Genomic DNA, 144,179 nt, shown 5'->3' with positions numbered 1-144,179 from the left:
TTCAGGCTACTGTGTGTGTAGCCCAATGGTGGTTTTAGGCAGTGCCCTCCTGTGCTCACAACATAGGCAAAAATGGGTGGCAGCCTATTCTTCATGTTTTCCCTGTGCACTCTCTGGGGCGTTCTGGCCATCATGATGTTTTCAATGCCAGTAATGCACAGTTTTATGGTAGGGCTTGGATGCATGGGTAAAAACATCCCACAGTCTGAGTCCAGAGGACCTTGTTCTCACACAGTGGTCGGCTGCTATCGCGGGGGGGCCGGGCGCTGCCCCCCCCCCAGAAAAAAAGAAAAAAAAAAGCTAAAAGAGATTCAATCAAACTTCTCTGATTGAATCTCTTTTAGCTTCTAGTGCTGCATTTCCTTTGCCAACAGCGGGGGGGGCGCTGTTGCAAGGAAACAATAGTGTATACTGGGCGGTCCGGCTTTCACAGCGGGGCGCGCCCCTATTTAGTATAATTGTTTCTATAGTAGAGTGCGTGGAGCTCATAGCTCCACGCACTCTACGTAGCCCTCGGAATTAGAAGCCTGGCGGGGCGCTTCAGGGGTGGCCCCGCCAGTATGAAATGTGCGCAAACAGCGCACTTCAGTTTCCCAATCCCTCCCCTGCCATGGATACAGTAATGTCATTGGCTGGCAAACAGCCAATGACGTTACTGTATCTATGACTGGCGGCGCAGGGTGTGTGTGTGTGCACCTGCACCGCCTTCACACGTCTGGGGCTGTTTGTTTCTCTTTCTTTCAGCCCTCGACGTGAGAACGACAACAGTGCTGCTCCACCAGGCCAGCCCAGCAGCGCCGCGGATCCGGTAAGTACCCCCATCCCCCCATGTTTGTTTCTTCTGTTTGGGCCGGGGACTACTTACGCTCCCCTCCCCGGGCCCAAACTATGTGGTCCACCGTGACCATCCACCACGGCAGCCCAGGCCCAGTCAACACTGGACGGCGTGTAGGCCAGGGCCTACACGTCGTTCAGTGTTGCTGCCAGTGCCGAGCTGACTGCCCAAGTCGAGCCTTGGTGGTAGCGTAGTGGGCCGCCCGCTACCACCAAGGCGGGGGCAGCCTTGGTGGTAGCGGACGGGGGCAGCCGGGCCTACTTTGTTTTTACCCCCGGTCCGTGCCGGCACTGCCGTGGCCCAAGGGCCTTGTCTTGGGCCAGGCCGGACCGGGCAAGGGCCTAGGCCCAGGGCAGGCAGGCGTGGTGCGCTGCTGCCTGCAGTGCTGCTGCCCATACTCAGCCGCGGCCCAGCGACCACTCCGGCCGCATCGCATCTGCTAATTGTGCCGTTTTATATTTTCGGCATTTTTCGTCAAAAAATGCCGAAAATATAAAACGAGAAATAGCACAAGTCACGAGGGAGAGGCCCTCTGGTCGCGCAGGCCGCGGCTGCTTAGTTGCATATTTATAACGCGTTTAAATAACCAGAGGTTTCTAAGCGCAAACACGGGGATCGAATCTGTGTTGCTTCCTGTTCTCTTGCTTCCAAGGCCAGCACTTGTCACTGAGCTATCCACCAGGGGCTAATATGCTCGTTGTGCGAGCAAAAGAAAATCGACCATTAGAAATCAGTCTTCTCCTGAAACCTTTAGAAAGAGGTATTTTCACATAGAACAAAATAATAACCTACTGGACAATTCCTAGGCAAACATTTTTATTTGTGAAACACCTCTTTCTTCCACTTTAACAAACCACCTACTACCAAATGCCATGTAGTGACCTTTCTGCGCAGTAGTAACCCATTTTCCCCTCTGCCACACCATGTAAAGCAGTGGTGTGTTTGCCCCATTCCCCAAAGCTTACTGCTAAATGCAGTGACATGGACTGTGCCTCAGGTTGTGCGTCTGCCATTATAGACCTGAGCGGAACTAGTGTCCCCTCCTGTTTGCCAAAAATACCCACTCTGTCCACGTCCCATTGCCACTGCTGCTGTCAGCATTACCAACTGGACCTCTTGCATACTTACGTAAATAAAATGTTCTACCCTTCTCATCTTGTGCCCACAAGTCATCGCCCCGATTTGGCAAAACAATACAAGATAGCCATGCCCTCCCTGCAACCTTCGCATTCCCACCATACTATGTTTCATAAGTGAGACCTTAAAATGAAGTGGCACAGCACCCTTTTACCACGCCCTGACCACAACTAACACCCTGTTTATTCACACATCGTGGCCAAAGCCCTAAAGCACTGGCACAAATGGAGTTAAGGCAATGGAGTTATCACCAATCCACCCATCATTACTAGTTAGTGGAAGAGTGCGAACGTTTTGTTAGCACACGTGAATATTGATGGTGTGGGTATATGCCAAAGCACACAGTGTTATTCACACATATATTTGTAGGCCCGGCCGGAGTATGTAAACGAAGTAAACGAAGTCCTCGGTGCGCATGTTTTCTTGTGAGCAGGTCAAAGCAGTTTAAGTCACACATGCATTTTGTAGGTGTGAGAGAAGTCCAACGCTAAAGCAGTATTAGGCAATGGGCATCAATCATTTTGCAGGCCTGGGAGTACATGAGCAGTCTTTGACACCCGTTTCTATCGCAGTCCGGTGCAGTGGAAAGGCAGTGTTATGTTATGCACATGTGAATTTTGCAGGCGTGGAAGTGATCCAAAGCGGTGCTAGGCAGCTGTTAAATAGGTTTGTAGACAGAGGCGCATGCGAAATCAGTCTTAAGCACAGTTGCTTCTTGTAGGCTGAAAACAGCATTAAGCACAGGTTAATCTTGTAGGTGTGTAAATACAATAAAGTCATGTTAGGAACATTTAGATTTTGTAGGCAAGGGAGTACATGACAGTAGTTTTAGGCACACATGCCTTTTGGAGGTGGGGAAGAGTGTGAAAGTGTGTTAGGTATATATGTGTTTTGTCTTTGTGGTACGCAGTCTTATGTACCCGTGCATTTTATAGGGAGGGTGTACACACAAGCATTTTGTAGGTGAACTATGTATGTGATTTTTCTGTTTTTCTCTGCTGCTTTTTATGTTTATCCTCCTGTAAATTTTTGAGTTTTGCTTCAGTACTTCTGCTTTGGCAAATCTTTGCACCACTAATGAATTATGGTCTTTTTCCGTTTTTTTGTGTATTTCAACTGTAGGAATTCCACCATATGGCAACATGTTGTCTTTGTTTATTATTTATAGTGCGCACCACATCCTGAGGTATTTGGGCGCATTACAAGAATAATATGCATTTTCGTAGTTACAGAATACAGAATAGTAAGTACACACAGTCGTTACATATAGAGGTATATGGTAAGCATAGCGATACACAGTTTAAGCAGGAGGCAAGGTATGTACATGCAGAAGCAACACATTATATTACATTAGCAATGAGTGGGGATATATATAGTAGGGTACAGGGGAGGAGAAGGATCTATAATGGTGTGTCTTTAGAGAGCAACCATAATTTGGTGTCTTTTCTGAATTTGTATATGGATTGGTCAGTGCGTAGAGTGTGGGGGGGGGTGTTCCATAGTTTGGCAGCCATCACTGGTAAGCTACTACCCCTGGTTCTTTTTGAAGTGTATCTCGGAACCCTTAAGCGGGCAGTGTTGGATGTCCTGGTTGGTCTGATGGGCTTGTTTTTGAGGATATTTTCTGCCCTGTATTGAGGAGCAGCGTTATTGAGGCATTTATAGGTCAGAAAAAGACGTACTGCTACTGTATTCACCAGGAAACAGAAATGTAAATATTGTTTAGGCACGGGTTAAAACTGGACAGTTTCTCTTATCTCTTTCTTCCATGTTTTGAATGCAACCTGGAACATTATAATGTCAATTCCATTTAAAACGTGGATGGCAGTGGAATTAATAGACGGCTTTGTGCTACGGTGTATTTATTTATACATACTCTAAAAGGTGTACTGAATCTAATCCTCACATTGCATATTCATTGCTTTATTTTCCAGCAACTGCTGTCATTTAAATTGTCATGCGAGCCAGGCAAATCAGGGCCAGTATACAGAAGCGGCATCAGTCTGAAAAACTTCATCAGGTTGTATTGTGGATCAAACAGCAGTAGTCGGGTTTGTAGGCCGGACACTTCACCACTGCACTATGTAACCTGATGAAGAATAATAAACAACTAAAGGTGAAATGGCCCATTTTGGTACTGAAATTCCCATGGAATACATTTGTATTGGTTCTTGGAGTTTAAAACATGCACAGCTAACGTTTTCAAAAACACTATTACAAGAAAATATCCTCTCTTGGTTTTGTGTGTGTGTTGATTTTATGAAAGGCAAATGCCATTCGTCCTGTACAATTTGGGTGGTTATGCAAAATCAATTTAATGAAATGTGCATATTTTACCTTGATATGATAATTTCTGGCTACGTCTGTCTACCTTCACGCCTTCATCCCTTGTTGTGGCCAGGCACAGCTGTAGCACAGCTACACTTGCCAGGCACTTGCCAGGCACAGTGCCACTTGCCAGGCACAGCTGTAGCAGAATTAACTACCCATTGTTGTAGAAACAGCAACATAGTGCAAGTTCCTGGGCATCATGATCTAATAGCAGTGCCTGGAAAAAGCTTACACCGTGTATGTACAAGGCCAAAATGTTGGCTTTGTCAATGCTTGCGTTTGAACAGGCTCTCAGCGGCTTTGCCAATGCTGTTTTTAACAGGACTTCAGCGAAGGACACGCAGAGTGCTTCTAAATCGGGTGCCTGAAGGGCTGCAGCAAATTAATTTTGTAATGTGAGCTCCGCAAAGCGCACTTTTAAAGCCCCAGAACGAAAACATTACAAAAATGTATATATTGCAGCGTTATACAACTGATGACTGGCACATGGTGGTAGTTGCTGGTACTTTTTTTACACATTGTACTAATGATTATTCTGGTGCAGCTTCAATGTTACAAGCAGTTAACTCTCTCTCCTTCATGTGTGAAAACCATTTTAATACTGCTCTAAGCCTATGTTGCCCTTTCTCAGATCAGTCTCTCGCTTTCTCTTTACAGACAATCAGCAACACCTTACATGAACAAATCCAACTAGTCCAGGGCAATTGTGCAACTAAAAACATCGGACTTCAACCTCTATAGTGCACCTTCCGGGATTTGGATTTCCCATAGCCTGCAAAGGAGTTAATTTCAGTGACCATTCTCCAAAACGAGGTGAGCTAGCATGAGTCTTTTGTAGGGTTTGGTGCTCAGGGCACTCCAACGCTGTTTGTGTTCATCTGTAGTAAAGAAGGCACACAGCTATCTTGTTTAAATTTTTTTGGAAAAGAAGCCCATGTTTGTGGGGATCAATGAGGTGGGGGAAAATCTGATGAACAGTACAGACTACAGATACAGAATGGCATCTATGACTAGCTGAGAGGGTGGCATGTGAAAATGGAAAGTCGTACATATAATGCAAAAAGGACTGCTTATGGTTCAACGGAAGCAAACCTGTCCATTTGGAAACTGTTTTTCGAAGGATAGGATTGGGTGGTGGTTCTCACTTACCTTATGATGTCCTGGTATCTTCCAGTTAAATGGTATACAGTAATTTGTTTTACTGCTGTAAAATCCCACAGTCTTTCAAACATCAGAATACCTTCTTTCTAATCTTCACCATTGCTCCCACAGTGCTTGGGAGGGGTTGGGGTTGTGTCATGCAGTCAGAAAAATCTCCTTACATTCTAAACAATGTTTTTTTAGAACAGAATTAACAGAACAAACTTGCCTCATTTCTTCCATAAGTACTCATTTGCCAAACAAGCTGCAATACGTACGGTGTGGCTGGTGTCACATTTGCTAATGGGCATGTGTGTTAACGCATGCATAGATAACATCGGCAATTATACTCAACTGTACTGGTCGATTATAAGTACAGCAGAGTTGTGTATAATTGCAGACGCTATCTGTGTCTAGTACCGACTAATTATACTTATGTGTTATTGAATTGAGCATACCTAACAATGACTACATGATCCCATCTACATATACATGTACATAATCATATTGCTTATTAACAGGTGTCACTGTTGCCGAAAATGAATTCAGTGGACCAATTACTCTCAAAACCATTTTCCGGACTCGCACACAGTGAAAAACTGGAGGTGAAAAGACTAGGGCCTGATCGGCCAGATGTAAAAATTGAACACTCCGCAAAAGATAGGGGAAAGGCTTACACACGCACATTTTCCATGGTGTGGTATGAAAAGAAGACATGGCTCACTGGTAGCATTGCTAAGCGGTCTTTGTTCTGCTTCCCTTGCCTGCTGTTTGGAGGTGAAACGGCCTGGACAAAAACCGGAGTCACTGACTTAAAGCATTTGTCAGAAAAAACTAAGAGACATGAATCGTGCAAATCTCATATTGAGAATATATTACAGCTGCGCATGTTGGGGAGTGTAAACATTGCAACACAGTTGGATGATGCCTATCGCCGAAGCGTGATGAGGCATAATGAGGATGTGGATAAAAACCGATACATCTTGTCAAAGTTAATAGACTGTGTGCGTTTTTGTGGTGTGTTTGAATTGGCTTTACGTGGCCATGATGAAACTGAAGACTCTTTAAATCCTGGTGTATTTAGAGGCCTGGTGGATTTTGTATCCAGCATAGACAGTGCAATGGAACTACACTTAAAAAATGCAACAGTATTCAAGGGCACTTCAAAAACAATTCAGAATGAACTGCTGGACTGCATGCTCACGGTCACCAGACGGATCATTGTAGAGCAGTTAAAATGCACTGATTATGTGGCTATTCAGGCAGACGATACAACTGATATTTCCACTAAGACTCAGTCTGTGCTAGTCTATCGCTACATTGATGAACGATACAGAATTGTTAAAAGGTTTTATGGATTCTCTGATCTGAAAGACTCTAGTGCGCAGAACATTGCTACTGCCATAATGGAAAAATTGGACAAAGTATTCCCTGAAGATTGCCACAAAAAAAGTAATTGCGCAAACATATGATGGTGCGAGTGTAATGAGGGGGGTGTCTGGTGGAGTCCAAAAGAAAGTAGCTGAAGTGTATCCAAATGCACATTATGTACATTGCTATGCACACCAGCTTAACCTCATCATTGAACAGGCTGTTTCAAAAATCTCACAAGCTCGAGTTTTCTTTTTGGATATCTCTGGCTTCTGTACATTTTTTTCTCGTTCTCCAAAGAGAACTGCAGTTCTAGATGAGGAATCAGATTCCAGACTTCCAAAACCATCTCGCACTCGCTGGAGCTACCATATTCGGGTAGTGGAAGTCATATATCGGCACAGGGAAGCACTCTGTATATGCTTTGAGAAAATTATTGAAAGACGGACTGATTTTGAGGGGGTTACTGTGCATGAGCCCCAGGGATTCATTCGAACTCTGAAAGAGAAAGAGTTCCTTTTCTTCCTTTTTTTGATCACTGACATAATGCCCTATGTCGACATTTTATATAACCAGCTTCAGAAGCGAGACATTGACTCTGTGTATGTGCAGAAAGGTCTATAGTGATACTTTCGACAACAAAAATGTCGAAAGTCAAAATTTCGAAAAAAAAATGTAAAAAAAAAAAATGTCGACTTTTTTTTTAATGCATTTTTTTTTTAAATGGGGGGTTCCCCCCAACCCCCCTTTTTTCATTTTTTTTAATTGTTCCCTTTTTTTTAACTCCCGAACCCCTAAAATAAATATATAATTAAAAAAAAGAAAGTCGACATTTTTTTTTCGACATTTTTTTTTCGACATTTTTGTCTGTCGACATTTTATTTTCGAAATTATGACTGGCCACCGTGCAGAAAGCTACTGAAACTTTTATCAAGTGCATTGGCAGAGTACGTGAAAGCACTGACAATCTGGAAGCTAAATCTCCAGCAGAGGCAACTTTTTCAGGTTGCAATGCAAATATGAACACTTTGAATCGTTTGGCTAAAGAAGTATGTGATATTATAGTTACACAAGCCCAAGAACGCTTTGCATTTACTAACCACTTGGAGGGGGCCAAATTGTTGCAGAGTGACCTATTTCAAACACATGGACAGTCTTTTCCCAATGATGCACTGAATGCAACTGTCCAAGCGTACCCCATGTTAAACAAGGAAAGAATGCGCACTGAGCTTTCAATTGTTTATGAGAGACCAGAATTCTGTAGTTCAAGTGGGGCAATTTCTTTATTAAAATTGTTCGTTGAAAACAATCTCGAAGAAGCATTTAGTGAGACAATGCAGTTATTAAAAATTCTGATTACTACACCCATGACAACAGCGTCTGAGTGCTGTTTCTCCACCCTGAAGCGAATCAAAACATTCTTGAGAAACAGAATGACTGAGGATCGTCTGAATGCTTTGGCCATGCTGTCCATGGAAAAACAACTAATTCAAGAGATCCCTGACTTCAATACATGGACTATTGATAAATTTGCCTCTCTGAAAAATAGACGTGCACAATTGGTGTACAAACTTTCAAAATGATTGACCAGTGATTGCTCTGTTACAAACAAGCTATTTGCAGTTATTTTGTGGGTTATCGTGAATTCTTTGTTTCAATGGCCTTATATGTGTTAGGATTTTGTGTAAGGTTGCCGTGATCTATTTGACAGAACAGTGAGAAATGTGAAGTATGTTTTGATGTTATGGTTGATAATAAAGCACTCAACATAGTAAACTATTTCTGGTGCATTTTTCTCCATGCAATATGTATGTGCTATTTCTGAGACCTGTGCATTCCACGTGTTGCAACTTTGAGCAACTGAAGAAATGGCAACTCAGCGAGGCAGAGAGCCATTAGAGGTAGGACAAATATGTCGCATTAATTAAGTGGTTAAAAACTAAAGTAATATTTTAGCTTAGTTTCACCCTTTCAGAAAATGCCTAAAATCCCACCTTAGTAAGAGGATGAACGCATGTGAATGCCAGTAACAGCATGACAAACATGTTTCCATCATTACTGACTATATAATGAATTTCTTTATGCATACACCATAGTACCAGCTATTTCCAATACAAGCTGCTGTAAAATACACCATCACACTTGCACACGTAAGAATAGTGTACCACCATTAATATGTAAAACCGAATGCTTTTTTCATATTTCGGTGTGTTTTTTGGACAGTAAATTGCACATTTTGTAGGCCATTTTTCCAAAATTTTCGTGGGTGGAGAACCACCCCACACCCTCCTTGGGGGGTGGGCTCGCGCGCTCGCTATTATATTCGCCCGGGGAAATTTATGCCCCACCAGCTTTCAAACTCACCAGCCACCACTGTTCACACAGTCTATTAGGGGAGACAACCTGTGGAGGATGTCATTCCCTAATAGACAGTGTGTTCCCTCTGGAGTCAGGATTATGACCGGGTGTTTCACCTTATGTCGCCCAATTTTTCATTCCCGTCGAAGTTCTAGAGTTGTCCAGGAAGAGAGGTGAGAGGGATCTGGTGTCTCCCCCTTCCTGAATTTAGCTGCTCAAAGGCCCTTTTTGAGAGAAGAGTGGCTTGGGATCCAGTGACCACCAGTGCTGAGATTGCACATTGCCCTTGCACATCAACAGGTGCATAAAATCTCGCCTCCTTCTCCTCAAGTGGGCAAAGGTAATGGGCATTTTGGGCAAGCTGGGAGGTCACTTTCTTTATTTTGGACCCCGACATGTCTGGGTCTGGGAATCTGTAATAAAAATGTGACATCCTGAAAAAGATGGGATTTCAGAATCCCCTTTTTCCCCTAGCTCTCAGCTGCCCCCTTTTACCTGGAGACAGTCACTAGGACCAGTTTGTGGGGAGGATCCATCCTTTATTGTTTTTTTCTCAGAATGGCAATTCTGGTGTTCACGGATGGGTGACTCTGAATCAGTCCCTACACCTACCCAGTCTTCATTCAGATCTCTTGGGACCCATTGTTCTTTTAGAGGAATTCCTCCGTCCCTGAAGGAAAAGATTGTTTTCCCAGAATCTTCTAAGGATTCTTCCCCTTCAAATTGCAGGACACTAACTTCCTCCCTAAAATGGGCCTTTTGATGTCTTTATTTCTCGTACCCACCCTCTGTTCCCTGGGTTGCAGATTTTCATGGGCAGGAGATTTTAGTTCTGATTCCCGGGTTTCCAGGGGCTTTTCACTGGTGAGGAAAGAAGCTTCCTCTAGGGCTTTACACCCTGTTTCCCCGCGCCTCCTCCTCTGGAACTGGTGAGTTATCAGGGTTCTCTCCCTGTGATTGTTCTGGGGTGCCAGACCCTTGGTTTGCAGGGGTATGAGCCGCCATGTTTATCTGAGGGTTCTGCTGAGCCCTCAACATGTGACCCAGATCCTGTGTGAGGTTCTGGACCTGGCGCTCCAGTTGGGACACCCGTTCCAGCTGCTGCTACGGGGCTCTTTGTTCGTACTTAGGTGATTCACGGAAAGGGTAACTATCCCTTCTCCTGGAGTTACATGGGTACTGGGGATTTTGGTAACCCTTCACCCTTGGCCTTCCCTCTCCCCGATTGGGTAGTCTGGGCTCCTGAAAGCGGGGAAAGAAAGGAGGTTTGCCCTGCAGGTTGTGGTTTTGTGGATAATGGGGAAAGAAACTTAACCCAGGACTTGGGGGATTACTGCCCTCCTGAAGGAAGCTAGGAGGAAGTTTCCCAGGGCAGTACTTACCTGGTTGGACCCCCCTTGGACCGGGGGAGACCATACATACTCCAAGATAGGCTGGTTGCCCTTATATCCGGGACCTATGTAATCAGGAGAGTTGGGGTCCCATTGGTGGGATTACCTGCCTGCCTGACTGCCACCTGTTACTGATTGGCCAGAAGGCCTTCTTGGCCTCTGATTTTGTTGGTTTTGGGTAGGTACATTTTTAGGCACGCCCCCATTTCTAGGTCTAAAATGGGGGCAACATTCACCTCCGCCACCTTAGCAGCATCAGGGGTGTTGATTGGTTTGGGGTTTTTTACCTGGCTTTTATTTTCTGCAGGTTTTTGGACCTCATATATCCAGGTAGCCTGCTCCATCACCCAGTCCAGAGATCTTTTATCATGAAAATCCCTCACCAGGTGGGTCATGATGTATTTTGGGAGCGCATGAAAATAGTTAGTTATGAACTCTCTGCTGTCCGTGGGCACCCTCCTGGTGGTTTCTGCAAAGGTGCATTTTAGCTCCTGCACAAATTCTCGTGGGGCCTGATCTTCTGCGCATTGTAAATTGTAGGCCACTTTGCGAGCCTCTTGGGGGTTTCTGTGGGCGGAAGAGTGCTTCAAGATGGCCACCTTTTAGTCCTCCAGTCCAGCAAAGAAGCTGGAGTACTCCGGAGAGAACGTCCATTTGACATAATCTATGCAATTCCGGCTATCTTTAAGGTGAAAAGTGGCCATCATCTGTTCATAGAGTTCCAAGTGCTCCCGAACAGAATATTTTGCATTTTTGTTGTACAGGGTTATGAAATTCTTAATTGCTTTGATCTGCCTAATAGGGTCTTTCACCAGAACTCTCTTCAGTCTATTTGCCTTCTTTTGCCGCTTCACCTGGGTCCACTCGCCCTCAGACTCAGAGGTGATACTGTTTGAGGTCCCTTCATGATCTTCTAGGCGCTCCCTGATTCTGTGAGTTTGAGAGGGGGTAGCAGAATTGTGGAGCCTAGTTTTTTCTCGCCTGCGGTGCACAGGAGAGTAGTCTTCTGACTCCTCCATGCTTCCAGGGTTGGCGGAGGATTCCCCAACTGCCCCGATTGGGTGGAGGTTTTCAGAATGCTCTTTTGGGGCCTCCTTTCCTGCAGTTTTTCTACAAATCGGACCAACTGGTCCCTTTGGAGGTAGTATTTCTGCAGATCTAATTCCCTGACTTTCTCCTCATAGGACGCTGTTGGTATCTATACAGGGATGCCCGTCCATCCATTTCTATCAGCTGCATTATGCTAGGCCTATTTAATTCTGACGGTTTCATGGTTTCTGGCTCATGTAAACCAGTAGACATGAAGTCAGCAGTGTACAAAGTATTAAATGAGGTTGAGTCCCTTAGTACAGAGGTCATCATACTATGATCATGGGTTGCCCTGTCCTTCTCTACTTATTCGGGGTCCCTCTAGTTTGGATTAAGTCTAGCATACTCTTTTTCCAACCTTGCTAGTTTTACCTTCTTAGCAAATTCCTCTTGATAATAGACAAAGGTCTGAGCCTTTTGCTCAGCTATCAGGGCTTTTTTGGCCACTATGACCCGCTCTTGAAGTGCCACCTGCTGGTGGAGCCCATCTTTCGCCTCACAGAGGGCCTCATTATCTTTTTGTGCTGCCTGTATAGTTTGGGAACACAGACAATTTTTGTTGCAGGAGATTCACCTCCTGAGTTTGCGCATTTTTAGTTTGGGTGTTCTCTTCCAGAGCACCTTCTACCCGTCTCGTGTGCTCCAATAACTTTCCGTATTCTATTTTGAGTCATTTAGTTTCTGGAGGCCCAACTCTTTTTCCTGTAAATCTGTTTTCAGGTTGCTTACTTCCTGACATAGGGCCTTTTTCTCCCGATTTAGGCTGCCCCTCTGTTCAGCCGGATCGTCCCGTTGTAGCTTGATAGCATTTAATTTCTGGCGTTCTTGATCAAATTCTGCTTGCGAGTGGAGTTTTTTAATAATTAATTTATTGCTTTCCTCTTCCACTTTCTCATTCTCCTTTTGTAACATGGTTATTTGTTCTGAGCAAACTTTATTGTATTTTAGTTGTTGATTTCGTTTCTGTTGACTCTCTTGCAGAGAGTCGACCTTTTCCTGACACTCTTCTCTTAATGCATTTAACTGGGCCTTGTGGACTGAATTATTCTGTTGTTGTAGGGCCAAGACCTCTTTTAGCTGTTTAATGTAGTTTCCAGATTCTAGCTCATTCTGAATTTAAATTAAGAGTCAGATTGATTTTGCGCAAGAGTTCTATTTTCCTCAAATTTCACCTGCTTCACCCCCATGTGAAGATACACGTAGGCTGTGATTCGGTTCAATTGAATCTGCTCTTCTTTTAGATTTGGAGTCATGTAGAACTCACTCAAGGCTTGATGTAACAGGCTACCGTCTTGCCACACATCCGTGTCCATGGCGGTGACCTGTTGCATCATCTCCCCTAGCCAGACTTCGTCATAATGTTGTTGTCATTCTCCTCTGACAACTAACTTGTGCAGAAGGTGCTCCCTGGCCATATTTATCCCTACGCTGGTCATTTTGGAAAGTGTTCTTTCTTTATTGATTTATTTACAGAAGGGTAATGTGTATTGTGTATTTCTTTTAGCATACAGTGGGGACTTGTGCTGTAAGGATTCCTGCCTTCATTTTTCTAAGGGCAACTATGCCATTGAATTTCAGATGCGCTTTTTGAAGTTGGCTGCTACACTTATCAGGTGCATTCATTTAAAATATGTATATTTCTCTTTCTCAGGTGGTACAGGCTGGTAGACTATCGTTTGTTTACATGGTGGCTTTATGGGAGGCTTGGATACCGCAATCGATGAGTAATACCCGCTTGTGTCATTCGAGCCATTTGCGACAAATTCCCCAGTGACAGCAGACAGTACAGGGGATTTTCTCATACCAAGGCATAAAATAAGCAGTGTTGCATAGCAATTTGCTATGCAATTCTATAGGTTTACTAACTAAATTGACACTTGTGTAGCAAAGGTAGCTATTTTAGTTCCCAGCTCAATGAAAGCACAACTCACCCTGAATTACGCTCTTGTCCCCAAGGCTATCTCCACCCTCTTTTCTCTGTTCATTGCAAGTTCAAAGTGGCTAATGGAAGGAGAGTACAGCAGTAATCATCTCCTCCACTCTTAACTAACAAATTACTTTAAAACACTGCATTGTCTGCATGTTTTACAGTACAGATTAGGTTAGTGTACAGATTAGGTCAGTGTATCTAAATCTCAGTGTCAACTATATTTCATTTTGTTGGGATAGATGCGTCATATTGACAAGAACACTTTTGAAAATGCACATTACCACACTGCCAAATGCTTTTGATGGCAAGCCTAGTTTTGTGACCTGCTGGTTGCATTTATCTGTGCAACTGGTGCTCAACCCATGAGCTGATCCCATGCTTCTTGACATTCTATCTGATCACTCTGTTGCTTTATATCAGCTACCCTGAAAGTGAAATGACCGCAAACTACAATATTCCACCTTGTTTTCCAAGTTCTCTGCCTGCTACACCATTCACTCTGCTTAGCCTCTTACTTTCTTTCCTCTTACATAATGAATACACAAAGCTAACTAGATGTTTTGGCAAAGTAGTGATCACTAGTTCAATCTGGTCTGATCATATAGAGATGTACTGCACTACCTTATGTAGTTAGTCTCCAGAGCTCGCTTTGCTCTATGATTATGATTGCATTATATATTCACACCAATGGGAGAGAGCTGCCTAAACTGTTTTCAGAGCCCTTTTTTTTATCATATCTATTAATTTTTGTCCGTCATTGCACCTAACATTTTAAAGACACTCATCCAGGGCTCACTAAGTCTAATCGCCCACTTGCAGTAGATTTTATTAATGGCAAGTACCTGCAGGGGATGTTTGGACCTTTTATTTACATTTACTCTGCAGCAAATATCAAATAAATGTTTCACTGTGCATGGGTGGCCTCTGGATGGCAGCAGAGTGATAACCAAAGTGTGTTTGTGGTGGCATGCACCATTTTACATAAACCACATTTTCCTTTTTGTCCTCCGTTACCATGGGTCCAGTACATTTCTCGTAGGTTGAGTAGGTAAAGTAAGTTATTCGAAATGCAGGTCTAGCAGAAAAGAATTTGCAAGGACCACCTCATCTCACTAATGTCTTACTTTAGCAGTACACAAAAATGCTGTATTGGTGCCCATTTTATGTTTTGGGTACAAAGAGCTTCTGGGGACATTACACATATTAGTACAACATTGCTAATAAACTGGGTTTGTTTGCAAAGCAAGAACATTTTAATTAGCCAACTTTGCTAATCAATTTTTGAAGACTATTTTATGCCTTGCATTCTGTACTTCAAACTCAAGTATACAATGTATAGTTTGTTGGTGCCATCAACATCACCCAATTAAATAAAATACAACTGAGTAAATAAGAATATTTTTTCAGTCAGTCAAGAACATGCGCAATCGTCTATGAGTGTCCTGCTAGAATGGTTGTTGCCGGGTGTACTTTGAACGAATGGAGGCACTAGAAAGTGGTCTCATATTACACATTTTGATCTAGCTCCACTCTTTTCATATGATATAATGTGAAAATAAAATACAATATAGACACAGAGTTCAGAAGCACACTGGGAAATCTCCACAGTACCCAGTAGACCAGTCCAGCCCTGGTTGGTGCACTTTTGCACTTACCTTGTCCCCATCCATCCGCCTTCCAGTATCAATGGCATTTCGCACCTATTACAGTGCACTCCCAAAGGGGCAGGGTGGGTGTGACCGCTCAAGTTGTCAAACACCATGTATACTTCAAAGGTATCTTCTTTCCAAGATGGCCACCTAGGGAGGAGGAAGTTGTGCCCCGCGCTCCCGTCCTGCACACAATTGCCAGCCCGTCCGCTGTACTAGCAACCCTCCCCGGCACTCGGACAGGGCGGCGGGGAACCTTGGAGCGGGAGGTGTTCTCTAAACCAGGAGACGGCCCCTGGAGGAGGCGCGGCCGGTGGCGCCGGGGCTGCGGCAGCTTGGAGGCCTGGAGTTGGAGCCGCGTTCACCGAGTGAGGTGGTGGAGGAGCTCGTGGCCCGTGGGGCGGACCTGGAGGGCTTCGGCTGGCGGCCACCGGGTTGTCGCTGCCTCTCCCCCCTTGAGGCCCGGATCATTGGCCAGCTGGTCTGCTTCTGCCCGTCGGAGGTCAAGGTAGAGGGGCTGCTTGGGGTCTGCGGGGCAGGCCGGGGGGGCCTCGGCCGGCGCCCCACGGAGTTGTTGCTGCCCCTCCCCCCATCAAGGCCCGAAAAGACATCCGGGCGGACTGCTTCTGCCCGCCGGAGGACCGGCGCCAGGCACGGCAAGCAAAGTGGTCAGGCGGGCCACGGCGAGTGTAGCGGAGCGAATGGAGAGTGAATCGGGTGTGACTGGGAGTGCTCTGGCTGCGGGCTCGCTTCGTTGTTGCCGCCCCCACCCCCTGAGGCCTGGGGGTGCCGAAGAGGACTTTCACTGGCCCGCCTGAGGATTACCAAGTTTGAAAGTACGGAGAGGGGCTGAGGGGGTGTTGGGGAGCAGTTGAGAGGACCACGGGAGGAGACTGTGAGTGGCGCTTCCCTCTGGGAGTCCTGATCAACGGGGGCTTGGAGGCTCTGGGGGCCTGAGGTTGGAGGCGCTTCCCCGAGTGCAAAGCGCAGACGGGCCAGGCGGGCCACTGGATCGGGAGAAGGCACCCGGGGTTCGCAGGTTCTGAGAGCGTCGGCGGCCATTGGTTGGACTCTGGAGTGGAGGACCCCCACTAGATTATTTGGGCACCGCAGGCAAGTCACTGATTAGCCTGGAGTACAGAGTGGCAACTGGGCCCCGGGTGAAACCAGCGCCTTTGCTTCGACCTGCGCCCAAGCCGAGTTAGCGGCCGGACCTACCAACCCCTAACCGCATCGCCTCTGCCCGGAAGGTATTCTTCTCGACTACAAACCAGATCCCTGCTTCTTGGTGATAGGGGTGTGCATTCACGTCGATCAGTCATGTCAAGGAACAAGGGAAAAGACTGCCCACCCCAGGGGAAAGCCCCCAAAAAAGCTACAGAAGGCTCTCTCACGAAATTCTGGACTAAAGATATGGAGACCGCTGAGGCTCAAGAGACGGCCAAAGACTCAGCCGAGAGCGCCTCCGGGCCGTCTCAGGAGGTCCAAGACAAGCTGATAACTCAAGCGATGCTTTCACAGTTTATGGGTGAACTGGTTGAGAAGATCACGGCAGCGGGGCAACAGCAAATGGACAAGCTGCGAGAGGATCTGAGGAACTTAGAAGGGATGTGAATAAAGTCGAGGATAGAGTGGACATTAATGAGCGGGCCATTCAAGAACTGACGGAGGACGCAAGAAAAGTGGACAACCTGTTGGAGACCCTGGCTGTAGCTACACAAAACCTGTAGTTGCAAGCAGGGGATCTGGAGAACAGGTCAAGAAGGGCGAACATCAGGGTTAAATCGCTGCCAGAAGATATCCAGGACCAGGAGCTGGCCCCAGTGCTGAAAGTAATGTTTGTTGACCTGCTGGAAGCTAATTCGGACTCAGAACTGCACTTCAACAAAGTCCACAGGGTGGGTCCACGTAGGTCGGAGCCAGGATCCAGGCCGCGAGATGTGTTGGTGGCCTTACATAGTTATGCAATGAAGGAGAAAGTTATGGAGAAGGCGAGAAGGGCCGCTCACATCACTTACAATGGCCAGGAAATCTCGCTGTATCAAGACCTGGCGAGGATTACACTAATTAAGAGGCGACGGATGGATCCTGTCCTTCCTTAGATCCCAACAAATTCGATAGAGATGGGCCCACCACTTTGGTTTGCCATTTATCTGGCAATGTTCCCATCACAAGATCACCTTCTGCGACCAGGGGTTGGCCGTGTTGGGCCTGGAGGAGCAGGCCTCGACCCCACCGGCAGGGGCGGAGGTGCAACCGGCTACCCGCAAGCCATGAGAATGGTCTACAACAAGCATAGGAGAGGACGGAAGAGAGCTACGGACTTAGCTCCCAGGAATCCCGTCACCAACGGAGCCCAGGATCATTCGTCGGGCCTGAGTAGTCCCCCAACAGCCACATAAGACATTCCTTGGCTGTGTTAAGTCTTAGATTGGAGATCGGGCAGGGCGCTAGTGAAAGCTGTTCAGTTGATGTTGATCGGTTGTTCTTTAGAGTTGTAATGGGTTGCAGGTCTGGGGGGGGCGACGGGGGTCTTGGAATGGGAAAGGGTTTTCCTGCGCTGATAGTTTCTGGGTTTGATATTGAGATAGGCTCTCGTGGAAAACTCACGAGGGGGGCTGAGGGCCAGTCGATCTCGCCTAGATGGGGGCGATGGGGGAGTTGGCGGGGGTGGGGGAGGCTTTAGATCCAGGGTTCAGGGCTGGGTGCCCCGATTTGGCGCCCATGGCAGGAGGTCACGCTGCGGACAACAAATGAGGAAGGGCTCAGACGGTCTATCATGGTTAAAAAGGTCCACTTGAAACAGGCATATGGCTAGCTTAGATGTCTTAAAGTTTCCTTCTCTAAATGTAAATGCCTCAATTTCTAGGTTAAGAGGAGAAAGATGGAGAGGTTTCTCAAGCGGGAACAACCCCAGGTAGTGGCTCTGCAAGAGACCCATGTGCATACAAAGGATACCCACAGGATTAGATTCTGGGGATACTCCCGACTGGTACAGGCCACACAAGCGTGCAAGAGGGGGGGGGGGTTTAATTGCGCTACGGGACGGGTCAGGTCTGTCTATTAGGGACAAGCAGAAGGATAACCAAGGACGGTATCTTGCGGTGTTACTCGAGGGGAAGGGGGAGTTCTTCACAGTGGCAACCCTTTATGCGCCCAATCAGGCTCAGGACGCCTTTATACAAAAATCCCTCACATGTTTAGGGAAATTCGCTGGGGGGAACATCCTCTTAATGGGGGACTTAAACTTAGCTTGGGACCCTTCCAAAGAAGAAGCTCCTCATCGTGGGAGAATCAGGGGAGACCGTCAGGGGATCTGGTGAGGATAATGCGTGATTTGGCCCTGGTGGACACTTGGCGAGAACTCTACGGGCAGGCGGAGGGTTACACCTTCTATTCGCATGCGCATAGGTCGCATTCGCGGGTAGACTATGTGTGGATCTCGAAACCACTGTTGGGAAGGGCGACAGCAATGGAGATAGGAGGGATCACATTGGGTGACCACGCTCCACTCAGCCTGTTATTGGCGGTACCCATGGGTCCCCCGGCCATTTGGAAATGGAGATACCCAGCCTCGCTGCTCAGGGATCCTGTCCTGGTTAGGGAGATAGAGGAGGAGCTAGGTGATTACTTTAATCATAACAAGTGGGAGGTCACAACTCCTCATATATGGTGGGACGCCCTCAAGGCCACAATTATGGGCAGGATCATTGCAATCAAAGCCAGATGGGAAAGGGAACTAAGGCTGGAGGAACTACAACTGGAAGCAAGACTTAAGGAGGTTATGGCTTGCATGGGCTCTAGGATGTCGGCTGCCACCAAAAAGGAATACAGGGCAGTGCGAGGTCAGTTGAACCTCATACAAACAAGAGCGGCGGAACGAAACCTTCTCCGGCAGTGACAAAGGTTCTATATTAAAGGCAACAAAGCTGACCGCTTGCTGGCCAGAAAGTTGCGAAAGGAGGCAGGTGATAAAACTATACTAAAGATAAAGGGTGAGGGAGGAGTCTTGCACACATCGAACTCTGACATCGAGGGTTAATTTACCAAATTTTACGCTGCCCTTTATAGTTCAAGCTACCCCAATAGCACAGACCAGGAAGCATATCTACGTGAAGTTGGCGTTCGACGCGTATCGCAAGACAATAAGGATGCGCTGGAAGTAGAGATTACCGCGGATGAAGTGAGGAGAGTCATTAACAACCTTCCATCTGGTAAAGCCCCAGGCCCTAATGGGTATGTCTCTGAATTTTACAAGACCCATAAATAAATGCTGATTCCCCTCATCACTAAACTATTTAATTGCATAGGGTCCACGGGAATTCTCCCCAACTCCATGAATGAAGCTAAGGTAAACATGATACATAAGGGCAAAGATCCGACTGACTGCGCGTCTTACCGTCCAATTGCTTTAATAAACGTGGACACCAAAATTCATGCTAAAATCCTGGCTAATCGCCTCAAACCCAACCTCCCCAAACTAATTCATAGTGACCAGTCAGGGTTTATAAAAGGCAGACAAACCTCAGATAATGTCAGACAACTGGCACACCTGGTTGAAAAGTCCCAGAAAAAGAACATCCCGGCCCTTCTTCTGGCGATTGACGCCGAAAAGGCTTCCGATCGGGTTGAGTGGGGCTTCCTGTTTGCGGTCTTGGTTTGAATGGGATTATGGGATTTGGGCCGGGTTTTATTACACGGGTAAGGCAAACTACCAAAACCCAGTTATACGACTGGCAATTAATGGCCAAGTCTCCGTGCCGATACGGGTGGGAAGAGGTACCAAGCAGGGCTGCCCGATGTCGCCGCTCCTTTACGCCCTCCACCTGGAACCGTTTTTGGAGACGGTGAGAGCGGCTGAAGATATCAAGGAAATCCTGTTTGTGGGCGTGGTCCATAAGATCACAGCTTTTGCTAATGATATGATCCTGTCATTGACCTACCCGATCACCTCAATGCAGGCGGTGGGAAGAGAGTTGAACAGATTTGATCAAGTAGCTGGCCTAAAAATCAATGTCCATAAGTCTGAAGCGCTACCCCTTACCTTGTCATCTTCCGCAATCCAAGACCTCTGGAAGGCTTATAATTATAGATGGGTTGACTCCTCGCTGAAGTATCTGGGGATCCATCTGACCAAGGTGGTTGAGCAATTATATACAGCAATTTACCCCCCGCTCCTTCAGAAGGTGAATTCGAAGCTGGAGATTTCGTGGTTGGGTAGAATCAACACATTAAAGATGGCAATCCTTCCTCTGCTCCTGTATCATTTTACAACCTTGCCGGTCCGAGTCCCTACATCTTTCTTCAGAGATCTGCAAAAAATAACTAGCCGGTTCGTATGGAACCTTAAGTGCCCGAGGGTGGTGGCATCCATTATGAAAGCTTTGCCGGACAGAGGGGGAGTAGGGGAACCGGATTTCCGAGTGTACTATCTAGCAGCACAGATTAGGGTCATTAGGGACTGGCAAAGCAATGACACGGGCAAGGTATAGAGGCCGATGGATAGAGCAGTTGTGGGTAAAGACTTGGAGGGGGTTTGGCCACTTAGCTTGGAGGTACTCTGTCGAATGCAAAATTTTAATTGTGCACTTTGGCGGACATTGTATTCTTTTGTATATTACTCTTTTCAAGGAATGTACTCCAGATGTGGACTTAAGAAGAGGCGTATGCAACAGAGGTATACATTTATGAAGTGAAGTTGGGCATCACATTGCATTCTGAATACATTTTCATTATGTTGCTATCTTTTCCAGTTCGTCTAGTTGTTTTTTCGATTTGTAGATATTTATGTTTATTTGCTTAGAAATTAAATTTGCTGTATTAAAACCATATAAAAAAATTCTTTGCATCTTGATGTCGCCATCTGCAAAGAGAAGGTCGCTGTTGCGAAGCATATCAAGAAAACAAGGGTAAAGAATGTGACAGTTTGTTTTGCACAAGCTATTGAGCAGATGTTTTAGTCTTTCTAGGTTTTTAGTTGCAATATTGTAAGTTCTGTATGAGTGCAATACATTCAGCACCTTCTTCTATTTATTCTTTTAGAAGCCCAGAAGTAAGAGGAGTATAAAGTCGCAGACATCGTTTGTAACCAAAGATGTCACTTGCCAAACCGATTTCACATTGGAGCAACTAATATCTCAGGCGCAGTGTGGCACAGTCAGCAAGCAGACTAGTGATGCATTAGTCGAGTGGCCGGAAAATGAATAGAATGTCACATGCAACCCTTACAAAGTCAGCCTGGACTATTGCTACTTTGTGCCTGGTCGAACACATGAAATTGAAGAAAGTGATGATGCATTGCAACTGCTTGCTGACCCCTTCACCGAATCTACACCCTCTAAAAATGTTCTACCAAAAAAACATTAAAACTTAGCTGTTTCTACAATTCATCTTCAATTATCACATCATGAACTGACAGAGGTTGAAGCTTCAACGAAATTGACCGATGATCTTGCACAAGATCTCGACTTCAGTTTGCAAGGTCTTGAGGATTTGTCCACCACCGTCGACTACTGCAGGACGATTGGCTACTAAAGGAGCAAAAGTACATTGTGTTCGATAGCTGCCTGATAGAGATTGTACACATGCTGAAAATCTGAACATCAGGGCCAAGATATGCGAGGAGCCATTGGTAAATTTGTTTCACGTATTACAAGGCACCAACCTGAAAATCCAAGAAACCTGTGTCCACCTCCATAATACATTTACATGGTCTGCTCAATCGATGCTCGGCAAAGTGCCAGCTCGGAATCTAATTTGTTCAGCAGATCGACTTTGAGCAAGATTTCAAGTTTTTGTCAGTTTGTGGGTCTTGAGTTCCTTGTCTTGAGTTCCTTGCTAAAACTCATGCTTGGAATGTTGAACAGAAGTCAATGGACAGTACATTCCATAGCAAACGTTTCTGGCTAGCTGGCGACGGACAGTGTGACAGTCCAGGATTTTCTGCAAAGTACTGCACTTACCACTTTCAAGACACGGAAAGTAAAACAATTGTGAGTTCTGTGGTGGTGGAGGTGTCTGAATGTTTATCGTCTGTTGCCATGGAGAAACATGGTATCATCAAATCCATTCAAATTCTGCAATACAGGGGAATGGAAATAGACGAAATAGCCACCGACAGGCACATTTCAATAGCGAAGGCCATGTAAGAGCAGTTTCCACATATTCGGCATAAATTTGATGTATGGCACATTGCAAAAATCAATCAATAACAAAATTACAGCTGCTGGGAAAAAGAAGGGTTCGGAAAACCTTATAAAATGGTGTCAGTCCATTAGTAACTATCTTTGGTGGAGCTCCAAAACTTGTGATGGATCTGTGGAAATTCTGCTTGAGAAATGGCGTTCATTGATGCACCATTGTACCAACATACATGCATGGACAGAAAACCAACATTTCCACAAATGTGCACATGGACCGTTATCGGGGGAGGATGAACGGAAGAAGAAGTGGTTGGTGCCATGTTCACCTCCACACAAAGCACTTGAAAAGATTGTGTGTGATAAAATGCTTTCGAGAGATCTAAAGGGACTCACCGATTTCTGTCACACGGGAGATTTGGAGGTGTTCCATAATATGTGCCTAAAGTACAGGCCCAAAAGGTTGCACTTCGGCATAGACAGTATGGAGGCTAGACCGAGATTAGCGGTACTTGCCCATAACAATAACGTATGCAGGGATCAACAGAGAACTTCAGGAAAATTGGGGGAACCACGTTACTACAAGGGCTTTACAAAACGAAGCAAACAATGGGTGGCCAAGCCAATATACAAGGAAATGGATTTTGAATTTGTCAAAGATCTGACATTGACTGTGTTGGCCATGGATACTGATGGACTGGAAGGTGATTTTGTTCCCAAGACCCATAATATGCCACAACAAATATCAAATGAGCCTTGTCCTCCAAAATCCGAACTTGTCATAATGTGTAGTTCTAGATTCAAATGATTTGTAGCTCTCTGTAAAATGCGTTCACATTCACATCTGGAGGTGTTAAATGCCAGATGATAAATGCCAAAAAATAAAACTTGAATTCAAAAGTCAAACTCTATATTAAATGTGATATCCCGCATCAGAGTTATTGGTTTATACTGTGCCTAGTATACAAGTTTCACTAGATCATACAAATATATTGTCCAGTTGTCCAGTTCATTCTAGTATGTGATTTCTTGCAGAAAGAAAGTCACAAAAGTTCTCTCAGTACAGAGTGAATGTTGGTGCCTTTGGAAGGGCCTAGACAGAACCAGTGCTCTAGACACAGTGAGCATCTGGATGAAGGTGAGATCATTAGAGGCACAAGGGTCTGGGATAGCAGACAGTCAGAGACATTCAATGTTGGCTTTGTTAGCCTGTGCCAGGTTTGATCAGACTTTTGAAAACTACTCTGACACCAAGGGCACACCGTACTCGAATAGTGGGAACCAATTCTTCAATGCCTCATGCCCCTTTCTGACTTGACAAAGACATCCAAAGAAGAACCGTTTTTTCATTCAGCATGATCATGCACTTTCACCAGCTACTGCCATTTTAAAAACATGTTGACACACTGCTCAGGGATGTGCTATGTCACCTGTGTTGCATGATGGTTACAGAGAGGGCTGATCCAGGTGCCTTTTGGAAGGCCACAGCGCCAGTAATGAGATCACATACAGGGCCTCATTACAACCAAGGCATTAAGGGGTTAACGGCGCGGTAAAAGGTGTCGGCGCCGTTAAGCCCTTAACGCCTGATTACGAGGTCCCTTTGCGGGTTGCACTTTAACGCCTGCTTCTAGCAGGCATTAAAAAACCAACCCGCAAAGGGACCTAGGAGCTAATTACGGCACCGTAATTTACAGTGCCGTAATTAGCGCCTTCCCCGTTCCCATTGAGCCCTATGGGCCACAAATGGGAATGGGGAAGGGGCCATGGTGAATGGGGAATTACCGCCCCGCCAAACTTGAAATGGGGAGGTAATTCCGACATTCACCATGGCGGATTCCGGCATGGACCATGGTGCTAATAGCACCATGGTCCACCGCCTGGGTTGTAATGAGGCCCACACTGTCTGAACATGCACCGTTCATTGGTAAGACAGTGTACATAACAGTATTACATAGAGGGCGGAAGGTTACAATTGTTTTTTTGCTCATCCGTCTATTGATTGCAGAGTGTGTAATTGTCATGATGCCCACTCCCGGGGTGCCGGTTCAAGCCCTGCGTCCCCGAAACCGGACATCCAGTCCCCAAGGATGGGCCCAGCAACCCTATATAGGGGCCCTTTGGACAGTGTCCTGGCGCCTATGGTGCCAGGCTCATAAAAGATATCAGTCCTGGCGCCATAGGCGCCAGCTCATTATGGAAATGCTTGGGTGCACTTACCTGATGCAGACCATGCTGCAGGATCCCGGCCTCCTTGAGGCCTGAAAGAAACTACTTTACCTGTGGGACTAATTTACCATCCGGGCGTGGTCGGGGAAGGATACATACTTGATTGGAGGAAGGATACATACCTGGAACTTCTTCCAAGGATATTTAAACCCCACCCGAACAGCCACACGTGCTTCGCGTTGTTCTGCATCTAGCAGCTGGACGCTCACCGTGTCTGCTCCTGCATCCTGACTTCTGCCACGCCTGCCAGCATCCTGGATCACCTGCAAAGGAAGAGAAGAAGAGAACAGAAGAAAGAAAAGTCCTTACCTGCTAAACCCGCATCCCGGAGACATCTCGCCGACAATCCTGAAAAGGAAGACTTTTATTTAAAAGCTCATCGCGTCGATCGCTGCAGCGCCGCATTCCACTCACCTTTACAGGGCGCCTCCATGTTCAGCAGCGATCATCCGGATTCGCAGTCACGCCCCAGCGCCTAGGGAGAAAAAGACCAGAACAAAAGGTGAGAGAGAAGGGAATAAGGAAAGCTAAATCTCCATGTTAAGACTTACCTGTTGATTCATTCCCTCTTCATTTCGGGTCCGCGCCGCATCCTGGCATTTCCGGACCCCGGCCCCTAAGGGGAAAAAGAGACATCAGCGTTAATGAGCGAATGAAAAGACATTACCAAAAAACGCTCATTAAAGACTTACCTGATTTCTACAAGGATTTCACCTCTCATCTCGGGTCGGTGCCTGTTCCCCGGCATTCCGTACCCCGGCCCCTATGGGGAAAAAGACACTAGCATTAGTACATTAATGCATGGACAGAAGGGGAACCTCTTATCAAAAAATTTACCTGGAAGCCAAGCAAGTTTGGTTCTCACCAATCCGAAAATCCAGTGAAGTAACTGGATACCAACGCGCCCCTGCATCAGAAGCAGGATGGAGAGCTTGTCCTTCCAGACCCTAAGAAGGATACTTCTGCGAGCCAGACAAGCACGATTTGGGGGCCCGGTCCAGTCCGTCTTCCGAACCCTGCGCATCACCTTAGAAGAGGTCACAGCAGCGCGAACCAGGCCAGCGCCTCCGTGGGAGTCAGGTGAACGTTACAGAACGCGAAGCCTTCCTACAAATTCCCACCCAGGCGCTATGGAAAGTTCTGAGACTGATCAGTTGGCCCAATTACTGGGGGAATTACGGGCCAAAGTACATGCCGCTCGTCAAGAGACTAATGCCCTCAGGAGGGAATTAATAATATCAAAGGAAAGAACTGATGACCTGGCCAGACAGCTTTTGCAAGGTCAAGCTGGGCAAACTCCTCTACCCGGTTCCGGAGGGAACCCCGCTCCTGTGGTTTCCAGTAACCCTGTGCAGATTAATCTACCTGGAAACATGCCGCTGGCCCCACCCAAACGCTTTGCTGGGGACCCCAAACGATTCGCTGTATTCATGAATCAGTGTCGTTTGCACTTCCTATGCAGACCTGGGGCCTTCCCTAATGATCAGACCAAGGTAGCCTTTGTATTGTCATATCTCAGCGGCTGCGCTGCCGATTGGTCAGTTCCACTGGTTACTCAAGATGACCCGATTCTCCGTGATTTTCAAAGGTTTCAAGCAAGCATGGAAAGGTTATTTGCTCGACACTCGCAGGGGCAGGCTCTGGATGACGAACTTCTATCCCTGCGACAGGGCAATCAGGACCTCCTTTCCTATATTGCAACCTTTAATAGACTAATTGTGGAAACGGGATGGATAAAAGAGTCACGTTGTTTTATCGAGGCCTACGCGGAGAACTTAAAGATGTCTTGGCCCAAGTTGTAAATCTGCCCCAAGAATGCACAGAGTATATAGACTTAGTGGTCCAATTGGATCACAGACTTCAAAACAGAAAAGCAGATCGGTCCAGGTTTGAGACCCGGGTGTTGGTGAAGACCCATGCTAATCCCAAGGGAGTTGATGTCTCTGAGCCTATGCAAATTGGAGGGGTTAAAGGATCCTTAACTCAAAAGGAACGTGAAAGGAGGCGGCAGTTAAAATGATGTCTTTATTGTGGGAATTCTGGACACTTTCTACGAGATTGCCCGGCAAAACTGCCCCGAAAGGCGGTAGGAGCCGCTGATAAAAACCATGAAGACTCTGTTTCGGGAAACGACTCCGCCCGACAAGTGTAGGGGTCCGCTTGCTGAACTTGAAAACTAACTCTCAGACCTCGCATTTCATTGTGCCAATGGTTCTCGTAGATCCAGAACAGCCTAAGCGGTTGCATGCAATAAAGGCATACATCGATAGTGGGGCTATTGGAAACTATGTGGATCGTGAATTGGTCTCTAGGATTAACCTCCCTCTCCGTCCTAAAACCAGCAAAGATGTCATCACCACAGTCGATGGAACTGAAATTGCCTCTGGACCGGTAACACATTCCACTACTGAGGTGACTGTTATTGGTCCCGACGGCCATCGGGAGGGTGTTGTGTTTGATGTAATCAAGGCTCCACAGTTTCAGGTTATTCTTGGAATCCCTTGGTTAGAGACACATAATCCTCGAATTGATTGGCGAGCTCAGAGAATAACCTTCCCGGATTGTACACAAACCTGCTACCCAGAAAACCTGAAGATTAATCTAGCATCTGTAACCTCTGCCTCCATGCAACTACCTCCGGAATACCAAGACTTTCAGGACGTCTTCCAAAATGAACAGGCCAACACGTTACCTCCTCACAGATCATACGATTGCCAAATCGATCTGGTGCCCGGTGCACAACCCCCTTGTAGCAGGATGTATGCCCTTACCGAACCTGAGAATCTGCATTTGAGACAATATTTGGATCAATACCTAGCTAATGGTTTTATTCGCACGTCAAAGTCCCCGGTATCCTCAGCTTTGTTCTTCATGCCCAAAAAAGAAGGCTACCTTAGAACTTGTATCGATTACCGCGCATTGAACCAGATAACGGTTAAAAACCGTTATCCTCTGCCTCTGATCCCTGAACTCCTTGACCAGGTGAAGGACGCTTGCATATACACCAAGTTAGATCTCCGGGGGCTTATCATCTGGTACGAGTTAAAGAAGGCGACGAATGGAAAACTGCCTTCCGTACTAAATACGGATTATTGGAGTACCAGGTGATGCCTTTTCGGATTGTGTAACGCGCCTTCCAATACTTCATGAATGATGTCCTTCGGGAACTCATTGATGTTTGTGTTGTCGTATATATCGATGACATTCTGGTGTACTCCTCTTCGGAATCTGATCACAGAAAACACGTCAGGGCAGTACTTGAAAAACTGCGCCAACACAAACTATTTGCTAAATTGGAGAAATGTGTTTTCCATACCACAGAAGTCGAGTTTCTAAGTTTCATCCTGACACCCAAAGGAGTCCGAATGGACTCAAGAAAAGTGGATGCCATCCTCAAATGGCCATCTCCTAGCTCTGTAAAAGGGGTTCAAAGCATGCTCGGATTTGCCAATTTCTATCGCAGGTTTATCCCGGAATTTTCACGCGTGATACAACCCATTACTGCACTCTTGAGGAAAAATAAACGTTTTGAATGGTCTGAAGAAGCCGAGCAGGCCTTTCAGGATTTAAAAGCTAAGTTTACCTCCGCACCTATATTGAAATACCCGCGTCCAGATCTCCCTTATGTCGTCGAGACTGACGCATCTAGCCTAGCCATGGGAGCTGTCCTGTCCCAAAGAGATCCCGAAACCAACCAACTGCATCCCGTAGCATTTTGGTCCAGAAAATTCTCGGCACCCGAGGTTAATTATGCAATCACAGACAAAGAACTGTTAGCCATTAAGTCCGCTTTTAAAGCCTGGCGGCATTATCTGCTTGGCGCTCGACATACCATCACAGTGATCACTGATCACCGGAATTTACAGTATTTGAAAACCGCCAAGGCTCAGTCATCACGGCAGCTCCGATGGGCTTTGTTTTTCGCTGAATTTGATTTCGTGATTACCTATCGACCTGGCTGCAAGAATGGCAAAGCAGACGCCTTATCCCGAATTGGAATGGGAGAATCTGATACAAACTCAGAACCAGTACCAATAATTCCCGAACAGAGGATTCTAGGCATGACCTCGTTACAGACGCTTGAAGACATTCAAGCCAGAGTGAAACAACTCCTGGACCCTACAACCTTACAGGATTGGATACAAAAGGGATCAGACTTTACCATAGATAATGGTTTACCTTATTTCCAAGGACACTTATTCCTGCCACATAAGGAATTACACGAATTAGTTATTTCCGGTTATCATGATGCATTAATAGAGGGACACCCCGGTATTGCCAAGACAGAGGAAAAGGTGAAACGACAATTTTGGTGGCCCTCTTGGTGAAAAGATGTTAAATCTTTTGTGATGTCCTGTGGTGTTTGCGCCCAAAATAAAAGTCAAAAGAAAAGACCAGCCGGTCTCCTTCAACCTCTAGACATACCGCCAGCACCCTGGCACACCCTATCAATGGATTTTATTACGGACCTGCCTCCTTGTTTGGGGTACAATACTATTCTGGTAATTGTGGATTTGTTTTCCAAAATGGCCCACTTTATTCCTTTGAAAGGTTTACCTTCAGCTTCTGTCCTAGCCAAAGAATTCCTCGAAAATATTGTTCGGCTACATGGATTCCCATCTATACTAATCTCTGACCGGGGAAGCCAATTCATTTCCCACTTCTGGCGCAAATGTTGTCAAATGGCGCAGATCGACGTAAGATTATCGACCAGTCACCACCCTCAGACCGATGGTCAGGCCGAGAGGACAAATCAGACCCTTGAGCAATACTTACGGTGTATGTTACAGCAATCTGAAGGCAACTGGAAAGACATTCTTTGGATAGCCGAATACGCATATAATAATTCGGTACACTCTGGAACTGACCACAGTCCTTTTTATACTTTGTTTGGGCATCACCCTCGAACCTCAAACCTTGACTCACCTCAGAACCTCGGAATGCCTGCAGTAGAACATCTGCATTCTACAATTACCCAAGCCTTCAAAGGGGCAACTACGCATTTACAACAAGCCAAGAGAAAATACAAGGAGAATGCTGATCTACATCAGTGTGAAGCACCTCCGTATCAGATTGGGGATCAAGTGTGGTTAGCTACCAGACATTTACCACTCAAAGGGCCTCGAACTTTTAACCCAAAATATCTGGGACCTTAATCTATTACGGCAATAATTAACCCAGTGGCTGTTAAACTTGATTTACCAGCTAGTATGCAAATTCACCCTGTTTTTCATGTGTCACTTCTGAAACCAGTGGTACCCGGAACCCGACTACTCAAACCTCCAGAACCTATTCTAATAGATGGGGAGCCCGAATTCGAAGTGAAGAACATTTTAGACTCAAAAATGTTTAGGTCAAAACTGTTCTACCTAATTGATTGGAAGGGGTACGGACCTCAGGAGAGGTCGTGGGAACCCAGCGACCATGTGCATGCACCTCGATTAGTCAGGAAATTCCACTGACTCTTCCCAGACAAACCAAAACCCCCGGAGGGAATAACCTTGGGAGGGGCCTTGGGGGGGAGTGCTGTCATGATGCCCGCTCCCGGGGAGCCGGTTCAAGCCCTGCGTCCCCGAAAGCAGACATCCAGTCCCCAAGGAAGGGCCCAGCAACCCCATATAGGGGCCCTTTGGACAGTGTCCTGGTGCCATAGGCGCCAGGCTCATTATGGAAGTGCTTGGGTGCACTTACCTGATGCAGACCATGCTGCAGGATCCCGGCCTCCTTGAGGCCTGAAAGGAACTACTTTACCTGTGGGACTAATTTACCATCCGTGCGTGGGCGGGGAAGGATACATACCTGGAACTTCTTCCAAGGCTATTTAAACCCCACCCGAACAGCCACACGTGCTTCGCGTTGTTCTGCATCTAGCAGCTGGACGCTCACCGTGTCTGCTCCTGCATCCTGACTTCTGCCACGCCTGCCAGCATCCTGGATCACCTGCAAAGGAAGAGAAGAAGAGAACAGAAGAAGGAAAAGTCCTTACCTGCTAAATCCGCATCCCAGAGACATCTCGCCGACAATCCTGAAAAGGAAGACTTTTATTTAAAAGCTCATCGCGTCGATCGCTGCAGCGCCGCATTCCACTCACCTTTACAGGGCGCCTCCATGTTCAGCAGCGATCATCTGGATTCGCAGTCAAGCCCCAGCGCCTAGGGAGAAAAAGACCAGAACAAAAGGTGAGAGAGAAGGGAATAAGGAAAGCTAAATCTCCATGTTAAGACTTACCTGTTGATTCATTCCCTCTTCATTTCGGGTCCGCGCCGCATCCTGGCATTTCCGGACCCCGGCCCCTAAGGGGAAAAAGATACATCAGCGTTAATGAGCGAATGAAAAGACATTACCAAAAAACGCTCATTAAAGACTTACCTGATTTCTACAAGGATTTCACCTCTCATCTCAGGTCGGTGCCTGTTCCCCGGCATTCCGTACCCCGGCCCCTATGGGGAAAAAGACACTAGCATTAGTACATTAATGCATGGACATAAGGGGAACCTCTTATCAAAAAACTTACCTGGAAGCCAAGCAAGTTTGGTTCTCACCAATCCGAAAATCCAGTGAAGTAACTGGATACCAACGCGCCCCTGCATCAGAAGCAGGATGGAGAGCTCCTCCTTCCCGACCCTAAGAAGGATACTTCTGCGAGCCAGACAAGCCAGATTTGGGGGCCCGGTCCAGTCCGTCTTCCGAACCCTGCGCATCACCTTAGAAGAGGTCACAGCAGTGCGAACCAGGCCAGCGCCTCCGTGGGAGTCAGGTGAGCGTTACAGTAATCTACACTAAGGTCTATCTAACTCTCACAAGTTACATTGCGAAAGACACGATAATATGCTAGAGCCGGCTACTCCATCAACAGGTAATCTGCTTGGTTGAATGAAACCGTTCTAGAGGAGGGTGAGGTTAGCTTTATTTGGAATTTGCTTTGTGGCTGATAGACACTCGTGCGTGGCATCAACACACACAATTTGTGAATTTTGCCACGTTAACGTGGCGTAACATCTTTACATGGATGTTTCAAGCTGTGCTTCCTGTTCTGAAACATTGTACCGCCTCAATGCCTTTTTTTCCTGCATTCTTTGCCGAAATCGAAAGCTAAACGTCTCTGCCTTTGAATAGGACAAGTGTCTTATTGTAATTTGGCCTTCAACGCTAGGCAGCAATTGCTCGAAGGACATAAGTTATGGGGAATAGAAAAAAAAGATAACTAACTATATTGAGTGCGTACATGTACTGCCAAGTTAGTGGGAAAGTGCGTGATACATCATAGAGAGCGGTTGCTCGAGGACTAACCATGGAATTTCCAGAAATTATCTAAGTTCAAGTTTACATAACATTTTTACTGGTATTAAAAACGAGTAGAGTGCGATGCTGTATGCATAATAATTAATTGACGGTGGGGTAAACATTATGAGTGTGCAGTTTGATCGCTTTTTGAACAGTAATCCTTCAAGCTTCATTACAATGACATTGGTCGGGGTTCAAGCTGAATGGTTGCTATGTTTGTTCTTCGTTTTCTCCATGTGGTTCTCCATCCCATAGGGAGCTATACCTACTTCACAGTGCTCAAATTGTACGCAACTCGTGGTCTCAAGTAGTACACCTTGTTTTCATTCGTGTGTTAAAAATTGGTTGTGCTGTGCTTATGATTAGGTTTCAAACAATTATGAGTTATACAGTAACTTGTTATATTAAAATAAAGAATGGCTACATAAATGTATTTTATTGCGTTTTGTTCGCAGATACTTTGTACCGTATTGCCCGTGCCATGGCTTCCAGAAGCCAGTAGATGGCTTATGGAATCAACATTGGAGGATTGCCATAAGCAGTGTTTTTTTGATCAGCGTTATGTGGGACGATCAATATGGCCCTATATGTCCATTTGCGTTTCCGGCAATAAGGAGCAACATATCAGCATTCATGATGTAAGAACGCGGAGAAGCAAGAGCGTTGGGCTTTGAAAGTGCAAAAAAGACGGCTTCTCCCACAAGGGGGTCATTGAATTGTTTTGCTGTTGTGCCATATGGCAAAACAAGGACACAAAAGGACAAAGAACATTGAGCGTTCATCGTAATCTGCGTAGCTCAAGAGTCATACGATCGTCGCCAACTTACCTGCAAAATTTAAAAATCGTTTGTCTCCTGGAGTTTATAATTTTGTGTGAACATTCCTTGAAAGATAAAAGCACTTGCAACATTGCAGACTATTGTGGATGTATAATTGAAATATTCTATACGGAAATGCTATTTAGGGCAAGACAGAGAAGGTACGTGCTGTGTGTGGACGTCTGTGATTATCTTGTGTTTACCTTCCTGTTTATGCGGGCGTGGGTGATGACGTGGCACGTTGGGCTACGCTGGCCACGAACATAATGAAAATAGGTGGAGCAGATCTTTGGGACAAGTAATGTCAGCTTCAGGGGGCAGGTGTTTTGATTTATTGCTGCGAGCACACTTGAATTTAGGGCGATCGATTCAGGGATAAGATTAGCACAAGATGGCCGTGCCAAACATGTTGTTTTTGCATGTGTAAAAGTGAGGAAAACTAAGGTAAGATGCATCGGAAACATTTTTACGATCAACCACTGTATGCTTATAACGACTTGCCCGAACGATCGGGACAATAACATTTTTGAGCGCACTATTCCTTTATGGGTTACAGAGTGAACTCTTTTGAAAGAATGAGAAATCTGTTTTGGTTGGATTCTATTTTTGATGCCTGCTCTCCTGAGCTGAGACAGCACTTGGCTGACTCAAAAGAAATTGATCCCAAGAAGCTAGCAAAGGCTGCGGACTTGTGGGTTGCCAAAAGGTCCACTCACAAGGATTCTGGGGCCACTCACAAAAAAGATGAGGGGAAGCAGCACAAGAAAAATGACAAAGTGAATTCTAAATCTTCCCACCCAAAAGCGGGCCACACACATAAGAAGGGTAAGCCACAGAGGAAACCGAATCTGTCTAGTAAGACCAAGGAAAGGATTTCTCTGTATTTTTACTGGCCTAAGATGATGTCTGATGTAGATACATTGTGTAGAAGCTGTCACACTTGTCAGACATCTGGTAAGAGTGGAGCCAAGAACCTGGCACCCTTGGTTCCCCTCCAGAGGTGGTAATACCTTCAGAGAGGGTAGGGATTGACGTTGTTGGTCCCTTTGACCCTCCCACATCTTTCAGTCAAATGATTTATATTGGTTGTGGTAGACTATGCTACCAGGTATCCTGAAGCCATACCTATGAGGACTGTTACTGCTCATGCAGTGGCTAAGGCCCTCCTTGGTATTTTTACCAGGGTTGGTTTTCCGAAGGAGGTTATCTCAGACAGGGGGGCCAATTTCATGTCCCATTACATGCAGACCATGTGGAAAAACTATGGAGTGACCTACACGTTCTCACCTGCTTACCACCCCCAAACAATGGGTGGTGGAGAGGTTAAATAGAACTATGAAGATCATGACAGGTGCTTTAGAAGAACCCCTTAGAAGAAAGTGGGACCTTCTACTGCCATGGCTTCTCTTTGCTTATAGAGAAGTCCCCCAAGAAGGGGTTGGCTTCAGCCCCTATCAGCTTCTCTATGGTCATCCAGTTAGAGGTCCATTGGCTCTAATCAAGGAAGGGTTGGAGAGTGCTCCTTCCCACAAGCCAGTGAGAGTCACTGACTATGTGTCGGATCTCAGAAGGAGAATGACACACATGATGACAGAAGCTTCAGATAACTTGAAAGCAGGTCAGGCTCTGGTTAAACATTGGCATGACTAGAATGCCAACATGGTTGAGTTTACTCAAGACCAGCTAGTTCTAGTTATGGTACCTACAATGCAGAGAGCCTTGCAGGACAAATGGATTGGACCCTTCAAGGTTGTGGGCCAACTTGGAAAGGTCAATTATTTGGTGGAATTGGGCAATCCCAAGGGGGGCCCCAGGGTCTTTCACACCAACTGCCTAAAGGCATATGTCTCTAGACCAGAACTGGGAGCTTTGCTTCTAGCCACTGATCAAGATGAGGAGGAGAGTGAGCCTCTACCGGACCTCCTCAGGGGACAACCTTTAGATGGAAAGATAGGAGCTAATCTCTCTTCTGATCTGCAACAGCAGGAGGAGTGCAACATTTTGTTGAATCAGTTTGCCTCCCTATTTTCACTAAAACCAGGCTTGACCCCTTGGGGCCAGCATGATATAGTCACTGGTGACTGTCTCCCTGTTAAGAGCATGGGTTACAGAATGTCAGACCATGTAAAAACCCACATAAAGGAAGAGATCAATAAGATGCTTGATCTTGGGGTTAAAGAGCTATCTACAAGTCCATGGGCTAGTCCAGCTGTACTAGTGCCAAAGGCAGGATCCAAGGAGTTTAGATTCTATGTGGACTATAGAGCTCTTAATGCAGTCACCACGACTGATGCCCATCTTTTACCTAGGACAGATTAGCTGGTGGACAAACTTGGTTCAGCCAAGTTCCTCAGAACATTTGACCTAACTTCCGGCTATTGGCAAATAGCTCTGACAGACCATTCCAAGGAGAAACCAGTATTCTCAACCACAGGAGGCCTCTACCAGTTTAAGGTGATGCCGTTTGGTCTACAAAATGCACCTGCTACATTCCAAATGATGGTAAATCATGTTCTGAATTGGATGGATGAACTCTCATGGCATAGTTGGATGACATTGCAGTGTTCAGCCCTACATGGAAAGAACATCTTGACCACCTAGGATATGTTGTACAGGCTCTTGAGCATTACCATCTCACCATAAGGGCAAGCAAATGTCAAATTGGTCAGAGTAAAGTGGTCTACCTTGGACATGAGGTAAGAGGAGGTGAAATAAGGCCATTGCCTAGCAAAGTACAAGCTGTACAGGACTGACCCACCCCTATTACTCAAACCCAAGTGAGAGCCTTTCTAGGTCTCACAAGTTACTATAGTAACTACATTGAGAACTATGCGACCATAGCTTCTGCCTTGAATGTGATCTCCTCACCCAAATTCCCCAAGAAGGTCAGGTGGAATGAGGAGTGCACTAAGGCATTTGAAGGACTTAAGAAAGGCCTTTGTCAAGCTCCAGTCTTAAGATCTCCTGACTACAACCAAACCTTTATTGTACAAACTGATGCTTCCAATACAGGTATAGATGCAGTTCTGAATCCGCTGGATGAGAAAGGCAGAGAACACCCTATCTGCTTCATCAGTAGGTAACTGAAGGATTCTGAAACAAGGTGGGCAACCATATAACGTGAATGTTTTGCCATTGTGTGGTCTTTGAAGAAGTTTAGACCATACTTTTATGGATCTACTTTTGTAATTCACACAGACCACCAACCCTAATGATGGTTAATACAGATAAAAGAGGAAAATCCTTAATTGTTAAGATGGTCTATCAGCCTGCAGGAGCTTTATTTTACCATCAAACACAGGTCAGGGTGTTATCACCAAAATTCTGATTTTCGCTCCAGAAAGAATGACGGACTGGAGTAAGGAGATTCATCCAGGGGTGGATTAAATCTTCATGCCCCTTAGTCTGGGGGGGGGGGACAAGTGTTAGGGAGAATTCTCAGAAATGTTCTAATTCCTCTCTACCTTAGAGACCCCCAGCACTTTTGCTGGACTCTAGGACTTTTTCATTTTTAACCTGGAGAGCGAGACCTTTTTCACACTCGTGTAATTTTCTGTGGTATAAACACTGTGTTTCTTTTTGGTTTTGGAGTCTGACAAACTCCATAGGTATCATCTTTGCATTGTGACACACACCTTCCGTGTAGTGGCACAGGGAAGTCTCTTAGGTTTCCCAAAGGTTTAAATACCTTCTCTTGGTGAAACTACTGTTTGCAAGAACAGTAAAGTGAAATTGACTTTACTTACAATTTATAACTTTCTAGACCCAGCACACACTATCTTACCATAGGGTGCTGGAGGGGTTACTCAGTATCCCCTTTGTCTAGTTTCTCATGTAGCATTTTTAGGTTACCCTTTCTACAATTAATGGCTGGTGGCAATGATTTACTTTTTACTACCATTGTGTGTTCTTACCGTGGGCTGCGTTTGCAGCTGCAGTAAGGCACCCATGGGTGCCCATTTCGTCAAATTGGCCCTGGCCATCTTTTTTTGCCATTTTCTGCTGGAAAGGTCTTTCTTGAGATTTACTCTGCACGCTAAACCAGGTTTGGTCCCTTTGTTAATTTTGTCTTTGGTGGAATTCACAAGTGAAGCATGTCTCTGGCTCCAGTATGTCTGGCAGGGGCAGGAAGTGAGGGAGGTGCCCGAAACCCCCTGTGCTTAATCCCCTTGGCTACAGGAATGCACCCAAAGGTGATTGGCCAGCTGGCTATCCGGCAAGGACAGCCACCCTGCTGTGTGATTGACAGCTAGGCTGGAAATAATGGGAGAAACCTGCATAAAAGGCAAGGCTATTTGGCTGTGAAAGCAGAGTCGACCACTGGACGAAGGAATACGATGAAGAACTTGGAAGAGACGCCTGCTGCAATTCGCCTCGATGACAGAAGCCCTGCAAGGACGACTTCTCCCCTTGAGTTGGTGGGACCAATCAACTCCAAAGTGAACTCATTTGGACATCCTCTCGAAGCTGGCTGGACTTCCACTGCTGCTGCTGCTGGAACTGAAATGCCAGGGAGAGGAACACCAAACTGAGTGCATCACTTTTTTTTTTAACCAACTTTATTTATTCAAAATCATCATGTTCAGCTGCTGCGTTGGCCCAAGATTTCAATGATTTAACCCATAACATTTATCAAGGCCATCTGTTACCTTTGATTTTACAGTTATTAGATCTGATTTAAGCATAGGATTAATATTAACTATAACCGTTCAACAAACTTTCGTCTAACCCCCTCCCCCCCCAGCACCCCAGTGGCATTGGCCATACGTTCCGATTAGATGGGTTCTGCATTAAGTCATGGTTGTCTCGCTTAAACTATTAGTGTTCAGAGCTGAAGCGTTCTCAACAGATTTGGTCTAAAAAAATATGCTTCCCTGTCTCTGACGTAGTCGAATAAGTGGTCCCAGATTGCTCGGAATTTCAAGTACTTGCCCTCTCTCAGAGACCCCACCTTCTCCATAGCCATCACATTCCATGTTTTCACCCACCACCGCGCTGTTATCGGACCTTCTGGGTTTTTCCACGCTTGTGCCAGCGTCATCTTTGCTGCCATTAGCAGATGAGTGATAAGCGTTGCGTTATTGCCAGTTGCTGCATATATATTTTCAACCGTTGTGCCCAGAAGTATAACCTTCGGCTCTGCTGGCAGCTGTTTTCCTGTAATTTCTTTTATATACCCCAGGATTTCCTTCCAGTCGATAGTCACTTTAGGACAAGACTACCGCATATGAAATACGTCACCTTTGTTTCCGCAATTTCTCCAGCACATAGGTAAATAATTGGAATTCATTTTGTGCAATCACAGGGGAGTTAAGTACCACCTAAAGCAGATTTTGTGTGCTGACTCTTTAATGGCTGTGCATCTAGAAGATCCCTGTGTTCTCCTCCAGATTTGAGCCCACTCCTCCTCGGTGATAGGGACACCTATATCCCTTCCCCACTTGTCCATATATGAGAATGTATCACTCACTTGTGCCCTATCCAACAACTTGTGTATTTTGGAGACCGCCTTAACCTCATCCCCTTCATGAAGCAGTAATTCCAGTCCTATTGGCGCCCTAGTGGCTACCTTCTTGATTTCTTTCTGCGTGATCCAATGGCGTACCTGGATGTAGGTGTATTTGTCAGATTCCCCTACCCCAAACCTTTGTTTACACTCTTCAAATTGCAATGGGTTTCCCTCCCGAAACAAGTCTTTCAAATATAGTATTTGTTTCTGTCCCCATTTCTTCCAGAAGTTAGGCCATCTGCCTGGAGTGAAGTTTTGATTGTGGGCCATTGGGGTGAATGGGCCCAGCCCCGGGGCAATGTTACGTTTTTTGTAGTGCTCGGTCCCAGCCTCTCAATGTGATCTTGGTTGCTTCAAGCAGGCCACCCTCTATTTCCCTATCTCCCGCCCTTACCCCGTGAAGTACCTGCAGAGGAATCGTCGTCACTGCTTGCTCTATTCCCACCCATCCTTTTGAGTTGTCCCCTCCCCCCAGGCCAACATTGGTGCTATTTGCGCGGCCAGGGCATATCTCTCCACATCATGGACCCCCAAACCACCCAAGCATGGAGGCCTTGTTAGTATTTCCCGTTGTATTCTAGCTTTTCGTTTATGCCATATAAAGGCGGTTAGGTCTCTCTGAAAGGATTTGCTAATCTTGGGGGGATCTCTATTGGGAACAAACTCATCGTATATAATAGGCGTGGTAATAGGATCATTTTGAGTGCTGCAATGCGTGCGAACCAGGACAATTCCTGGATATCCCTTCTATGTAGGTCCTCTATCAGTTGTTTCAGCAGCGGGGTAATATTTGCCCCGTACAGGTCTTTATGGCACTTGGTCAGTGGATCCCTAAGTATTCTAGTGAATCCTTCTCCCAGGACAATGAGTATCCTGCTCTCAGGGCTACAACTATCTCTTCCCTCTCTGAGATGTTCAGGGCCTTAGATTTAGTGAAATTTATGGTGAATCTGGAAATCTTGGCAAACTCATGTAGGGCTTTAAGAGCGCTTGGCAGCAAATTCTTGGGATTCCCGAGGAACAGCATTATGTCATCTGCATATAGTGCTATTTTATGGATAGTTCCACTGCATTTAACTCTTTGTATGGCAGGGTCTTGTATTATTGTTTCAGCTATAGGCTCCATCGCCATGGCGACGATTAAGGGCGAGAGAGGGCAACCCTGTCTAGTCCCTCTATATATTCTGACTTTTGTTGTGTGGTTCCCGTTAACCATAAAGGTCGTGCTTGGGAGGCGGAAGTTTGCTAGGATCATTCTGCTAAAAGTGGCATCACACCCAAATTTCTGCAGCACCAGTTCTAGGTATTTCCAGTCTAGGCTGTCAAATGCTCTCCTGGCATCTAAAGCGACTACAGAGAACCTTTGCCCTGTCCTACAACCCAGATCTATTATGTCCACTGCCCGCCTGATATTATCTTGAGTGTGTCTCCCTTTTATAAATCCTGTTTGATCGGCATTAATTATTTTGGGAAGGACCTTGGCAAGTCTAGTTGCAAGGACTTTAGCATAAAGCTCAGCGTCAGTGTTTAATAGAGAGATAGGCCTATAACTGGCGCAGTCTGTGGGGTCCTTGCCCGGTTTAAGTATTAGGATGGTGGTGGATTCTCCCATCTCGGATGTAACTGTGCCAGTGGTTCTTATGTGGTCAAATAGTTTTGTTAATGGGCCCAGCAGCTTGTTGCGAAATGTCTTATAGTATCCTCTTCCAAGTCCATCCGGGCCCGGGGCTTTGTTGAGGGGCAACGCTGTTATGGCATCGCTAATTTCCTGTGCCGTTATGGGGACCTGCAAAGAGGAATTATCCTTTTCTGTGATCTGGGGGAGAAGGATCCCCGATAAAGGTTTAAGTGTTCGCTTTCTAACAAACCCTGATGGAATCGTTCCATTATCCTGAGCTTCCCTTTCTCTGTAGTGCATGGCTCCCCCATTTCATCTTTTAATTGAGCTATATAGTTACGGGAGCTTTGCGCACGGAGTTTGGCTGCCAAGAACCGATTTGCTTTACTACCCTGAGTGTAACATGACTGCTTGGTGTTGATTAGTGCTTGTGCCGTGCGTTCTGCTACATGAGCTTCTAATTGTGCTCTTGCTTTCCTGACTGCCCTGAGAGTATTTTGGGATTGTCTATCCTTATGTTGTCTTTCTGCTTAATTTAATGATGTTTCGAGAGTCTTTCTAACCAGCCTTCTTTCCCTCATGTACGCTGTTGCTTGGGAGATGAATTCACCCCGAATTACTGCTTTACCAGCATCCCAAATTGTCACCCAGTTTGCCTCACCGTTGTCATTTTCCTGAAAATACTTGTTAATTGCCTCCTCTATGTGCGCTCTAAGAGCCAGGTCCTTCAACATTATCTCCTTCAATATCCCAGGCCTGCGGTTTTTATGGGTGTTCCGGGCCATCTCTAATTGTACTACGACTGGGGCGTGGTCTGAAACATATTGGACTTCTATCTCCACTTTATTAATATGCGGGATCAGAGTAGTCGACACCAGCACCATGTCATTTCTCAAGTACCCTTTGTGGACTGCCGATTAATGGGTAAATTCCCTCTGTTGCCCGCGAAAGAACCTCCATGTCTCTATCACCTCTAAATCTCTGAAGAGTTTGCCTAACGCCTGCCTATTTCTAGCATCTGCTGCCGTGGGTGGAAGGGTTTTGTCCAGTGCTGGGTCCATAACACAGTTAAAATCTGCTCCAACTATCGTCTGACCTTCGCACAGACCACCCAGAGTTTTCAGTGTTTCCCTCAGGAATATATCCTGCCGCTCATTCGGGGCATAAATGGCTATTAATGTATATAACTGTTCCTGTATCATACCTTTCAGGACCAAATACCTCCCCTCTGGATCCCTGTGTATTGTCTGCTTTTTAAAGGTCAGATTGGCCCCCATCAGGATAGCGACCCCTTTAGTTTTCCTACCACCCGAGGCGTAAAATTGGCAGGGAAAAGCCTTGTGCTTCAGTCTTCTTTCATCCTCCGGGAGGAGGTGGGTTTCCTGGAGGAAGGCTATTGAAGCCTCCAAGTCTATGAGTCTCGACAGAATAAATTGACGCTTGACTGGCGAGTTGAGGCCTTGCATATTGAGCGAGACTAGATTCAGTTCAACCATCTAATATTTGTACGTGGGCCCTTATCTCTCGGTTTGCCTTTTTCTCCTTGGTTCCCATTTGCCTACGTTGGTCCATGCCACCACACAAAGTTAAATAACTGCATAACATTCCCTTTCCCCCTTCAACTTTCCCTCCCCCCGGCCCCTAGTACCCTTCAGAACAAAGCTCCTCTGAACTTTCTCTGTACCCCGCTTATGGCATTGGGTATCACCATCTCTCCCACTGGTATTATGCCAGGACCTATAACTGCCCTGCATTGGTTCCCAAGTGGATACTCCCTTCCCTCCATCCAAGGGTCACAGCCTCTTTCGCCGTAGGTTTTGTTCGCATCTTCAATTACGATTCAGATCTTCCGGGTTCTCACAGACATTTCGGTTAAGGGCTTCTCGTTTTCCTTCCGTTTCCCGTTTCCTTGTTGAGGTCGATGACCACTCCCACTGTCTAGGGTTTACGCTTCTGAGGCTACGAGCCGAGTATGGGGCCGGGCGTCGTTCCTCTTCCTCGAGGTGCAGGAGAGTCATTCCTTCCTCACAAGTGGCGATGCGTTGCAGTTTGTTCTCCCAGGTAAACTGCAGACCAAAGGGGTATGTCCATCTATAAATAATCCCTTTGTCTTGTAACTGGTGCCATTAGTCTTCTTTTATGTAAGGTGGACAGAGCCAAATCCTGGAACAAGTCGACCTGGGCACCATTGATGGTGATCGGTTGTTGGTTTCTCGCTGCACGAAGGATCCTCTCTTTCATCGTGTAGGAAGTCATTGCAAATAGGACATCCCTGGGTTGGCCACTGGGTCTTTCCTATGCGGGCCAACTCTGTGCACCCTGTCTATGAGAATGCCTTCCGGTTGGACATCCGGCAGGAGGCTGCTGAAGCAGGTTTGCATCGTCTCTTTCAAATCCTTGTCCCCAATTGACTCGGCCAAACCTTTCACCCGTATGTTGGATCTGCGCGATCTGTTTTCCAAATCCTCTCTGCCTGGAGTTCCAAGTTGTGCGTTGCCGTGGCAATCTGTTCCAGGAGCATACTCATCTGTTTGGAGTCTTCAGCAATTTCGGAGAGCCCTGCCTCCGTTGTGTTTACTCTCTTTCCTAGATCTGTGATGTCTCGATTGACCTCCTTCAGGGAAGTGCTTAATTCTTCCTTTATTTTCCCCAATTGGTCCTGAAGGGAGTACATCATACGTTTCTCCATTCCCTGTAGACACTCCAGTAGCTCCTCTTTGTTCAGTGCCATCTCCGCGTAAGCCTCTACAGAGGTCTGGGCATGGTGTTCCCGGTTTGTTTGTTCGACCCGAGGCGCCTCCTCACAAGGCCATCTCCAGCAATGTTCCAACCGGCCTTCTCCCGCTTTTAGTGTGTGTGGGGCTCTTGAACAGGCTTCTTTGACCTTGATTCTTGGCATCTGTGTCAGCACCAGAGATGGGAGAGAGGATCCCAGTGATGGATGTGGTCAGGGGGATCGAGCCCTTTACTGGACTATCAATTCCGCCACTCTTTTAGATATTGTGGGGCCATATTAACTCAAATTTCTGAACATAGTTATGCGCTGTGAGCGGCCTGATGCCTCAGAGTGCCATATGCAGCCAGACCCCAGTCACGCTTATCCGTGAATCCCACTTTCGTGCCCACCACCAGCTTATTCAGTCGGCACCAACAGCCTGTGCAGTTCTCCGCTGGGGGCGGGTCAAACCCCTCACCAGGTCACCGCTGGTACTGGCTCTGCCAGTCGCCTGGGCACCCAATTAAGTGTGTGTGTGTCCACCTGTGGGGGGGGGGCGGGGGCAAAGGGGGCACCGGGAGCAGGCCCGTCCATCCCCAGGGATCGAGCGCCGCTGTGCCACCAACAGGTATATGGGAACCCGCTGGATCTCGTCCCCTCCTGTCGCCCCCTACCGTGCTCAGCTGGCGCCTGGCTCCTCCTCCGTTGTTCCAGGCTGTTCTCCTGCTTTCTTTCCAGCTTCAGAATTCGGCACTTGTTAATTGCGTGTTATGTGCAGCGTTCTCCCAGCCCAGGGTGGGTTCCGGGTAGGAGCTCCTCCGCACCTCCCAGAAGCGGTTTCCAAAAAGGGGGGGGGCGTCAGCAACAGTAGCTGCGAGCCCAGGCCCACAATGGGGCTCGTAGGCTCCCCAAGGGACCAGTGTCTCTCCTCTCCGCCCAGTCCACTCCGTCCCGGCGGGCCGCTCCTCAGTGCACCACCAGTGCCTCACTTTAAACGCACGCCAGCGGGACGCAGGCGGCAGGAGCCGCGAGGCCCGGGTCGCAGCAAGCTGATCAAAGACCCCAGGGCCCTCCGCCCAGCTCAGGTCACAGCACGGCGGTGGCAGGCTCCCCGGCGTCAACAGCCCCGCCAGGCGCAGGTCAGATCTGTCTTCCCGCGGCTCCACACCTCACCGGCCACCCCACTCGGAGCCTGGTTACCGCTCCCGCAGGGGCCAGACACCACCTCAATGAGTGCAGGCACCGAAATTGAGGGCCAGCAGGTCCTCCGCTGCCCCCAGGGCCGACCTCCCTCTGTCACCGTCAGCCGCTGCCTGGGGCCTTTCGCTGTCCCGGCACTATGGGGCTGCAGCCTCACACCGTCGCCTTTCAGACGGGTGCCCCTTGCCCGATCCTCGGCACAACCTCGGGGGTGCAGTCCTGTCAGTTTCCGATGCCGATAGCTTTGACATTGGGCACATTTTGTGCTGTTTTCTTCTTTTTTCGACCCCCCTCGGACAGAGGTCAGCTGAGCGCGCCTCCTCTACACGGCGGCCATCTTGGCTCCCGAGTGCATCACTTTTAAGTCAGACCCGAGCTTGTAGAAGATCCTCCGGAATCACATGCAAGCAGGACTGACCAACCTTAAGCCACCTCAAAAGGGTGCTGGACCCCGGATGCAAGGAAAGTCCAGAGTGGTATGCGAGATTCCGCGGTGGTGGTATTTGCTGAGATGCAAAGAGCTGAAACCGCCAAGTCCCGCTGAATAGAAGTTTGACCTTTTCTGCCGCTGACTGTCCCATTGCAGTCCCCAGAAGTCCTCCCTCTTGTCCCCATGACTGAGGCCCAGGAACAACAGAGCTGCACAGGAACTGAAGCCAGCTGGAACCATTTCTTCTAACCAAAAGTACTGTACAGTCTAGGAGAACTTACCTCTCGTGTGGTAGCCTTACTTGATCCCAGTTGAGACTTGTTTTGGTTGCTTCTGTAGAGTTGCTTGCATCTTCTACCTCTACATTGATTCTACTTTTTCTACAAAGACTTCTAAAACATTGTGCAATACTTTTACTTACCTGCAAGAAGTGCTTCAGCTCAGGTAGACTTTTGCCCAATTGACATTGACTGGCCTAGCTCCCTGAATGACTCTTCTCTCCTCTGCTTGTGTCTTACCTTCCCTCCAGGAAAGGGTTACATTTACTTTGCATTTGGGAGTTCAAAGGTGCTTACCTGCTTCAGAAAATGTATGTGATCTCTTGTTTTATTCTGAAATCTCTTTACTACTTTAACACTCATCTCTGTATTTCTCTAAATGTACCACTGATATATTAATGTCCACAGTGTCCTAATTATTTAAGTTATTTAGGTCACCTGATGGTTTAGGAAGTTTCTGTGTGCCATCCCAAATGGGTATTTGCTGATTTAGAGAAACTAAGAGTGTGTATTTTGGAGTGTATTTGTGTGTTACTATTATATTGTCCCTTTTGAAGTAGGCTTATTCATACTGACTTAAATACATTAATAATTGTTTAAATCAAGAAACTTTGAGTGTAAGTGTTTATTTGGATACTTGTCACTGTTAATCGCTGTGTAACCCCCCTACTAACCCCTCTTGATATAAGCCTGGCTGCTCAGCCACACTTCCAACCTGTGTAGTACAGACTTATACCAAAGATTGGGTTCCTATTGCCAGGAGGTCAAGGTTGTTGTAGTGCAGCCAAAGGGTACTGCTCCAAATCTTGCCTAACAATGTATCTACTGCAGCTGTGACTGAGTATATGTGGGCAGCTAGAGCAAGCACCTGCCCACCTCGTATCATCAACATGCTCCCCTTTTACTCCTTTCTCTCCTGCTTCCTTTTTCTCCTATACAGCATTCTTTTTGCCCCCTTCTTTTTTCCTTACTAGCAATTTCCTCTCTACTATCCCACTCTTTCCTGCTCTTTTTGAACACTATGTCGTCCACTTTTGACTCAGTCCCCAAATCCTTCTGCCTTTTTTATATTTACATTTTTATTAGCATTTATCAAACAAACATCTCTTGCACCCCCTACCCTATACACCCAACCCAACTCACATAACCCTATTATTCCCCCCTTCCCTCCCACCCCGGACAGAGTTTCTTAGGGTTTTCACTTATACACTTTGTCAACATATATATTCTAACTTATATAATGTTCAAAATCCTTAGGGTATGTGGACAGCATTGGTGTACGAAGTCACTGTTGAGATAGTCCAGGAACACCACCCATTCTTGCTGAAATCTTTCCTGTTCCCCTTGAAGATTATAGGTCATCCACTCCAAGGCGATAAATGCCCACAATGTAATTAACCAATCCCTAATCCCCTGCGATTTTTTGTGTTTCCAGGCACTTGCAGTAACTAACCATGCAGCAATCACCATCAACATGAAAGCCTTACTCTGAATTTTGATTATGGTATGTACGCTATTCTCCGGTTCAAACAAACCGCACATCTATTCTTCAGGTGTCCAAATTACTTCCGGGAGTACAAGTTTGTAATCTGATTCGTAACATCCTCCCATACCTTTCTCAATATTGGGCAATCCCACTATATATGCCACCAGTCACCCATCTGCCTTTTTTTCTCCATTTCTGCCAAAGGTCCTGTATTATAAAGATCCCGCTCTTGTCCTTATTTTGCTGCTGTATGCATACTCACCTGCCTTCCTTCGCTCAATGTTTCCCTCCCTCATTTACCCACATCAACCCATTTGCCTTTACATTGTAGCCCACTACCCATTCCTCACTCACTTGCCTCCCTTCTCTCTCTTTCTCCTGCCACCCTCCCTCACTCAGTTCTCCCTGACTCTTTAGGCCTCCAATGTTCCCGATTCTCCTTACACTCCTGTACCCCCTGCTCTCTATTCCCCTTTGTTTAATCCGCTTTAGACTGCATTTCCCCTCACTCTTGTCCCTCACTAACTTCTGCCCCATTCTCCTGCCCTCGTTTATTCTCAGTACCCTTGCACCCTTTTCACCTCAGCTGGCTCCGTTCAATCAACTTATCGCCTGCCTCCCCTCATTCATTCTGCACTCTCCTGTCCCATCAGCGTTCATGTTACCTGCTCCTCCTCTACTGTTCTCCCTCACTATCCTGCCCTAAATTCCTCTCCATATCCATTCACTGCCCTGTGGAGCTGGAGGAGATATGGAAGTGGTGGCTTGGAGTACAGGGATCTTTCAAGTGCCACAAGCAGCACCCACAAAATAAAAAGTAAACCCCTGGTATGTTTTGAGATTAAAAGGTGAACTGTCTGTGATGTTCAACAACATTTTAAGTGTGTGGGTTAAGGACACCGGGGAAATGCACAAAATGGTTCTGCATGCTGGAGGAATGATCCCGTGATATCACCTCCTATAATGTTATTGCCTATTGCCTTGAACCATATAATTTCCAACATTAGGTTTCAGGTTTGAACATTCAATTTTACCACCGTTGACAGCAATACCTCGTGAAGAGGCTCAGCTGTCTCTAGCGAGCTAGACCCCCAAACACAGAAAACTAAAAAAACACAACTTGTTCCCAAGCATTTGTCCATAAAATTCATCATTGTGCATCTCTGCCCGCTCTAGGCTTCACCTCTATGCCCTGCTCCTGCTATCCTAGGGCCCTCAATCTGCCACTGCCAAAGAGCCCTCAGCCTTAGAGCCGGTGTGAGCCATTCTGGCTTCTGGGCCACCCCTGGTGTCTTGGAGGATCCAGGGGACCCCTTCTGCATGTGGTGGTCCCAGGAAAAGAGGAGAAGCTGAAGTATCAAAAAGAAAAGTAGTTTCAGACGTGCATATAACGTCCAGTCATGTTGAGTGGTAAAAAGGACTAACGGGCGAGGCAGCAGTGTGGGCGAGCCTGCTGAGGCACATCCATGCGTGCAACACATTTAAAGGGGAAGCTATTTTTTGAAGTGCAAAAGGCTCCAGTCCGGTCCCTTTGGGACAGTCTCACCATAAGTATGGAGGAAAGGGTACGGGAGTGTATATGAGTGTTACAGGAAGAAAGAAGAAAGGCTCCTTTCAGGAGGAGGGACTCGGGATGAGGGGAGGCAAAAGGGGGAGGGACAGTGGAGGGGGAAGTCAGTTGTACTGGAGGTGTAATAAAGGGAAGGGTGAATATATCTTAGCTCCCGCGTTGTGCATAGAAGCTGCGTATTAAGGCCTAACAACTGGCGAGAAAGACTGACGAGTTGCCAAGGCGTCGAACAGGAGGAAGAACGCTCACAGACTTCAGCGACCTGGAAGAAGCAACTCCAGTGCCCAGCCGAGAAGAAGGGGAGACAAGGGTGGAGCGGCTCGAGGACGCTGCAGACTGCGCAGGAGGAGCGGTGGGTGACGAGAGTCCAGCAGAGGAGGAGTGGATCGGAGGAGTGGTCACCCGCACGTCGGCACTGGCAGGAAAGTGAGCACTACCCTGCACCATCACCCGCGGGGAGAGACACCGGAGCGCACATCAAGTGTGTGCCTGCAACACCCACGTATGCCCAGCAAGCAACAGAGGGTAAGGAGGCCCCAGTGCCACTGACGGTGGGAAGGGAAAGGGGGGAGCAGACCAAAGAAAGAGGCACCAACATAGCACCAAGCCCAATACCATCCATCACACAGTAGGAAGGAAGTGGCGCATGCCGCGGATGACTAAACCCACCCACCAGAGAAAAAACAAATAAGAAATCAGCAACACCACGTGCTGCAGTAGCAAAACAGCACGTGCCACAGCCCACAGACTGTAAATGAACACGGAACATTTCCTGCAATGGCAGGCAGAGGAAAAGTGTGGGAAAGGCCAGAAAAGAGGGGGAGCAACAACCACCCAGACACAAGAGGCTGCTGAGCACAAGCAGCACGCCATCTGAAGACAGGGCCAAAGGAGCAAGGGAGAACAGGACCACAGCATCAACAGTGAAAGCACGTGGCCACCACCAAAGGTCATAATAATGATAGAAGCTAGTGTGCAAGCAGTGGCAACAAGGACCAGCCAAAGATAGGGGCAGGAACAGCACAAACCCTCACCCAACCTCCAGTATCACTACTGGTACAGATAGCGGGCCCTACCAGACTCTGCAAAAATGGTAGATAAGGCGCAACGAGCTGCAGGTGCAGGCTCAGGTGCCCCAGCCCTCGTAAGCTTAGGGCCTGCGTCCCGAGCGACCTTCTTGAGACGGCCCAACCCATTCATACTGCACCCACACCACAACCAAGGCCAGAGGTGGGAAGAATGGATGGAGGAGTTTGAGGATTTCATGAGAGCTATAGGTGACCAAGACTCGCCAAACAAAATAGACATCTTCGCCAACCTCACAGGAAAAGAGGTTAAAGGGATCATGAAAACAATCCCTGCACAAGAGAAAAACACATATCAGCATCTCATTGCTGCAGTCAACAGCAAATTAATAGTACTTCCCAACAGAGACTACAAACGATATGCTTTCAATCAATCCACACAACTATCACATGCGTCCACAGGGGAATTCGTTATCCGTCTCCAGAGGAAAAATCAAATACTGCGACTTTGCTAACTTTAACGATGATGAGGCGATAAGACTGAGAATAATTGAGGGATGTACTTCTTTACTGTTCAGAAGGCATCTACTAAAGATACCCCTGTCCTTACAAGAAATTATCGACCTGGCAAGAATATACAAAAGTGTTGACACTCAAGCGGCAGCCATTAAGAACCCAAAGAAGGGTGACACCATCGCAGCAATAGCAGCTGAACCTCCAGAATACAGCTGGAATCCAGGACCTCTAGGGTGGCAAGGACCAAGAAGTCCACAACAACGCCCCTAAGGTGAGATACAATGCTAAAGGTGCAGATTTGAATTGCCCCACATAGGCTAATGCCTGGCCATAGGCCAAATGTGCATGAGATGCGGCCAGGAGAACCACTTCCAGGAGATGTGCAGGGAAAAGTCACCCACGCTCGCCGCATACCCACCATCGCCACTGTCAGGCCCAGCCAGATGCTTCTAGTAGATAAGAGGACCCACCAACAGACTGGCCCACAAGAGAGACACCGTGAGGACATTCTAAGAGAGCAACCTGGTGCAGACGACAGCCCAGTTAGGAGTTATAAGGCCGACACAGGATCTGAACATGGACCTGCCTATGCAACACTCGGATGTGTACAACTACCAGCCCAGCCCAGTGGCGGGATATAACATCGAACAAGGACATGGTCAAGATTACAACGTGAACGCACACCCCGTCCCACGCTATGACCCGTATGAAGTCCCAGCACCAAGTGCAGTGCCAGAACACAGAGACGACCACTACTACACCCACGACAGGTACAGCAAAAAATACGTGAGACTCATTAGCATCACATCAGACGACACCGCAGCACCCAAGGTAGCCGTCCAGAGCGGAAGCCTACACAACCAGTTTGTTGTGGGTAGGGGAGCAACCGTCAATATTATGAATGAACAGCTCTACCAGGCCATAACAGATGCATACCCATTATGTAAAACCCAGGCCCGCATATTTCAATGCGGAACATCCCAACCGCTCCAGTCAAAAGGCCAGTTTCACTGCGACCTAGCCCACAGTGGTTGCAGAGTGCCCGCTACCATTTATGTCATCCAGAGTTCCGCAACAGGATGCTGTCTTCTCAATTATCGGACTGCCAGGGCCCTAGCCCTGATAGACATCCAGTATGAACAGTCAGAAGTCATCCAGGGTTTTCCACCGGGTGTACAAATTCTGCAATCACAAGGACCTTTTCCCAAAGTTGTTCAAAGGCGTTGGCATGCTAAAGGACACTGTCATCACCCTCCACATAAACCCAAACATCACCCCTGTACCCCAGCACTCCCGCAGGGTTGGATTTCACCTACAAGCCCAGGTGACACATGAACTACAACTACTTTTACAGATTGACATCATTGAGAGGATAGAAGGCCCCACACCATGGGTGTTATCCCTGGGTGTCGTCCCAAAAGACAACGGATGGTTGCGCCTTTGCGCGGACATGTGCATCCCGTACACTGCTATTCAAAGAGAAAGACACCCAGGGCCCAGCATTGAGGACATGCTGTTGAGGCTCAACCAGGCCACTCACTTCTCAAAATTAGACCTGAAACAAGAGTATCACCAGTTGGTAATTGACCCTTCCTCCAGACCAATAACCACTTTCACAACTCACGAAGGGCTTTTCCAATATAAGCGGCTCAAATTCGGGAAATCCTCAGCTGCTGAAATCTTTCAAGAGACAATACGCAGACTAATATCCCCGGTGCTCAATACCCTCAACTAAAGTAATACGCAGACTAATATCCCCGGTGCTCAATGCCCTCAACTAAAGTGATGATATCCTCATCTTCGGTAAATACAAGGAACCTCAGAAAGGAACCCAGGCACAAGACAGTCCTAAATTCTGTCAATGATTTTATGGTTGAATCTCCATCTTATTTATAAGGCATATGCTTTCAAGGAAAGTCACAGGAACAACAGAGACAAAGAAAAAAAACCTAAGGAGTACATGAAAATAGATTTATTATACAAAGAAACATATTCTTTAACGTATTTCAAAAATGTTTTTTACAAGTTTTTTAAAAAAACATAACAAAAGATGAAAAGGAGACATACAACAAAGCATATGTACATTATGATTTCAACAAATAATTGGAATAGAAAATAATGCAATAAGACAATTAGTAAAAAGAACAGAGAAAACCACAAAAAAGCAGTTGTGCCTGTTGGGTTTTAACCAGGGTGTGTAAAAAATTACCCTGGTTAGTACAGAATTGAATTATTCATAATTAACTAATGACATGTAGTTATTTGCCATATCATTGACTGATCCTCATCTTCGGTGCCACTCAAGAACAACACAATATGGCATTAAAGGCTGTGTGCGACATCCTCCATAACTCAATAGACCGAAGTGCGCCATTAACTAACACAGCCTGCGCTTCTTCAGCCACATCTTCTCAGATCAAGGCATCACAGCTGACCCAGACAAAATCAGTGCCATTGTCAACCTGGCCACCCCCACAGGAGTTGACCAACTGATATCATTCATAGGGATGGCGGGCTATTCTGCTCGCTACCTTTTGAATTATGCCACCATCACAGATCCACTCCTTCATCACAGGACTCTTCATTCGACTGGGACAGGCAATGCCAAAACCCTTTCCACGCTATAAAAGAGGAACTTGCCAACAATCAGCAATTTGCATACTTCAACCCAGAATCGGACACTGACCTCACGGTAGACGCCAGTCCCGTTGGCCTAGGCACCATTCTGGCTCAGTCGGACCCCAGCGACAGCTACAAGCATAACATCTTAGTATACGCTAGCATGGCACTGTCACCCACCGAAAGGGCCTACTCCCAAGCATAACGCGAGAGCCTCGCAGAAGTGTGGGCATGTGAAAAATGTCATCATTTTATCGTTGGCAGGAGGTTCCACCCTCATCACTGACCACCAGGCTTGCTCTCCCTTTTTGGCAACTCCAAGACTAAAATACCCCCACGTATCGAAAGGTGGGGCATCAGACTCCAGGAGTATGATTATAGGATCATTCACAAACCGGGGGGATGCCAACCCGGCAGACTATCTATCCCGACACCAGGAAGGGAAAAAACGGTAGACGCCTCAGGCAGAAGACTAGATCTCGTACTTGCCCCTTAACGCCCTCCCCCTGCCATCACCACCGAAGCATTTGCCATCCGAAGCAGAGAGGAGCGCCTCACCAACGAGAACAAGTGGAAATATCTCGACACAGAATACTTTACAGGAGGGGAGGTAGAAAAGAAAGATCTGGAAAGGTTTGTAAAGATACAAAGAGAGCTGGCCAGAACAGACCAGAGAATACTGTTACGAGGCAACCGACTAGTAGTCCTCAAAGGCCTCAGGAAAGCGCTTGTGATGATAGCCCATGAGGGCCACCGAGGGGTTGAGAACACTAAGAAAATACTAAGGAATCAAGTGTGCTTCTCGTACATGGACACCATCGTTGAGGACACACTAACCCACTGTGGGCCCTGTCAGAAAGCAGCATCAAGTAACACCCTTTACAAATAGTACCACTGCCAGACGGACTGTGGCAGAGATTTGCCATGGATTTCTATGGCCCGCTAGAGGAAGGGAGACACTTACTCATATTAGTTGATGAGTACTCTTGATTCCCCCTTACAAAACACGTATAGTCCACAGCATTCCACCACGTATCCGCAGTGATACATGCACTGTTTAATGAATGGGGAATCCCCAATACGGTAAAGACAGATAAAGGCCGGCTGTTCCAAGGACAGGACTTTCAGAAACAAGTCAGTCATCTAGGTTTCCACCACCAGAAAATCACGCTGCTGTGGCCACAGGCCAATGGTATGGTGGAAAGGTGTATGTCCACCATCAAACGAAACAGACAAAGGGCAATCATGGACCAAATGTCACAACCACAAGCAATATGCCAGATGCTGCGGAGTTCCAGAAATGCCCCACACGAAACGACAGAATGGACGCCCTTAGAACTTATGGTGAACAACACACTGTGGATCCGCCTCCCCCAAGTGGAGGACAACACCCCGGAACAGGATGCAGAGATCTGAGAAAGGAATGCAGAAAATAAAAGAAAAGCCAAAGAATGGGCAGATCGAAAGAGAAGAGCTAAGGAACACCAATTCCCAGTCAAGCAAACTGTCATAGTACGACAGAGATGACAAAAGAAGACCGACTCCAGATACAACCCAGAGCCACTCCTAGTGAAGGCAAAGGGCCATATAGTAACCGCCACAGGAGACCACGGGGAGATAACATGGAATGCCTCCTTCTTCTGCAAGCTATACTTGGAGGAACCGGAACAAAGGGAAGAACCAACACCCAAGGCAGAGGAAGTAGGCAGTGGAGAAGCAAACAAAGCATTGCAAGCAGAAGGGTCAGTTGAGACCAGCGAGTCACCTGTTCGCCTACAGCGAGCTACGAGGAAACCCCAGCGATGTAAACTGGGAACTTCCATGCTAAGTGAGTGGGACGTGTTACAGGAGGAAAGAAGAAAGGCTCCTTTAAGGAGGAGGTACTCGGGATGAGGGGAGGGAAACGGGAGGAGGGAGGAAGGGTAGGGAGAGGGGAGGGGGAAGTTAGTTGTATTGGAGGTGTAATAAAGAGAAGGTTGAATATATCCTGGCTCCCGCGTTGTGCTTAGAAGCTGCATATTAAGGCCCAACAATGGGTTGTTGCTTTGAGTGTATGTGTCTACCTAGAACGGTGCACAATACTGATGTGCAAAGTTCATTTATATTATCAGATTGAGTGGTTAACTTATTTTTTGCAACTGAAAATTCAGTACCAATTCATCAAATTATACAAGTATCTGTTAATGCAATATTGCCTAAATTCCTTATAGTGCAATAGCAAGCCTATAGTAAGTAACATGTTAGGTTCGCTTTGTGTTTAGACTTCAACCTTTATAAAATGTAGAATGCATTATTAACCAATCTCAGTGGTTCCGGGACAGAACAGACTGCGTGTAAAGAATGCCGACATAGTGGCAGTGGCAGAATCGTTGCATCAACATCAGCGGTTGAGTGGGTGAGTGGGTGCAATCCGATTGAATACCAACAATTCTTAGAGATCTTCAAAACTAAAAAGAAGTCCACTCTGAACAGAGCTAGGTACCAAAGGCACCAATATGATCCTGAAGTTGCAACAAGAAAGAGAGAGTTAAGGAAGACCCTGAGAAGAATTGGCGCTGAAAATATGACTGATGCAGGGACACTGATAAAAAAGGCAAAGAATCGATATACTAACTGGCATAAACAGCAAAGAGCCTTAATGGTGCAGCGGGATGCCGAACAAATGCTGAAGGCCCTAAACAAAAGGAACTCCAAGGGCTTCTGGGCCATAATAAATGAAGCAATGAACCCCGAAAAAAAGCGATAATATCAAATATGGTAACCGAAAATGAGTGGGAAAGGCATTATGTAAAGTTATTTAAAAAAGGTTAACCCCAAGTACCACAAATTTCGAGTGGAGCCACCCGTGGGAAATTACAATAGATAAAGAAGACATCCGTGCAACCATTATAAAAAGTAGTACATCACGTGCTGCAGGGCCTGATGGGTTATCAAATGCGGACCTGAAAGAGAACATCGAAGAGTGGGTGGAGTTTTGTGACATCTTGTTCCAATTAATAAAAAAAGAAGGTCGAGTACCTTCTACATGGAAATCCGGAATCATAGTTCCCATCTTCAAGAAAGGAATCCGCACAGACCCCACAAATTATCGACCAATAGCCCTGCTCGACGTAGTAGGTAAAGTGTTCGCATCGCAATTATTTACACAACTTACAACATGGATTCGGAAAGAGAAGATCTACGACGACCGTCAGACTGGGTTCATCAAAGGTATAGGCTGTGGTGTGAATCTGTTAATTCTGAACCTGTTAAAAATTGAGGCAATTAGATCCGGTCAAAAAACATATCTCTATATAGATATGGCAAATGCGTTTGACGGGGTGGACAGAGAAACACTCTGCAACAACCTTATGAGAAGGGGGTGTAGCAAGAGCCTGATTCAAGCCATTAAAGAGCTATATTTGAACACTTACATCCAAGTTCGCTTGGACAGTGAAGGAAACCTAACAAACCCCATAGCAACAAAGCGAGGAGTAAAACAAGGGTGCCCATTAGGGGCAACCCTTTTCAACTTCTACATATCAGAAGTTGGTACCGCCCTATCAAATGTAGTGTCTTTTCCACCGCGGATCAATGGAATTAAGATCAATCATATCAAGTATGCAGATGATAGGGTGATATTAGATCATACACCAATTGGCCTCCAACGAAAATTGTCAGCACTAAGAACCTTCCTAGAAGATCTCGGATTGGAGATCAATGCGGGCAAATCTGAAATCTTGGTACTTGAAAACAAAAAAGGAAGAAAAATCAATCATTTCAAACAAGGCTGGTCGATCGGAGAGAAAAAGCTAAATAAAGTACCTCAGACAAGATACTTGAGAACAATCATCAGCTCGAGTATTAATGATGAGCCGAAGACCAAAAAGCTCCTAAACAGCTGCAAACAACTGATTTCACAAGCCATCATAATTCAAAAAAGGTATGGGAAATTCTCTATTGATCCAGTAAGGAAATTTTTCCAGAGCAAAGTATCTCCGATCTTAACCTACGGTGCAGAGAACATGTTCGGGTGCGACCATAAACTATGGTCTCGATGTGAAGGATTATTCTGGAAGAAGGTTCTTCAGATTCCGCAAAGTACGCCCACGGCCAATGTACTATACGAAGTAGGGATTTCAACCCTGAATGCGAGAATCACATGGAACAAGTTGGCCTTGTTTAGGAAACTACATGAAGACGCAAACCTCCCTCCTCTTAAAATCTTGACGAATGAGAAGACGCAAAGAAAATCAGCGTTAAACGAATGGAAACTACAATGCAAAGGGATCCTAAACCAATTAGGAATGGATGAGCTTTTTTTACTATGGTACAATCCAAATTTAGTAAAAAGGAAATTGTTGGATCTAGATTGGATCGACATAGGAGAGCAAAGATCAGCGCATAAATCCATGCAAAATGCACCACCTGAAGCGAAAAAACATAACAAACTTTCAAAATATCTAATGTTATCACCTTGTAGTCGTTTGAGAAGGCTGTTCCTAAAGTTCCATCTAAACGAAAGACATTTTAAGACATCGACGGATGATTCCTGAAAGTAATGTAAAGTGCAGATTCTGTGCAAAAGAAGATGAAGATTTAAAACACCTGGTGCTGTCTTGTACGGAACTGAGAGGCAACGCGAGAACTGTTTGGGGAAGGCGAAGAGTTCATTCCAGTCGTACAACTCCGAAGAATGGTGGAAACATCTTCACATTGGCGAAAGTAAAGCGCTGATGATTGGCACGATGAGACTCTTAGAGCATATTCAAATCCAATTAGAGAAAAGCCCTTATACTTGAACAGTGAAGCTCGAGACTAAGACGATAAGGAACTATGAGGATCTAACGGAAGGAATCAAGAGTCATTTATTAGTGCAACATTGAGTAGAATGAATTGAATATTTTAAAGGTTGTGAAGTAGGACAAAAAAGCGACAAATAGTTTTGTTCTGTTCTTTTATTTATTTATTTATTTTTTTAAATTTCTTTCTTACATTTTCAAAAAGTTGGTATAAACTAAATGAAATAAAAAAGATTTTAAAAAAAATGCATTATTTACATCTTTATTGCATATTAGCATGTATGCCATATAAAACAAAATGCATTATTTCCATCTGTACTGCATTTTGGCATGTATGCCTTATAAAACAGAAAATATATGTCAGCCTACAAAGCATGCTTCGCCATGCAGCAACAGGTATCCAAAATAGATAGGCTTTACTAGGGCAAATGTTAACGCTTCTGTCCTGTACCCTGTTCATATGTCTTATTCTTTTAACCTACGGCTGTTGTTTTTAAACACACTTTAGAAAATGGTGTCCGGTGATGTTAAGCACATGGTTCTGCCTACTATATTGTGCTTCGAGGAATATAAAGTGTGTGTGTGTGTGTGTGTGTGTGTGTGTGTGTGTATGTGAGTAATCACTATTCAGCCAAGTTCACGGTCTACACAGCAGACCCACCCTCCGCTGCGTATATTCTACACGAAGGCACACTCCCCTCAAGGTAAAGAGGGCGAAGCAAAACAAACTATTTTTCTCCTGGCGGTCTGGGTCAGCTGACTTCCCTAATGCGGTACACACTGAATGCACGCAGAAGGAATCTATCAAGAATACAATTAAGCCGAATAATGGCCGTGCACTTCAAGGCCTAATCACTTTTTATCCAACGGGAGCCGTGCAACCCTGGAATGACTGAACCCATTACTCGAGCAGAAACCCATTTCTCTGTTGGCCTGAACGGCAGTGAGTGCTGTGTCATTAGGGAGTTTACAAATCTGAAAAGAAAAATCTGTCCATTTGACAATATATTGTATTTCTTTTTTTTCTCCAGACAGGAACAAGGAAGCGGCGTTGCGGGCAGGTTTGCCTTTGATATGCAAAACAAACACTGCAATGGGTAATACTGACTACTTCTCTTAGCTACTGGGAAAGGAACATTTTAAAAGGAACATAAATCAATCATATAAGCACCGATGCGTCGACTTTTATACCTATTTTATTTTCTATCACACGAGGACATGCAATACTGCTTCAAAGGCATTCAACACATTTCAAGTGTTCACAGAAAGAGGAAACGGGGAGGTGGGTGAAAGCCCAGTGAAAAAGTGGCTGTGTTCTGTTGGTCCAATAACGTTACCAATATTGTCCGATGCAAAGCCCTCTGCACGATCAGTAAACACCCAACAGTGTTTTCTACCCGATTCAACATTGTCTTCGCTAATTGAAAGAGCAAGTACTTTGAATATTCATTATTTTTTAGGAGATTTTGTTTTTCAGCACATGCAGCTAATAAGGACCCCTTGCCTCTAGTTATCACTGCACAAAACAGAGATAATAACATTCACCACTTAGCATTGTGTTGCTAGAGTAAACTGTGCTGCTTGCAGAGTGTATTCTACGCGTTACTATGTAACCAAAAGTCAACAAGCAGCAACTATGCGCCAAATTGTCAACACTTGCACTTTCTTTAAGGCACTGTAACCCCCTGGCATAGCAAGCCATGGCAAACACGCCCATCCCATTACAAACCACAAAACTATAACAATTGAGAAAATCCACAGCTGCCCAGTCATGATGGTGATAAACAGCCAACCATGCAGTTTCACTTCCCAATTTTAACAAGCCATGGCAAAGCCAACTGTTTATCTTTTTTTTGTTGTAAATTTATTTTATTTTCAAAACCAAACAAAACACCACACATTACAACTGTTTCAATACATAAACAAAATCTTGAAACCATCACATTTCACAGTGTAACTCCCCAGCCTCCCCCATGGCTCCTCAAATTAGAGCCGGTTCTCTCGTATCGTCTGCAGGAGCATTATCGGGTAGCGCAGTACTTAGGCACTCATCATCCGAGTCCTCTGATTCGTTATTACCCTGGTGAGGGTTTGCCATAGAGGCCACCATGTGCCGCCAGGCCAGCAGGGGCCCTACTTCCTCCTCACCCCACCTAGTGAACAGTTCAAACCAAACTACAGATTCCGCCTCCGCCAATCTCAGAAGGTCCGCCCACCATAGCTCCACCCTGGGTCTGTGGGCCGCTTTCCAGCCCATAGCGATCCTGCGCTTGGCCAGGACATAAGCTAAATCCAACAGTTTATCTTTTATGTAGGCATGGGATAGGCATATGCCAGGTGCAGGCAAATGCCTAATACCCATAAACCAGCAGACATAAGCATGCCAGAAGCAGTCGATGGATGGGTAAATAACTAAAAAACACTCCCAATATATGTACCCCATCTCACATCATCTCCACTCCTAGCTGTACTCAAATGTCTTTTGACTTGTAGGTGACAATCAACCCAAACTAATATACGGAAAATAACTAAGCGCTAGTTTAAATAAAAAACTGCAACCTTATTGTGACAAGGTCAGTAACGTGACCTTTGTCATGAGCGGATAGTACCCTGTCTCAGCCTGGGGTGGGAGGCCTACCAGGTGGAAGCCAGGTCCAGTCCGACCCCAGAGAGGAACGGTGGCAGTCGAGAGAGTCCCATTTCCTGTCCCCTGCCCACATGCCTGTCTTTACATGTGTAGTACTAACTTGCCTCACCTTATACTTCTTGGAGAAAGTGCTGGACAAGTTTTGCTCTCTTTTCCAGACCCTCCAAAAAAGCAACAAGAAATACAGGAAAACCATCTACAGGACGGCAATCCATCAGCTTCCCACACGATCTGTCGTCAATAGTCTGAACTGCACAGTTAACGAGAAGAGAGTGCACCAGGGAAGGATGAACCAGAGAGCCTACATGGCTTCTCCAGGCACTGAGCAAAGTTCCTCAGCCTCGACAATCAGACCTAACAGCTGTAACCGACCTATACAGTCAGGGACTCATAATGGAACGGAAAGAGCTCTGCAGGACAGCACTTACCTTGGAGTTGACTGCCCCATGGCCCCTTAACATGAACACAAACAATTTGCAGTGCGAACTTGCATTATGGCAGCATGGCGTCCAGCATTGAGAAAAGGGGCGTGGCTTAATTCGTTTTTTGTAACTTCCTGAGATAATAACACCTCCTGGAAATAGAAAACAGAACCAGACTGACCAGGAGCAGTACACCAACTGGAGGTAGAGGGGAAGACAAGAGAGGCAACGGGAGGCAGGAAGTTGTGGGTTGTTCGAGTGAGGTTGAGGTACCAGACCAAGAGACCAGCAGGAGGAAGAACAGTGAATTGGAGCATGGAGGCAATTTTGGAAAAAGTGAGGTATTGGTTGGTGAGAGCAAGTAGTACTGAGTGGTGAGTGTATGTGCAAGGCCAGTGAGTGAGAGTGTAGGAAGTGAGTGAAAAGTGGATGTGAGAGTGAAAGAAGTGTGACTGGGGGTAGGTGGGGTGGACTAGTAGTGCAGATGAGGGAATAGTAGTATGGAGGAGTTATTAGTAGTGTGGAACAGGGAGTATTAACATTAAAGAAAGAAGGCGGGTAGAAGGAGTGAGAGACATCAGAGGGATGGAAGAGGAAGATGTAGAGATTAGAAGGAGAGAAGGTGGGTGGAGTTGAACACAGATGACAGGGGAGAGGAAATCATTTCTCCCGACGTCCGAGACATGTTGTTTCATATCAGGGACAGCAGGTTTTTAAAATCATTTTCTCCGTAGAATAAGGAGATGTTCTTGGTAGCGGACGACTTCATTATTAAATACTTTGTAGTTTTAAAAGTGAACACTTTTTCCGAGCAGGCAGCTACTGCAAGGCCAGTGCTTTGGTAGCTTAGCAACCCAGCAAATGCAAATGTGTGTTTTACAAAGGACTGGCAGCCCACAATGTTGTGTCCTTGCAGGGACACGGTACCATAAGAAGGAGTGGACTGAAGAGAAGGGGAGGAAAAAGGGAAGTGACGAGGGGAGGAGGAAGGCAGTTGGTGTGAGAAGAATAAAGAAGTAGTTAGCTCTACCTGTGGCTCCTGCGTTATCCTTGCAGGGCCCCTCAGTGGAGTGGGGGACAAAACATCCACAGTCACTTCCAACTGGGGATCCAGTGAGCTGGCGTTTCCCGTGACATACAGTTGCGTCCGTGGATGGCAGGTGCCCTGATCCCTGGGCACGTTCACAAACCAGTGTCCGCATCCTCAGTGCCAAAAGGAGTACCGATCCACCCACACATCTGTGGTCTCCACCAACCCTTTCAACACGAGTAAGACGTCCTGTACTAGGCCCAATGTTCCTGTAGATGCCCCTGCGGTACAAGAAGATTCGGGCTGCTCCGCCCAAACATCCAGGTTGTTTTTCCTCTCACCTGCCTGCCACGGGTGAGATATCCGTCGCACTATGGCGCTACAAGTGGCCTGTTGCACCATATCCAGGCCCACACCCAGCCCATCATAGAAGGCAAATCCGTACCTCCACTCAGGGGGGAGTATTGTATTGTATTGTATTGTTTATTCATTTATATAGCGCTCCCAACCCTCAGGTATCTGGGCGCAGTACAAGTTACATATGTTACTGGAATTTTCGCATCAAGTCAATTTACATCGTATTACCTCATTATACATTATATACAGTTTCTTTCTATACATCATTTACAGTTTCTTAGTGTACAGATACAGACAAGAATATGACAGTTACTGTGTAAAGGTGAGGTGTGACATTTATGCAAAAAAGAAGGATAACACAAAGTGTCAGTGCAATGTAACGTAGAAGTTATGTGAGTGTTAGGTATTGTGTGCCTAAGTAGAGCAGTCATATGGTGGTGTCTAGTTTCAGTGGTCAAGGATGTGCAGCCAAAGTTTGGCACTCTTCTTGAAGATGTGAAATGATGGTAAGGCTTTTAAGGAGTTAGGGATAGAGTTCCATAATTGGGTGATCTTGACTTGAAAGCTGGTTCCTCCTGTTTTTCTTTTTTGAATTTGGGGATTCTGAGACTGTTAGTTTGTGCCTTTCTGATGGGGCGTTCTGAAGTATGTCTGGTGAATCTGTCCACACAGTATTGTGGAGCCTTGTTCACGATACGTTTGAAAGTGAAGTGGAGTGGAGTGATTTAAACTTTATTCTGTCTATAATGGCGAGCCAATTGGTAGAGCGTCTGGCGTGGGAGATATGCTGAGTTTTCGGGATGCCAAAGGCAGTTCTCAAGGCGTTATTTTGGAGTATTTGCAGTTTGCTGATGTTGTGTTTACTGGTGCTCAGATAGAGGGCATTTCAATAGTCCAGCTTTGACAAGATGAGGACACGTGCAATCGTGATGCAGCTTTCCGTGGAGATGAAAGGTTTACAAGCGTAGATCAATTTACACATGTAGCTGGTAGCAGAGGCTAAGGTGTTAACTTGTTTATTGAGGTTTAATTGCGGAATCAAGATAAAAACCTAAGGGTTTTACTTCCTTAGAGACTTTGATGTTAATTCCATCAATGATGAAGGAATTATATTGAGGAGAGAGTTTATCCAGTCTGTTAGTTGACCCAAGGAGTAAGAGCTCAATCTTATCATCATTGAGACACAGGCCATGGGTGGCCATCCTAGTTTGTATGATTAAGTAGATTTTGTTGATCAAAGCTACCTCAGTGTCGTAATCCCCTTGGATAGGGATGAGAATCTGGGTGTCGTCAGTTGGTATATGAGACGCCCAGACTATCAAGTTTATCAAAGAGAGAGGCTTAGTAAATATGTTATACATGGTTGGGGAAACACAAGATCCCTGTGGTACTCCACATGTGATTGTTACTGGGTCTGCTGCAAAGGTAGGTGAGAACACTCTCATGGATCTTTTGTCTAAAAATGAGTTGATCCAAGTGGTGGCTTCATTTGAAAAATGGGCGGCTGATTTAAGATGGTTACACAGAACTTTCTGGTCAACCAAGTTGAACGTGGCGAATAGGTCCAGAAGGAAAAGAATGGACGCTTCTCCTTTGTCCTTTTGATTGGTCATTTGGTTCTTTAGGTCGATGAGGGCGGCCTCTGTCCCGTGTCTTGGTCTAAATCCCGATTGGCGGGTGCCCAGTAAGTTGTTGGTCTCCAAGTAGGATTGAATTTGGAGGTAGGCAGCCTTATCAAGGATTTTTAACAGAAACGGTACTGTTGTAATTGGCCTATAGTTAGTGGGAATGCTAGGGTCTAGGTTTGGCTACTTTAAGAGGGTAGTGCCCAGGCATCTTTCAAATTAGTGGGAACTGAGTAGGTTTTAAAGGGGCGTTAATGAATGTGGTAATGAAAGGAGCTAGGTCCCTGGCTGCTTCTTTAATAATGGATGCTGGACAAGTGTCCCCAAGGCATCTGGAGAGTTTGAGTGAGGTGATGATATTTTCCGCCACTGATATTGAGATGGGTTTGAATTTGAACTGATTATTTGGTTTGGATTGTTTGGTGGCGACTTCTTGTAGCATGGTTTCTTGTATCACTAATGCATTCTTATGTAGTGTGGATTTTTTGGCTGAAATGTTCTCTTGGAGCATAGATTTATTGCAGAGGGCATTTTGGATATCCGTACACCAGTTTTTGTTTTTGATGCACGTGTCATTAGGAGTAATAGGAGATTCAATTCTCTTAGGATAGAGAAGAGTTCCCTTGTGCTCGAGTTAACTTTTTTGATTCTTTTGTTAAATGTATCTTTTTTTGTTTGAATGATTTCCTTTTTATAACAGGTATATCCAGGTCACATGCATGTTCACTGGAGGATCCACTGCAGGTGGCTGTAATAAAGTGAAGACTCCCACTCACTCTGCCTCATCACGGTAGAGAAAAGAAATAATAAAACATAAATAAGGATATAACACTACTATCAACACAAGTCAGAAACAAGTCTTATAAGTTCAAAGGAGACAGGAGAAAAGAGTGTGGAGAAACTACAGAGAGGCCAAACAAACTTTGGAGGCCGGTTCCAGGGAAACACGCGCTCGGGCTGCCTTGCAGGTTGAACAGGCAGCACTACTGATGCCATCCAACATGAATAGAGCATCCTACTTATGCAATACTCTGCCGCTTGAGCTGGCACCCGAAGCAGACAGAGGTGCGAGGTGGCTGGAATGATTGAAGATTGAGGATGTTATCAAGGTGGTTGAAGCTGGAGATGCGCTTGACAGGGTAGACATCTTCACCAATTTGGTCGGCAGAGAGGTGAAGACCACTATCAAGACACTCCAAAATACAGACAAGCAACACTTTCAGATGCCAAATGCAGCCCTCAATCAAAAATGTGTAGCACAACGAAATAGAGATTATAAGAGGTTCACATTTAACCAATGCAGCCAGTGGGCTCAGAAATATGCCCTCCGCCTGCAGAAACAAGTGTCATACTGCTAAATTTAGAACTTCTCTGAAGAAGCCATACGACTACGCATCATCAAAGGGTGTACCTAGTTCGCATTCCGGACACAACTATTGTAGAAACCTCTTTCACTAGCAGAAACACTTGACCTGGACAGAGTATGTGAGAGGGTTGACTCCCAGGTGGATTTGATCGAAGTACTGAAATCGACTGCAGCATTAACAGCAATGTCGCCCAAACAAACCACAGGCTGACCAGTACTGAGGGAACATGCGTACATACGGACAACCGCTCTGCCACCAATCACGGAGCGTGGTCACATGCACCCTGCCAACACAAGACAGTCCACAGACTGAGGGCCACGTCTTCGTTATAGATGTGGATTCCCGTTTCCCCATTGAAATCTGTGCCCAGCATTAACACAACAATGAAATGCAGCATTGTGGATGTTTGGGTCACTTCCAAACAGTCTGCTGAGATGGACGCTCATTCCTGAAGCAACCGCCCTATGACACTGATCAACGGAGAAGCATAATAAGTTAAATGACGACTGAAGATAAAGGTTATGTGATGGGTCAGAAATGACAGTCGGACACAATGTAGACATGGTTTTGGCTAAAGACTTTTATTGATAAAATAAAAGGGGTCGGAAAATACCTCACTGTGCCTGTACTAAAGGTACTAAATTAAACTTATAACTAAGAATCTGTCAGTGTCAGAATGTCGAAAACAAAACTGTCCTGTGTTCAAAGTACTATTCTGACCCTCATATTCTAATGAAATAAATCTCAAGGTGAAAAGGATAATGTCTTTGGCCGGTGTTTCAAATGTGTTCAAAAAGGAATAAATAACTCCAACATAAAGTCTCTCAAGGATATTGCGCCTTAATTCAGAGGGTGTCTGGGAGGTTAAGTTGCTAAAATCATAGGAAGAGCACTTTTTCTGCGGCTTATAACTTCGGTCCCCCTGGACGAAACCTCACAAAACTTTGCAAAAAAAGTATATGGCCAGGTCTGAATTCTTTCGCCAAGTTGGGGGAGGTTTCGTGCAGGGGGGGGGAGGAATTATAGGGGAGGTCCCAAAATTTTCTTTTTTCCCATAGACTGAATGGGGAAAAACTTTGCACACGGCTACAGGCTGAACGGCTGGATGGATTTTCACCAAATTTGGGGCAGGAGTGGGGACATGGGTCAGAAAGTGTGCTTGTGTGTGTTTGGTGGAAATCCGACCAGTAGTTTTGTTGCAAATAACTGAAATGTACGTCCCAAAAAATGTGTGACATCTGGGTCCGCTCTGTGGACCCATTTGCCTGTTTGCTGCGCGGACAGGAGTGTCATTGGTTCGCGGGACGGTGTGCTGTCGGAAAAGTTTGGACACAGCCGGTGGTTGGCTGGAGGGAAGCGTGGTGTACGTGAACATTTTTTGGGAAAGCCGCCATGGTGTTTTGGAGGACAGTGCGGCGGCGGAAGGGTCTGGAAAATTTACCGTACGGAATGCGTTAGGGGACGGGTGGGGGAGTGAGAAGTGCTTAATGTGACATATGTAGGCAAGTATTGTGTGTGGTAATTGGAGGCAGCTGTCGTAATGGCCCCATAGCTTCTGTCACAACCCATTTGCAGTGACCTCTTTTCGTGGTGAGTGGTGGCAGGTGAATTGCAGAAGGGGAGTGATTTGCACATGACATAGGGTGGGTAGGAGCGCGCGTGCCTTTGCGCTGCGGATGCAATGTGGTAGTTGGCGACTTGGTGGCATGCATGGGTGAATGTAGGTGCTGTGAGTCTGTGGAAGATTTGGACTAATGGGTGCATAGGCGAAGGCAGTAGGGTGTAGGGCATGCACTCGAGAGCATAGGGTTGCAACATACCCACCGCAGAAACGCATTTTTCACTCTGCATTTGGTACAGGGTGCTGCTTGTATAGTGTGGTATGTGCAGCTTGGTTGCAGTAGGGCTAGTATTACAACCAGAATGTGAGTAGGTTGGCAGTGACACAGTACTTTGTTAATGGAAGTGGGGACGCCCATAGTAAGTGAATAAAAGTGCACAGGGGTGCAAGAGAAGTGTTTTCTTTGCACATTATGTTCACTGTTGCAATTTGTTGCTGCATAGCTGCGTGCAGGTTGGGTAGGAGTGCTGGTGGCAGTGGTGTGTATGTGGATGGTGGTAGTGGGTGCCATGGTGACATGCATGGTGGCATTATGTTGCTGTGGGTGTGTTCACGGCCTATGCTGTGTGCAGATTTCTTCAAGTAGGCCCAATGTTGTGAAAATGTTGTGGTAAGTGACACAACACTTTGTGAATAGCTGTGGGTAATGGTGGCGGAGGCTGTGGTGTGTTTGTGGATTCTGGTAATTGCAACCTGTTTTCATGCTTGGGTGTTTTGTTTGTGCTTAATGTTAGCTGCCCACATGGCCGTTATGTGAAGTGGTGCAATTTGGTGTTACTTAGCGCCATGGCGCTGTACAGATTGGGTAGGAGTGCTGGTGGCAGTGTTGTGTATGTGGATTTTCGTACTTGCTGGCATGGTGACATGCATGGTGGCATTACATTGCTTTGGGTGTGTTCAAGGCCTAGAATAAATGGTGTATGGCCGAAGGCCGTAGGCCATGCACTCAGGAGTCTAGGCCTTGAGGACACCCATGGCAGTAATGCCTTTTTGAATGTGCATCAGTTACAGGGTGGTAACATGTAGGGAATGGTTGTGGAGCACATTTCAGCCGTTATAGCCCAGTGTTGCAAACAGATTGTGGGTAGGTTGGAAGTGGCACAATACTTTGTGAACAGAAGTGGGTACGCCCATAGTATGTGATTGAAAGTGCACAGGGATGCAGGAGAGTTTTGTTTGTATATTATGGTAACTGTTGCAATTTGTTGTTGCATAGCTGCATGGCGGTGTGCTGTGTTTGAAGATGCAGCAGTGAAAAGTCACGAAGTGTGGCCTCTGGTGCAGTGTTTGCATACTATCAGTATGGTAGAGCTGTGGGTGTGTCCAAGGCATAGACTATTGGGCGCACAGCCGTAAGCCGTAGACCATGCACTCAAGAGTCTAGGCCTTGAAAACACCCATGACAGTAATGCATTTTTGAATGTGCATCAGTTAGAGGTTGGTGGTGACATGTACGGAATGGTTGTGGTGCACATTTCAGCCATTATAGCCCAGTGTTGCAAACAGATTGTGGGTAGGTTGGAAGGGGCACAACTTTGTGAATGGAAGTGGGTACGCCCATAGTATGTGATTGAAAGTGCACAGGGATACAGGAGAGATTCTTTTGTTTGTACATTATGGTAACTGTTGCATTTTGTTGCTACATAGCTCCATGGTGGTGCGCTGTGCTTCGAGATTCTACAGTGAAAAGTCACGCAGTGTGGGCTCTGGTGCAGTGCTTGCACACTGTTAGTATGGTAGAGGGTATGGGTGAAGGGCAGCTTATATGTGGTTGGATAGTGTGCTGTGTGCACAATGCCTGCAGTATGGGCAATGTTGTAAACATTTTGTGGTTACGTTGGCAGTGACACAATACCTTCTGAGTGGAATTTGGTAAGACAATAGTATGTGAATGAAAGGGCGTAGGGGTGCCAAAAACAGTGTAATGTTCATACATTATGTTAACTGTTGCATGTAACAATGTGCATGTGCATTGCGGTGTGGAGGTTGGTTAGGAGTGCTGGTGCCAGTGGTGCGTATGTGCATAGTGTTAGCTGGTGACATGCATGATTGTATTACGGTGCAGTGAATGTGCGCAAGGAGCACACCCACTGGAATAATGTAGGTTTGACAGTGCATGAGGCACAGGGTGGTGATCTTTGGAGCATGGGTGTGGAGCACATTGTCGACGTGCTATAGCACTACAAGTGAGTTGCAAAGCATGTATTGTGCATTCCATGGCTGTGGTGATAGTTGCAACGTGCTACAGTATTTGGTGTGCAGAAGGAGATGGTGCAGTAAGAAGTTGTGCAGTGTGGCCACAGGATGCAGTGTAAACGTAATGTGAGTATGGAAGTTGGTATGGTTGAAGTACGGGTTATATGTAGTTATATATTTAGCAGAAGTTTCTGGTGGAGGGGCTTTGCAATGAAACGGAACATGTACTGAGAGTGTTCAACAGTAAATATGGAGTGCTGTATAGAAATGACAGTGTGCAGTGGAGAGCCTTTGTATGTCATTGCTGCATGCTCGTTTCAAATTTTGCCAGCACCCAATGGGGGAGTGCTGCAAAAAGTGCCTGTGCATAGGGAAGAAGTATTGTCTCAGTTCACTGGCCTTTGGCCCTCACTGTATATGGGAAAGTGCACGTGCACATCCTGCCATTATGAGCAGGGTGGAAAGGGAATTGGAATTGTGGGAAATAGGCAAGTAGGAGTTTAAAGTGTGGTTCACAGGAAGGGGCGGTACCATTTCCCCCCAATACTGTGTCATGAGGGTAGTCGAGATGGAGAGACACACAGTGCTTATCGTCAGTGATACCTTTGTGCGCCATTTGCACAGGTGTTGTGTGAAACGAGGCATTGCTGGTTAATTCGGGTTGGAAGGAGTGAACGCTCTCTGGGTCTGTCAGGGTGACTGTAGTTTCGGTGGGATGGGACGCCTTTGCAGATATGTGGCGTCTGTCACGAACCTTGACTTTGTCGTGTTGCACTATGGAAGTCTACATTTGGGTTACATGTCATGTGGACGATTAATCCGTCACCTGAAGAGGTTGCTCACCGCATTGATGCATATTTTTCTTACTGCAAGGGTTGTTTACTCATGCATAACACTAAGAGGAGTTTGGGTCCATGAGGGTGTAATTTGTCCGCAGCCATAGGTCGGAAGGTGTGTTATAAACAGAATCATGCGTGAGTTGATGCAGGCTGCTGGCATGTTCGCCACCCAGTATTAGATCATGAGGTTGCCAAATACGCACTAGTTCCGTAGAAATGGCATTTATTTGAGCGCCATTGGCAATGCCGTTTTCTTTTACACTGTGCAAGAAGCATTGACGAGATGTGGTAAAAATGTGACGAGAGGCAAACAGAAACGCATATAAAGAGAAAATAAAAAAAAAAGTTGCTGGCACGCACATCACAAAAAAAAAAATAATAAGAATCCCCTACCCAGTTTGATATTGTTTACCCCCCCACACTATCAAGAAAAAGCAGTGCATTACGCAGTACTTTCAGGATTACACGTGCCACATCCAGGGTGGCTATGTGGATGTACACGGAAGGAGAAATCGTGCATACTTTCATTGGACGTGCTTTGGAATGGCAAGAAATTTGTACTGTAAATGTGTAACAGTACATTTCAAGTGTTGTACAAGAGTGACAGTGTTGGATGATGGCGGCTTCGATGTGACTGGTCGATGCGTGTGTGCCAATTTATGCGTAACCCAATGAAGTAGAGCTCCAGAGAACATATTGCAAAGGGAAGAAGGACTGCTCCAGCTTCACAAGGGTGCAGCACTCGCGATACTTTGGGAGGCGCACGTGCCAAAATGTGCACTTTACACCACCTTGCCCAAATGCCATGGCAGTGTGGGGATTAGCCAATAAGGTAGTGTAGGGTGTGGTTAACAGGAAAGGGAGGTGTAACTGTTGTGTAGTATATTCTGCGTACTGAGGGTGACTTAGATGGCGAAACGCATTGTCTTGACTGTACATGATCCCTTTGTCATAGTTCTGCACATCTATGTCCTGCAGAGACACTATCACAGCAATTTTCCTTTGGAAGGAGTGGACGCATCGTGGAACATTGTGTATGAGTGCAATTTCGCTGATATGCATGGACTTTGCAAAGACCTCGCCATTGTCATCCATTACGACGGCATGCATATGGGTTACCTGCCTTGCTTAGATTTGTTCGGTAGACTGAGGAGATTGCTAAATGTCGTGAGGACTCTTTTTCCCACCGCCAACGTACTTTTCTCATCCATAATACCATGAAGGGTATGACCTACTGCTCATGGTTGTTGTTCCGAGCCAGACGGAGTGAGGTGTCTCATCAACAGAAGCATGCATACTTTTTTGTCCGCTCGTGGAATGTTTTTCTGCAACAATGACCGTATTAGTTGTGGAAATGCAGAGTATTTCCAAGTAAATGGCATTTTGTTGTCACTCATTGGCAATGCAGTTTTGTTTGCTCATCTACAGGCTGTGGCGAAGAGTTTACTGCACTACTGTGAGCAGAAGAACTCACAAAAGTTAATGAACATCAAAAAAAAAGGTGTTTCCGTAGAAGCATCTAAACAAAAAAAAAACACAACCGGCTTACCCGGGATGCAAGTTATTCTTCACGCCCGCACCCAGCGTGAATGCTACATCCGAGGATTTGCGAGTGGCGGCCACGGAAATGGAACTGTAGGGATTGTCCAATCACATGATTAGGATGTGCGCCAATAGGAAGAGGCACTCCTGCTTCACTCGGGCCCGGACCGAGACATACTTGGGGACCCGCACGTGCCACATTCTGCGCTTCTCACCATGCTGGCCTATGGAAATGGGACTGCAGCGACTGTCCTATCAGGTGGTGCTCATGGTGTGTGTCACAGGAAAGTGCACCAATACGAAGAAGGACACCTCCTGCTTTACTGGGGCGTGGGCCGTGCGGTCCTTGGAAAATGGCACATGCCACATTCTGCGCTTCTTAGCATTTTGGCCAATGGAAATGGGACTATGGCCTTTGGCCAATGAGGTGCTCAGTGTGTACGTACAGGAAAGAGCTCCAATAGGGAGAAGGAATCCTCCTGCCTAATCGGGGAGCGGCCCTTGTGCTCATTGGGGAAAGCCCAATGGTGGCCAATGGAAATTAGACTATGGATTTTGGTCAATCAGGTTCTCTGGGTGTGCATCACAGGAAAGGGCGGCATTCAGTTTCCCCATTACTTTGTGTACTGCGGCTGGCGACCATGGCAAAATGTACAGTTTTCGTCGTGGGAGATGGCTTTGTGGAAGATCTGTGCGTGTATGCCCTCCAAGAAGACTTGTCTGGCAATTTTAGTTTGGAGGGAGTGGATGCTTTGTGGTGTAGTGTCGAATCGTGCTGTTTCAGTGGACTTCTTCTAGAATGTCGACGCGTGGCCTCTTCGTCAACTGTACATTTTGTGATCATGCACTTTGGAGCCTTCTTTTTGAGTTACATGCCTTGTTCCCGTGTGTTTAGTCAACTGAAGATTATGATGAAAGCAGTACAGCAAATATTTCCTACTGCGAAGGTGCTTTTCTCATGTATACCCCGAGAATAGTGTGGAAGTATTCCAAGGATTCCTATCGCCAGCCAGTGGTCGGAAGGGGTCTCATCAACAGAAGCATGTGTGACTTTGTGAGTGCTGCTGGGATGTTCTCGTCAGAATGAGAACATTGGTGCACGATACATACGCCTTTTCAAGGCAAATGGCATGTCTTTATCGCACAGTGGCAATGAAATGTTGTTTCACAATCTACACACTGCATTGAATACGGTATATAAGAATGTCAGCTGACGTTCAAAACAGACATTTACGTATGAAGACCGCAAAAAAAGTGTTTCCACGGAAGCACCTTTACAAAAAAATAAAAAAATACAAATGTTCTTTTAAGAGCCACCACACCTAACGTCGTCCGCTCCCCTGGCTGAAAGTTATTCCCCCACTCCCACGCTCGCCCAGCCGAAAAAGTCTACAAATATCACGATAGTTGAAGGGTGGCATGTGTTACATACGCTCCTTTTGCAGATGACGGCCATAGAAATGGGCTGCAGAGGCTACGGGAAAGGGCAATAAAGTGTGTCTGTGTGGTGTGTACGGACAGACTGTGGTACACAGTGTATTTGTCGACAGAAACGCAGAGGGTGCAGTTATGGCTTTGTGTTTCACGAGTTACAGTGTGCAGGTTTTAGGGGATTCCGACATACACTGAGTGAAAGTGAACGGAAAACACTGTGCAGTGGCTACTCATTTTGCAAGCTATCATGTGCATGTGTAGTGCAATGGAGTAGCTACAAGGAAGTGCAGATTTTGGTTTCTCTGTGTGACACCTTGGTGACACGAATCATGCCGATATTATTGGTGTTCATTGCGCAGGGAAAATGGTGCAGCATGTTACACAACCTTAAGTGCCGTTTGCGATGAAGGAGGCTCTTGCCCAGTTCATGTGTTTGTTTCAGATCTCTTACAGATGTGTGTAGCGCATTATGCAGCCACCGATGTGGCAGCGTCATTTCCTATTTGGTTTGTGAATGCAGACAGTGCAGTACATTGCAAAGAAGTGTATTTGTGGCTGTGTTCGACATGTGCCAATGGCATCCTTCGCCCATGGGACTATGACGTTTCACAGCAAGAATACTTTTTCCCAGCTATAACATTTTTCTTACTATGCCTGCCATCTGGATTTTTGCACACCCAATCTAAATTGGCTTGGCAACCTTCTTGAAAGTAGTGACATTTTTTGTACTTATTGTTGTGCTGTGGCTCTCTTGAAAATGCTCTAGAACACCTACAAAAAACCTTTTGTACAGCAACCCCCTTTGTAACTGATTGAACTACAGTGTTTTCCACACTGCCATGCCTCCGCCCTGCATGCGTGCATTGGCAATTCGGTTGTTGATCCGTGAAAGGTGCTTTCTTCATTTACCTTCTTCCCTTTCACAGTTCATTTTTATTTGTTTAGGTGTTCTCACACACGCCACAGAAAGAACGGTAGGAAAGGTCCGGTACTGAAAGGGCAGCACCTGTCTGGATACTATTGGGGAGGTGCCGGGAGACGGAATTATTGGGTGGTCCTCACCTACATAGGCGCCAGTCATTGTAATGCTTCCGTAAGGACCATTACTACGCCCCTCCATGTACCTTCCCTTTGTACAGTAGCGCACTGCAATACATGCACAATACAATGCCCTTTGCCGGTTAAGGGTCTGTAACGCAGCATATGGTTTGCAAGGGTTGTTCTACAGCTCCGCTGCCCTACAGGAGTGCCCCTCTTGTTGCCCCCAGCAGATGTGCAAAATGCTGTACAGGAAAGTACCCTACATAATTGCTGTAAGGGCGGTAGCCTGCCCACTGGTCCCCTGTGCTTTGTTTTCAGTTGTCGTCATATGCAGTAGAAACAGATTATGCTATGCTATTACTGTTAGGGGTAGCATTCACGGATATACATAAATTGTGGAATACAAGAATGTTTACAAGGACGGAAAACACAGCTTCATTACGTGCAGCAGGAAGCTATTTATTCTGTGCTACCCATGCAGCTACAGCGCTTTTGTAACCGGCACTAAAGTTTTTTGCGCTCTGCATATTTTGCTGTTTCCTTACTTGCCTTTACTTGCACTAGTATGTGCGTGAGGAAGGTGCAGCAGCTTTGCCATTTTGCAGACTAAGTACAAACTGTCCCTCCTACACTTACATGTTTTCTTCAAATGTACGACCGGCAGGCAACCTCTTGATATTTTCCCTCACACCTCTGAGTGCAGGCACAATGTATCTGTTTCACAGGTCATGGAAAGGCAAGCAGCAGATAAATGAAAGTAATGTGACATTTAACACGGCCACGTGACAATGCAGGTTGCTGGTTCTTGTTTAACAGAGGCCTTTATACGTTTAGGAGTACTGTAGCCACACATAGGTAGGTTTGCAGAGCCACCCACAAAGGTGGCAGCAGTTCTTTAAATGCGGTGTGGATGGCAGTGTTACCAGCATGCAGTGGATGACGGATGCATGGGTCTAGGTGTGGAACGGAAACCTGTGCGCTTCCTCAACTACTTAAAAGTGCATTCGAAGATGCGGCCATGCAGCCACTAATGGAGTCTGTCGAGAGAGGGGCGCCCGCTACCTTTGCAAACTAAGATAGAAGAGTACTTTGAGACCAACATTGGCAGTGTGGAGGAAACAGGAACGCTACGGGAAGCATTCAAGGTAGTCATGAGGGGCGCTGCGATAGGAAAAATGGGGGGCCTGAGGGTGGACATACAGAGATCCCTGGAGGACATAGAAAATGAGGTAGAATGGGAGAAAAGTATGATTGCAGAAGGGAACGCGGGGGAGGCGAGATTGCTCTAATTGGGCCAAAAATGAATGGGAGAGGCTGGGGAAAATAGACTACACAGAGTATACCCAGAGGATACATGCGGAAGGGGACACACCAGGGAGGTTGCTAGCCTGGCTATGCAGATGAGAGGAACCTAGGGATATGTTCACTAGTATGATATGCGAAGAACGGAGGGCAGTCAGTACACAAGGGGAGATAAATAGTAGATTCTGCAGATTCTATGAATCCTTAAACTCAAGAGGTGCTAAAGGGAATGACACAGAGATCAAGGAAGCCCTAGGCCAAATAGATCTGCCACGGCTGGAGGGTGTGCAGGTGGCCATGCTGGACACACCATTCATGCTGCAGGAAATCAGAGCTGTGATAACTGAACTCCCGACCGCTAAAACACCGGGACCGGATTGTCTCCCTGGGGAATTTTATAAGGCATACACAGACGTACTAGCGCCTAAGCTCCTGGAAGTCTTCACAGATGCATACGAGGCAGGAATATTGCCCGATAGCCTTAGGGAATCCATAATTGTGCCCATAGTCAAGCCGGGGAAGCCCACGCAAGAATGCAGATCTTATAGACCACTCTCTATGATGAACCAAGACAGTAAAACTCTAGCGGCGAAATTAGCAAATAGACTCAGAAGAGTGATAGGAAGTTGGATTCATAATGATCAAACGGGGTACGTCGCGGGCCACTGCATCTCATGGAACATACGTAGACTCCACCACGTTATAGATAGCATAAACTACATAGATGGAGACTACGCAGTGGCCTCCCTGGATTCTGTTAAGGCTTTCTACTTGGTCAGGTGGGACTGGCTCCTAGGGACACTGGAGCGGTTTGGGATTGGCAGCGGTTTTATGTGGTGGGTGAAATTGATGTAAACAGTGCCTAGAGCGAGAGTGAGAATGGTGAAACAGATTTCTGGAGCATGGGAGGTGCGAAAAGGCACCAAACAGGGTTGCCTGCTGTCCCCGATGCTATACATCTTATTGTTGGAGCCGCTGGCGGCCTTCCTTAGAATAGATTATGCAGAAACAGGAATAAAGATAGACGAGGTAGTGCACATGGTGTCCGTGTACACGGATGACATGTTACTATATGTCAATCAAGCCTGATGATAACTTAGCGCACTTGCTGGACCAGTTTGCTAGGCTCCCTAGCATCGGTATTAATAGGGAAAAATCTAGCCTATTCCCTTTGGGAGGACTGAGAACTTGGGGCTGAGATGGACAGAGGAAACATTCAGATACCTGGGAGTAAACGTGTTTTGCCCGGCCCGGCTTCCACACACCTAGGCAACACGCTGAAGGCTTTAGAGGAGGTGGAGAACTCCATCAGATTCTGTGGGAAACTGCCCCTCGAGGTACCAGGCCTGGCAGCATTGTTAAGATTTGGTGGTACTCCTGCGCCTCCTGTACCATTTCGTTAATGTACCATACGACATACCTAGGCCATTCTTTAGGTGATTGGGTGGGCTAATGCAGGAATTCCTGTGGGGGAAAAGGGAGGAATAGAATTGCCCTAATCACGCAACAGAGGGACTACACCGATGGCGGGATGAGAGTACCTAACTTCAAACTATACTTCCTGGCAGGGCAGCTGCAGTTTGTAGCGAACTGGCTTGGAGACAAGGTTACCCTGGACACTCAGATACTGCAACCAATGCTGAAATACCATTATTTGAAAGAGGTGCTGTGGAATTCTATGGAAGAACGTTGTTACAGGGACGTTATGGTTACAGGTAAAACCAGAAAACACCCGAAATGCGACAGTTATGGTAAGCTAAGCAACCATAACTCGCGCCACCACCGTGCACTGCAAAGACTAACGCCCATAACATCACTAATGACATCACATATGTAGCCCACTTATTTTTTTGGTCACTGAAATATCTAAGCCTGTTGTTTTGGTCACTGAGAGACAGAATATTAAAATTCAAAAGGTGCTGTATATCTAGATGTGAATCTTTTCATATGTTCTTAAAGTACTTACCCTTCAATTTGGTCTATGTTCATGGTGCACATACATGGGGCAATAGGCAGGTCTGAAACACACAATTCATTTGTAGACATGAAATTAATCTTTAATGCTATTAACATTTTCTGATGATGCTTTTTCTTTCTTCCTTACTTCAGTTTCTCTGTATGTGCCTCTGATTTGTATGCATTGTGGGTCTTCATATGTATACTTTGAATACAGTAAATCTTGAATTGTTAGCTAGGTATTACTTCTTTAACATTATGCAATCCCTCCTGACATCTTGTTACCAACATTATAAACACAACCCCTTGTAGGGACGTTACATCAAAAATAATTTCAGATGTGATGTCATCAGTGATGTCATCTTTGATGTTATGGGTGTTAGACTTAGCAGTGCACGGTGGTGGCGCAAGTTATGGTTGCTTAGCTTACCATAACTGTCGAATTTCGGGGGGGTTTTGGTTTTACCTGTAACCATAACGTCCCTGTAACTATGTTTTTCCATAGAATTTCATAGGTTTTTGCTAGTGCAACTTAACCATAACGTCCCTTTAACAATGTTTTTGTTACAGAATTTCATAGGTTTTTAGTAGGGAACTGTAAGCGGAACGTTACTTTAGCAAAGTGTTTTCTGTAAAAAGGATAGGTATTTCTTACGGCAACATAACCATAACGTCCCTTTAACAGTTTGTTACTAATTCCTTGGCTGCCCTCATAATAAACGTGTGGAAAGTGCACATTGTCTGGTGTAGGTATCCATTTGTGCTACCCCTTACTTTTCCAAATAGTGTTGGCGTATCGTACCAATTATACATGTACATAGTAAATGTTGTTTAGTGTGGCAGTAGGCTCTCTTTTTGTGTTAACAGGGCAGATAAATCTGTGCCGCACAGTACTGGCCGAGATGAGTACAAATTAGCAATATGCACATTTCCTGTGCAATCACACTGCAAGTATCCGTAGGACTCCCAGGTTCCTTAAAATTTAGTTTGCAAAGGTAGCGGGCGCCCCTCTCTCGACAGAACAAGGCCTGATAACCTGTTCAGTGGTTATTAACCACTTGAGAGTTCGCAGCCACTGCTTTTACTCACTGTGCCCTTCACAGATGGGAAATATCCATTTGCATATCAGTCTTTGTCCTGCCCAGGGGCAGTCCAGCACCGAAATGCAATGGCAATTCCAACCTGAACGAGAGTACCACCAGCAACCCCATACACGTGTTTCACCCTTGTTGGGGATCATCAGTGAGGTGAACCGTTGTAAACTAAATTTTAAGGAACCTGGGATTGGTAACCCTAGGTCTCCTGGGGGCAACCAGACGTGGTCTCCCTCTCACTGTGCTTAGAGAGGCATCAGCTTCACCTCACTGATGATCCCCAACAAGGGTGAAACACGTGTATGGGGTTGCTGGTGGTACTCTCGTTCAGGTTGGAATTGCCATTGCATTTCGGTGCTGGACTGCCCCTGGGCAGGACAAAGACTGATATGCAAATGGATATTTCCCATCTGTGAAAGGCACAGTGAGTAAAAGCAGTGGCTGCGAACTCTCAAGTGGTTAATAACCACTGAACAGGTTATCAGGCCTTGTTCTGTCGAGAGAGGGGCGCCCGCTACCGTTGTAAACTAAATTTTAAGGAACCTGGGATTGGTAACCCTAGGTCTCCTGGGGGCAACCAGACGTGGTCTCCCTCTCACTGTGCTTAGAGAGGCATCAGCTTCACCTCACTGATGATCCCCAACAAGGGTGAAACACGTGTATGGGGTTGCTGGTGGTACTCTCGTTCAGGTTGGAATTGCCATTGCATTTCGGTGCTGGACTGCCCCTGGGCAGGACAAAGACTGATATGCAAATGGATATTTCCCATCTGTGAAAGGCACAGTGAGTAAAAGCAGTGGCTGCGAACTCTCAAGTGGTTAATAACCACTGAACAGGTTATCAGGCCTTGTTCTGTCGAGAGAGGGGCGCCCGCTACCGTTGTAAACTACTCTTCTATCTTGTCTCTAAGGTGGTGTTGAAAAGTGTCATCAAGTAGGTCCTCGGCCCTGGGGGGGCATGGCAAGGCAGCCATGGAGTAGGCTGTGACTCCATCATGCTCCGTGATCTGGTGACTGATCCTTCGTAGCGTGTGCTACCAGACAACAGACTGATGCAGGAAAATGACACTATGGATGTATGAAGGTGACTGCTAAAGGATGCATCCACCAGCGAGCGAGTTGTCCCAGCAGAAAGGGAGATTTGATACTTTGTATCAAGAATCGAATGCGGCCGAATAATAGTAAGATGGCGGCCGCTACAGAACAAAGGGACCTGATGAAACAATGATCGCGAGTGTGAGGTGGGCTGCTGGAGCTGTGATCGATCGCCGCAGGGAGAAGATGTGCAGAGGCTTGGTTATTACCAGGCTAACTGCAGGAGCAGGAGAACGGAGTGAGCGGCACCCCAGGGAGAGCGCAGGCCGTCAGATATGCGGTGGCGCTGCTGGGGGAGCATGTTGTGGCTGGCTGCCGCTCGCGATAATACGGCCGCGGACCCGGCCCCCTGTGAATATAAGGAGCTGCCGGGTCCATCTCAGCAGAACTGACAGAGCGAGCACGCACGCGGCGTGTGCAGCTGCCGCCGCAGGGTTAAGCGAAGCAGAGGAGGCTTGCGGTCCGTGGCTGTGAGATGGGTGCTGGACACTGTAAATGCACGGCCAAGTGAAATAAACACCCAATCAGTAATTAGGATGTAACCTCACTGAGAGGCCCCCAAGTCCAACACGATATATGCAGAGAGCCGTGTTGTGCTTTTCTGCACTGACTCTTCCTGTGCCACTTCGTTGCAGGCCCATTGCGCAACATTAAAAGATGTACACTGGGAGGAGCCTGCACATCACGGAGCTATGAAATGGAAGCAACCAGACCCCGATACTGCACTTGAGGAAACTCGGCACCACGGTTGCTGTGGGGAGTGGCCTGCACCCCTGCAAAGACTTGAGATAAGTGACTTGCGGAAGCGGATAAATACTAGCATCAGGGGGAGTGATAAGAGGGTCATGAGCCTCCCTCCCATTCTGGAGGTGGGCAGAAACAGGCTCTCCCGAAGAGGAGAACAAGATTGTATATTGCCCTCCTTGGAAGTGATACACAGTGAAGAGGTGGAATCTGTTATGCTCACCTGGCTCCCACAGGGGCGTCGGTCAAACCCGGACGGCTGCGGACTCCACCAACGTGAAGCATACTGCAGAGATAACTGACTGGACTGTCCTTCCTAATCTTGTCTGCTTGACCCGTAGAAGTATTCTCCTGCAAGTGGAGAGATGCATTTAGCCACCCGTGGATTCAAGTGATGGCACCCCACACAGTCCTCCCCACTAATCACCTCCAAAGTGCCCTCTCAGCAATCTCACCTTATACTCTTGAAAGATGAGCTCTCCATCCTGCATGGATTGCAGGGGCGCGTTGATGCCAGTTACTTCACTGGTTTGAAGGCATGGGAGAGTTCCGGAGAGTATTGACTCTGAGGTTCCTGGCGAGGACCAGTAAGTATCAAGTTCATAGAGTTCAATATTTCCGATGTTCACTCTTGTTTCCCCCCCTTCCTTCCTTGTCTTGCAGCTGAGTTCCTGAGAGGATGCTCTCATGGTAGCTGATGGCGCTCAGGTAAGAGTCTGTATTACCCGACGCTGTCCGGTAAATGTTGCACGTGTCTAACATGTTGTTTTCTCTCCCTCTTTGCAGGTGCGGCACATGAAGATGTGGAGAGTTATAGAATAATGCCTCCGGTGGTAAATCAGGTCAGTCTATGGTGATAAGAGTTATATTTGTTGGCTTTTCCAGCTCCCCTTGTTGGTTTCTTTTGTCCCCCAGGTGCCGGAGTTCGGCGAAGAAATTATGGAGGCAGTGCCGAATCGAAAGATGCTGCGAGGACTGGTGAGTATGGCGCGGCGCTGCAGCTGGAGATGCGACGCGTACTGAAATGATGTCTTTCCAGGTCCGGAGGAGAGATGGATCCGGAATCAGGTGAGGAATTCGAAAATAGTTAGTTTTCTAACCTTGTCCTTTTCTTTCCTCTTTGTTTTAGGAGCTCCAGATTCGAGGAAGGCGTGGCAGAAGACTGGATGCTGACTGCAGGCACGGTGAGCGTTACGCTGCTGGATGCAGAATAACGCAAAGCGTGTGCTGCTGTTCGGGCGTGGTTTAAATAGTCTCCAAAGTAGTTCCAGGAAAGAAGTTTCCCAGAACCACGCCCGAGTAAAAAATAGTCCCTGTTATAAAATAGTCCCATCCAGGCCTCACGTTGGCTTGGACTCACTTGCAGCATGGTCTGCATCAGGTAAGTAAGGTCTATGAGCCTGGCGCCTATGGCGCCAGGACTGATTTCTATGATGAGCCTGGCGCCTAAGGCGCCAGGACTGAACTCAAAAAGCCTGGTTTTAATAAGTATCTGGATGCCTGCTCCAGGAGCTGATGGGCTTGGTCCTGATGCCAGGGGGTAGGCATCATGACAGAATCTGACATCCCTGTGGTGGTGCTGCAGACATTGGAGTGTGCGCGGATGTACTAAACACTCACCAGGGGGAACTAGACACCCGAGTAGGCCGAGGCGCAGGTGACGACAGAGGGGGTGCCCTGAAAGAGTATAATCGGCAACAGATTGGGAAGGTACGTGGGAGAACACAACCCACCCGAAATCAGAGGGCAGCGCTTGCTGCCATATATTACGGCTAACTGAGGGGAACGCCCCCGGGCCTGTATTGTTCTGGTGTCGCTGCAAGCTGCAGGGAAACAGAACTAGTACGACGTGAGGGACTTGGAACAGGACACACAGTCAGGGCTGCATCATGTCGGTTAAAGGACTTAGAGCCAAAAGTAAACAACCCACAATGGAGGCCTTTGCCAAGACGCCACAAACCCCTATTGCCCTGGTACTAGGTTCAGCGACAGTCGCTGTAGACAGTACTCCAGGGGGAGAGAATCACCAGGTCCTCGCAGCAATAACGGAGCTGAGGAACACATGGGGAATAGCAATGGCGGACCTACAAACGGCCCTCGAGAACAAGATCAATGCAGTAGGGATAGAAGTTACCCTGCTGCGACAAGATGTCAGAGCGCTAGCGGAAAGAACAAGTGGACTGGAGAGTGCGGTAAAAACCAATACAGAATCCGGTACAAGTATTGCGAAGGAGGTCCACATATTAAAACAGCAGGTGGCTAACCTGGAGTACCGAGCAGAGGAGGCGGAAGGGAGGGCGAGACGGAATAACAGTTCAAGCATATTTGGTTTCAGCACAAAGGGAGCAATGGGTCTTAAAATGTCACTAGGGGCCTTCAGAGAAGGACCGGGGTGACAGAACCACAATGTAACTTTTGCTATAGGTGTTCTTGGTGCTCGGCAGGGTTGAGTCGGTTTCAGGGTGCTTCACAGCTTTTGCGACAGAGTTCAAGATGGGAGACAGCTGCGGGCATCAGACGGCAACCAGTTTGGTGTGCAAGACTGGACGGACAGCTGCAGATTGGCCTACGTGGCAGCTCGGGTCAGGAATTGTCTCAGTGCTGGTCAGCGGTTCTGAAGCACTGGTCAAGGCATCTCAGACGGCTTTAGCAACTGCGGCATAACAGACAGTGGTGCAGTCGTTTGAAGCTCGAGAGGCTAGACTGGCTCGAAAATGTTCTTTAAAGTGGGCGTAGCTAGATGCTTGTTGATACACTTCTCCTAGCTTCTTCACTGGCCTTGTGTCGTCCTTTAAGGTGGTAGTCTTAAAGCTGAGGAGTGTGTTGCAGGGAGCTACCTTGTCCTTAATTTAGGGTTCAGGGACTCTCTGGCACTTCCCACCTAGGAAGCTTGCTGCAGAGCCCAGCAGGGCATGCGTTGTGGTGGTTGAATACCGGTTCTGGAGCTGCTGGAGGGTCCTCTGGATTCTTCATCTCCCTCTGTTCCCTGGGAGATGTTTAGGGGAGGGATCTTGCTTCCCTCTTGGAAATCCTGGACTTCCGTCACTGGCAGAAGATTTAAGGCAGACTGTACCTTGGGCCAGGGTCCAATGATGAGTTGTTCTTTCTGCTACTGGTGAAGCCTTCAGATGATCTGCCAAAAGAGGGGCACAGCTCTCTTATAAAGCAAAATGGGCCCCAGTGATTGGTGTAGGAGGCTAAGCCTACCTAATGAAACAATCCTGGGTCCCTACCAACAATATCCTGTATGTGTGAGGTCATACCCAAAGTGCTTCGCAACAGAAAAGGTAAAGGGGTGAAAACATGTCATACTAAGTCCAACTCCTCTTCCTGTCTGTTGTCGATCAAATAGTCTCTCTGGGTAATGGAGCTCTCTGTGGTACCCGATTAAAGCGGTAGGTCTCCCTTAAAGCTGCAGCGAGACCAGACTTTCTGGTTCTGTCAAACCACATAATTGTACCTTCTGAATGGGGCCCCCCTGCAGGGAGGACTACTGAAAACACACAGTCCCAGACATGACATTTCACTGTCAATCGATAGTGAGGACGGGAGTTGGCTTTAGGTTGACACATATGAAAGGGTGTTGGGGTTTCCTGTCCCCTCTGTTAGCTTTTGCAGCCAGTCACCATGTGGGCCCGTTTGAATTAAAGTCTGATTAGTATCTGAAAGCTACCACAAGCTACATGGCTCAACAAAAGGACATGGCAAATTCATGAAGCCTTTGTTAGTTAATTAGGCTGGCCATGGCAGGGGGAAGGTTTGGCTCTCCCCTTCTAGAGATGCATTGTCTACTCCACCTGTCAGATCCCAACAAAATAAGACAGCAGGGGACTGTGCCTGTAGGCTTTGTCCACCCACAGTAACGTGTCTATAAGTATGCTATGCAGTGAGCACAGGAAAATGTATGCGGGTTAGCCCCACACATTTTCCTGAATTGATATACCATCATTCAATTTCAAAAAAGCCCAGGCAAGAGCACAATCAAAAGGTGCGAATGGTCTAATTCTGCACAATGCTGATGGCAGCTGCGGGGTTCTCTCTCATTCGCGCTGTTCAGGTTTTGGTTTCCATGTCTCTGGCTGTGATTCTTCCTGTCGCTCTCTGGTAGGCTTCTTCTTGTGTTTTTTCACTGGCGAAAGCCCAGGAGCACTGTGATTGCTTCTGGCATTCCCACGTGTTTGCTTCTTCACGTTGTCCTCTGCTGTTCACTGTATGAGCCGGTTGGCTACAAACGCTCTCTTTTTTGGTTCCTCAGCAACACTGAGAGCTGCAGTCGGCACCCACCAGCAATTTGCCATTTGTTCTGGTGATCTTCTTTTAAACATCCCGGGAATAGGTGTATGCTCACAACAACTAGAGCGTTGCCTGTGCTCAGGGCTTCCTCTGCTCTGCATTGCTCCTTTCCAAGGTGTTTCTAGGAAAAGTAGCTTATTTTTTTAACTTGCACGAAAAAACTAGAGGAATGGTTTTAACATGTCCCGAGGGTGAATCAATGTTTGAAAGTTGCTCTGAAGAACTGTTTAAGGGAAATTGAGATCTAACAGATCTAAAAGCAAGAAGAGAGCTGTGCTACCCTTTCGAAGACCTCCATCATGTTGACCTTAACATCCAATAGGGCCAACTCTGTTCTATGTTCCCTTTGAAAACCAGACTTCTTGTGGCCCAGAATGTTGTATTAATCCAGGAAATCATGAACTTGCATGCAGGCTGCCTTTCACCTTAAGATTTACTTCATTAGAATGTGAGCATCAGAATAGTACTTTAGACACAGGACAGTTTTGTTTTGCATATTCTGACACCTCTAGTGATAACCGCTGACAGTGACATACCCAGAGGTTATATGAAAGGACACTATCCAAACGCGGTTCCCGAAATTGGTGACAGGGCTGCGAGCCCTCAAGGGTCCACCGATTAGTCTACACATCAGCAAGGCTGTTCAGCCGGTGCGAAACACCTTAGAAGTGTCCAATTTCACTTACAATGCATGGTGTCGGAAGAAATGGGAAGTCTCCTATCCTAGCAGTCGACATCATTGCAAGAGCCTCAGGACCCACACAGTTGGTTTCACCGGTAGTGGTGGTGCCCCAGGAAGGGGTGCACATCAGACCCAGGTCCACATGTGGATTCCTAACACAGGTATAGAACGAGAACGTCATCCAGGATAAAACATTGAAGACATGATCATCAGCTTAACAGTGTGGAAACATTCACCAAATTAGACCTCAATTAGGGGTACAACCAGCAGCTCCTTCACCCATCCTCCAGGCCAATCACTACTTTTGAAACTCATGAAGGGCTATACAGATACAAAAGACTACATTTTGGCATCTCGCCAGCAGCAGAAATCTTCCATGACATCATCAGGTGCATCCTGCTCCCATTGCGTCAGTCCTTTAACTATAGCGACACATTTTTGTGTTTGGAAGCACACACGAGGAACACGACCAGACTCTCATAAACCAGTGTAGGGCATTTATGGATGCAGGATTGACCCTCAACCTGGCGAAGTGCAAAGTCAACAAGCCCAATCTCAAATTCTTTGGACACATTATTCCCAAGCTAGGCATGATGCCAGATCCAGTGAAAGTGCAAATCATCGATCAGGTACCACCACCAACAATGACGTTAGCGGACCTATGCTCGTTCCTGGGTATGGCGGGATATTGCTTGTGATACATTGCTGACTACACCACAACAACAGACCACTAAGACCATTATTAAAAGCAGAAGCAATATCTAAGTGGACACACCAGTGCAAGCTGGCATTGGGGGACGCCAAACGCACACTTTCCAGTGAGCACCACCTTGCATTCTTTAATCCGGAGAAACATACTAAAGTAACTGTGGATGCCGGCCCGGTGGGTCTGGGTGGCAACTTGACCGAACTCGCGAAGGAGGCAGCACAATAAAGGTGCACTGTCGCATATATCAGCAGGGTACTTTCCAAGACAGAAGAGGCCTACTGTCAGCCAGAGAAGGAGAGCCTTGCAGCAATGTGGGCTTTGTAAGGAACTCATGGTGGCAACAATAAAGACAGACACAAGAGATCATGATTCAAGGGTGTTAATTTATACAAAATGCAGTTTGGAAAAACGCCTAACCTAAACCTAAATCTAAGATGGGAGCCAGCGTTGACCATCAAATGAAACATAAGGCAGTCCTTGTGGCATCTTGTCAAAGTAAAAAGGCCTATACTAATAAAAACATATTACCAAATCCTTCCAACTAACTATAGAAAGTGTGTGGGATAGGGGTTTCAATAAAGAAGCAAGTGTTCACAAATAATAAGCCAGGATGTGATTGCCAGGGGTCTCCCTTTGCCACGTTTTTAGCAGGGGACAAGGTGGGTCTCCTGAGCACCTTTCCCAGCATGAGCTGACAGTTCTGTTCCAGCTATCAGGTTCTTCGATGGTTAAGTCTCTTTTAAATAAAAAGTCTCTTGCCTTCGAGGGCCTGATAGTTTTAACAAACAAAGTTTCGTACCACTTATGGCTTCGGGTGACAGCTTTACCCCTTGTGACACCCTCTTACGGGTGCAGACCCCTCACCTTTGTCTTCGATAACTCAATTAAACAGTTCCTTTCTCAACGAACTTTGGGCGGTGACTTTCCACCCGTGGATCTCCCTCTTTCGGATTCAGACCCCTGTTCACTTCCTAGCCACCCTCCTTTGGTTTCACAATGGCTTTTGGGTTCTCTCTCTGCCAGGCTCGGACCCTAATGCAATGGGTGCAGTCCACTTCCCCTGGCCTTTAAACACTTTTGTATTTAAGAAAAGGAAATGTCTCTTTAAACAGTTCTTTTAGGTATTGCCCCTTTTGTTGCCTTCCCTCTGCCGGGATCACTCTTGTCAACTTTTGCAAAACAGTTCACTGTGGACATCCCTTTGCCGGGTTCACTCCTGTTAACACAATGTCCTTGGGAATTCAGATTTCATCCTCTCTTGTTAGCATCCGTCCAGTGGGTTCAAGGTTGTCAACACACTGTTCATGGAATTTTAGATTCTTACTCTCTTGATTCGAAATGGCTTTTCACCATACATGATACATTTTCCTTCGCTTCACAATCATCCTTCGGTGAAAGACCTTGGACTGTATGGAGGATTTTACAGGACCCCTGTATGACCCCTTTGACCCCTCTTCTCACCTTTCTCCCAAAGCCTCCTGGTAACTGTAGTTCAATAGCGGGGTAATCGCCTAGCGTTTCTCAAGTGAACACCCATGTGGTGTTTGATTCTGCTATGCTGGCTTTCCCCTTTTCTTTTATAACAGTTCTTTGTTTATCCAAAGTTCAAGTATCCACTTGCTACTCAAACAGTTCTGTTTCTTTATCGGCTCTCCCCTCGACTCACCGGCTGTGATGTACTGCTTTACTTTCTTCTCGGTTGAGTCAAAGCCAGTACCATTGGGCCATGCGTCTCACCCCGGCTTGGCTGTCAGCGGAGTAGGCGCCCCGGGCACCGTTGACATCTGCTGCAAAACACGCTGGCTATTGTTCACGGTCATACAGTTCCTTCTCTTGAGGCTTCACAGGTCTCTGTTGATAATGGCAAGGTCACTTCTCCCCTTGCGCCGTCTTTCTCCTCCTCTTGAACTGCAGTGCTGAGTTAGCTCTTCCATTGTGCGGTCTGCCTTGCTCGTCCTCTGCTCTCGTATTCCATCTTTTATCCCTGTGGGGAAGGGAAAGGGCCGTCAGGTGTGTGTGATTCTGGTCAATTGCCTGACTTTGCCTGAGCCTTGTTTTTGGACATGTCAGGTAAACGGTGCTGGTGTTAGTGCACTGTTTTTCGTGTTGTGCGAAAGTATTTGTGTCTGGAAAAAAAGGAGGGTCAATGTTTTCTAATATCCTGAAGGAGATAATGTGTCTCTCCCATCAATGTCCCACCCCCACTGCCCAAGGACCCCCCCATCCAGGTGACCCTCACGTACTCGTCCACCCCCAGAAACTGGATACAAAAGTGATGGCTGTGTCCTGGCCACCTGGATGACAGATCCCCGGGGACTAGATAGGGGGATACCTTCAGGTTTTTCTCCGCGTGCAAGCATTTCCACCATTTTCTCATAAGGAAACGATTCACACTGGTAACAGACCATCAGGCCCTGTTGTCCCTGTTCAGCAATCCCAGAACACGTATGCCTGCTTGAATAGAATTATGGGGAAAGAGGCTCCAAGAGTACGATTATAATATCATACATCTGCCGGAGAAAAACCTCCTCCCAGGGCGACTACATCTCCAGGAACCCAATTGGCCATACCGTGTTATCAGATGGCAAGGTGGCGGAGGCATAAATCAGCTATCTAGCAGAGCAAGCCCTATCGTCAGCTGTTTCTGCATAGCATCCAGGTATGACCCCACCATACAGGCAGCAATTGCGTTTACGAAGGACGACCAGTGCAGAGGGTATGAGCAAAGTAGTAGTCGACTGCAGGGTGCTCATGGGGCAGATCTTAAAAAGCTGATAGCGGTTTATACACAACTGGCCATGTCAGCAGACTCATTACCCTTGAGAGACATGCAGTGGTCATCCTGGCGGCACTGCGCAGGGTAGCCATTGAAATGACTCATTAGACCCATACGGGAGTAATCAACACAAAAAGGTTGCTACGACAGCACCTATGGTTTCCTAGCATTTATGAAATGGTGCAGTCACGGATCGTACATTGCATTGCCTGTCAGATGACAAGAGTGAACACACCAGCTCTGTTAGCAATAAGAGACCTACCAGACATACTGTGGTACATGGTAGCAAGTGATTTCTACAGACTGAGGCAAGAGGGCTCGTACATCCTGCTATTCATAGATGAGTACTCCAGATTTCCCATCTCAAGAGTGGTGTCATCTACAAACCTTAAGTCTACGGCCAAGGTCAAGGATGAAGAATGTGGGGGATCCCAGCAATCATCAGGCCAGACAAAGGGCCCCCGTTCCAGAGACATGAGTTTGCCAGGATGGCAGCACATCTGGGATTTCAACATCCTACGATAACGCCACTGTGAATGGAATGGCTGGGAGGTTGATGGGGACCATCAAGAGAACAGCCCAAAAAGCGGAGATTGATAACACCATTGCAACAAGCCCTGTGCAAAGTACTGAGACAATATAGGATGACGCTGCAAGAATCAACAGGAGTAACACCCGCTGAACTCATGATGGCCAGGCTTCTCAAGACAGGTTACCAAGTTGCATCAGACCTGCAACTATAGGTGTGAAAAAATAAGAGAGAAGGATCACCAAAAGAAGGTGGAGGCAAAACCATATACAGATCAGAAAAGAAGAGCAGCCCTGAATAAGTTTGAGAACGGAAATGACAACAGATAAGGAAGCAGGATTGCCAATACATGTCTGACACTGCCAAGGTGGCAGGACAGGAGGGATCCATGGTGACGGGAGCAGAAGAAGGACAAAGAAGTGACAAGGAATGTGTCTCACTTCTACCAGTTCAAGAGGTCAAGAGAAGAAAGTAGTGAAGGAGATGGTGAGCAAGACTCCTTGAGGGAGGAGAAAGAGAATATGGGCGTTGAGGAAGAGGACCCAAGTGCAACTTTGAAAGTTCAGGGCTCTCAGGTACTATCTGGAAGAGTGATTCACCAACCTTACAGATGGTAAGAATAGATATAGGACTGGACATATAAGAGGAAGGGGAAGATGGAGACTGGAGAGAAGGGGAGGAAAAAGGGAAGTGACAATGTGAGGGGAGGAGGAAGGCAGTTGGTGTGAAAAGAATAAAGAAGGAGTTATCCCTACCTGTGGCTCCTGCATTATACTTTCAGGGACCCTCAGTGGGAGCGGGGGGCTAAACACACAACACAGTAGGTGGCAGGGTACTCCTAGTTTGGACGCTCACTTTAAAAGCTCTATATTGCACAGACACATGCTGGGGGTTAAGCTGCTTTCCTTGTGGGGTCCCGACAGGAGAAAACGACTGAATGAGTCAGCATGAAGTTGGATTCTCACCAGCCAGGTGTGCATGGCACAGACTGCTGGCTGTGATTTGTTACTGCTTCCCAAGTTTAAACTGTCAGCAGAATATGCTGTCATGTAGAGATCTTGGAATCTCAATGGAGCCCTCCAAGTGCGGCAAGTAGAGAGGAATAAAACTGCTTCCACAGTAGGGCTGCCAGAGCTGCAGCATAACTAGCCTTGAGTGGGGAGTCCCTGGCTGCCAAGTGGGTTATGGAGGTGAAGGTGTAGCATTCCAGTATGACATGTCACAGTGGAATGTAGAATGCAGGGGAAGTGGAAATGGAGAGCAGATAACAGAAAAGACAAGCTGCAAGCCAGTGGGGTATAAGAGTGATACCAATAAAGTATTACCTGTGATCCATCATGGAGTGACGTGTCTTCTTCACTGGCGACGAGCTGCACAGCTCTGCCGAGTAGCTGGGTGTGGCTAGCCACATGTGTTGAATTTGCTGTAGCTGAAATGTCATCCTGACCTTTTGCAGGACCTAGACTGTGGACTCCTGGTGTCCATTATGTCTCCAGGGTTGGCAGTGGCTCTCTGTGTCATTTGGCTCACTGCGAGGGAAAAGGGAGGCGTGCCAAAGGATTTGGGAGGCTCAAGCTGTACTCCAAGCTAGTGCAATGTTCGAGTCCTGGAGAGCATGAGGGTGTACCTTGCTGTGAAAATGGAGCCAACTGATTAGAGGAATGAACCTCAACATGCTGGTGCGTGCACCAGGAAGAGCTGGACAGCAATAAAGAAGTTAGAAAAACAAACCCCATAACGTGTCAGTACGTGCAGCCGTTTTGGGAGATTAATAATCCCTTGGAACGCCAATCGTTGAGTTTTCCTCTTCTTCACGTCAGTGCTAAAAAAAGGAATTACTATTTACATGCGGATCGTTATTTGGTTTTCTTCTTCGTGTCAGTGCTACCTCACAGAAGTGGAGCAATATAATATTAATAGAATTAAAATAATAAAAAGGGAGAAGCCAGCCAGGGTGCTCCCCCACCCAATTTCATCTTGGAAGTAAAAGATGAACTGAAAATTCCATGAAAGAGGTGGACAAAAAGATTTGATCACTATGTGCACGCGGTTCATGGCCCCATCTATTCGAGTGAGAGGAAGAAATGCCTTCTCATAGATTGTCTGAGAAAATGTACCTACTCTTACGGAAGTAGAATCTCTAAACATTTCGTAATATGAGAAATGTATCAGAATGCTGGACCACCATGTTGAAAAGACGATTATCATTATTTTAGAGCGTTACCATTTTGGCAAAAGGAAACAAGATCCAAATGAGATGGTGGAACAATACATGACAGCTCCAAGAGACCTGCATGTGCATCGGCACCAATCCTCCAAGACCGGGTGCACTCCGTGGGTCTACAACACAGAAACCTTGTTGCTAGTATTATATGATGAGTGTTGCCAATGATGCCAAAGAATAACAGCACCTTGGGTGTTTATTAGTGTACAAGCTTGCAAGGTAAGAAGAGACACCCCCCAAAGCACCCTCCTCACACCGCTATCTAACCTCTCCAACTGTCCTCTCTTCTTCCAGAACCCATGCAGCAAACTGACATTCCACTCACCCATTCCAGCATAAACAAAGAGGGTTGCTCAGCAACCAGCTGAGCAATGAATCTACAATATAACATAGGCCTTATTTAATTTGGAAAAAAGAAACAATCTAACATGTCACTTGGTCTGGCTCCTATCTCGGATCTGCTGCAGATCGTATTGTGCTATATTTTAGTGTATTTTGCTACACAAAGTGATGATGAGGATGTCCTAAAGTGAGACAGCAAGCAACTGAGAGATAGAGAGTCAGAGGAACATAGGGAGGGGGAAAGTATGAAGTGATAAAGAGGGGAGCGAGTCAGAGTGATGGATACTGTGACTGACAGTGATTGGGCCGGAGACAGTCTGACTAGAATGAAGGAGAAGGACTATTGCAACAGAGAAGAACTGTGGAAAAGGAGAAGCACTATGCCAAAGAAGAAGGGTTAACAAAAAAGGCAGAAGGGCTGACATAAACAGAGAATGTTGACAGAGGTGGGAGAATACCTGATGGATAAGGGAGGAGGACTGAGTCAAAATGGAAGATGACTGTGACAAGGAAGAGGACTGACAATAAGAAGGAGGACTGACAATAACCCTCCCTAACTGATGGAGGGATGTGATGAAGAAGGTCTGTGATAAAGGACAAGGTTTTTGGTGAAAGAGAAGAAATGTGATAAACTGAGACCAAGGCCTAGCACTTCAACCAAGGACGAAAGGAGAAGGGCTGTAATGGAGAAGGGGATGTGACAAAGAAAGGAGGACTGCAAATGAAGCAGAATGACTAGGATGTAGAAAGGTTACAACAATACAAATGGTCTGTTATGAAAGCAAAGAACTATTACAAAAGCAATGGATTTAAGAAATAATTATTGCAATGAAAGAAAATGTTAAGGTGAAAGAAAAGGATTGAAGAAGGAGAAAGATGTACCATGATTAAAGTCTAATGAAGGAGAAGGAATTTAATGAAGGACTGACAGAGTACAATGTCTGTGACAAAGCAGATGAACTGTGACATAAGACTATGACAAAGGAGAAGGGCTATGGTCAAGAACTGTAACAAAGAGGAAGGTCTGTGTTGAAGTAGGACTGCGTCAAAGGAGGAGGACTTATGAAGGAAGGGACTGTGTCAAAGGTTTGATAAAGGAGAAGGACTGTGATGAAGGACTGAACAATGAGACAAGGATGGGCTGTTACAAAAGAGATAGATCATGGCAAAGGAGGATGATCATGGCAAAGGAGGAGGATTGTGATGATGGACTTTAACAAAGTATAAGGAATGACAAAGAAGGGTTATGATGTAAACGTGTGGCATATGTAACGGAAGGCCTGTGATGAAGGAATGACTCTGATGAAGGACTGATGAATGAGAAGGACTGAAGAAGGAGATCGACTGCTTCTCAACACTGTTTTCTCTATTCTCTGTAGCATTTGTTGGACACAAGGCGGCGCTTAAAGGTGGCAAAAACAAGAAGATATGATGCATGTGCACAAGGAAGAAAAGATATACTAATTATAATGTATCCTTATAGCAACCCACCAATCCACATTGTGAGAAACCTGAGAGCGCCCTCACATCTACTCCCCTTGGATCCTCTGCACAGCTGGCCATGGAAAGGCCATCGCTTTTGGATCCTGATCCCGGAGGTGGTGAAGCGAGTGAAGATCACCTGGGTATAGCGTTCTTCGGGATTGGGAATAAGATGTTCTTAAGCGAGACACAAAATTCACCATTCCTCCTCTAAGAGCAACCCTCTATTACAGAGGCAGTTATGGGATATTATTACCCATGTTCCACTGACCAAGAAATTGATGGGAGATATCACCAGTCCAGACGTACCAGAAAGAGGGTGAAAAGAATTAAGGGTAAGGCAGTTGAGACATGGTATGCCCCTTTTCCCATTGACGTCCAACCTTCCCCCGACCTTCATGGGCTATTATAAGCCAACTCCCATCATTTCCCCAAATGTGACACTTGACAGTTCGGAGACGAGGAAGTGGAGACTGAGAGTAATGCACACTAGACCCTGTCACCACTTTGATACTGGGAGGAGGAAGATGCCTATAGAGTGTAACGAAGGTCAGGCATGGCCTCTTAATTATGGTCAGTCAAATCCAATTGGAAGTATACACCTACAGCCTTTTACAAGGTTACAGTTGTATAAAAGCAGACAGAAGTTACAGCCCAGAGAGAGACAGGGGGACCTGTGCTGAAGAGACCAACAGGAGACCTGTGTGTGGAGGATGAAGCCGTGGTGGGACCTGTGGGATAGTCAGGACGCCGACCCAAAGTCGACTGTTCAGGAGTATGAGCCCCTGCAATGAGAGACATGCTGCAGGAGCTGCAAAAGCCTCAGAGGGAGCGGGACGCTGTCCGCGCCCAGTTGGAGGCCATGGAGCACTCCATGGGGCAAAGGCAAACCACGAACGCGAGCAGCGCTCGTAAAAGGGTGCCTGTTGACATGCAAAGCTGGAGGAGAGAGCCGGTGCTGCTGAGGAACATCACTGCAGACTGGTGAGTGCCAGGAAAAGCACTTGGCAGCCGGGTGCATTCCTGGCGGGTGGCGAGGCCGCAATACCTTATCGAATGAAAGTAAAACTTGCAATTAAGACTTTTGTGTGCTGTGAAAAAACAGAAGGTGTTTCACAACCTAGTCCCCGGGGATCCCTTAATTAGGTGAGCAGGAAAAAGCCATCGCCTTTGGATCCCGACACTGGGGGTGGACAAGCGAGGGAGGATCTCCTGAGTAGGGCGTCCTCTGGGAGTAGGGGAGAAACACTCAATGAAAAAGAGGGAGACATGGTATCCCTCTTTTTCCACAACCCATCTAACCCCTTTCCCTGTTTATTTTGTGGGAATCTACAACTCCCATAATTCCTTCCCACTTTGTTTTGACAAAGGTACCGCACCAAGGAAGATGAGGAATGAGGTCAGAAGGATTACCCCCCTGACTTGCATTGGCCTTGTCCCTTTAATGAGGCCAGGCAGAGTCAGGCATGTAGCTCTAATAATGTACAACTGCCACTTATTAGGACTGACTGAAAATAAAAGGTGGCGCGCACAAGCACACTTTGAGCGAGGCTGGGTAGGTGAATGAACAGCTCTTCCGAGGCTGATGCGAACAAGGCTGCACGAGATGAAAGGCCAATAGGCTGATCAACAATTGAGAGGATCAAGAATAAGCTAGGTGAGATTTCCAAGCTTTCGGTAAGCTGTGAGTGTTCGAAAAGCAGAGCCGAGTGAGCGGAGACAAGAAACCTTCCAGGTTCCAGTTAACAGCCTACGTCCCTCCCGGGTGAACGGCAGAGTTGCTGAGGAGCAGAGGAGACGCTGGTAACAGTCTTGAAGTGCGAGGAAAAGATGAAAGCAAGTCATTTAGCACAACCAGTGACGTATTGAAAGCAACAAAAGTCTGGTTGATGTTAAAGAGAATGTGAATTGAAAGGTGAAAGTAGCGTGTGTGCAGATAAAATGCGAATGAAGAGGACAATTCTTAAAGGGAAAGGAAACAAGGTATCAGAGTGGTCCTGCGCAAAGAAGGCGCTCATTTGAAATTCTCTGTGAAATGTTATGAACTTTGTTTTGAATCATATCACAAGCGGAGATCAAATGCAAGAAAATGAAATATTTGAATTATGGAATATAAGCTGAATATATAAGCCGAATATAAGAACTTTTGAAAAGGCCAAGAAGGCAAGTGAAAGAGAATAAGAACTACAAGTACAAAAAGGCATTGGTGCTGTAAGAAAACATTTTGAATTGAAGGAATGTGGAAAGAAAGGACGAAGTGGTCATGAAGTGGTCATGTAGAGGTCTATGTAAATTCCTTGCAGTTTTGAACGTTTTCGGCAGTCAAAGATATCTTGGATAAAACGTGGGGAAGGGAACGCCCATGAAAAGACAGGCTCGAGTCCGGAAGAGGGAAGTCTGTGCAGAACTGTGAGAAATTTAAAGCATATGAACTAAGTATTGATGGCAAGTCGACTGAAGCCTAAGGAAGTGATTGAACTACCAAGAGTTAAAAGCCTGAGATTGAACTGTTGAACTGTACCAGTAAGCCAAAGTGTGCAAGACTGAAAGAACTGTGCCATCCACCTATCCTTGGTTTATTGAGAGACTTTCTAGACCCCGTGCAGTTGAACCTCCTGGGGAAGGGAGTTGGTGCTGAAGCCATTCTGACATCTCATTTTGACGCACTATTTTCCTTTTTGTATTCCCTTAACACATTTGCTATCATGAAAAGGAGGGCAATGTTATGTTTTCTTAGAATAGGCCTTTTTATTTTGACCAGACTTTTATTTTTATTTATCTATTCATTAGGCGCTGCAAGCCTGCAGGCATCTGGGCGCCGCATAAAGACAGGTACTAAAAGATACATAAGGACTGAAACTTACACTGAATACAGGACACTTGGTAGGAAAAGACAAGAAAAGGAACAGATACTACTCTAGTTTACTTCGGTCATTTGAATAAGAGTTTTCAAGTGCTTTCTGAATTTATGGTGGTTGGAATCTATTCTCAGGTACAATGGCAGTTTATTCCAGTTGGAGGCAGACCGGTTTGGGAAGGTTCTACCCAGGCCATTAACTTTCTTATGTGGGTTAACTACAATAAGCCCTTGAGCCTCAGATCTAAGTGAGCAAGTTGGAATGTAGCCCACAATTATAGACTGGTAGGCCGGAGCTTTTCCATACAAACACTTATGTGTAAGTGTCATGGATTTGAACATCACACGATCTTCAACCCTTAGCCAGTGTAGTTCCCTTCTTGCCTCACTGATATGATCAGATCTTGCCTTTTGCTTGATTACTTGGACGGCATGGTTCTGAATGTGTTGGTATTTTGTCAGGCATTGTTTACTAGCGCCCAACAACAGGGCGTTGCTATAGTCCAGGCAAGAGAGTATGGTCGCTCTGGCTACGGTGGAGCAGTTGGATTCATTGAGTAAAGGACTGATAGCTTTTAACAACCTCAAGTAGTAAGAGCAATGTTTACTGACGTCGGAGGCTTTTGCATCTGAACTCATGGAAGATTCAAGGTCATGCCCAAGGTTTTGACGCTACTCACCACTTGGATATGTGCCTCTTTTTTCCGTTCAAACACATCCAGTTATGATGCATCCACTGCTCAATGATGTTATAGAGATTGTTTGCCATTTTGTTGTCTTTCATGTATTTCCTGCTCAATTCCACGACCAGCTGAGTATTGTCAGCATAGTTGGTGAAAAAGGCGTTGATGTTGTCTAACGCCTCGCAGAGGAGGCATAGATATAGATTAAAGAGGAGTGGCAAGAGGCTAGCTCCTTGGGGGACACCACAAAAAATATTTGACTCCTGAGAATTTGTCACCTCAATGTATTCTAGAGATTCGGTCTGCTATGAACGATGTTAACCAGCCTATGGCCTCCTTGGAACAGTTAGCAATTTTCTCCAGAGCTTGTTGTAATAATTGATGGTCTAGCAAATCAAACGCCGCACCTAGGTCAAGCAGAATTAGCAGACCAGTATTACCCTTGTCGATGATACTCAGCATTTTGGTCTGCAGGTCCAGCATCGCTGTTTCCGCGCTATGAGTGGAAACCCCATTGTTGGTAATGTAGTTATTTCATTTGTCTCTACATATGCTTACAGTTGTGCTGTTGCGACCTTGTCCATTCCCTGGCTCTCATTTATCTAGATTATGTTTTTTTTTACCAGTGGGGTGATAGTCACCCTTTTTATATTCCTGTGTACCATTTGGTCCCGAAATGATGTGTTGACTATTCTCGTGAGCAGTGGTGCAAAGATGTCGGCGTTTTCAAGTATTATTTTAGGGGGAGTATATTCTCTGCACATGACGATGGTTTCATTGATGCCAGACTGACTTGGACGTATGTATTATTGTTTAATGGTCGAGATTACTTCAATTATAGAGTTAAGAGTTTCACTATCCCAATCAAATTCATAAATAAAGGTTTTCAAACTTGTATCCATTCTGTCTCTGTCTACTGCTTGATACCATGTATTCTTCACAGTGCATATTTCATACCGAACCAAATGGGAATTTGAAAACACACATATGGAACATTTATTACGTAGCGAATTGAATGACGCTTAACCACTGAACATATTTTCAATCTGATTATGGGCAAAGCAAGTGATACAGAGACTACAAAAGGGAAAGTGCCCAAGTAACAACCATATCTGAGAAACTCCATCAGTATAAAAGAGTGCCATTAAAGATGGGACAGAAGTAAGACCATCACAAAGAGAATGTTACCTTAATGTTAAAGATCATATATACTGTGCACTATCACCACCGGAGTGGTCGCCTGGTGCACTGGCAGATCTGAAAAGGATGGAGTGTGGGATGGGTCAGTAGGGCATACTGGGAAGAGGTAACGCGAGAGTTGTGATGTCCTGTTGATGGCTTCAGTTTGGATTGCAGTGTTCCATGAGCTTGAGTTGCGATTTACGGCTCCATAGATTCCCATGTGCTGTTGTGCGGGACTATGGGTGGTTTATTCTGTTGCTGCAGTGTAGTGAAGTGCATGCGTATTGCTGTGCAGAGAAGTGGCTGTGTTTGTCTAGTGTTTATGGGGTTTATGTGAAACTTGAGGTTTTAGAGTTGGGTTAGTAGGGCGTTTCTTAATTCTTTGGTTCGGACTATTGTGCTCAGCGCCTCGGCTTGTGCTGTGCGTTTGTAGCGGTTCATTAGCCAGGTTCTGCACATGGTGTTTGCTTTCCTCTCTAACTGTCTATTGGTCTATGGTCATGAAGTGGTGAAGGATTTCCCCCATCCCTGGGTGGAGATGGATATGGTTGATGGTTTGCTCTTAGGTTGCGAAGGGTGTGCCTAACCTTGCCTCACCACAGCCCTTAGTGCAGGGTCCCCAACTCCTGAGGAAGGCATTTTAGGGCCCCCACGGCTGACAGTTAATTAGGTAATGCTCCTTCTTCTGCAGCTATGGTGCACGTCCCTGTGGTGATGTCTAGAGTGGGGTTGTTTGTGGGTGGGATCGTTTGTATTGTCCCTTCCTGGCTTCTTCCTTCCATGTGTGCTTGTTGCGCTGTGTTCTGTTTACAGTGATGTCTTTGTCAATCCTAGTCGTTCCCGTCTGATTCTTTTGTGAAAAGCCAGGCTTTAAGTCGTTTTCAGAATTTTTGGTGTGTTGGGTGTCTTGACCCACGTTCAAGTTATTATGCTGCCACATTTGATGCGGTGGGCTTAGAAAATCCAAGATGGCCAAAAAGCCCACATTTGCGCCAGAATCCAGGAAAACTGCGCAGTTTTGCGCGCACCAAAATGGTTGCCCAACCTGCCACCCACCAGTGCGAGCCTAATGGGCCAGAAGCATCATGAGTGAAACGTGGTGCCAAAGGAAAAAACAGCAGTGCCTGTTAGCTCCGAAAGCGCTTTGAAATCACCTTTGTTTCTCTGAAATGCAAGCTAAAAATGCCTATTTTAAGCATTGCAAGATATTCAAAAATCTCACTGAACACCAACAGACATTTGGCAGAATGTAGTCTTATGTGCATACAAAATCTGGAAAGATGAAGAGCCCAAAACAATGTTTATAACAAAACTGGCTGAGCTGTGGATGTCAGCAGCTTAACTGAAATTGGATTTAAAACCACTAAAATCGTAATGTTTAAAATAAACGAGTGGCCTACTTTTGATTGTCACATAGGTTGCAACTGTTTGAAGGTCATAGTTTTGAACTTAGAATCAGCGTTCTAGCTGCATGTGTAAAAATTGTACGTTTGATTTGAATGAAGAAAAACTGGGAACAAAAGTGACATTTGGCTGAAAACTGGCTTGAAGAGATTGAATTCTGCCCGGCAACTACCCCCGAAAGGAGTTGAAACTTGCACAGCCACTGCATTCGCAGGCCTGGCTGCCTTCTGCTGTTCCCACCAAAAGGAGATTACACCTCTCTGATTGAATCAGGGGAGGAGCACCTGGGAGCAGGGAAACAGAACAATGAGCCTTCCTTGGCTCAGGCAAATGTTAAATTGGGGGGGTCGTAAATGGCTTCCTCTTGGGAGAAACTGGGAGGAGCAGTGCCTCTGTGAGCAACCTGAGTTGGAGGAAGTGGACAAACCAGAAATTCCACCATGTGCTTTGGGGAACCACACCCCTCTGGGCCAGAGCATAATTTTAAAAAAAGGTGGATAATTCATAGTACGGACTTGTCAAAATTATATAATTAATATCATTATTCTTGTGATTTTTCTGTGCACATTTTAAGAGGTGTTAGGACTCTGTGGTATGTTCTGGGGGTAGTAGCGGAAAATAAGGTATCACTCCAGATGTCTATTTGTTAAAAATCTGACACTATCATCTGATGCCCATATTCCTTGGGCATGTTTGTGTAAATTCTGGAAAAGTTTAGAGCTTGTGTTCTTGATGAAAAGGGCAGAATTCTGTCATAGGTGGACACGACATCTTACAAAGACAGGGATCGGATGGTTTGGTGCTACAGAAAATATGTTAACTGGACATATAATATTAGAAAAATGGTACATAGATAAATATGTATTTGGATCAAAAATAGATTTGTGTGCAAATTGACAAGGGGAGTGTTCTTTCTGTATGCCATAAAAATGAATCCCTAATGACACTCCATTCCTTGCCACAATAAAGGGAGAGAGGAGAGCTTTGCCAATGATAAGTTGTGAGGGGCAGGCTTAGTTATGCCCACGCACACATCCATTTTCAAAACACATAAAAAGAGACTGCTTTGGACAGGCAAGACACTCACTTTCCACTTTCTTGCGAAGCATTTTGCCGGACCAGACAATATTCAGAAGGACCATCTCCAGAATTTAGAATCCAGACTTCAGAACTTTTTCAGCAGTGCCAAGAACTTTTGCCAGAACCAGAGACCAGACTGCTGTGAAGTGTAGAGCAGAGCTGACCCAGAGAGCTGTGACTTCAGAACCACCCGCCAGGAGTCCAGTCCAAACCTGATCAGACCTTGACGGTCTATTTCATATTTATAGTGTGAGCACTCAGCTAGAACTGTGCCAGAACCAATCTCTTAGTCTAAAATAATCTGATTCAAACCATTTTAACCTGTCCAGAACTGCATCATAGGAATCGTGTTTTCATTCTGTCATTTCAAAGCTGTAAAAGTGTCATTTTGCCATTTTGAATCATTATTTCATTTCTGAAAAACCACCTTCACAAATCGTCCGTATCTTTTGAATCGTAGGTGCTAGGAACGAGATTTAACTTTCATTTGAAAGCTAAGATTCTAATCTTCCCAACAAGCCTTATAGTTATTCCGTAATCGCGCTCGGCGCACTCGGAAAAAGTGCTGCGATTTGGCTCAAATTTCTTCACCCGTCAAAATAGCCGCTTTTGCTTGCATTGCTGAAATTCGTTTTCAACCTGCTAATCCCTCATTGAGCATCGCAAGTGTGACTTGAACTAATCTTAAGTAGCTATCACCTACCCTGAACCTCCTATAGGGAATTAAAAGCATTCTTAGCATATTTTGACTTCATTGCCACCACATTTAAAAGGATTTGCCTGCTTTAAAATCATACCTGTTTTCCTCTAAACTCGCTGGGGGGAACTAGAACTTTGTATTGCATTTTGTTTGTGTTCCTGAAAATTGTGTGCTCTTCTTCCATCTCCTTCTATTGCATAGGGGGGAAGTGAATTGCCACAAGGGGAAAAGTGAACATATTATCTCTTGTGAAATCCTATCAGTTTACTTCTGTACTGCATTCTTTCCATCATTGTTTTTCCTTGAAACCATAAAAGCATTCTCAGTTACCTTTTCCTTCCTATACCGACTCCTAAGTAATTAAATAAGCATACAATTGTAAGATTATCCATTGTTGATCAATGTCATATCTTAAGTGTGATATCAAATATTAATTTATTATAAAAGTGTGATATATATATATTGTTTAATTTTTCCAATAAATCTTTTAAATTGCAAAACACACCTACTTCTTGGGGTCAGGGGGATTCAAAGTGAGGGGCGTTATATAAGGGTTTATCATCCAGAGTATAACTTGTCATAAAAATATATAAAGAAGGGCTTCCTTTGGGTGTCCCAGACGAGGCACTGACTTAGTGGGATTGCTGAATTGAAGTCACTTAACAGGTCATCCTTCGTATTATGTATTTCTTTTGGGAGGGTGTTCCAAATTTTTCTGCCAGGTGGGTGAAAGATGACCAGGCCAAGTTTTTTTCTTGTGTAAGGTTTTGGTTCCAGGCAAATGTCTATGCTTGATCGTAGTGGTCATGTCGATCGATAGATGGCTATTTCCTTTTGCAGGAATTCTGCACCTTGGTCATGGATTTCTCTGTTCGTTATGCACATTGTTTTGAACGTGATTCGTTGTTTGATCAGCAGCCAATCTAGCATTTTTAGTGCTGGGGTGGTGTGTTCCCTTCGCGGTAGTCTGAGGTTAAGACACTGTCAAATTTGTAAGTTGAACTCTTTAACTCAGACTTTCCTTAGTTTCGTTCAGGAAATCCCACCTTAGCATAGGGCAAGTTAGGTCTTCAACCATATTGACATTTAAGTTAATAAATATCTTATATTTTAATTTTAAGTTTGTTGTCTGTGTCATACTTCATGATGCCTTCACGATATACACAGGAATACTTTGGCAAAGTTGGTGTAATGCTTTTGACTGAAACATGGCATTGTGTACAGTGCATTTTGGGTGCTCTCAGAGCAACAACGGACATTTTCTTCAGGCCTCAGTAAAAGCTGTATTTGATGCTAACTCGCAGCGTGGATCATTTTATTCCACTGGCATACATGCTTTCTTGCTTCTACATTGCGTCAGGGACTGTTTTGAAGAATGTGCCAGATGGTATTTGATAATGTTGTGAGGGAATCTTGCATAGCTGAAGAAAAGTTATGTTTTCGCGCTTTCACGAAAAAGGGAAGCATTTTGCCTCTTGGGGTTGCCATGGGTCACTCTGGCCAGGGGCCCATGAGAACTGTCAACAGTTAGAGACTTTGAAAGCCAGAAAGTTCTGGAAAATACCATCACGCATTTGCGGATGGTTTGAAATGAGGGGCACCAGAGCAGACAGGCAGAAAGCTTCTCAGGAAGAATGGAAGCACTAGTTCGATGTCCGTTGATGCGAGGATCTCTCTGCCAGCCTGTTTTGGGTCTTTTCAGTGCATCCCAGGTGAGATGAGGATTTATTTTGCGGTTGCTTAAATGGTGAACTATTTTTAAACATTTTCCATTCCTTATATGTGTAGTAAATAAACATTCATTTATTATTTTTACTGCATTTTTTGATTTCGTAAGGGAGGCATGGTATCAAAAGTATGACAGACACAAGAGCCGCAAGTTCAAAACCTTTATTATATTAAAGTGTTCAATGGGGTTGGAAAACTCACATCTTGCCCTACAACCAAGATGCGAGTATTTCCGACCATCAAAATAAACTAAAATGCAGTCTTAGTCAGTCTATGTCAAATAAAATTGCCTATACTAAACAAACCTAATTCCTGCCCTTACTCTAATACAACAAATGTGAATAGGGGGTGTGTAGTTCAAAAAGGAACAGTGAGCACGATGCTGCAGTTCAAACCATGGACCATTGCCTACTTGGCCTTCCACGAGTTAGTCACTTGTTCTCAGCTCACCAAAAGTGTGTTCACAGCTTGCAAGAAGTTCTTTCACAGTTCAACGAAAGTCCACGTAGGTCTCCCTCTGTCGGGCTCGGACCTCTTTCAACAAAAAGTACCCAATTCAATGTAGGTCTCTCTCAGTCGGGTTTGGACCTCACAATTGCAGCACTTGCAGGGGTTCCCTTCCCCAAGCTTCCATCACACTCTCTGGGCTCCTCTTTGTGGGACCTCAAGCCTCTCTTCTCCTTGCATTGACTTTCTAAGTCTTTCGAATGTCCAAAGATTTCTCCAAGTAACCCAGCTTGACAACTTAGACTTTTGCTTACGTATCAATTTTCCCTTCTACACCAAAGCATCTTGGTTCAGGTAGTTTCAAACACAGAAAAAGTTCAAAGACAACCATTTCATCCAGGTTTTCCCTCTGTCAGGATCAAAGTTCATTTCTTATATCTGGTTTCTTTTATTCAATTCGTCCCACTTCACAAAAGCCATCAAACATTTTGCAGAGATTTTCAAGAGGGCAATCTCCTTTTGCCGGACCACTCCACTAGTGTGTATCTTTCAGTTTAAAGTTCAATAATGCTTTACCTCCCACATGTGTCTACCTCAGCTGGGCTCGGACCACTCTGGGTTTGCACAAATAATTGTCTCTGGACTTCAAGTCCCAGAATTCAACTGTCTTTTTCGCATCCACTTTGCTAGCTCCCCCAAATGGCTTCCAGGCGGTTTTGGGAGCTGCAGAGGGTCTTAATGGGATATTATCCTGAGGTCAGGGTCTTTCCACTTTCCCCTCAAAGGCCTGGGATTTTCTGTCCCACTCAGGGGAGGAGCTCTGGTCTGGGCACTGCCATGTAACCCCAGCTGCCCCTGGTTTGGCTCCCTGGAGACGGAGCTCCCACACCATACGGCAGCCTCCCCTGCACTTACAGGCCCATTGGTTTGGCAGTCCTCCTTACTCCAAGCCTTACATGTTCTTTTCAGCTGCAGTCCTTCTCTCCTGGCTTCTGTGCTTCCCCCGGCATCCCCGGCTCACTCAGGATGTGTCTGTGCGTTCTGTCTTTTATACTGACTGGGAGTCAGCCTTTTATAATGACTGGGAGTCATAACAGGTTACAGGTGGGATGATTGTAGAGGGAGGCCTGACCTTGCCTGGCCTCATCATCGGGACGTTAAGTTGGTATGGTTGATGTGTATACCTTCACTTGGGTAATCTTCATTACTCCTGTTTGACTCCTCTTATTCCCAGTACTTGAAGGATAGAATGAATGAAGGGGATAGTGGGAAATGTATTGTTTAGCAGACTCTGAAAAGAGGTCAGGAGAGCCGTCCATAAGAAAATAGGGATTATAGGGTTTGCAGTGTCCCTCAGAAGTGGAGGGAAAGTTATTGTTAGAGGGGAATAAATGTGTTATTGTGGATAAATGGATTTGGTTTCCCATGAGACTTTCACCATCTCTTTAAGGAAACATGCTGGGGTAGGAGGGGATTTAGTTTGGAATATCCCATGAAGGCTGGGGGGATGTCGGGTAGGAATGTGCCGGAAAGGGGGAATATGCATCTTACCTTGGGATGTACCACCCCACCCACTCCTTGAAGACCCCTCACCCAGGTGACCCTCCCACACTGGTCTACCACCAGGGTCTGGGTTCAAAGGCAATAGCTGTACCCTGGCCACCTGGGAAAGAGATCCCTGGGGTCTAGACAGTGTAACACCCTCAGGTTTCTCACATCCCCTTCCCCTAAACATATGCCTTCCGCACAAGGAACATTTATAACTGGCGTCCCGGGGTTTAGTTATGGGGAGCATTCCCAACTAGGGGATTGTTGTAGACCCTCTTCTATCGTCTCTCCATAAGTTCTTTCTTCCTATTTATGGGCCAATCTTCTAATGTGTGGTTCCAGTCCCCACCGAAATAGCATTGTTCTATTTGGGAGGATTCTGATGCACTTAGGGAAGCAGTAGAAACTACAGTGAGTTTTTCCTTTTTTTTTTAGGTGCTATACATTTTTTCAAGTGGGTCGTCACTCTCTTCCCTAATTTTCCTTATGTGATAAGATGTTTTAAAGGAAGAGAATTTGTTTCTTCCTGTAGAGCTTGATTTAGGGGACGCAATGGGCTCACAAATATATTCATCCCCATCAGATGGAATAGTAGGTTTTCCTAAATCCCAGGGAGATATCTTAACTAAGAGGGTTTTGCTCGCTTTCTGTTTTCTTTCCAACCATCGTCTGAGTACAGGGATATTTGTGAAAGAAATTGGGCATTCTGAGATCCTGGGACAGAGGAGTTCTCCCTTTACAGATTCTGTAGTTGGAGTATAAGAACTGGGTTGGTTTTTACAGTGGATATCCAGTGTGGACTCAGATTCTGCCTTTGTATTTTCAACAGGATGTAAAGTTTGGGGTGTGATTTGAAGAGATGTATCTGGGGATCGAGATTCCTGTTCCCTAAACTCCAGAGGGTAATGATGAAAGGGAAAACTCAACTTTCCCCCTAAGAGATCCAAGTCCTCCAGGGAAGTGAGCTGATGTTTAGGTGGAATCTCATTGTTGGGAAAAGGTGCTCTTTCCAATGTCTTAACCTCCTTAGGATAATGCATCTGTTCCTCATGGTATACATTAAAAGAGGCAATTCAGAAAATAAGAAAACATGCTATGAAGGAAGCAATTCATGTTGATTAACCGGTACATATGGGGGTGGTGCCACTGTGAGTGTCAACCAGAAATATGGTGATTAGAACTGTCCCATCCGCAGATAAGAGTGTCATTATTACTGTTAGTGAGTATGACTGGGAAGCCAACTGGTGAGGTGGTGGATGCAATTCAGCAATTGTCAGATCTGGGTGAATGGGACAAAGATGAGGACAGACAGAGAGAGAGAGAGAGAGAGAGGGGAGAGAGAGAGAGAGAGAGAGAGAGAGAGAGAGAGAGAGAGAGAGAGAGAGAGGGAGAGAAAGAGGTGCAGTGAGTGAAGAACAGAGGGCAGGAGACAAGATAGCAGAGACTCCTGAGTGTCAAGAAAGGACATGTTTTTGGCATTGTTGAAAGATGGTGTGCCACAGGAGGAGATTGATGGTATTGAAACTAGGGAGATGTATGAGTTATATGAAAAGAGAGGGCTTGCTGGGAAGGGGCGCTATAAACAAGATACAGGTGGTGACCAAGCAAAAAAGGGACACTTCACCTTGAGTGCCTCCTCAGGAGCAGCCGGGTGAAGGGTCCATGGGGATCCCTTCCCAGTACCAGCCAACATATGTTCAGTTAAGAAAAACAGTGGGTGCAATTTTAGAGACTGAGTGTGGATACACTCATTCTAAATTTGACGAGGATTATGGCCAAGCCCTGGCAATTATAAAAGTTGACAGATGACCTCATGTTAATGTTAAGATATTTTGTAAGACTGGAAACACACAAGAGGTTAGAGCTTTGATAGATACCGTGGCGGGATCCTCATTAATTCATGGAAATCCTTCAAGATTTAATGGACGACACTACCATTACTGAGCTGGGGGGTGGGGGGGAGGAAACGCCAGCAGTACATACAGGAGTGGAAATGAAGATCGGCAATTTGAAAAGAGAGAAATATCAAGTGTTGATTGATCGGATAATCGAGTATATAATTGGTTTTTGGAAGGGTTGACTTTGAGACCGGGAGGTGAAACATATCAGTTGAGTGTGAATGCATTAACTTGTACACCAATTATTATAGGCAAATTGAAAATCCCTCCTATGAACGTGCCACCACAAAGCGTGTGTCTATGAAGCAATACCTCATTCCCGGGGTCATAAGGAAATTTCAGACACCATTAAAGAATATGTAGAGGCCGGAGTATTATGGTCAGTTATTACTGCTTGAAATAATCTGATCCTGCCTGTGAAAAAGGGGGATGGGAGCTGGAGAATGACAGTTTTGTAGAGAATTCAACAAATGCACTCCGACTTTAATTCATGCAGTCCATGATACCATCACCTTGATTGAGAACATACAAATGTTTGAGGGAAACTGGCATGCTGTGCCAATTGCCAAAAGTTTACCAGGAGCAGTTTTTATTTTCCTGGGGTGGGCATCAGTATACCTTTCCCAAGATTGCCTATGGGGTACTTGCATAGCCCAAACTTCTGTCACCAGCTGGTGGCAAAACATTTATATAAGATACCATGTGAGCCTGACATACAGATTTCAGATAACACTGATGATATTCTGATTCAGGGCAAGGATGAGCGAAGTGTGCAAAATCAGTTGGAAGAAATCATTGATGGGGTGAAGAAGGAAGGCTGGGAGATTAACCCTCACAAAATTCAAGGGCCAGCTGAGACTCTAGTATTTTGGGAAATTCAGTGGAATAATGGGTATCGAGAGATGGTGCCGAAAGCCTGACAAAAGATACTTGAATTTACCACTCCAGTGAACAAGAAACAAGCTCAACAGTTTATAGGGCTGTTTGGATTTTGGAGACAGCATATACAACATTTAGGGCAAATACTTGCCCCAATTTACAATGTGACACTGTTGGGACAAACTCTCAGGTATGACAGAGGGCCACTAGCAGTTTACAGACTCTCAAAAGGCCCAACACCTTCCATACGACAAACGGAGGAGTCAGTAGTCAAACAGCAAGTTCAAACTGCGGTTTATTACAGCAAAAACCAACAGGGATCAGTACAGGGACAGAAGAAATCTGTGGATGTCTCAACATCTCCTGGCTCGCAGGCCAGTTTTGACCTAAAATTGCGTCAAAGTGACGTCACAACCTGGGCCCCTCTCCAAAAAACCTATTATCCCAATGGATTGGTCGTCGGGAGCGTAATAACCTATATAATTGCCTATATGTGTTATTCTACTGTAACGCTCACCTGATTCCCACGGAGGCGCAGGTCTGGCTTCGAGTGCTGGTGCTTCCTCAATGGTGAAGAGCAGGACACTGAAGATGGACAGGAAGGGCCCCTCTACTCTGGCTTCTCTGGCTCGCAGGAATATTCCCCTGTGCGTGAAAAGGGAGTATTACCTACTGACTGAGTTATGCTCAAGCCTCCCACTCTCTTCCAACCCTCCACGATACCCTTCCACGATTCCCCGTGAAGTCTCACCTTAGGGTCAGGAAGGATGAGCTCTCCATCCTGCTTCTGATGTAGGGGCGCGTTGAAACCCAGTTACTTCACTGGATTGAGGATTGATGGGAGTTCAGGTAAGCTTGACTATTCAGGTAAGGCGCTGTAAAAGTTCTGCTGCAAGTTCAAAAGTCCAAGCTTAATAATAATGTTCATTGTCTTGTTGCAGCAAGCGCTAATGCTTATGTCTTTTTCCCCTTAGGGGCCGGGGTTCGGAATGCCGGAGAAATGGCGCCGACCCGAAGTGAAACGTGCAGTTCCAGTAAATGACAGGTAAGTTCTGGATGAGCGCTCGGGTAATGTCTTTGCATTCGTTCATTCGATGTCTTTGTCTTTTTTCCCCTTAGGGGCCGGGGTCCGGAAAATGCCTGGAAGCGGCAAGACCCGAAATGAAATGGGAATGACCCAACAGGTAAGTCCTAGAAGGAAACTGAGCTTTTCCTATTCCTTTCCTTCTCTCACCTTGTTCTTGTCTTTTTCTCTCTAGGCTCTGGGAAGTGGCTGTGGATCCGGATGATCGCTGCTGAAGATGGAGGCGTCCAGGATAGGTGAGTGAAATGCAGCGCTGCAGCGATCGTAGAGAAATGCTTTTAAAAGTGATGTCTTCCTTTTCAGGATCGTCGGTGTGATGTCTCCGTAGTGCTGATTTAGCAGGTAAGGTCTTTTGTCTCCCTTTGCAGGTGACCCAGGATACTGACAGGCGTGGCTGAGGTCCAGATGCAGGAGCTGACACGGTGAGCGTCCAGCTGCGAGGAGCAGAACAACGCGAAGCGTGAGTTGCTGATCGGGTGTGGTTTAAATAGCTTTGGAAGAAGTTCCAAGTGTGTATCCTTCCACCGATCAGGTATGTATCCTTACCCGACCACACCCGGGTAGAAAGTAGTCCCACAGGTAAAGTAGTTCCAGTCAGGCCTCAAGAGGGCCTGGATGTAGCAGCATGGTCTGCATCAGGTAAGTGCACATTAAAACACTTGAACATATGTCTAGCTTTATGAGCCTGGCACCTAAGGCGCCAGGACAGGGGTCCAACATGAGCCTGGCGCCTAAGGCGCCAGGACTGCGCCCAAAGGGCCCCAGCTTGGGCCCGCTGGCACTCCCCTGGGGGAAATGATGCCTGCCTCTGGGGTTGCTGGGTCGGACCTGGCTCCTTGGAGGTAGGCATCATGACATCTACTGGCTCTTGCATGTCGGGTGGTTGGCTTGGTCCATCCCCAAGTCACTATCTATTACAATGTTGTAGTGTGGTGAGGGTCTTACAACTGGTTCTGACCCGTTGCTACCCACCCCTACGATACCAAACTGTGAATGGCTAGAGCTGACGTTCCCAGGCCTGGGTTGCGCAAAGGTTCTCAGCTCTTGGTGTACCTTCTCAAGGTAATACGTGTCTGCATTGTAACTTGTGCGTACCACCTAAGTCTATGAGAGTGCTCTTTTGCTCAGTGCAACACTTGTCTCACATTGTAACATCTTTGTTTCGAGCTTCTGTCTGGCGGCGTGAGATTGGCTCCTTTTCCCAGCACTGGTTGCTGTCCATTGTCTGAGTCGCATTATGAAGAATTATTCATATTTATTGCAGCTGGTGTTAATGTCGGTTAGGGAATGGAATGTTGTCCACATCTGGTGGCCTTGGCAGTAAGTCCTGTCTCACACGTTTGCTCTTGTGCAGCTTGAATTCAACTCTGTTCAGCTCTTCCTGAGAGGCTTGTGGCATGCTGTAACTTTCCTAAACCACTACGCAGTTCCTACATTGTCCATGCTATTCTATATTCCCCATACGTTAGTCGCACTTAGCTCTGTCAGGTCCCACAGGTGTTCCTGCAGTTCCATAAGGTTATTTGCATATAAGCAGCTGCAAGCTTTACTCAGGGTCTCTTGCTTCTTGCGGTTTCTGCATTTAGCTAATGGTAAAATAATAAAGCAATGACAGTATGTATATGTATCTGTCCTCTATAGAACTGTATGCTCGTGTTCGTGTATTCGAGTACGTGTTTATGTCCCGAGGTGCAGATGGCACGTGTGCTTCATGTCTAACGCAGCTAAATCATGGCTGTCTCTAACAACGTCAGTAACTTGGCTTCTTGGCACTTTAGTCAATATTGTCAATTGAGGTGCCGTTGGTTGCAGCCTGGGGATCCTCATCCACTCTGGGGTAGACCTGTATCACACCTGGCCTGTAGGGCTGCCTGCGGGGGTACTTCTTGACATACTTGTCTATCATTGGAGCACTAGGAATTGGTCCAAAATAGTATGGGCGTTCACTGTGTCTCCTGGCCTTCTCTGTATCATTTTTCTTATAGGAGTGGGAGGAGAGGGCGAACTTCCCCATCTGTCTTCAGTCCCCCCTCTGGTCGACTTGTCGACCACATCCTTACATGACAGTCCTTTTGCTCTGGGCTGCCATATCTTCGTTATTTCTCCGAGGTGTCTGTAATAGGTTGTGTGGTCATCGAATGACCAGTGCATGTAACAGCACACTCCTTCGGGGTTGCACCAAACCCACTTCCCTTCATAGAACTTTGGGTCATGCGGATTGTCTAGCTTTATGGCCCCTGCTGGAAATAGTTCACACTGCGCAATCTTTAATCTGAGCTTGTTTCGCTCTGCAACAATCTCATCTTTTGTCCCTCCTATGTTCACATTCATCGGGATCTGCATTCCAATAGCCTCTTCTGCTGTTTTCTTGCATCTTGCAATGCAGATCTTGATCCCACACACTGATGCTGCTTCCTCCAAGAGTGCTCCTGCTATCACCTTCAGTCCGTCTGACAGCCATGATGGCATCCATGACCATATATAGCTAGCAAGCTCTTATCCTTCCCTGTTCCTTCGGCTTCATCTTCCATATTCGCATGCATCTGTGTCAACTGTGCTACTTCATCTGAGAGAGTTCCGTTATCTTCATTGTTAGCTGGTATAAATGTGCAACAGGAACTCCCTATCTTTGCGTAAACTCCTCCTTCCATAGCTGTGAGGAGATACAGAACATATCCATTCTGGAGCGCCACCAACCTTATTGCTCCAAGCTCTTCTTTTTTAGCTTTGAACCCATTCACTGTAGAGTTAATTGTTACCATCAGCTCCCAACGAGTGTTCTGTAACCACTTGGCATTTGTTTACGTCTGGGTCCTTGGTATTATTGATGCAAAGAACATCTGTGTCCTGCTAAACAGTCTGTGCTCTGCTGGGATCTTGTCCAGTGCCGTTTCTGAAGCCTTTGAGAATTCCCTCCTCTTTTCACTCTGCTCAATCCTTCCCGCTTCTCTGCCTTCTCTATCTGGGCTGTTGGTGCCACCTTGACAGATCTCTTCATTCTTTTGTTGTTGTTCACCTTCGGGAACTCTTCGATCTTTACATCCTATTTGGGTACAACCAACAAAGGCATGTTGATGTGTACCAACGAGCATACTCCTCCCCATTCAGGTGGAAGCTTCTCATACGCCTTCAAGCCACATTCCCAGTAGTGATCCATCAGCACTGCCGTTCGTGCTCTCATTGCTGCAGGTTGTTCCAATTGTTTTGCATCATACGTTCTCGCCAACTTCAACATCGCCATTCTTCTGATAGCACAGGGCTGGCGTCTTCAGAGGGATTATTGGCATCAGTCCAGCTGCATTTTCTACACATGTCAGCAATTTGGCGCTCGCATCTGATTCCTTGTGGCACTTGTTTTCTTCCTGCATCTTGTTCACTGGCGACTGGGCTAGTGTCAGTGCCCTGCTTCCCACCACTCTATCCTGCCATCCATCGTTAGTGTACACTCGTCCATACACTAGTATTTGTGGCCTTTCCCAGCATCCGGGATCTCCTCCTATCTCCTTCACTCTTGTTCAGGGACATGGCAATTCCTTCAGTGAGATAGTCTTTGTTTCTCCTTTCTCAGGTCTGTCAGTTATGTACTGTATGGCTTCATCTAGCTGCCAATAATTATTCATCATGTCCAATGTCTTTATATAATTATCTTCATTTGGGAATGTCCCTTTGGACATCCATCTCAATGTTGCTGTCTTCCCTTGGTATCTTCCTCGCGTTTGCACCATCGTGAGATACATCAGGAACCGTGCTCTTGCTGCTGGTATTTCAGTTGCTATGAACGTTCTAGAGGCACTCATGGTGTAGTGGATTAAAGAGCAGACATAACAGCTCTCCCCAGTGGTTTCCTTACCTACTTTTGTCATATGTTTGTACCACATGATGTTAGACAATCGAGCAGTGTCAGTGAGATACATGTCTACTCCATTCATGGCTGTGTCAACACTGCGCTTACCTCTCCTTACCTTATCAGCAGTGTCTTCTCGTCCACTTGACATGGTCGTCCCATCTGCTTAGTTGGGGTAATGTTAATAGTGGGTACAGCGGTAGCAGTAACAACAACATATAATTACCAAAACATGCATCCCATCAAGCCACTAGGAACAAATAGACACAACATAATAATATTCGTTATTGATTCCTTCATTTCCACTTATGCTGCTCACTCCATGCAGCCAGTTGATACAGTTGCCCGTCTGAAATGTGCAGAAGAAGGCATTACTGTGCTAGTATTGTTAGTGCCCTTAAGCCCCGCAAACCAGATAATCACTGATTGCAATGGCCCAGATCTTTCTTACTGAGGGGTCTCTCAATACGGTTAGCACTGGGAGTTCACTATGCTCCAGTAGTGGGTATGTTTGAGCCACGTACTCTACAAAGACAAGGTAATATACGTGTTCTAAAGCGTCTGGGTCTTCCCAAGTAATGGACAAAATGATCAGAGAAGGTTTCTGGATGATGGGTGGACGGTAACATCAGTGAAACAACCAATACAATCCCCACGACATTTACGTAAATCTGCGTGTGCAAAAAGGAAAATAACAGACAGTTATCATTATTCAATCTGCACAAGTATTCCAGTGGCTACTTCTGCTGCTTGGGATTGTGTGACCATGGGATGTCCGGGTCTCTCTAATTAGGTAATGTCTGCACGCACTTGTAGTTCATCTAGGTCCTGAACGTTGGCCCTGTTGGTCACAGTGACTCTGTTGCCAGGTGAGGCCACTGCTTTGTAGGGCCGGACGTCTTGAAGGTGATGCCAGACTGATTTACCTGCTAGCATAACAGCGCTGTCTGCTACGGCCTCAATCAAGTGAGGTCCAGTGAACCAAGGCGCATTCCAGGGCCTGACGAAATTTCCCAGGAGAACAATATCTCCCACTTTCACAGAGTATTTCAGTTCACAGTCTTGTGGTGCATCGTTGCAGTCGATCTTTTTGCTGTCTTCTGGGCCTCCCTGGATCCATTGTATCTGGTGAGAGATAAAAGAGGCACTAGCAACCAAAGAAGTAATGTAATCATACATCCCTTGTCCACACACATCTGCACTATTCTCACAGTCTTTCAATGCTCTTGTGGGAGGAGCCAGGGGAAAATGCATGCTCTGCACTGTCACCACCTCATGGGTCGTTAAATGGTGGTCAGGCCGAGGGTTATTGCGCAATTCAAACAATGACAGAGGTAAACAATGCTGCCAGTTTTTCTTGGTGCTCTGCTGAGATTTGGCTATGCACTCCTTTAGGAGTCCATTCAGGCATCCACATACTCCATTTGCTTGTGGGTGGTACGCACAGGCAAATTTATGCTCAATGCATAGCAGGTTTGTGATGTGTTGGAATAGTTGATTGGCGAATGAGGGCTGTTAGACTGCAGGACCTAACACACGCCCCCATCTCGGAAATACCTCACTGACCAGAAAGTTGGCCACTCCAAGAGTGTCAGCATATGAACAGGGCCCTGCCTCTATCCACGTACAGAATGGGCAGACACCCACTATCATGTGGCGGTATCCTTGGCAAACTTGGATCATATCCACGTAGTCCACATGGAGGTGCAGAAATGGGCCTACAGGTTTTGGTATGGCTCCTCTTAAAGTATGCCCTGCTGTAAACTGCTGGCATGTCAAGCAGTTACTAACAAAATCAGCGACATGTTCATTCAAATTCAGGCAAAACCACGTTTCTCAAATGCGTGTAGCAATGACCTCTTTCCCTGTGTGTGTTGGATAGTGCAATTGTGCTAATGCTGTCTTCAATAATGCTAGTGGCATGACCACTTTCCCTGTATTGTTCTGTCACCATAAGCAATCTGTCAGAGACAAGGAGCATCTTCTCTTTATCCATAGCTCCTTCTTTTCTCTTTTCTTGGGGCGCAGCTCCCTGCAGCTCCATAATCTGAGTCTCTGGTAGCACATTGTAACCTTCCTTCATCACCATGTTCCTTACACCTCCCTGCGCTCCTTGTTTCTCTTTCAGTTCCCACAATTGCACAAAATATGCTGCGCATTTTGCCTCATAATTTGCTGCTTCATTTCCTTTTGAAATAGTGTCTTCCCCTTTTGTGTGGGACTGGCACTTCACTAGTGCTACCTTTTGTGAGTACGCAATCACCTTGATCAATCTGTTCAATAAAAGCGCATGCTGCACTGGGGTTCCATCCGCTCTCCTGAACCATCTCCTGAGCCATCGTGCCAGTCCTGAGTGTACTGTTGACGACATGTAGGCAGAGTCCAAATAAATTGCCACTTCCTTCTCTACGCTGCTTTCTAGTGCTAGAATGAGAGCCACTAGTTCTGCTGCTTGTGCTGAGTAATGGGATGGTAGTCGTGGACTTGCAACCACCTCACTTGTCCCGTCCTCCTTCAGTCTTACCACTGCAGCCCCAGTACGCCTGATCCCATCAATCTGATCAATCGTCGATGAACCATCAATGTACAACATGTCTCCCCATTCAAGAGCGTCCTCCTCTACTTTGTGTGTCTCACTGAACAACTCTATGTTCTTTTTGCAGTCATGTGCATAGTCTCCTGCCTTAAAGACATCTGCCAAAAATGTTGCTAGATTTACATTCTTGCATCTTACGATCTTCAGTCCTACATTCGATGGTAACACCTCATACTGTGATGCTCTCCGTGTGGTCAGTGTGCTTTTTGGCTTATGCAATATCACAAAGAGGGAGTGCTCCACGTACAAAATGGTGGTGCACCCCATTGTCACTGCTGATGACTTCTCCATGGCGAAGGCCGCAGCTGCCAAAGATTGCATGCACAGATAATGTCCTCTCATCCCTGGGTCAAGTTGTCCATGGTAGTAAGCGATTGGCTTATGGCCTATGCTTGTCTTCTGTGTTAGTACCATGTTCATCACTACACAGTGTGTGAGAAAATAAGAAAAATTCCTTTTTGTAGTCTGTGGTCCCTAACACTGGGATAGTGCTTATGTCCACCTTCGGTTTTTCAAAGGCCTCAGTGATCTCTGTGGTCCACGTCAGTGTCTTTGTTCCCCTTGGTGCCTCTTTCAGAGCGCACAATACTGGCCTTCTGTATGTCCTGTAGTCAAACACCCATGCTCTGCAGTAATTACACAAACCCAAGAAGCCGGTCAAGTGGCACAGCGAGTAGAGCGCTCGCTTTGATATCAGTGTTGAGCCTGCTAACGCAGGTTTGAATCCCGGCAGGGCCAAACTCAGCCTTTCATCCTTCCGAGGTCGATAAATGAGCACCACACACCGTGTCAAACTGGATACTAAATTATGCCTCTTATTGTAAACGATTGTATGCATATTGGCCTACGCCAAGTTGCTTAAAACTGTACGCGAATATCTCTCTACGGCGAGGTTTTGACCTTATAAATTGATGTAGGCCGCCATCTTGAATCAAACCGCCATTTTAGGTTCTCTTGCTGTGTAAAAGTCACCCTGTACATCAAAATGGTGGCCGATGCCATTCCGAACAGAATCTGGTCGACATGACCTCCGTACAGCTAATGTATAACTTGCCTGCAAGCCACTTGTTAGGGTCGTGAACTGAGACCTTGTACTTCTGTTGACCTGCATGTAAATGGATTACCTGTATCAACGGAACTGATCTATGCGCATACTGATGTATGTATTAGAAGATTGACCTGGCAGAGACCCTAGAACAGTAATACATCCATGGAATGGCTAACCCGCGAAGGGGTTGGACAACAGGGTGGAGAAATGTATAAAAGCCTGAATGTCCCAATGTACAGTCTCTCACTGAATACATCGAACCCAGTTGAAGTTCGTTGTGTTGTACTGAGGGCCGATAGCTATCTGATTTGTCATTTGACTTTGTCATTGCTTGACCTTAAAATAAAGTACTTTGTATGTTCCTTTGTAACCAATGTTTGGTGTGTTTCCTTTGGGTTTCCCGGCCTCATATTATTTTTCTCTTTTCACAGTTGGCGCCCGACTAGGGACCCTCAAGATTGATGCCGGACCATTGAAGGTTGACGCATGCTATCGGACCGGGATCGGATGGTGTGATACTACGGGCCCGACTGAACGAGATGCGACACCTCTACAGCGCTGCACGATCCGATCCTTGGACGATAGCCGTGCGGTCTGAGACGGCATCTTGACGAGGGTCCACTTTTGAGGCAGGCAGATTTGCTGAAATCACCAAACACAAGGTAAAATTTGTTAGGTAAGTTCTTTGATAAACCGTACGGTCCTCCTTAGGTTTGGTCAGGTGAGTCGTGACCCGACTCTTAATTTAACCCTGACAATTTGAATTTGGCGCTTTGTATTTGCAGACACAATTATTGACCAGGTAATACCAAGTTTTTGAGAAATGCCTGGGAAATTGTCTAGCTGCTTTAGGGCATTATTCCGCAGCGATCGACAATCTTTGAAATTTAGCCGCCCGGCACCACAGGAGGGGTCGCCGGCGTTTACTATGTATTGTAAACATGGCATTGGAATTGTAGTATTTAATGATATTTGGCACAGACAAACCAGAAATGCCTCCCAACTTCAGTGGCCAATCAATGGTAGTTTTGAGATCCCTTGTATTGAATACTTAGAGTCGGTCTTATTAAAGAAAAAGGCCAGACCCGCAGCATTTGATGTTCTTCAGAATTGGAAAAAAGAAGCTTTGCAGCAGCTTAAGACTAGGGAAAAACATGCGCGCCGTCATAAAACAAACGCTGAAAAGGCGTTGTTATATGATCAGGACAAACAGTCTGAGTCAGTTAGGAATATGGATAGGGCTTTCTCACTCGGTATTCAGAAAATCTATCCTTCTAAAGGCCTTCATGTTTCTGACGAGCTTCTCGACAAATTGTTAAATGAGCGAAGGCCTGGTGCCTCTGCACCACCTCCGTATGATCCTCTTTCTGTTGCTTTGCCTCTTCCTGCTGTTATTCCTGCTCTCCCTGCTCAACCTGTTGCTCCTATTCTTCCGGCTGTTGTTCCTCCGCCTGCTCTACTACCTCTTCCCATTGCACCAGTAATAACACCTCCATTGAATCTACCTGCACCGCCACTCCCGAGTGGTTCTGTACCGACTATAGTTGATCAGGGTGCGGGGTCAAAGGTTGTTACTCGTAATAGTGTCCCTACAGATAAAAAGCAGGATTTGTTTGCATGGGCTAAGCATTGTATGGAGAGAGATGATCGAGCTAATGTTTTTGCCACACTGTCTAATATGGATAATTTCCCTGGGAAAAATGTTTTTATTGAAGGTTTAGGGATTCATTTATGCGTAATGTGGGGTAAATTAATTAATGTGGATCTCCCACAAGGGCTGAGGGATCTGAATACTTTAGCACTATCAAGAGATACTGTGGAGAAAGTACATGAGCATGTCGAGAGGTTGTTTGAGTATAGGAGAGATTTGGAGAAGTTACGGAATGAGGATGACGAAGAAGAGAGTATGTATGTAAAGAAACAATTTCTTCCGTGTCGTAAATGGGCATCTGAGGAAGCACAAATTTGTACAAGAGATGCGATTAGATGGATTTCGGATTTATCGATAACTCCGGTTGAGGTATATGACACATATAGTCAATATACGCTAGAAATGCAGAAGAAGGTGATTCAGGTAATGGTAGAGTACCTGCAGGATGAATGTGTGAGGAAGAAGGTTAGTTGTCCCATAGAGTTACTGGGTATTTATAAGAGAGCTTTTTCACTTGACACTTCTTTGACTGCTTTAGCGCTCGACTTAGCTCTGTTGCTTAGTAAGCGTTCGGAGTTGCCTATATCTAAGTAGCCTGTGAGAGGGGTACCTCCGACATTTGTCCCAAAAGTTGAGATTGCTGCTAATGCTGCAGCAGGTATAGCTGCTCTGGACATTCCTGCACATTATGTATCACAGTTTGTTCACGTCCCGTTTTCACGACAGGAAGTGAACACTATTAGGCAATCTATTCCCGACATTAGGAAAAATCCGACAGGATTCTATAAAGAGATAGAGTCCGTCTTGCGGTCCTCAGTGTTCACCCTAGTCGATATTGACTTGTTATTCCCTGTTCTCCTGCCCGTAGATTTGTGGAAGCAGGTTAGAACAATAGATGATGCACCCGGGTTGGGAGATACGTGGGCTAATATAACTAGGCTTGACGGGGAAAGGCCAGCTGGTGAGAGACCGCCTCAGGTGATACTCACTTTGCCTGACAGAATCATTGCGAAATTAAAAACTATAATTCCTGAAAAAATAATTATATGGGACAAGCTTACGGCTTGTGTCCAAGGAAAATCTGAGGGTGCCGCTGAGTTCTTTAATCGGTTCGAACAAGTATTCTCGGCCTTCAGTGGACAGTTTTAGGCACAGAATCTGGGAAAAGGTTATTTGTGGACAAATTTGTGCGTGGATTGCTGCCTGACATCCAGTCACAGATTATGTCTTCCGAGAGTGCTTGGCAGGCAAAATCCCAATCAGAAGTACTGCACATGGCTCAGTACTACGAGAACCGTGTCAATAATGAGTAGAAAAGAGAAAAGGAGACTTAAAGACTAAAGTATTGTTACAACAAATTGTTAGAGGCCCCAGAGGGGGTAGTTCACAGATTAGAGGTCAGTATGTTCCACAAGGGAATGTGCCCTTGGGTCCTGTGAACATTAACTAATGTGCCTATTGTCACTAGGAGGGTCATTGGCGTGCACAATGCCCCGTCCTTCGACAGAGGTCGAATAACACATTTGGGAGTATGGGGTGGGGGGCCCTGGTAGAGGTCAGTTTTCGCAGGATCCTCAGCAACCGTTTTCACAGGACAATCAGACTTCGAGTGTAGATACTAGAAACATATTCGATCACTCTTCTGCTGCTTACCTCTCTGAGGAGCTTCCTTCCGATGATATTCTGTTTCGTTAGGACTGCCCGGAGCAGGGTTTGGAAACTACACCTATTCCCGTTAGTCAGAAAGGTCCCTACGTTGAAATGATAGTGGGAAATAGGAAACATCAGTTCTTGATAGACACTGGAGCACAGAAGTGCTCCATTGATCATTCTCGGGTTCAAAATATTCCACTGTCAGGGCAAACCAATGTCTCCGTAGGGTTTTCTGGCACACCAGTCATTTGTCTGGTTTCTTTGCCGGTACCTATTTCTTTTGGTCCCTTTACGGACCATTGTCCATTTCTTTTGACTTCGAATTGTGGAGAGAATTTGTTGGGGTTGAATCTGTTGAAGGAATTAAATGCGGTAATTCATTGTTCATCTGATGGAGTGCGTTTGACGATTTCACCACAGCAGTTTTCTTTTTCACAATTTTTGACTAGACCTTTGCCACCAGAATTCAGTAAAGTCCTGGAGTGTTTGTGGGCGGCTGACGACAATGATGTCGGTGTTCTACAGATTGAGCCTGTTAGAATAGTCTTGAAACATGGTATTAAGCTGCCATGTATTCCGCAGTATAAGATCTCGGTTGAAGGTGAGCGAGCTTTGAAGAGCATTGTTTCCGATTTTGTGCATCGTGGGGTGATTGAGGAGATTACAGGAAGTTTGTGCAATAGTCCGATCCTACCCGTGTACAAAAAAGGCGATAATGCTATTCTGTTTCGTTTTATAATTGATTTGCGTGCCATCAATAGAGTTGTTGCTCCAAAATTTCTAATTGTGCCTGATGTGACGACGATATTAACTATGATTCCAGCTACGGCTATTTACTTTAGTGTTGTGGACCTGAAGAATGCTTTCTTCAGTATTCCTATACACAAGGACAGTAGATATTTGTTCGCGTTCACCTTAGGGGGACGCTCGTTCACATTTACTCGTGCACCTCAAGGTTACATCGAGAGTCCTAGCATTTACAGTAGGGCCTTGAAAGAACAGCTTAATACTCTTGAATTACCCCCTACTTGTACGTGCTTCAGTACGTTGACGACTTGCTTTTAGCAGCAGATTCCGAGAGCTCTTGTAAAGAGGGCAATGTATTGTTGCTCATCCATCTATCTAAGCATGGTCACAAAGCTTCGCTTAAAAAGTTTCAATATTGTTGCCAGGAGGTCGCCTATTTAGGATAGCTCCTGTGAAAGGAGGGAAGAAGATTGACACCTGAAAGAATAAAACACATTTCTGCCATGTCTGTCCCAAATACACAGAAGGAAGTCAGAGCCTTAATAGGTATGGCTTCTTACTGTAGGTTATGGATCCCAAACTTTTCACTAGTGATAAAACCGATGTTGGCTTTGACAAAGAAGGGCATTTCTTCGCCATTGCCATGGAAATCAGAACATCAACAATCATTTGAGCTTCTAAAGACTGCATTATGCTCTGCACCGGTTTTGGGTACACCAAATTACAACAAGGCCTTTGTGTTGTTTGTGCATGAATGTGCATTTGCTGTATTAATGCAGGAACATGGAGGGAAGAATAGGCCGTGCGGTTACTACTCTTCGGCCCTTGATCCTGTCGCATGCGCTTTGCCAAGATGTTTGCGAGCTGTCGCTGCTGCTGCCGCGTCTGTAAAACAGAGTGAGGGAATGGTCCTAGGCCATGATTTAACCCTGATGGCGCCTCACTCTGTAGATGTTCTATTGAACAAAACCCAAACGCAACACCTCACTTCTGCACGATTGAAGAGATATGAATTCATTTTGTTTGCTCTCCACATACAAAATAGGAGGTGTTGTGTTCTTAATCCGGCTGAACTCATACCTTTCCCGCAAAATACTGTTTGCGGTGATGATGAGTCACATGACTGCCTGTATACTACTGAACAAGAAACGAAGGGCAGAATTGATGTTAAGGCCACTCCTTTGGATAATGCGCAAGGGGAGCTATTTTGTGATGGCTCCTGTTTCAAACTTCCGGATGGTACATCCACAGCTGCTTATGCAGTCACTACATTGAGCACGGTTGTAGAGAGCAAGCGAATTACACATAACTCCGCGCAGGCCGCAGAGATTAAAGCGTTAACGCGAGCTTGTGAGCTTTCCGAAGGGCTAACAGTGAATATATATACTGATAGTCAGTATGTTTTTGGGGTGGCTCACATCTTTGGGAGACTTTGGTCAGAGAGAGGGTTTCTAACTTCACATGGGACCAAGATTCAGCATGGCCCCCTGATAGTACAATTGCTCTCGGCGCTCGCGCTTCCTAGTCAGTTAGCGATCATGAAATGCGCAGCGCATCGCAAGATCACAGACGATGTAGGAAAAGGGAATGCTTTCGCTGATCAGATAGCCAGACAAACTGCCACAGATCTGCGCACAGAAATGTATGCTCTAAGAGAAACTAGTCATATCTATGTAATGGACGAGGATATTGGGTCTGTGCGGGATATCCAAGCTGATGCCACAATGGAAGAATCTAAGAAATGGGCTGAAGGCCTGGGGAAATTAGATGATGACGGGTGTTGGGTGGACACAGTTGAAGGGAAATGGTTATTTCCTAATGCCTACATAGTCATGATGGTCACTTTTTTTTGCACACGATCCCACACATGTGTGTGCTCAACAGATTACGAAAATGTTGGAGAAAGTCTGGGTAAATGATAAGATTTCGAAAATTGCTCAGCATTATATCCAAAATTACATGATTTGCCTACAGCACAATGTGGGGAAAGGGACGGTAACTCCAAGGGGTAGCTTTGGGCCTCCTTCTGTCCCGTTTGAAGTGATTCATTTTGATTTTATTGAGATGGAGGGGTGCAATAGTTTAAAACATGTCCTTGTGGTCATTTGTGCCTTTAGTAAATGGGTTGAGCCTTTCCCTGTCAAAGATGCTACAGCCATGACCACTGCGAAAATTATGATAAAAGAATACTTCCCACGGTTTGGGTTGCCAAGAGTCATTTGGCCGGACAATGGTCCACATTTTGTTGCTGCTGTAATTTTACAGATATGTACGGCACTACATATTGATAAGCGATTTCATTCGGCTAGACATCCTCAAAGTGCCGGGTTGATAGAGAGACATAATGGTATTCTAAAGAACAAACTCGCTAAGACGTGTGCCGATACCAAACTAAAATGGCCGGACACCTTACCGATCGTGTTACTAGCCATGCGCACTACCTCTCAAACTAAGACTGGGCTCTCTCCATTTGAGGTGGTGATGGGGAGGCCTGCCAATATTTGGGGTCTTCTGAAACCTAAAGCACTGAGAAATGTTGAGAATGTATTGCTTTAAGACTACTGTAACCAGTTGATTAAAAATCTGTATTTCATTTATCATCAGGTACGATCAGCTTTACCTGTATGTTACGAGGGCCCAGGATACAACATCCAGCCTGGAAGCTGGGTCCTGGTGAGAGCATACGAGCGGTCCTCTTGCCTCGCGCCTCGCTGTCGGGGACCATTCCAGGTCTTGTTGGTCACCCAAACGGCAGTGCGGGTGGCTGGAAAGAAGAACTGGATACATGCGACGCATGTCAAGAAACTTCCTCACCCGACGCCGCACCTTACAGAAGAAATAGAACCCCTCGCTAAAGCTGCAATCGATGATCCTGAAGCAGAAAATAGCACTGTGAGGGAGTCGGAGAATCCCTCTGAGCTTGTGGGGTTTAGGGAACCATCCATTTTGTCTCCACACTCTTTGGAAAAGTCATTTCTGGAAACCATTGCTCCGAATTCTGCAACTTCCGTTGCCTCTGATACGTTGCTTCCCTCAGGAAGTGACGTTACCCTATTTCCGGATCAAACAGTGCCGGGAAGCACCAGATATAATTTTCGGCTGAGAAAATAGACCTACAGCACGGTTCGACTGTGCATTCAAAAAAAGGAAAGGATCATTAAGGGCTTGCTTTTGCCCAAATTTGAGAAAGGGGGTTCTGTCGGCTAGGGTTGGGGAAGGACTAAGAAGCCGCGCGACCGAGGGGTCGCCAGCAACGAACATTGGGGTTTCCATCCGAAGACTACGATGCCTGCCACCGCTACTGCCCGTATTGGACTTGTAAATAAGGGGGTGACCAACTTGAACAATGAACAATGTGCCTGGGCCCCGAAAACGTATTGCTGTGTTTTGATGATAATAAGTGTGGTTTTTATAGTAACTGCTTTAGTATTCTGGTACGTCAAGGAGATTTATCCTCTAGAGCTTCTTTTGCCAACTGAAATTGTACCTACTGTTTTTACTCCTTTTGTACATTTGCATACTCTGTCACCTAGGGACTCTCAGCATAGACAGAAGTATCACAATAATACTATGATGCTGATTATGAATTCGACACATGCCATTTTTAACAAAACCAATTTTTGGGTCTGCTTGCATTTACCGCAACATGGGGATAAGGGGCTAGGTTCGTATATTCATCCTTTTCCTTTGACGACTGCTTGTTATGCCTCTCTTAGAGCACTGTTCTTTGGCCGATGGAATGATAGCATCTCAGGGAATTTTGATGGAACTAATTTGAATAATTTTGAAAAACGTGTTCTGACTCCCCTGGGATGCTCGCTTTTCGCAAATAGGAACAAACCCAACGTTGCTTCAATTAGGCCTTCTGATAGACTATCTCGTCCTTTCCAATCTTTGGTTTCTTTTAAAATGGCTCAGATAGGCAATAAGGATGCCGTGCCTCCTTCTTACTCTGTTAACCATAGCTCTGATTCAGTTTTTTTCTGCATACAGAGGAATGGTACCCAGTCAATAGGAGATTTTAAAGGCTGTGCCAACGTTGCAAATTTGACTGGGGAAAACAGACCTTTGTATGTGGGCGAACCTGTCTATTTAGTTTTGCGGTAATGTAGCATTTCCACGGTTGCCCACGGATTGGCAGGGAACCTGTTATTTAGGGATCCTGTTACCTGGGGTATTCATAGCAAGCACTTTGGAAGTTTCAAAGGCTCGTCCACGGCGGGACGAGAATGGTGGTGATACCCCCGCACAAGTGATGGGAGATATAGCGAAATCAGTTGTGCCATTTTGGGGGCAGATAGCAAATTCCGAAGACATCAGGAGACTAGCGAGAGTACTGGAGAGAACCATCAACCGGACCACAGATGTACTCTATAACATGACCTTAGAGCAGAAAGCAATAAGATTAGTAGCACTCCAGAACCGGATGGCATTAGATGTCATTCTGGCTGAACGTGGTGGAGTATGTAAATTAGTGGGGTCCGCTTGCTGTGTTTTCGTACCAGACTCCTCCCAAACCATTTTCAAAGCAATTCAGAATCAGCACGTCCTTAGCTCAGAAGTGCATGTTCCTGATGCTAGGAGGATGTTGTGCTCAGGCGATAGGTACGATAGGACACAAAGTATATGCCCCGGATAAAACGTCCAAGGAGTATGTGTTAAAAGAGATCTTAGTGAACGACCTGATGGCCATAGATATCTCTGACGGCGATTCAGGGTGTATGGACGATGACGTATGGAGTTACTTGCAAGGAGATCAGAAGTAGTTTTAGCACTTGGCATAGGCCAAAAGGAGGGTTTGTCAAACTGGATATTAAATTATGCCTCCTATTGTAAACGATTGTATGTATATTGGCCTATGCCACGTTGCTTAAAACTGTACGCGAATAACTCTCTACGGCAAGGTCTTGACCTTAGAAATTGATGTAGGCCGCCATCTTGAATCAAACTGCCATTTTAGGTTCTCTTGCTGTGTAAAAGTCACCCTGTACATCAAAATGGTGGACAATGCCATTCCGAACAGAATCTGGTCGACATGACCTCCGTACAACTAATGTATAACTTGCCTGCAAGCCACTTGTTAGGGTCGTGAACTGAGACCTTGTCCTTCTGTTGACCTGCATGTAAATGGATTACCTCTATCAACGGAACTGATCTATGCGCATACTGATGTATGTATTAGAAGATTGACCTGGCAGAGACCCTAGACCAGTAATACATTCATGGAATGGTTAACCCGCAAAGGGGTTGGACAACAGGGTGGAGAAATGTATAAAAGTTTGTTGTGTTGTACTGTGTTGTGTTGTACTGAGGGCCGATAGCCATCTGATTTGTCATTTGACTTTGTCATTGCTTGACCTTAAAATAAAGTACTTTGTATGTTCCTTTGTAACCAGTGTTTGGTGTGTTTCCTTTGGGTTTCCCGGCCTCATATTATTTTTCTCTTTTCACAACCGTGGGTAAAAATAAGCAGCGCTCAGATACCTGAGGGTTCGTAGCGCTATATAAATGCTAAATTATTATTATTAAGAACTGTTGCATTTCCCTCACTGTCGTGGCATGGGGTGTTTTGCGTATTGTCTTTGCTCTCTTTGGGGAAATCTGTCGGCCATCTTTGGATATCATCTGTCCAATAAATAGCACCTTATTCTGCCAATACTGTAGTCTGGCCTTGTCCACTTTGTACCCTGTGTAACACTGTCAGCATGTGCACCGAGTCTGCAAATCAAAATGTCGTCTACATACTGTAAAACTGTGCTTTCTGTCTGTATGTTACTTAGATCCATCTGTATCACTCTGTTAAAGATAGATTGTGACATGCAATAACCTTGTGGCAAACAAGTATATTTCCACTTCTGGTTTCGGTAAATAAAGCTGGCCAAGTCTTGTGAGTGTGGGTGTAGTGGCACTGAAAACAATGCATTCTTCAAATCAATGACCGTGAGACAGGCAGCTTCTGCTGGAATGCCGCACAAAATTGTCACTGGGCTTGCAGCTAAAGGATACTCTGCTTCTACAATATGGTTAAGAGGTCTTAAATCCTAAATAAAATGCTATGCTCTCATCTGCTTTCTTGGTTAGGGTATACTGCTTTACTCTTGGCAAAATCGCTTTTGGTTTCAGTTTAATCTTTACTCCCCCTATGCTCTTTATGCAGCCCACGTCATAAGGATTTGTGGTCCATAAACTGCTGGGTACTTTGGCCGTGTCCTCCTCCCAGAATGAGGACGACACCTTCAGCACCACAGCCATTCTCTGTGGCACCTCTCTCTAATGTATCTGTAACCAGTAGGTTACACTCATTCTGAACACCATCTGCAACTCCTGTCTCTCTTCCTGAAATAGTTCTTCATCTGTCACTGTGGTCAGCCTGCACCCATTTGCAACTGCAATTATTCCTCTCTATGCCCTCCCAGTGTCATCCACTCTGTATACTGCAATCCAATCCTCCCAACACTACCGCTATTTCTATGGACCCTATTGTTCCTTCTGGCTCATTCAATGTTGTTTCTGGCCCAAACAGGTACTTGTTTGGAACTCGCCACACCTTACTTACAATGTCTGGCATCCATGCAATGGCAATGACAGTCCCATATTGAAACATCTCTGGGTCCGCAGGCACCCCCCTCTGTACTGTACGTCCACAATATGCTTGTACAATCTGCTTTACATTTAACATGTGTATGCCCCTGTTATTGAGCACACTATGCCTCTGTCTGTGAATGAGATGGTCATGTTTAGTCTGCTCATGATGTCTCGTCCCAATATGTTTACAGGTGTCTATCAAGAGTAAAGTAAAGGTAGTGATAAATTGTGATCTCCTATAGATAATGAGATATTGTCAGTAAAGGGAACCACTTCTCTAGCCCCAGAGAATCCCACTTCTCCATCCCATAAATCCATTTCTCCACTCCAGCGCTCAATGATGGTAACCTACATTTCACATTCTCCTTGTCTGTGTGCTTCCATGACACGTACTGAGGTCTCACCCCTCCTCTCTCCAGTAAAGGCATCTGTGTGTATGCTACCTTCTCCTCAAGTGACCTCTTAGTCAATCTAACTTGTCGAGGCCCTCTCTCATCCTCAACGTCTGTGTATATATCTACTGGCTCCAGTATAGGCACTCTCCTGTTGTAGGCTCTAGTCAATCGTCCTCTCGAACAAGCTATGGCTGTCTCCCCCATCCTTCATCCTGTTGAGATCCCTCAGTCTGTTAACATATGTGCTGTGTGAGGTGCAAAGGTCACCCGCCTGTTGTGTTTGCTCTTCTGAGCCACCTCCCTCTTCTCTCTGTGTATGTGTCCTGAATTCCCATGACACAGTCCACAGGGTCAGTCCCCGACCCGTGGACTATGATCGATATTGCTCCCCCCTTTCGTCCCTGCTGTATTTGTCCTTGTTTTCAGATCCTGTGTCCATATTGCTACAAAAATTATCTGCAAAATTCAGTCTCCTCGATGTCGAGTCTGTGTTGGATTTCAAGCTGAGAGTGATGTCTCTCAAGTCACCCCTGCTTCCTCCTGCCCAGGCCCATAGGCCTGCTCCACCTCCCTCAGTTGCGCTCCTCCCCCGAGAGTTTGTGCTGTCTGGTTCTATACATCTGTCCTCCTCAAGTCTATTCCTTTCCCAATCCAGTGCTGCCTGTGTCTTCACCGCCCTTATTGCTCGCTCGTCCTCCTCCCTACATGCTCGTTCCCTCGCCAGTCTGGCTAACTGCGATTTCCTCTGTTCGATCTCTGCTAACTTGCATTTTTCTTGCTCTGCTATCTCGCTCCATCTCTCTGCCTTTTCCAGTTCCCTTTCCCTCTTCTCCCTCATCTCCGCTCTCTTCCTTTCCTTGAGATTCCTCTTTATTTTTTCGTCCTGCTCCCTATCCAAGTGTTCCTTTTCTTCCTCCCTTCTTCGTTCCGTCTTCCTGCTCCTATTTCTCCTCTCTCGTTCTCTGTCTGTCCTTGCATGCTAATCTCACTTCCCTGTCCTTCTCCCTTCTATTCTCCCTGTCCATTAGTTCTGCCCAGTCTGTCGTGTCGCTGTCTCTCTTTAGGCTTTTTATCGCCTCGGTCGCCCCTTCTGCCTCTCCATTTGTCTTCTCTTGACGCTTTAAAAGTACCTGCACTGCTATCCATTAGTTCGCGCTTATGCCCTCAAACTCCTCCTTCGCGCGTTGCTGTACCTCATTGCTCGCCCCTGCATCGCTAGCTGGCCGCCGTGCGCATTTTAGCTTATCCTCCTTAGTATATGGTGGTGGCTTATATATGCCGGATTTGTATAACCCTCTGCCCTTAGTTCCCTCATTGGATACATTCCCTGTCCATCGTCTTTATCATCGGATAATACACTTGGAGGGGCATGAGGAGGTGCGGAGGGATGGGTCCTTTGGTCCTTCTCCTCCTGCTGGCTTAGCATCCACTGATGCCTCGCAGCATCCCCCTCTCCCTCCTGAAACATGCCTCACAACTCGAATATGGCCATGCGTTTGATCAATTTCTTAACCTTGTAGGCACCCTGTATGTGCGTCAATAGCAATTGCTGCACGTCTTTGGAGAAACTTACACAAGGTGGCCATGGTTTGGTTAATTTGCCTTCTGTACTTTTGGACCATTCTATGCTATATCTCCTTATAAGGTGGAGGTATCTTACACAAGTGCTAAAGCGGAGTAGGCCCTCCACTGTTACCTTGATACAATTCAATACATTTTTCTTGACCTCAAGTCGAGGGTTTCGGTAAACCATTGTTTGAGGATAAAAGTCACAATGCAATGATAATACTTCCCAGTTTCTACGAGCCTCTCTCGCTCTATAACTTATCAGGCATGCTCCGTGCACCGCTCAACCTTCACAATCGCTGCCTCCTCAGGCACACTCCCAAACTTGCGCATGCGCCTTCCGCGCACCACCACTGGTTCACCTCATCTGGCAATCCCAAGTTTTCAATACTAGCTCCTCACCATCTCAAACTCTCTGTGTCCTATATGCAAACTTAAGGGTGATGTCACCAAGCTATCAAAACAACATAGGTAAATCAAATATCGTGCGCACTCTGTAATAGCCAGTTACACCCAACCCACACAAAACCCCACAGCTGTTTTCCTGCACTCGAGACAGATTATACCAATATTCTCTTGTGATCGAACTGCACCTGTTGCGTTGTCTAACATGTGAAACGTCTCACTCCAGGAGACTTAACCAGTCGACTCACCTTGCGCAATCTAGGCTAGCTCCCTTGCTAACCCTTGGGATACCATCATCTATGACTCGAGCTAAAACGCCCAACTCACAGGAATACCTTATTTACATAACTTTTGTCATTCAAGCCCTTGAGTCAATAGTCTAGGTTATTCACCAGAAACATTTACCTCGAAGACTGAATGTGCCTTAAACATAGAAAAAAGGACTTCTACCTCTGCTCCTGTCCCTATTCACTATAACAATACTAGACAATACTTTATTAATACCCGACAACCCTAAACAATACTCCACAATACTCAGTACCCTCCCTCACACCCATAGTTGTCGTTGGACTGGGTCAATACATACGTTCCGTGGTGTGCTGGCACTGCTCGGCTGCCGGCTCCCCATCAAGGCGCTCGCCTCCCCGTCTTGATCTGCCTGGACAACTCGCTGACTTCGGTTAAGATGATTTCCAAGGGGCTCCTGATGACCTGTAAACAGGCACGTGGTTTCCCGTCTTATCGTAATATGTTAGTGTCCCTCAGCCTCTCAGGTTCGGCGGCAAAGGAGTCGACCTGGTGCCGAGCTGGCGCAGCCAACCAGACCTCTGCTACCAACTTGTTAGGAAAAACTCTCAGGTATGGCAGAGGGCCACTAGGAGTTCGCAGACTCTAGGAAGGCCCAATACCACAGGACAAATGAAGGACTCAGTCAAATGGCAAGTTCAAACTGCGCTTGATTACAGCAAAAACCAACAGGGATCAGTACAGGGACAGAAGAAATTTGTGGACGTCTAAACATCTTCGGGCTCACCGCCTACTGGATTGGTCGTCAGGAGCCTAATATCCTATTTAATCGCCTATATGTGTTATTCTACTGGCTCTTACATGTCAGGTGGCTGGCCTGGTCCATCCCCAAGTCGCTATCTATAACAATGTTGCAGTGTGAGGGTCTTACCATTGGTTCTTGCCCATTGCTACCCACCCCTAGGATACTAAACTGTGATTGGCTAGAGCGGACATCCCCAGGCGTGAGATCCGCAAAGGTTCTCAGCTCTTGGTGTACCTTCTCAAGGTAATAAGAACGACTATGTGTCTGCATTTAACTTGTGTGTACCACCTTAGTCTATGAGAGTGCTCTTTTGCTCAGTGCAACACTTGTCTGACACTGTAACATCTTTGTTGCAAGCTTCTGTCTGGCGGCGTAAGATCGGCTCCCTTTACCAGCGCTGGTTGCTGTCCATTGTCTAAGTCGGCTGGATCACGCGTTCGGAGACCCTGATTTGGAGATGTACAGCTCCGAATTATGAAGAATTATTTGCATTTATTGCAGCTGGTGTTACTATCATTAAGGGAATGGAATGTCGTCCGTACCTGGTGGCCTTGGCAGCGGATCCTGTCTCACACGTTTGCTCTTGTCCAGCCTGAATTCAAATAAGCTCAACTCTTGCTGAGAGGCTTGTGGCATGCTGTAATTTTCCTAAATCATTATGCGTTTCCTACAGTGTCCATGCTATTCTATATTCCCCATCCGTTTGTCACACTTGGCATTGTCAGGTCCCATAGGTGCTCCTGTAGTTCCATAAGGTTATTTGCATAGAAGCATCTGCAAGCTTTACTCAGGGTCTCTTGCTTCTTATGGTTTCTGCGCTGCTGCGTTTAGCTAGTGGCAAAATAATAAAGCAATGACAGTATGTATATGTATCTGTCCTCTATCTATATGATATGATAGTTTATTTATATAGTGCCTATACACAATGTATTTCAAAGCGCTTCACAGCAAGGGAGGGAACAAGGGAAAATAAGACATTCTTACAGACCATGAACAACAAGAATGTGAAATTAACTATCGTACTCGGCCTGACGACATTTCAGATAGTGCAAGAGCTAAAACATAGATAGGACGGAAATTGGAAACAGATAGGCGACTACCTTACTAGGCCTGACAACATTTCTGGTAGAACCGGAGATTAACAACAGGTGAGGGAGGGGGGAGGAGAAAGGTGGGAGAAGAACAAAACAAGCGGCTATCGTACTAGGCCTGACAACATTTCAGATCGTGCAGGAGGGGGGAGGGGAACAATTAAAGAGATGGGGGAGGAGAGAAAGATTTGTTGCTATCTTACTAGGTCCAGGGACATTTCTTATAGAGTAAGTGCATAGAAAAATGTAAAGGAGGGTGGGAAGAGAGAGGGAGAAGGGAGAGGAGGAGAAAAGCGAGAATAAAACAGTAAGAAAAAGAAAAATATATATTTATATATAAAACGCAGGTGCCAACCTTGAAGCTGTATTTCTGTGAACTATACGCTCGTGTTCTTCATGTATTCAAGTACGTGTTTATGTCCCGAAGTGCAGATGGCCTGTGTGCTTCATGTCTAACGCAGCTAAATCAGGGTGTCTCTAACGAAGTCAGTAACTTGGCTTTTTGACGCTTTAGTCAATACTGTCAATTGAGTTGTCTTTGGTTGCAGCCTGGGGTTTCTCATCCACTCTGGGGTAGACTTGTACCACACCTGGCCTGTAGGGCTGGCTGAGGGGGTACCTCTCAATATACTTGTTGATCATTGGAGCACTCAGAATTGGTCTGAAATAGTATGGGCGTTCACAGTGTCTCCTGACCTCCTTCCGTGTCATATCTTATAGGATGGGGACAAAAGGGCAAACTTACCCATCCCTCTTCAAAGTGAAAGAAGTATGAGTTTGAGTGGGGCGAGGAGCAGCAGAGAGCGTTTGATTCGGCAAAATACACAATCCAGCATGTGCTTGATTTGTGGCCTTTTAAGTCAGGAGAAGTGGAATTGAATGTGTCTGTACAAGAACATTATGCTAACTGGAGCCTATGGCAAAAGCAGGACAAAAAGCAAGTTCCTTCGGGATTTGGAAGTTGCAAATTACCCAAAGCTGGTGATAGGTACACTCCATTTGAGAAGCTAGCGTTTTATTGGGCTCTTATTGATATTGAACAAATGACAGTGGGTCATGATGTACTGATCAGGGCCGAAATCCCGAATATGCAATGGGTGTTGAGATCTCCCAAGACACACAGGATAAGACATTCTCAAGAAGCCAGTATAATCAAGTGGAAATGGTATATCCAAGACAGAGCAAAATCAGGAAAGGGTGGGGCTGCGAAACTACATGAGCAAGTGGCTAATATATCACCCGTAGACTACATACCGCAGGAAGGGACAGACGAACATGTGTCTCCAGTGAAATGGGGAATACCTTATGGGGATACAACAGTGAAGCGGACAGAACATGCCTGGTTCACCGATGACTCTGCTCACTTTACAGGAATTGAGTGCTACGGAAAGCTGCGTCATATAATCCCAAGACAAAAAAATATCTTAACCTTGTCAGCTAAAGGAAAGAGCAGCCAGTTTGCAGAACTTTATGCAGTATATCAAACTTTGAAACAAGAAATACCTGGTCATTTGTACACATATTCATGGTCAGTGGCCAATGGGCTAGCTATGTGACTGCTGATATGACATATGCATGGGTGGAAAATTCATTCCAAAGAATTGTGGGCAAAGGAACTTTGGCAAGATATCTGGGAAATGCTACCACAAATTGAGGTAACTGTATCATGTGGATGCGCACTGCAGTGCTGCTCATTAGAACACTGGTTCAATTCTGTTGCAGACGAACACACCAAGATTTCCTCTGTGGACACAGAGGCGCAAGAGGGCGATTTGGAGGGTTTGGCCAAGTGGGCTCACCAGAAATGTGGACACATGGGAGAGAAAGCTACTTGCAGGTGGGCACAGGCTCGAGGGATTGATATCCCTTTAGAGGTATGGAAAACAATCATTTTGCAATGTCCTGTGTGTCATCATCATCAGCAGCATAGACCCATCCCTCATATTGTCCAAGGTACTTTACGAAGAGGTAAATTGCCAGGTCAATTCTGGCACATCGATTATATCGGACCTCTGCCAATCAGTAAAAGTTGTCAATATGCATGTTTGATTGTGGATACCTTTTCAGGATATTTGATGGTGCTGCCATGCAAGCGGGCCACATAATTGAACACTAGTAAGCTTTTAGATCAAATCATATTGCATTACAGTATGCCCCTGCGCAATTCAGAGTGACAACGGCACGCATTTCAAAGACAAGTTGATTCAGGAGTATGGTCAGGAGAAGAACATTAGGTGGCTTTATAATGTACCATATCATCCACAAGCGGTGGCTTTGATTGAATGCATGAATAATTTGTTGAAATAGCAATCGCAAAAATCCAGCAATGGAAGTCTGGTAGGCTGGCGTGATCGTGTGTTTGATGCTGTGCATATTTTGAATGATAGACCATGAACTGAGAATGAGACACCCTTGATGCGAATGTTGACACCTGCATTACAGATGCAACCTAATTCAGCTGAAGAGACTGTTATATTGGGAGGATATGCGAGGTGCTTTAGCTCTATACCACGCAACTCCATAATATGCAGGGATAGACTTGTATTCTCATCAAGAAATAAGATTAGAACCCAGTGGTATAATAGTAATTGAAACTGGAATTGGAGTACATATTCCACCATAACACATGGGAGTGAATGCCCCTAGATCTGGATTAGCATTGAAGGCCATCCAAGTACTGGGAGGAGTTATAAATGCAGATTACCAAGGAGATATTAAAGTAACTTTAATGAACAGTGGAGACCAAATACTGCCTATCCATGTAGGCGACAATATAGCCCAGCTGACTGTCATACCTGTCAAATTGTCCATGATCAGAAAGGGGGAGTACCCTACAGTACTAACTACTCATGGGGACCATGGTTTTGGCTCATCAGACTGCATGGTACCGGATGCAAAGGTATGGGTAGAAAAACCAAATGGCCCACCCATACCCGCAGATCTCATAGCGTCTGGCAGGGACCAAGTAGTTTTAGTAATGATATGATCTGGTATGATATGGCATTTATAACGCGCCTATACACAAGTGTTTCAAGGCACGACATGGAGCCTGGCAGGCAGAAATGGGACTATGTACCCACAGACAAATGCTATTTAAGAGAATGATCATCAACATTGATATGTCTTTTCTGGGTTTGCCTTTTAGAACCTGTGCCTGGCTGGTGTAATTGTGATACTAAATTGACTCCATTTAGAAGGGGCAAACGACACACTGCAACAAACACAAGATGTCATATTTGTGCAGCCAACCAATGTGAGTCTAATGATGCAGAGGAATGATGTTCGGAGGTCGCCTGATGCCAACGTCGACACACCAGCCACAACAGGCACGAAGAACGGAATTCGCAAAGCCTTGAGAACATGCTAAGTACAAGCTCAAGTAACAATGACGTCGGCTGTAGGAGAAATGTCTTTAGCACTGCAAAGATATTCACTGATGAAGGCCCAAACGGAGAACATGTGGGCATATCTTGCACGGAAAGTTTGAACATTTCGTATTTCTGTTTGACAGATGTGCACAATGCAATGGCCCTACTAACTACATGTCTGGTAGCGGTGCCAACGCCTGCTTCAATTTTGAGGCTGATTTTTGGAGTTATACATAATGACTCTTTATTGGAGGATTCTGATGTGCGACAATCTTTTTCTGTCTATGGATATTGCAAGTTCTGCCAAGAAACAAACCAAAAGTGGAGAAACCTTACTCAGACAGTGACTTACAATATCACCCAAGGTGAAATCTGCTATAGGATGACCTGTGAACCAATGGAAGTTGGCAAATGTCAACAGCTGAACATTACCAAAGAGAAAAAGGTGAACTGTGTTTAAGAAGCAGTTGTGTTCACGCATTCCAAGCACATGCACCAATGTTAAGAATACTATGTTCTATAATCGTACAGTTGTAGCTGCTGGTCATTTAAACCATGCAAAACGTCCGATTAGATGGCTTTTCTCGTGCAGTAACGTTACATACACTTACACTCCAGCAAACATTTCCGCAGCACCATGTGCTTTAACACGACTTGGTTTAATGATGTTGCTCTGCAGCCAGCATTACATTGAATGATAAGATCAATTTTTGAATCTATAAGGCTATGCCCAGACTGTGATTCAATGCGCATTTGTTATCAGAATCAGAGGTTTTGGCTCTTACATATTCATTGGTGGGAGTTTGTGGATTAGCTACCTGGGGCTATAAACCTTTGTTAACGCTAGCATGCTTGGTAGTGAAAGGGTTGAATCATACCTCTCAAGCCTTAGAGGAACTGCTTCTAGATAGCCAAGCTATGAGAAAAGCAGCCTTGCAAAATTGACCTGCTCTTGATTATCTGCTGCTGAAACCTACCATGGCCTGTAATGCAGTTGAAGGAATGTGCTGTTTTATTTTAAGTGACCATTCCCAGTCTATTAAAAATCACATTCAAAGTCTGAAAGCCTTATTAAACAGATAACCCAATACCATACTGAGAATTGGTGTGATTGGCTTTTTCTTGGATTCCAGATATTGGAGGAACTTTGTGTTATGCCTTTGCTTGTATTTTAAAATAGTTATGATTTTAATTTTCTGTCGCTCTTGTTTTCAATGTACTTCAGGTTTAGTTATGATGTTTCGTCGGTTCCAGAAGCCGGGTTTAGTGCCACTGGGTTATGAAAGTCTAATGTCCAAGGGTGGATTGTAATGCTTTTCACTAAACCATGACGTCTGTGCGCAGTGCATTTTGGGTGATCCCAGATCATAATGGACATTTTCTTCAGGCCTCAGTGATATCTGCACATTTTCTGCAAGCCTCAGTGAAAGCTGCATTTAATGTGAACTCGTACCGTGGTTCGTATTATTCCACTGGCAAACATGTTTGCATGCTTCTGCGTTGCTTCAAGGACTGTTTTGAAGAAGGTGCCAGCTGGTATTTGATAACGTTGCGAGGGAAACTAGCAAAGCTGAAGAAATTTTATGTAGCTGTTTTCGTGCTTTCATGAGAAAGGGAAGTGTTTTGCCTCTTAGGTCACTCTTGCCGGGGGCCCATGAAAACTGTCAAAAACTTTGAAAGCCAGAAACTTCTGGAAAATGGCATCACACATTTGCAGATGGTTTAAAATGAGGGGCACCATAGCAATCAGGCAGAAAGCTTCTCTGGAATAGTAGACGCAATGCTTCCATGCCAATTGACACAAGGATCGCTCTGCCTGCCTGTTTTGGGGCTTTTCAGTGCATCCCTGGCGAGATGAGGATTTTTTCTGCGGTTGCTTCAACAGTGAAGTATTTTTCCATTTTTTACATTCCTTATATGTGTAGTAATTAAACATTAATTTATTATTTTTACTGCATTTAATCATTCATGTTTGCTTTTTTGGAATAAAGGGCCGAACAGAAACATTTCACAGTTTAGCTGAGTGTTTCTGTGCATGTTTCTGCCCTTCAGTGTTTAAGGTTTCTTCGTTTTGTTTGCTGGGGCTGTGAAATATTTTCGGTGCACTTTTGAAGGAAAACAGTTGGCTTCAACAATGTTCAGCCAAAACTACAAATGGTTGTGGAAATCGCCAATTCAAATATGGCTGCTGCACACCTAGAGATAGCCAAGACACAAACTATGGCTAACTGTCATGGCAAATAGAGCAGCATAACAAAATACTGCCAATCATGTGGTATCTTTCAAAAGACATGTGGTATCTGTCAAGTTGTAAGTTACTAGCCAGGCATAAACATCACTTGCCCCTTTGCATTAATGTCAGTTTTCCACATGTACACATCACCATTTTGTTTATCGCTAGCAGTGAGTGCACCTTTTGTGGGCTGTTAAAGGTACCCATACCATTCTAGGGTTTCCCAGGGAAGCACTAACCTACTTGGGTACTACTGGTGTTACGGCTAATTTAATTGAGGAGATTAAAACCCTGTTGCAGATCAAGATTATACACACCTTGATGTTTCATTTACATGCCAAGAAGTTTAATATGACCTTTATGTATATCTTAAACTATTAAAGAAATTCGCAGACTAGGATGAGCACAACTTATTTTTATGGACCTAGGTCCTGTTTTTAGTGAATAAGGCTCCCTAAGCCTTCACAGGTTTTCCTGCATTCAAACTAGTTTACGGGAGAAATCCACAGACAGCCTTAGACATGACAAGAGAGGCATGGGAAGACCATGAGAACTTTAGACCAAATCATTCTGGTTAAGACACTCAGGAAGTTAAGTGGTTGGTTTTTCCCTCCCATAAGAGAGAACCTTATGAAGGACAATGGAAAAACCGAAAAAATGATATAAAATAACAGCTTGTCTCTGCACTTTCAAGATAGGAGATCAGGTGCTGGTTGTGTTGCTCTTCAGTGATAACAAATTGCTAGGCCAATGGCATGAGCCTTTCAAAGTGACAGAAGTAATGAAAAACAGGAATTTGAGATTTTTTCCCTGCTCTCACCCGACTCTGCTGCCCCTGTCCTATCTTCGGCACGTCTGGACTCTCTGGATTCTCTATACCCTTCCTCTCCTTTTTACCCCTCCCACAAACGACCTAAACCCTGGATGAACCCCACTTTACGTCTTCTTAGGCAGCTTTTTCGTATATCTGAACGCTGCTGGCATAAGACCCACCTGCAAGCCGACCTTGTTTCTCTTTCTTCACTTCACTCGGTCTTTAGCTCGCTCATAACTACGGTTAAAAAGAAGTAATTCAGTAATCTCCTTACCTCTCTTTCCAAACCCTGCCACTTATTCTGTACTCTTAAGCGTATCCTCTGTCCCCCTACTCCCGACTATGCTGCTCTTTCTAATCTTATGGCCTCTGACTTTGCAAATGTTTTCTCTTCTAATATCTCTCTTTTATACTCTTCTATTGAACTTTCCTTCCCCTGCCCTTCTAACCCACCACCTCCCTCTTCACCTATGCTAAGGTCTTCTTTTTGTCCTCTTTGTGACACTGATGTCTCTACTATTCTCTCTAGGGCCAATCCTACATCTGTGCCCGCTGACCCTTTACCTTCAACACTTATCGCTTCAGTTTATCCCCTTCCTTACTGCTTTATACAACTCTTCTCTTTTCCATGCTGTGTTTGTATCTCTATTCAAACACAATTCTATCCTTCACATTCTGAAAAAACCTTCTTTGGACCTTTCCTCTCCCGCTAACTTTCACCTTATTCCTCTTCTCCCTTTTCTATCTAAGCTCCTGGAATATAGTTTACTCAAAGATCTCTCACGTCCTCTCTACTTCTCTTCTTCCGCCTCACCAATCTGGCTTTTGACCTTCACATGCCACCGAAACAGCTACTCTAGCTGTCTCAAATTCCCTTCTCACTGCCTGATATTCTAAGCACTCCTCACTTCTTGTTCTTTCTGCGGCTTTCAACACTGTGGACCACTCTTTCCTACTTCACTAACTTTACAATCTTGGTTTTTGTGGCACGATCTTGGACTGGTTCTCCTCATATCTATCATCCTGTGCTTTGTCTCCGGCTTTACAAATCCTCCCCTGTTCACCCGCTCACATATGACGTTCCCCAGGGCTCTGTTCTTGGCCCTCTTCTGTTTTCAATATACACAAGGCCCCTTGCTGCTATTATTTCTTCCTTTGGAGTCTCCCACCACCTCTATGCCGATGACTCCCAGATCTTTCTTTCCCTTTCCTCCTTTTCTTCTGAAATCCACTCTATGTTCTCTGCAAAAATGGAGGTGCTCTTTTTTCCTGCTTCCGCTGTTCCTCCCTGTGAGACACCTGAAGGTATCTCACTTACTAGTCCCCGGGGATCTGTCCTCCAGGTGGCCAGGACACAGCCATCGCTATTGGAGCAAGTTCCTTGGGGTGGACCAGTGGGGGAGGATCACCTGGATGAGGGGTCTTCGGGGAATGGAAGTGCGATGCCGACAGGCGAGATGTGGTACCCACTGCCTTGTAACATTGTTTCCCCATCCTACCACGTAGGATATTTAGAAGCTCTAACCCCCCATTTTCCAATATGAACACTTTCTTACACAGAGAAAGACGACAGACTAACACCAGAGCCGTTTACCTGACATGTCCCAATACAAGGGTCAGGGAGAGTCAGGCAATTGACAGTAACCATGCACAACTGACGGACCTTTGCCTTCCCCATAGGGATAAGAGAGAGCACGAGAGTACACTACGAGCAAGGCCAAACACACAAGGAAGCAGTTATTCCGGACCAACAGTTCAAGCGGAGGAGAACGGCGGCGAGATCTGAAAGGACGATGAGGAGGGAATTGCCGTTGCCCCAATTTCAACTCAATCCTGCAAAGCCTCCGAAAAGGGAATCACAAGACCAGGGAGTATAGCTGGCGTGTAGTGTGACAAGTGTGAATGGTACACCGGGGCCTCCCACGTTGATAACACAGGCGTGGAGGCATGCTGGCTACCGTGGTACCGTCCTTGACTCCAGAAGCAAGACAAGCCAACGGGTTCAGCACAGCCAGTAAATCAGACAAAGCTGATAGCCAACAGAACTGTGTTGAGCCCAAGGTTGCAAATGACATTATATGAACACGAGGAACCTGCGAACAAAGAACTTGTGTATGTTCAAACATTTTGGAAAGCCCAGAAAAGGGCCAGCTGCAGAGTGGTCAGGCGACGGAGGAATGCTCATTCGGAGGACTCTGCCTGGCCCCTTTTTGTTTTGTGTTGAAAAAACAAGAACCAGAAGGCCCTAGGAGAGGACAGCGTGAGGTGTCAGAGTGGTCCTACAAGGGTCACGTCAAATTCCCTTGTACAATGGAAAGTCTGATCTGTTGCCGGAAGAAATCTATGGGAAGAGAACCTCTTTGCTTTCTGAGAAAATAGTGAACATTGTGACGTAAGGCAAGTGTGAACCTGACAGAGGGATGCCAAACAAAAGCTAGGGGAAGGGAACCCCTGCTTTCCAGGAAAGGTTGTAAAATTATTAATTCAGGCTAGTGTGAACCCGACGGAGGGATGCTAAGAGAAAGCTAATGAAACAGAAACCACGCTTTTGGAAGAGTTGAAGCAAATCATGAACTGTGTTAGAAACTCATGAACATTGTGTTAAAGTGGTTATGTGAACCCGACGGAGGGAGGTCAGGGGAAAAACTAATAAAACAAATAACTGTGAAATTGGCAAAGCTGAACCCAGTTGAGGGATGTCTGCGAATCAGAGTGAAGCATGATGCACCAGAGAACAGTGTGTTTATATTAAGAGTGAAAGGCCGTAGTGATCCCGACGGAGGGAGGCCCACGTTGCAAGAAAGATCCGAGCCCGGTGGAGGGAGATCCAAGGGGCGGAGAGCAATCGCCAGAGGTGCAATATCACTGAAGGAACCTTTTAGCCAAGCTCACCAGCTGCAAATGATTCTTCCTAAATTAATCACCCAGGGCTTTAAGTGGGCCAGGGCTAGCAGGGTCAGTTTCCAAAAACGTCAATCGAGCTAGGGGGCAAGGGCAGATGCTGATGGGGTTCCCTCAGCCCCCACAACCCCAACAGCAAGGAAATCCACTTTCTTTTGATTTCCCACTCCAGGGGCTCTTTCGGCTTCCACCACCGAGACGGGAAAGAAAGCCCTTTGTTTTTCCACTGTTGGGGCTCATACGGCTCCTAATACCCTGATGGCAAGGAAAGACACATTTTGTTTATTTTCCTGTGCTGGGGATTCGAGCTGGGCTTTTTCTGAATGGGCTTTATGTGCCAAGCAGTCTATTGAATTAATCAAAAGCAATCCAGGACCTACAAAATAGCACAGTGTGATGTGACACTGGCTTGTTAGAATTGCTGCAGGCACTGCTGTGTTTGCAGGTAATGGGAGGGGGGGGGGTGTGCCTACAGTCATGGCCATGTCCCTTAAAAGGTGCGAGTGGTGGGTGATTGGAAGGGGAGGCTGCATAAAACTGTATGCTGTGGGTGACAATGAAACTAATGGATGTCATTTAAATGCATATTCTTTAACGGTTTTCTTCAGTCTTGCTAGAACTGTTTTCAGCGGTGTGGGGTGGAGCGGAGGAAAGGAAGAATCCAGTTATGGGGTTTGTGATGGTGTGTTTGGGCAGGTAATGTTTCGAAATAGCACACGACTTATGCTACATCGTTAGTTAATTGTTAATGCATGCAGATTTGTGCTGGGGAGTATTAACAAGTTTTCGACTTCCACACCTTGCACCGACATGCACAGCACACTTCAGGCCATGCCCATCACTTAAGCCACACACCCTTGTTACAGCCCCCCATCGATTTCTCATCCCACTTTTTTTTTTTTAATTTCTTTTATTGATTTTATGCAAACAAAACAATGAAAACCATACAAGCAGCATAATCATAATAGTTCAATTACACATCAAGTTATCGTAGTCACTGCTCCCATTATCCCTCCCTCCCCCCGTGAGCCTATTTGTCAATCTTTTTCAATGTTTGGCACGTGCGGCCGGGTTTCGTTCTCTTCGGAGTCCGTTGGATTTAATATTACTCCAAACAATTCTGTTATTAGTGTTTTCCAGGCCAATAGGGTGCCCACCTCCCCCTCATCAGCCCGGCTACTCGCATCTTGCCATGCCACCGTTTCAGCCTCTGCCCATTTCTGTAAGTCCTTCCACCATACATCCACCTTAGGTTTGTGACATTTCTTCCACCCCATGGCGATCCTACGTTTCGCAAGCACATACGCCATATTTCTCAGTTTCCCAATATGTTTGAGTTTCCCTGGCCTAGGGAACCCGCCCAGTAAGAAGGCCCAAGCCGTGTCTGTGAAAAGAGTAACCCCTTTATCGGCCAGTTTCTGCGCCACTTCACCCCAGTAGCACCTAATAATCGGGCACGACCAAAACATATGTGTCATGTCAGCGTTTTCCAGGTTACATTTAGGACACACTTGTAGTCCAGCGTTTTGGAACTTAGATATCCTCAAGGGGGTCATGTATGCCCTATGCGTTACATATAGCTGAATTTGTTTTAATCTGGCATTTCAAGACACTTTTTTGCGGTAACCCAGGGCACGCTCCCACATCCCGTCCTCCATCGGGGCCCCCACTTCCATCTCCCAGTCCAGTCTCAGATGCGTCAAATCTTTCCCCACCTTAGCCATCACCATCTCATACAGTCTCAAGATCTCATGACCCCCTTCAGACATATCATACATTGCTTCCAAAACTGCATCTGGTTCTGCTATCAAAACTGTTTCTGGTCAAGTGTTCTTAATCATCCGCACCTGTCTAATGTATGTGACATATTGACCCGTGTGTAGCCCCGCCTCTTCGTTGAGTTCTGTAAACTCCTTAATGGATCCCTCTTGCCAAACATCGCCTAGCGTTGCCAGTCCCACTGATTCCCAGTATGTCCTAACGATCGCCCTCAGCTGATCATCCCCTCCTGTCAGAGCAACCAACGGTATCTGCGGAAGGCACGGGTATGGGACTTCCATTAGGCGACAAGCTCTACGTCAAATTTTCCATCCAAGCTTCAACATCGCAGGACGCCCCCTCATTTCAGTTTCGGGCAGCCAGATCATTTCCTTCAAATAAAACGGGGCATAGTCCTGTCCAAGCACCCTGTGCTCAGGGGTCACTACATTGGAAAGCCACTGAGCCACATATTGTAACTGTCCCGCCAAATAATAAACCTCAAAATGGGGCAGTCTGATACCTCCTTTTTCATAAAAGTTCTGCAGTTTCCAGTACGCCACTCTATTTCGGGTACCGTGCCACAAGAAATCCCTACACATGCTGTTCAATTTACTAAAAAACTTCTTGGGTATTATGTATGGGATATTACTAAAGTAATGCAGGAGCCTGGGCAGAACTACCATCTTGAGCATAGCCGCCCGCCCCATCATCGCCAAGGGCAATCTAGCCCAGAACTGCATACTGTTTCTAATTTTCTCGACGGCTACTTCCGTATTGTGTCTGTGTTCATCTTGCGCCGTGTGATATAAATCTATGCCCAAATAGCGAAAAGAGCTTGTTGCCCACAGTACCTGTAGCACCGGTAGTCCTTCTGCAGGGATCCCCTTATAGCTACCTAATGGGAATATGACAGACTTTTGGGGGTTCACCGAGATGCCCAACAACTCTGCATACCTTTCCATCACTTCAAGTATGTATAAGATATTTTCTTCTGGGTATTGCAAGTACAGCAACAAATCGTCCGCGTACAAGGATATCAAGTGTCATTCCCCTCCCACCTCAATGCCAGTCGCCTCATACTGTGCCCTAAGGCATATTGCCAGAGGCTCCAGGGCCAAGATGTAAAGCATCGGGGACCAGGGGCACCCTTGTCTGGTGCCTCTGCCAAGTTGCCATCTTTCGGATATCACTGCTCCAGTTCGGACCCTGGCAAGCGGCTCACTATACAACATCTTGGCCCACCTGATATAGCAGGGCCCATTCCATACCCTTCCAAAGCAGCCAACAGCCATGACCACTTGACCGAATCAAAAGCCTTGACTGCATCTAGAGACACTATCGCCATCTCACCCTCGTTCTTATTACCCCATTCGACCACCTGATGAAGTCGCCTATGGTTGTGTGTTATGTTCCTGCTCGGGACATAACCCGTTTGATCAGGATGTATGAGTCTATCAATCACTTTCCGCAATCGATTTGCCAGGACAGCCGTGAGAATCTTGCTGTCTTGATTTAGCATCGACAAAGGCCTGTAGGAACCACATCTATGCTCTGGTTTATTGGGCTTGGGCAGCGGTATTATGATCGCCTCTCTGAGTGACTCAGGCAACCGTCCTATCTCAAACGCTTCATTCAGCATGTCCAGCATTGGGGGGAGGATTTCCTCTTTGTAAACTTTATAAAATTCGCTGGGGAACCCATCTGCCCCTGGGGCCTTACAGGTAGGCAACTGCTTCACTACCTCTTCTAATTCCTCCAACGTGATTGGCTCATCTAACTCCTCCCTCTCTTCGTCGCTTATCTTGGGCAGCCCTATGTCTTCTAACGTTTCGGTTATCTTGCGCTGGTCGCCTATCTCATCATCTCCATACAGCACTCTGTAATATTTTACAAATTCTTTGTTAACCCCCTCTTGCGTGGCCACCTCATCTCCGTCCTCCCTAATAATAGTCCTAATCAGAGGCTTAGGGGTCTCACTTTTATATAGCCAGGCCAAAAGGTGGCCTGTCTTGTCTCCCCCCGCGTGCTGCCTCTCAACATATTTCTTATAATTGAGATTGCAGAGTCTTTCCCAATGCCCTACACATTGTTGCTGTAGTTGGAGCACCAGCTCCATGTCTACGTCATCGCTCTTCAACGTTGTTTCTAGCTCAGTTTCCGCACTCTGTAGGTCAGCCAAGACCCCACCCTGTAACCCTTTTGACTTAGCAATGGCCGCTCCCCGCATCACCACCTTAAAAGCTTCCCATAATGTGCCCACAGAGTCAACACTTCCAGTATTTTCCTCAAAGAAGTTAGTAATCTCCTCTCTTATATCTTCTCTAAAGATTGGATCTTTGAGCGCCTCCACTCGGAGGCGCCATGTGGGGATCTTCGCCCTCGGGGGGCAATATTGCCATCCGAGGATCAGGGGCGAATGATCCGAGAGGACCCTGGCCTTGTATTCGATTTGAGTAATCTCAGACATCACATCTGCTGTGACAAAGACGTAATCGAGCCTAGTGTGCAAGTGGTGAGGGGCTGAATAGTGCGAGTATTGCATCTCAGTGGGATGTTTCATCCTCCACGCATCTGTAAAACCAAAATCAGTTAGCAGCATCCGCAACGCTCTCGCTGCTGGGCTAGGCTTACCCACCCTGTCATCTGACCTGTCTACCCCAGGATCCAACATGCAATTAAAGTCCCCGCCCCAAATCACCGCGCTCCCTATACACGTACTAAGATTGATACACAGGGCTCTGAAATATGCTGCTGTGTTTTGGTTGGGGGCATACGTGTTTACTATGCATACCTCCTGCTCCCCACCAGCCCCCGCAGTATAGCCATCCTTCCATCAGTTTCAACCACCTCTTGTATCAATTTGAACGGGACATGCGGTGCCACCCAGATTAACACCCCCCCGGGCATATGCAGAGTATGGCGAGCCCACTACGGTCCCTTTCCACTTTCTCTTAACTAGGTCCAACTTCTCCCGCGCCAAGTACGTTTCCTGTAGTAATGCGATGTCTATTTTCTGCCTTTTCAGATACATCATGATTTTGTTTCTTTTCAGGTAGCTGTTAAGGCCCCTGACGTTCCAAGTTATTATCCTGAGGTCCCCCATAGGTCGTTAATAAGCACCCTCCCGATCCTCCATCGATTACGCCCCTTCATGCACCGCAAGTACCACAAACTGATTCCTCC

General features: G+C 46.0%; 1 long non-coding RNA gene across 1 annotated transcript; it reads left to right on the top strand.

Annotated features, from left to right (window-relative positions):
- The first annotated feature begins 57,260 nt into the window (after positions 1–57,260).
- On the top strand, positions 57,261–134,343 carry LOC138515629 (uncharacterized). The gene is made up of 3 exons (XR_011282120.1): positions 57,261–57,392; positions 57,481–57,546; positions 133,065–134,343. It is a non-coding gene; the product is annotated as an uncharacterized lncRNA (long non-coding RNA).
- The last annotated feature ends 9,836 nt before the right edge of the window (positions 134,344–144,179 follow it).

Source organism: Ambystoma mexicanum, chromosome 6q (assembly GCF_040938575.1).
Source record: "Ambystoma mexicanum isolate Mex_15411 chromosome 6q, UKY_AmexF1_1, whole genome shotgun sequence".
Classification (NCBI taxonomy): Eukaryota; Metazoa; Chordata; class Amphibia; order Caudata; family Ambystomatidae; genus Ambystoma; species Ambystoma mexicanum.
Note: the sequence above shows the minus strand (reverse complement) of the source record. Positions and strands in the feature narration are given on the sequence as shown.